Below are 132731 nucleotides of genomic sequence, written 5' to 3'. Positions count from 1 at the left end.
ACCCCATCTCTAATTCTGATAGCCCCCAAATCACTAGCCAGGCTCTTATATCCTGCTGCCTGTTCGCCATCTCCACAAGCAAGTTGAAAGGGGAGGTTTTCTAAGAGGAATCTCAGGCTCAGCATGTTCCAAACTGAGTTCTTGACCTTGACCCCAAACTCGTTTCTCCCTCACCTTCACCATCTCACTCAGTGACCATTTTATCCTTCCAGTTGTTCAGGATCCACACCTCAAGAATTGTCCTTGACCCCCCCTTTTCTCTCACATCCACCTCACCTGTGTCAGCTAGTCCTATCTGTTCTAGCTTTAAAATTTTTAGCCCCTGAGAAATCCATCATAGTGTACGTATACTTGATTCTGTGAGTATGGGCCTTTATAATAATATATTGGTAATCTTTACAGCAACGTGGTACACATAAGAAAAATACATGTGCAAAATATAGTAGTTCTCCAGTATTTTAAATTTTGTGTGAGATGCAGAAAAATGAGGAATAGATTGGCATTTACGGTAGACTGAGTTTGAGTGAGCCGTAAGCATGTCCTGCAGTCAAGAGACTGTAGGCCCTTTAGAAAAAATAATGTCCATTCTATAGGGTTCACTGGGCAAATATTGCAGGAGGAAGGCCCTCAGACCCAGCAACTGTGCTTATATGCGGGCAGGAAGGAAGGGCAGAGGGGAACCAGGAGGGGTGATCCTCACCAACTCTGATCTGCTCCTTGGGACCAGGTGAGGCTTCAAGCTCTGAGGAAGAGCCTCCATCCCCAGAGGACAAAGAGAACCAGGCCCCTAAACGGGCTGGCCCACACCTGCGTTTCGAGATCAGCAGTGAGGATGGGTTCAGCGTGGAGGCCGAGAGCTTGGAGGGTGAGTTTGGGAGTAGCATTGACAGGGAGGGAAGGTGTCCCATAGAACACCATCCTGACAGCTCTGGCCCTGCCCTCTCCCCAGGGGCATGGAGAATTCTGATTGAGAAGGTGCAAGAGGCCCGAGGGCATGCCCGGCTCAGACATCTCTCCTTTAGTGGTAACTGAGGGGTTTCACAGGGATGCTGGGGGCCGGGATGACTCCCTGTTGGCAGGATGGGCCTCCGACGTGACTTACGTGTCCTCACTTTTGACTCTCCCCAGGAATGAGTGGGGCAAGGCTCCTGGGCATCCACCACGATGCTGTCATCTTCCTGGCAGAGCAACTGCCCGGAGCTCAGCGCTGCCAGCACTATAAATTCCGCTACCACCAGCAGGGAGAGGGCCAGGAGGAGCCACCCCTGAATCCCCATGGGGCAGCCCGCGCTGAGGTCTATCTCCGGTGAGAGGTCTGGGGTGTGATACCTGAGTCGGGGTAGCCCTGTAGGAGTTCTCAAGGGTGGGAATTAAGTCTTTACAGATTAGAAACTGAGGTCTGAGGAGAAGATACTAGGCCACTCCAGAAGTTATTCCTAGAGTTCACATCAGAAGAATGAACCTCATCTGTTCCCCGTTTGCTGTGTCTTCAGTAGTAGCAGTATTGCTCCTACCCTACCAGCAGCAGGCCCAGGCCAAAGAATATATGGGTAGCATCTTCTTGAAAGAATGGCTATGAACCGCCTTCCTTTCCTCCCTCCCACCTGCAGGAAGTGCACCTTTGACATGTTCAACTTCCTGGCCTCCCAGCACCGGGTGCTCCCTGAGGGAGCCACCTGTGACGAGGAAGAGGATGAGGTGCAGCTCAGGTCAACCAGGTATGGAGGGCAGGCCAGGGTACTGGGGATGGTCTGGAAAGGTCCAAAAGAGGGTGATCGGGGCAAGAGAGGTCATTCCTGGGTACCAACCTGTGTGACGCTGCCGTCCCCCACCAGACGCGCCACCAGTCTGGAGCTGCCCATGGCCATGCGCTTTCGCCACCTCAAGAAGACATCCAAAGAGGCTGTGGGTGTCTACAGGTCAGTGGGGTTGGGGGGAGGATGCCCCTTGGGTGGATGGACAGGTGCCCTAGTGTGGGACTACCTTGGTTCTGTCCCCCTGGCCCCTGACCTCCCCCTTGCCCATGCAACCCTGCAGATCTGCCATCCACGGGCGGGGCCTGTTCTGTAAACGCAACATTGATGCTGGCGAGATGGTCATTGAGTACTCTGGTATTGTCATTCGCTCTGTGCTGACTGACAAGCGGGAGAAGTTCTATGATGGGAAGGTAGGCTCTGCCAGGCCGTGGGAATGAGACGGGTGAAACAGTGTGGTCCACGGGAACAGAGCCCCTGACTGCCCCACCCTATCCCTGTAGGGCATTGGGTGCTACATGTTCCGCATGGATGACTTTGATGTGGTGGATGCCACCATGCATGGCAATGCCGCCCGCTTCATCAACCACTCGTGTGAGCCCAATTGCTTCTCTCGAGTCATCCACGTGGAGGGCCAGAAGCACATCGTCATCTTTGCCCTGCGCCGCATCCTGCGTGGCGAGGAGCTCACCTATGACTACAAGTTTCCCATTGAGGATGCCAGCAACAAGCTGCCCTGCAACTGTGGCGCCAAGCGCTGCCGTCGGTTCCTTAACTGAAGCTGTGGCTGCCTGCCACGCCCCCCGCTGCCATCTTGCCCCTCGTCTCTCCCAGAGCATCTCACCCCACCCTCGTGTTCAGGGTGGATGTGGGCATGCAGGTGGCAAGGGCCCTGCCTCCACCCCTCCAGCCCACCCAGCAATCGCCCCCTTCTTTCCCTGGGGGCCCAGGATGTAGATATTGTACAAAAGTTTCTAAATCCCTTCTTTTCTATGCACTTTTTTATTTAAGAGGGTGGGATCCCAGGTGGGAACCCCCCACAATAAAGTCTGTCAATGTTTGGAATGGTGGTCTTCCATTTGTATGGTGCTGGGGGCAGGTAGGAGCTTCTGTTCCTCTGCGCCCCACACTCATCCTGAGCCAGGGGAGGCGAGAGGGCATCGTTCAGAATTAGAAGTAAACTGTGGGGGTCTGTTAAGGCTCAGAGCATAAATGTAACACCTATTCCAAGTTAGAACTCAGATGGGTCCCTATAGATGAACCCTCCCAAGGGTAGCAGGGCCATTTCTCAGAGGGGACCCCGGTTGCCCAGAGGTAACCCACATCTGGTCTTGTGTGTGTGGTGGGATTGGCCCATTCCCTGAATGGGGAGGGGAGTGAGAGGATGTCTGCTGGGTTTTGGCCCAATTAAGACTATTTTAAGAGGACCCGTGATGAGGCCCAGAGACAGCAGGCACTTACTTCAACGGAAACTTTATTTTTATCGGGTACTAGGCTGGGCAGGCCCCAGCTCAGCCAAGCTTGGACAGCACCTGCAGTGCATCTGCCCGCCGTCTCTGGGCAGGTGTGTGCCAATCTGGCGCAGAGAGGCAGAGGGCTCCCTTGCCACCACCATCTCCATCAGGGCCCACCGAGGCCAGCGACTGGGCTGCAGGGAGTAGGCGGAAGTGGACCAGGCAGCAGGCAGTCCATATTTTGCAGCCAGGTGTCGAGTGCTGCCACAGGCTCTCCCCCAACCTGGCCCAGGCTCAGGATCCAGCAGCACGATCAGCTCCTCCAGCACTTCCAGCTCATCCAGGAGGCGAGACAGCGGCTGTGATTCCAGACTTGGCAGCTCTGGGAGACAAAGGGAGGGGTGAAGGGGAGGAAGCGCAAGCTTCCAGCCCACCTCCCCCCCTCCTTGGTGTATCCTCAACTAACCCCTGCCTAGGAGTGGAGGCAGAGGGACCTCCTTCCCTGAGTCCCCTGCCTCTGAAGCCTCCAGGGAGCCTGGAGGGGACAAGTGCAAGGAGAATAGGGTGTGGGTGTTGAGGTCGTTGCAAACCAAGCCAGGATAGGGGTGTTGGACAGCTTTCCCCTGGTGGTGGCGACGGCGGTGCCTTTGCAGGGCGAGCAGGAGAATTTCTGCTGAGGTCATGAGCAGAACCAGCACCAGGGACAGGTCAAAACTCCAACTCGGCCAGGCCTGCTGAGGGACTTTGTGCTCAGATGTCCACAGGAGACTGGAAATCGCCGGTAAGCTGGGCTCCTGGGAACTAAGGACGCTCAGCTTTCCACGTGTCAGGGGGCAGGGCTCCTTGTTAGGGACCGGCTTCTGGAAATAAAGTGGGAAGCAATGCCCTACTCCTGCCTCCTCAGCACAAACTTCCCATCCTTAAATCCCTCAATGGGACCACATCTCCGCCTGATCCTGCCCTCCCACCCCCCCACCCCGACTCCTTTAACCCCTGATACCATCAATACTGTGCCCCCATCCCTGTCCTCTTCAGTTAGGTTACACCCTCCCTTCCCTTGATACAGACGCCACCCATCCGACCCCAAGCCACGCTCCCCGCCCCCGCCCCACTCTGGCGGGCTGCACCTTGCCCAGGCTGTCCGGAGCCCAACCAGCACCTGTCTGCCGCGCCTCCGGGTCCCGCCGCGGCTCCCCAAGGAAGTGGGGGCCGTTGCTCCGCCGCCACAAGGGCTACATAGCTCCTCGCTGTTGGGGTTGCACTGCCCAGGAGGACACTCTTTGAAGGGGTGCGTTACGTGATTGCCCGCATCATCGGGCCCGCAGTTTTCCGAAAATTCAGTCTGGTGGGACACAGCGTCTCACGTGCAACCGCCAAACCTGCCTCCTCTGCGCTAGCTACGTGCTTTCCCCTTTGTCCTATCCCAGCAGTCCCCGCCCCTTGCACTGTACTCACGCAACCTATCAGCGGACGTGCCCATCTCTCTATCCCCCCCCCTCACCGCCCCCCCGCACACTAGCCCTACCAGTCTCCCAACCTTCTCTACATAGGCCCCGCCCCTTTCATTCCCCCGCCCGCCTCTTCCTCGCCTCTCGGTTCCCGCCTGTCTAACCGGCCACACCCCTTAACCATGACCGTCTTAACTCACACTGTCCCTTTCTTCGCAGGCTCAGCCCCCCATCCCCACTTTGTCTACGTACGGCCCACCGCCCCCACCCCGAAGCAAGCCTCACGGGCCATACCCCACAGACCTCGCCCCTTCCCCCTTCCCTATCACCCCTTAACTCCGCCTGAACATATGCAAACGCCCAGTCCCGGCTCCTTACCCGAGCAGGGGGCGGCCCGAAGCGCTGCAAGCAGCTGCCACAGCACAGGTCCTCAGGGTTCCGGTACTCCGGCTGCAGTGCTGAGAGGCCTTCCTCGGCGCCGCCTGGGCCAGGAGCAGCACGGCAGTCAGGAGGAGGCATAGGGGCCCCATCCTGGCGGAGCCTGCCTTCTGGGGGGCCATGACCACAGGACTTCCTGCCACAGCACCTCTGCCGCACTTGCCAGGAAACCGGGGCAGAAGAAGGAAGCAGTGGATGTGGGGGCATAGGATCCCCAGTCCCCTTCGGAAGCCAGGAATCTACTCTCCAGCCCCAGACCAGCTCCTGGCCCGTTATCAGAGCAGCCACAAGGCCTCAAGATGGCTACAGCGAGGACTCTGGAGCCGGACTGCGTGGATTTATATCCCATCTCTGCCATCTTCTTGCCCTCTCTTTTCCCATCTGTAAAATGGTATAATAGTACCTGTCTTAGAAGGTTATTGTGGAGAAGTAAAACCATTACTGGAAGTAAAGCATTTAGAACACCTGGCACAGTGTAAGCTTAAGTATTAGGTACTACCTATTCCCATCTCAGGGCAGTGGGCATGGAGGACCCAGCCATCACCCACTGGAGACTCCCACCCAACTCCCAGCAATCTTACCTTAGCTCCTAACCCCAATCTCCTCCAGACTGGGAATCCTCTGACCTGCCACAACCAAGCATCTCCCCCTTGAGAATCCTCTGATGGACGTGCTGAAGTTTCAGCACAAAGGCAGCCCCACCCAACCACTCCCACTTGGGGGTTTCTAGGACCCTGGGCATGCCGCTTTCCCACCTGTTGTTGTAAGTTTCTTGGCTGAGGTTGTGGCCAGAGCCCAGCCCTACTTCCCCTTTTCATCAGCAGATGTGGGGGTGGAAGGAAACCAGCCCACAGCCAGGCTCAAGCTAACAACGAAGCTCTAAACCCTCAATATAGAACTTTATTAGGGGCGGGGCGATAGAAGGTCCCTGTGTTGAAGGTATTACATCATGGAGACCCGGAGCATGGAAAAGATGGCACTAGGGAGTTAAGGGGGCTTTGAGGAGGGGTCCTGGCCAGGAACATATGTGCCTGCCAGGGGTGGAGGGCAAGGTCAGCATCTCAGAAATGGCCATGCCGGTGGTCTGGGGACCGTCGTCGATTTCTTTCTCGGGGACGGTGGCCGGTATGGGACCTTGGGGGTGACCTGGGGACAGGAGAGAGGAGGATCAGAGCCATGGGGATGGTGTGCAGATCCCCCAGTTCTGCCTCTCTGCTCTGGGATAAGGCATGGCACTTGATGAAGTAAGTAGCGTTCCTGGGGGTGGCCTCAGGATAGGTGCACAGGGGCTGACCTCAGGATTAGAGATCCAGGATGGACTTGGGTTTGGGGTTCAGGCTGGTTTGGGGGTTGGGACTTAGGTGCTCGTCTTCAGATGGGGCTCAGGGCTAGTTTTAGGGCACAAAAGGCTTGAGACACTTATTGGAGCACAGGATCAGATTCATTTCAGGATACAGGGGCCTTGGGATACGAGAAGTCTTGGCAGGCTGGTCCTGAGGTACCTGCGCCTGGGTCCCCGCCCATAGAGCTGCTGCCGGAGGTTGCGGGAGATAGGTCGCAGGTGCATGAAGTTGCAGAAACCACCCCGGGTACATTCCCTGGGTAAAGCATGGATGGACGGATGAGGCCATTGTCACTGACAGCCCCCTCAACTCATACACAGAAGTCTGGGACTCCAAGTGCCCATCCCACCCCTGCACTACCATACCCCATCTCATACTGCCGACAGCACGACTCCCGGAAGTCAGTGACGGGAGACAGCTCGGCATGCACAGCCTGCCCGTTGAACCAGCGGTTATTGAGTTCAGCGACTGCCCGCTCTGCATCCTCCTCGCGCCGAAACTGAGGGAAAGTCGGTCAGGGTCAGCAATCAAACTCAGAAATCAGGGGATTAGCTAGCAGCTCAGGGTCTGGACTGGATTTAGTGAAGGACCTCAAGCTGTGAGGCTTCAGCGGTGGCCGTTAGGCATTGAAATGCCTCCACCTCTAGGCTCTAATGGGGAGACAGCAGGCACCTTGACATAAACATTGCCCACGAGGTGATCCCCCAGGTTGTCGCACACATTCATCTCTTCAATCTCCCCGTACTTCTCCTGCAGTTCCGTGAACACTTCCTGTGGAAGACCACGAGGAACTCAGCTGCGCTGCTGGCCCACAGGAAACTGAACCCACCCCTGCCAACCCTCACCTCGAAGAAGTTATCATAGTGTTCTTGCACCTCCACGTCGCTCACGTGACCTGGTGGAGGGGGGCAGGGTGGAATCAGGGCGTGGCCTGCTGGGAGCTGTCCGCCCTGCCCCCAAGACAGGTCCCTCACTCACAGTGCGATCCGTCTGCGGTTTGGGCGGTGTTCTGTGGATTCCGGTACAGGTTGAGCAGCACTATGGTCTGAACAGAATTTAAAGGGGGCGGGGCCTAAGCTCAGAAGGCGGGACTATATGCAGAGGGATTGGGTATGAAGGTTGGGGGTGAGACCTTGCACCAGAGAAAAAGCATAAGCATCTTGAGTGCAACAGCAACGCCTGTCCCTCAGAAAACCAGAAGAGGGGATACCTAGCAGTGAGGGACAGCCCAGGGCTGTGGTCTTTACGTACGGGGGCGTGGCCAAGTTCCTGGGAGAAGGGCCTGAAGGTTGGGAGAGGAACCTGCAGAGCTCCGACAAGAAAAACGCCGGGCGGTAGGGTGGGCCCTAGAAATCCGGAAAAGGCGGGACCTCGTGATGGTGGACAACAGAAAGGGAATGGACAGGAAGTTAACCCCCCAGGCTCCGTGCCGGGTCTCACCTGGCTGAAAGTCGGTTTGTTGTGAAGCCGGGAGCACCGGTCCCCGTGCCGGCAGGCCCCGATCTTAAAGTAAAAAGAGCAGTTAACCCTGGAAGAGGTGCAGAGACAGAGGTGAACCGAGGGCCGGGGAGCCGGACACCCCAGAAACACCGCCCCACGCCGCCCAGCCACCAGGGAACCAAGTGCCTCGTCCTCGGGCTCCCGAGGGGCCACTCCCTGCGCCCGTTCTCACTTGTCCTTCTCAGTCCCGAATATCGAAGCTAAATATTCGGCCATTTTTACCCGAACCCTCCAACTATGTCTGCTATTACGTCACTTCCGTTGCTTAAGGGCATTGGGAAATGTAGTTCTTCGCGGCCTCCGGACACTCAGAAACTCCCTAGTGCGCTTGCGTGACGGAGGGTCTCACCCTCCCCGCGGACTCACCCTCTGGAGTTTCCTGAAAGCGCATGCGTGCAGCGTTGCCTGACCAAAAAGACTACAAGGTCCAGAGACGCTTGCGGCATCTCGCGCAAAAGTCCGTAGTTGAAAGTGGCAAAGGGGTCCAAACAGGAGGAAGTAAGACTCCACTGGTGAGTTAGGGGTCGACTCCGTACCCCAATAAACATAAAGAGCGTCTCAACCCAGTCATCTTGCTGGTGGGGGCGGGGGTACCCTTCTTTCAGAAAACCCACCCTTCAATTTCTCTCCCTTTTGTCGTAATAGGGGCGTGGTTGTTTGTGATCCTTGCATCTGTCACTTAGGGTCAGGGCTTGGGTCTTGCCCTGAAGACCCTCGGAAGACCCGGCCCCAGCGCAACTATGAACTTGGAGCGGGTGTCCAACGAGGAGAAGTTGAACCTGTGCCGGAAGTACTACCTGGGTAAGGGCTGATATCTTAGGGTCCCCGGAGAAGAGAGGGGACGGGACTAGAGCGCCTGGGGGCCTGGATTCTTGGGTCTAGAGGATGAAGTGGCTGGGGACGCCGACTCCTGGGTCCCAAGAGAGGAAGGGCCTGGGTCCTGAGGAAGGAGGAGACTGGGGCCTCAATTTCTGGGTCCCAAGAGAGGAGGGGAGTTGGGGGCCTGGTCTCCTGGTCCTACCGAAAAGATGGTTGAGGACTCAGATTCCTGGATCCCGGGGAGGAGTCAGGATTCTTGAATCCCTGATAGCAGAGATCTCCATTTGAATTTGGGTATGGGAGAGGACCTTCCAAATTGGTCAGCTACGTGGGTGTTGGGAGGATCCTCATTGCCTTAAGTCCCAGTTTATTTTCTTCTCTTTAGGTGGGTTTGCTTTCCTGCCTTTTCTCTGGTTGGTCAACATCTTCTGGTTCTTCCGAGAGGCCTTCCTTGTCCCGGCATACACAGAACAGAGCCAAATCAAAGGCTGTGAGTCCAGGGCACAGATGAAGGGAGGCCATCGGGTGTGGGGAGGGGGTCTCTGGGAGCCTTGGTGGGAAGGGACAATGGAGGTTCCAGAATTCTGGGACTCTGTGGAAGAGAAGAGAGGGCCGGTCTCGGGGAGACCAGAGAGCAGGTGGTGGCCAACCTTTCCCCTCCTGTTCCCTCTTACAGATGTCTGGCGCTCAGCTGTGGGCTTCCTCTTCTGGGTGATTGTACTCACCACTTGGATCACTATCTTCCAGATCTACCGGCCACGTTGGGGCGCCCTTGGGGACTACCTCTCCTTCACCATACCCCTGGGTACCCCCTGACAACTTCTGCACAGGCCTGAGGACCAGGATGGGCTCCTCTTCTCCAAGCCCACTCTCAAGCCCCTAAGACTTGTTCCTATCTCCTGTGTTCTCTGCTGACATCCCCTAATAAAGGACCCTAATTCTCAATATTGACTTCCTGGGATCTTTTGGAGGTTGAAACTTAAAATGATTATTAATATTCAGAAACATTTATTGATTGCTTACTTTGTGCTAGGCTTAGTGCTTCATACATGATGCGCATTAGTTCACTGTATACTACTCATAACCCTTCAAAAATAGGAACTTTCTTGCTTGGGAACCCTATTGTACAGATCTGGAACCAAGGAAGGAATAATACTTCCATTACTAGGGACTGTCATCCTGTACAGGTAGTATGTGAATTTGAAAACATTACTTCGCCCTCATTATTCTTATCGGAAGTGTGGATCACAATGCTACCCCCTAGAATTTATCTACGCCAAGGCACATGTGGTAAATGGAAGTTCCTCATTTTCTGAAGGAGATTGTCTGCAGCAATAGACATGTATTCAAGAGATTTATTAGAGGAGGTTTCCTTGATCCTCCTATTTAAAATTTCAGTCCCCACCTTGGCACCCCCTGTGGAGCCCTACATCAAGGACACCCTACATCAAGGACACAGGACAAAAACTCTGGAATTAACCGAGCCCCCATAGCAACTGTTGCCATGGCCTCTCCTAATCTAAACCGGACAGCCCCCCACCCCGACTCCATATTAGGTAAAATATTCACCATGTAGTAACCTTGTAGCTTCCTGACCAATCACCTAATGCCATCCTGCTCGCAGGATTTTTCTTTGTCTTGAGGCTATAAAAGTTGGCTGCCAGCCCACACAGGGGGTTGACTTTCCCTGGCTACCAGGAAGTTGGCCCGCTGTTCTTGCAGCGACCCTTCTCTTTAATAAACTCTATCTTCCTTACATTCTGCCTTGTGCCTGGAAATTCTTTTCCAACCCGCGCTCGGGCCACCACACTCCCTATGTCTCTTTCAGGCTATATCCTTTCTCCTCTTACATTTCATTTAAAATATTCTACTTGTTTATTGTTCGTCTTCCATCCTCTAAAATATAAGCTCATTAGGGCAAGGATTTTTGTCCATTTTGTTCACTGCGGTGTCCCCAGTACCTAGAGTACCTGGCTCAGGTACTTAATATTTGCTAAGTGAATGAGGCTGCACGTTAAAAGAGTTTAACAGGTAGCTGGCACCTAGTGAGTGCTTAGTTAAGAGGGAACCCAGCCTAGCCCCAGAATTGTTTTCCTCTTAGGGACCAAGAGAGACTCCCACGGTTAAATAACTCCTGTTAAATAGCCAAATTTGTGTTACTCAAATCTTCTAATACTATAAGTGCCAAGCAGCCTCGCGACGCTCTGATCCTTGGTCTCCCACCGTGCCTCGCGCGGCGCAGGCGCCCTTACTTCGGCTGAGTCTCGGGAGCTAGAACTACACCTCCCAGGAAGCGCCCTGGGATATTGTTGGTTTGTTTCCGGAAACCTGGACCACCCCCACACCAGAAAGGTGGGACTTAGAGCTGGGAACCGACAGCGGCAGCTGTGAATTGGCCAGGGTACGAGATTGACGGTTGCATTGACTAATGGAAACAAGGGACTGCCGAAGGGCCCGCCCACAGAAGGTGAACTGGAGGAGGTGGCGGCTTCCGCGGCCGTCGCGGCCGGACACTGCTCAGGGCGGAGGACTGCCCACACACGAAGCTTACCTTTGACTTCTCCCCGTCTGCCTCTGGCCTTGACTTGTGACCGTAGGCTCTTTTGGGCTTCTCTGACCCAGCTAGCCAGACCCCAGACCCCAACCATGTTCCCGGTGAAGGTGAAAGTGGAGAAATCAGGTGAGGACCCCGAGGTCGGGGGCCTGTAGGGGAGCACCGGACTGATCAGGGTGTGGGAGTCCCTATAGACAGCATTATCGCGATAAGGCGGACTACGCGACTTCTCCCCGCAGCCCATCTGACTATCGCTGTCAGGCATCGAGCGATTCCTGCCACCTTGATACCCTCCCGGTGTGTGTTCAGGATAGCTTTGAGGTTGAATGGTGGTGACTCAGGCAGTGGTGTGGTGCGGTAAGACATGGGGATCCCGAGCCGTGTGACTCAAAGAAGGACTCTTTTCTCCGTTTCCCCATTTCTCGCAGTGGTCATGAGTCCAGCATTTGCTGAGCACCTGAAGTACGGGAAAGCTTTTAATCCTCGTAGTCACTGTATCCCAATAATCCTAGGACGTGGGAAATGTGGTAGATGGGGAAACTGAATCTGAGAGAGAGGAGGTCATTTTGGGTTGGGGCCAAGCTTGATGGGAACCCAGGACTGGCACGTTAAGGGTGGTGGGAGAGGCGTGGAATCCAGACAACAAAATAATACTAAAATGACGTGAGATGTTAAATGCTATAAGTGGTAATAAAACGAAACAGGAGAAGGTAGGGAGATCAGGAGTGAGGCCAGGTGAGGGAGAGAGCGATGAGGATAAGTGAGGGAACAGCAAATCTGACAAAGGAAATAGCTTTGAAACAGCGGAGAGGTGAAAGCCTTGTCCGGAGTGTTCAAGGGCCAGCACGGAGGCCAGTGTGGCTGGAGCAGAGCGAGTGATGTAGAAAGTGTGAGGAGATGAGAGCAAAGGTGGGGGGTGGGCAGGTCTTTGGCTTTTGCTCTGAGGGAAATGGGGAGCCAAGGGAGGGTTTTGAACCAAGGAGGGAGTTTTACAAGACGGCCCCCCAGATGCCAAAAAATGCCCCAAAAATCGTGGGTGGAAAAGTGAAGGGGGCCTGACCACAACAAAATAATGGTGAGGAAGGAGTAGGCAGGGTCATGGAGGCCTGTGAACACCAGGCTGAAACACTCAGACTCTGCCCCAGGGGGGCACTGCAGAGTCGTGGAGGGTTCTAAGCAGGGAAGGATCAGGGTCAGGTTTGGGTTTAGGAAGATTCCCCTGGCCACCTTGTGGAGGGTTCATTAGAAGGGGAGACTGAGGCTGGGAGCCCAGGGGGAGGGAGGGAAAGGACCCAGGTGGGCAGACTAGGGAGGGGGGAGAGACACTCAGGGGATCAAGTGGACAGGCCATGGGGTGGGCGGGGGAGGGAGAGAAGTGACCTTGTTGAGGCCCAGGGAGGGATGGGGTGACAGTGTGGATAAACCTGAGAAGGGGGTCCAGGAAAAGGGATAAGTTTAGAGAGACACTGAGGCCAGTGTGGGACCCAGTAGGTAGCAGGAGCCTGGGGGATATCAAAGGGAAAGTGTCCAGGGTCAGGAGAGAAACAAGGACTAGGGAAAGAGAGGTGGGCATGATCCATACCTTGGCTCCTAACCAAGGCTCTTTGCTAGAATCTCAGCTGCCCCCAGCCCTGCATCCCCACCCTGTCTCTCCTCTGAGTCATGTCTCCTGGTCTCTTCAGGAAGTCTCAGGGCTGGCAAAGCATGTCCCCAAGTGTCCTTCCAGGCTCTGAGTGCTGGGTCAGAGCTCCTACTAGTTGGAAGAGAAGAGTGAACACCCCACAAGAGTAAGAGGGGAATATTTATAACATCATCACCTACTTATGTTCCGTGATGAAGAGAGGCAAACACATAGGCTGACAGGGCCAGGCAGGGGCTGTGGCATGCAGGAAGGTGGGCCCAGATCTCATTTCCTGGGGGAAAAAAAAGCCAAAAATGGGTATTTGAGATGAAATCTCCCAATTATTAAATGTAGTCATCTTATTCAGATTTAACTCAGATTTAAAATAACACAACTACCTCAGCCAAACAGAGCACATCTGGCGGCTGGATTCTGCACCCAGTTTGAGTCCGTGCCTTATAACTTCAGCTGTGGAGCCAGATGACCTGGGTGCAAATCCTCAGCCTTGCGATTTCCTAGCTGTGTGACTTTGGGCAAGTAGCCTAACATCTCTGTGCCTCAGTTTCATCATTTTTAAAATGGGGATAAACATCATATTTACCTGCCAGGGTTATTGTGAAAACTCAGTGGGTTAATATGTGTGATGTGCTTGGAACAGTGCTTGGCACATAATAAGCACTCTATATATGTTACTCGTTATTATTGCATCCTGCTAAGAGATTCATATACAACATAGGTTTGTTTAAACCGCAAAACAGTCCTAGCAGGTAGATACCATTCGGAGACCCATTTTCGAGATGAGGAAACAGGCTCAGTGAGGTAAGGTGATTCACCTTAGGTCACACATGAGCATGTGGGTCAGCCCTGGCAGCCAGAGCTCTTGCTCATCATTTCAATAGTCTCTGCCCACTGTACCCTCCCAGCATGCCTGGGCCTGACCGAAGGATTGGATACACATGCCCTTCCCCGGCCCAGTGGCTGCCCACCTGCCGTGGGCCTGGGAAGTGACTCCTCGGTACCCTCTTCCCCAGAGTTGGAGATGGCAAAGGCCCGGAACCAACTGGATGCTGTTCTGCAGTGTCTGCTGGAGAAGAGTCACATGGACAGGTTGGAACCTGGCCCAGCATGGGGTCATAGGGAGTCGGGGGCCCTGGGTGGGACCCCAGAGGCTGGCTTAGGGAGGAAGGGGCCCAATGGATGAGGCCACTGGGTGCCTTCCCACCCTGGGCCCTTGGAACCCTGAGCCTACAGTTCTCCTCTGCTACCAGGGAGCGTCTGGATGAGGAAGCTGGGAAGACCCCCTCAGACACCCACAACAAGTAAGTTTTATTGATGGGATCTGTGTTTGAGGGTTTGTGGTAGATAACTTCTTTCCTCATCCAAGCCCTGACCACCCTGCCCCATGCTTTCTCCACCACACTCCTAACCACTCTCCGTGTACAAAGGCCCTGGGGCAGCAGAAGCTTAGGTCCCCTGATGATGCCACCTCGGGCCCCGGTGTGGGGGGAACACAAGGCCTAAGGAGTTGGTGGCGTCTATATGAGCTTGATCACAGTACCCCAAGGGTGCCCTTTGGGGGGTTTTGAGCAGGCATTTGTTCAAGGGTAAGCCTGCTGACGCCCTGTCTCTCCCCACAGGGATTGCTCCATCACGGCCAGCGGCAAACGGTAAGGTGGCAGGGGCCCCAGCCAGCTGATGAGAGGTCCTCAGTCCCCACCCCGGTCCTGAAATTCTCCCTCCCCACACAGGCCATCTGCCCGATTCCCCCATCAGCGGAGGAAGAAGAGGAGGGAGATGGATGAGGGGCTGGCCGAGGGAGGGCCACAGCGATCCAGTGAGTAGTCGGTGGCCCTGGAGGGCAGGCAGTGATGGCGGTCTACGTGACGATATTCATACCCCTCCCACTCTCACCACCCTAGACTCGTACGTGATCAAGCTGTTTGACCGGAGCGTGGACTTGGCTCAGTTCAGTGAGAACACACCGCTGTACCCGATCTGCCGAGCCTGGATGCGCAACAGCCCCACAGTGCGCGAGCGTGAACACTCACCCAGTTCACCGCTGCCCCCACTGCCTGAGGATGAGGAGGTGGGATGGGTGGTGGGCCCCCGCCCAGCAGCCAGGGAGGGCAGTGGTTAGACAGTCGCAAGGTACCTTCCCCCCAAGCTAATGGGATAGACAAGCATAGGTCTCTGTGTCTCTCGGGTAACTCCTGGATCCGGTGAGGTACACAGATAGGAACCTTTAGGCCAGGGGAACGGTTGGAGTGCCCCAGAGCAGACAGACGTGGCTATCCGGTCTGGGAGGGAGAGGGGACAGGGTTCCTCTGGGCAAATAGATGTGACCTCCAAGATCAGGGGTTCCCAAGAGCTGGGGGACTGGGCAGGGGTTCTTAGTGCAAACAGGTGTAGCCACCTGGCCTAGGGGAGCAGATGGGGACCCCTTGGGCTGGGAATGGAAGTCTGCATAGATAGAGGTCTGTGTGCTGGGCAGGAGTAATTGAGGAGATCCCTGGGTTGGATAGGAGAAAACAGGGATCATTGGAGCAGACAGACATGACTCCTAAGTACAGGTCCCTGGTGAGACCCTCATGTCTTTTGTCACTGGGAAAGGAAGGAGGTGTGAAATGTGTGCCCCTGGCCCTCTTCTCTGACTCTCTTGGGCTTGGTGTGGGGTCCTGTATCCTCAGGGTTCAGAGGTCACCAACAGCAAGAGTCGTGATGTGTATAAGCTGCCTCCACCCACAGCTCCCGGACCACCCGGAGATGCCTGTAGATCCCGAATTCCATCCCCACTGCAGCCTGAGACCCAGGGTACCCCTGATGATGAGGTGGGTGTGCAAGGCCAGCCTGGGGCAATGGGGCAGGAGTTGTGGGGCTCGGGCGTGGCCACCCAGCCTGGCCTCTCTGTCCATGCAGCCCTCTGAGCCTGAGCCCTCACCCTCCACACTCATCTACCGAAACATGCAGCGCTGGAAACGCATCCGCCAGAGGTGAGCATCCCCCAAATGCTTGTTCCCTGTGGCCTGTGCTCCAACTGCTGAGTCCTCCCTCTGCCTTCCCCCCACCCCAACTGCAGGTGGAAGGAGGCATCCCATCGGAACCAGCTTCGTTACTCAGAAAGCATGAAGATCCTACGGGAGATGTACGAGCGACAGTGATGTTCCCCTCTCCCCACCCTCACCCCAATAAACATTCCCCTCCTCCACACTGGCCTCCGCTTTCTCCAGCCCATCCTTCCCGGATCAGACATAAAGAAGTTGGCACAGTTCTAGCACATTTATTGGGGGAGTGAGGAGACGGGGCATCAGGGAATTTGAGGCGAGAGAAAGATTGTGGGGAATCAAAGAAAGTGGCTGCTTGGTTGGGTCTTGGAGAATAAGGGGAGGGGTGTGGAAGGTGGATATGTGGTTGGAGACTTGGGGGTCAAGACAGTGACTGGGGGGTTCTGGTTAGAGCTGGGCGTAGGGGCCTAGGACATCCGTGCAGAGTCTGAGGAGATGGGATGGGTGTCTGTACAGTGTGAGGTTGAGGGTCCTGGTTGGCCTAGAATAGGTGTACAAGGGTGGGGGTCAGAAAAGGGGTTCAAGAGTCTGGGGGTGGCTGGCTGAGGTTTCCAGTTAGAAGATGGGTTGGGGGGAGAGAGTGAGGAGAAGTGGAGTATCTGGTTGGAATGAGGGGAAGGACCCAGAGTCTTGGGGACCAGGCCAGGAAGGTCCAAGGTGGGAGGTCTGTGCAGAGTCTGGGACATTTGAGGGGAAGCAGGGGCTTATGCTTGACTAGCCTAGGCCTACCTAGGATGGGGGCAGGTCTGTCTACACCATAATCTTGGGTGGGGGGGGGACTGAAACGGGGTGTGGAGATGTTTTCCTAGAGAAGTCAGAAGGAAATAGGGAGTTTGGAGTGGGGTTCTATGCCAAGCGGGGTCAGTGGGGATGGGAGACTGTAGGCTGAGAGCCTGTGCTTGTAGGGTCTGGAAGCCAGAGAGGTGTTGGGAGGTTTGAAAACAGGAGAGTGTGTGAGAGAGGGAGTGTCAGCGGAAAGGTCTAGGTTATCAAGGCTGAGTCTAGGTTGGAAGGTTCAAGGCAGATCCCAGATTGGGTGGGCGGGTAGTCTTGGCGCGCTCGGGATATCTGGCTAGGCGGAGTCAGGTCGGCTTTAAAAGTGCGGTGGAGGGGCCTCAGGCGGCTCCCAGGGTTCAAGCGTGCCCTGGCTCCTACTTGCCGGCAGCCGCTGGCGGCGACGGCAGTGGAGCCTGGGCCGGAGCAGGTGCGGCCTGGATGGAAAGGACGCCCTCAGGGGACAGCGCGGACGTCACGGCCGCAGGGTCCACGCCAGGCGGCAAGCGGTAGCGGCGGTGAAACTCGCGCGCGATGTATCCGTGCTCATCCTGGAGGGAAAGAGGCTTGAGGGGCTCGGCCCATTCCCTGTAGCTGCCCCGCCCCTCCGGTCTGCGGATCCCGCGTACTTGTTCTGGCCCCGCCCCCGCCAGCGGGCTCACCGGGCGCTCCTCGTGGCGCGCGTGCACCTCCACGTGGTCGCCAACCACCTTGACGGCGATTTCCTCCGGTGAGAAGTGCTTCACATCCAGCAGCACCGAGAAATGCCCGGGGTCGGTCGATACCTGTGCACAGCCCGATAGTCATTGGGCGGGGCGAGGCTCCGGGGACCCAGAAAGGCCCCTCCCCTTGGTTCTCCGTTGGTTCCGGTGCTGCAGCTGTTCCTGGCCTCTGGAACTGGGGCGTCCCCTTTCCTACACGTAGCCACCGAGGACCTCTTCGCCCAGAATAACTGAGATCATCCCTCCCCTTGTGGCCACTGGGATTCCCCTCTCATCCAGAGTGATGAGGCCCCCTTACCCTGCAAGGTCAGGGACCTCCGTCCTCACGGGGTAAGGCCTGCCCTCTCCCCCAGTGTCAGCAACGCCGTAGTCAGCGTGTCCTTCTGAACACTGCTCAGCCCCCTTCCCCTCAGAGCCCCAGGGGCCCTTACTGCGCCACCCCCGCCAGAAATCGTCAAGATGCCTCCTCCCACAGTCTCCCCTTTCTACCCTCCCACTCGAGTCACGGGATTGCTTGAGCCCTCAGTAGTTACCAGTACTCCTCCCCCACTTCTGAGTGGCCAGACCCCCCTTTCTCAAGTCACAGGACCCTCCCTCCCCTCTACCTCTCCAGGAGACATACAGTCACCACAGTCTCCAAACTCTCTTCCTCAGGAATAACAAAATATTCCCTCCCCTCGGGAGGCACTGGTAACCCCACGCCCTTCAGAATGACTGGGCTCCCCCTTTTTCCCAGATTCCCTGGGTCCCCAGCCTCCTTCAGAATCACCAAGACTTCCCTCAGAGTGACCGCCCCCACCCAATTACTGACCCAGCCCTTACACTCCCTCTCGAAGCTGAGACCCTCCTCAGACTGACGGGGACCTCCTACCCCTTTCAGTAACCTGAACTCCGAGAATCCATACTCAGGGAACTCCGGAAGCCCCTCTGAGGGGCCGGACTCTCTGGCCCGCTCAAAGTCAAGGGCCATTCCTTCACCCCCCGCAGGGTGACCGGGGACCCCAGCCTTGGAAGTAGACGGGTTACCGCCCCTCCCCCAGGCCTGGCACCTGGGCGGTAGGCAGCGCCACGCTGGGTGCGCGCAAGTAGTAGGGGGCCAGCGCGGCGGGGCAGAGCGCAGCCAGCTCGGCCTCCAGCAGCCCCTCGCCGAAGCGCTGGTCGAAGAGGCGCCCGGGTGCCGAAAGCCCGGGCAACGGGGCCGAGGCGCGGCGCAACCAAGACGGCTGCACAGGCACCGGGATCTCCATCGTGCTCCGCCGCCGCCCTAGGCTCCGCAGTGCCCCAGCGCGTGCCGCCGCTGCTTTATAGTACGCTCTGTGTCCGCCCCTCGGCGGGCCGCCCGGGGACGTTGGGACTGCGGCCAGAGCCGGCCATTAATAGAGCCTTATTTAGACAGCCCAACAATGACTTGGCCATTTATTAAGCGCCTGCTGAATGCCAGGGAGGTATCATTCCCCAATTTTCCGAAAGGAAAACTAAAGCTGAGGAGGCGGAGCCTTGCCAGAGTGGGGTGCAAGCGTGGCGTTTGGGATCCACGGCCTGAGAAACCCACCAAAGAATTCCCAGTCCCTTTAATCCACCCCCGCCCCAAAGGCGCTCTGAGGATGACGCAGATGGCGGTCTTAGGAGCAGATTCCTGGGTACAGGGAATGCGGTAGCTGGGCCAGGCTGTCAGGAGGACACAGAACAGACCCTATTCCCATCTCAGCAGGGCCCTGGTCCCAGCCTAAGCCGGGCCTAATTCTGTGCGTCTGACTCAGCCTCGGGTGCACAGGACAGCGGGGTCTGCCAGGTGAGCAGCGGCCAGGGGGCGCGGGCAAGAACAGTCCAGGCTGGCCCCCCTGGGGCAGCGCGCCGGGGCCCAAAATAGCTCATTTTGATCCAGCCACCTCGGCCAGGAGCCCAGGCCTGGCATCTGGCGCAACCAGCTGCTCCTGGAGCAAGACGGAAGTGCTTAGATGACGGGGTGGGACTGGTAGGCTGCTGGACTGATGGAGGGACGGCGGTTAGAGAGGGCATAGACGCCCTTATTGCCCCTGCAACGGGAAAAGCCGTAGTTAGACTGAAATCTGGATGAGATTTACGCAGCAAGAGGGGGAGTGGCCAGAATACACGAGTACAGGAAAGCAAGAGTGCATTGGAACCCCTCCTAACCGCGAGCCCAGTCTCAGCTCCTTTCCATTGGTCCACGGACTTGCCAATTACTGCAGCTCGCTACGGTTCTCCAATTAAACATGCTCTCTTATTCACGTTACAGCCAACCAATTGTGAGACACCTCCCTTTGGCCACCGTCCAATTACTTTTATTTTCCTATCTTTCGTCGCCTTGGAGGCCGCTCTCTTCCCGCGCCTGCAGTCCCAGAGAGGGGCGGGGCTGATAGGGCATTGCTAAGCGACAAAGATGCGCTCCGAGTGAGTCCGGTGACCGAGCAGAGCAGGCGGAATCGGCGAGGTAGCTGCGGGATGGACCGCAGGTGAGACCGATCCCTCTTCCGGGGATCACAAGGGGCCTGGGGAGGATCAAGGGTGAGAGCAACGCAGCCTAGGATCAGGTTTTCTAGGGTGCGGAGTCTCTCGTTCTCAACGGCACTGGAACTACAACTCCCAAGATGCTCCACAGCCTTAAGCGGCTCCCGCCTTGGACTTCACCGTCTCGGGGGTTCCATAGCGTCTTACGTTCCGCTAAGTGGCCCCGAGGGCTTTTTTTTTTTTTTTCCCTCTAACCTCGCAATTCTCAGGGGCATCTTGGGAATTAAGATTCTTAATTTTGAATTTGTCCCCAGACTCCCATGGGTGTTATTTTTGACCTTTCTTGCTTAGGCGGAGCCCAGTGACTATAGGGACTGTAATCCATCTACCCCTTTCTCCTCAGAGAGTGTCCCAAGGACTTATGGGAAATGTACAGTGATAAGGTTTAGCCCTTAACGTGAGCTCCACTTCAGAATCACCTGGGACACTGCGAAGAAGATGTATGTAGATGCCCAGCCCCCTTCCTGATATTCTGATTCTTTTGGTCTGCGGTGAGGATCACGCATCTGTAGTTTTAAAAGATTCCTCCTAGACTGGATCCACGGTTAAGAACCACCAATCAACAGTTCCTGGGTTCTTCTCTTTTGAGACTGCTCCAAGGGCTGGTGGGAATCGTGCGTCCAGTATCTTTATCTTGAGTGTGCAGTGGTGCTTCAAGGGAATTATAGTCCATCTCTTCCAGGAATCCATGGGAATCGTAGGGTGGTTGTGCCCTCTTACCGTTCTCCCATCCACCCCACCCACATACAGCCTCCCAGCAGGGCTGCAGTGACCTTGCTTTGCCTGCCAACCCCCCTCTCCCCTTGCAGCTTGCCAGTTTTCTCCACCCAAGACAGTACTTTGGGGGACGGCCCCCTGGGTCGAAGCCACTTCTGACCTGGCACCCCAAGATGAGGACACCCAACAGAGAGTGCTGTGTTCCAGCCCAGTAGCAAGGGAGTGACAACTAGAGGGAAGGAAGACATGATGAGAGATGGGGGTGAGAGATCAAAAGACAGTCCCTCCTCTTTTCCCTATGGCCCTACCCTTATCCTGTCCTCTACCACCTAAATCCCTCATCACAGCCCCAATCACTTTGAGTTGTTGCAATCGTGGGATGTTTCCTCCCCTCCGGACTGAGACTTCGTATGTGTCTTCGTTACCCTACAGGGATAACCCCTCAGCCTCACTTTTTCTTCTCCTCGTTTCCCCTATCTTAGACCCTGAGCTCATCCAGGTCCCAGAGATCCAGGCTCCCAGAGGCTCCCAGGGCTCTGGCCACAGGTCCCAAATCCCCTGAGCTGTTTGAGGAGTCCTGGCCATCCAGCTCAGGGACCTCTTCCCCACCCAGCACCACTGAGGGACAGATGAGAGCCTCTCCACCACTCACCGTGACTGACAGCGGGGACTCTGTGGTGGCCAAGTAAGTAGCAGTAGCCCTGGGGGAAAAGAAGGGTTTGGATCAGTGGGAGGGGGCAGACATCCCATAATATCACAGCCAGATCTGCACTTTTAGGACCACACTTCATGCATGTTAGCAAGCGATCTGGAGCGAGGTTCAAATCCAAGCTTTGTCACCAACTCTGTATATGATCCTGGCCTCAGTTTTCTCATCTGTAAATTGGAGATATTAATAGCGTGTATGCTCTAGGGCTGTTTTAAATTTTCAATGAGTTACTGTCCGTGCAGCATCTATAACAATGCCTGTCACATAGTGAGCACTTGGATTTGTAGGATCCAAGTTCAGCTGCTATAACATAGAGTCCCAAATTAATTGTGGCTTAAACAAGAGAGTACTTATTTCTTCCTCACCTAATAGTCCAGACAGAAACAACCAGGCCTGATATGGCAGCCCCTAATTGAGGTCTCAGAGACACAGTTTCCTTCTGTCTTGTCGCTCTCACTTCCCTAGGCTGTTACCCTTTCCTTCATGGCCCATAATGGCTCCCAGCCACATCCACTTTCCAGAATCACATCTCCTCGTACCTGTTGGTCAAGAACAGAGTTACATGGCCATAAAGCTACAAGGGCACCTGGTAAATGTATTTATAGAAGAGTGGCTATGTGCCCCGGATTATATCATCTTATATAATACTGCATTACTGGGGGACTTCCCTGGCGGTCCAGTGGTTAAGACTCCGCACTCCCAATGCAGGGGCCACAGGTTCAATCCCTGGTTGGGGAACTAAGATCCCACATGCCGCACAGCGTGGCAAACAAAACAAAACAAAACAAAACAAAATTGCATTACTCTATAAGAAAGGAGAACTGATGTTGAGGGACAACTCCCAAGTGCTGCTATGGAGTTAGGTAAACATTGGCTATTGTGATTATTATTGTTATTTTTAAATATTAGGCTCTCCTCATCCCACCCACCTTGCAATTCTCTGATGCTCACAGGTACATAAACCGGTTCCGACAGGCTCAGCCCACAAGCCGAGAGGAACGCGAGTCTGCAGGCCCAACCCCAGCTGACTTTTGGTGGCTGTGGCCTGAATCACCAGACCCCAGCAGTCAGCTTGCAGCAGGTACCTGCTTCAGTCTCATCTACTCCTGGCCTATAACCTCTCCTGAGCGATACCCCCAGCAGCCACTCCTCCTGGCCCCCCCTAAATCAACTGGAGCTTCTCAACAGGAGCCAATGAACCAGAAGGAAGACGCAACACAGCAGTCCCGACTCGTGCCAAGGTGGCCAGCGCATCACAGACTATGGCCCCCCTTCAGGAAATAAAGCAGGTGACATCCCCATCCACTCCTTCCCCTACATGCCTGAACTGGCAGTACCCGCCCTGGGATAGAATTAGAGTCAACCCCCAATTCAAGGAAGTGTAAACAAAAAAGGAAGGTCTTGCTGGCTAATGCATTCAAGAAATCCAAAGGTAGCTGCTTTCAGGCATAGCTGAATCCAGGTGTTTGCACCATATTGGGAGGAACTTGACTCTCATGGCTCTCTGTTCCTCTTTGTTTGGCTCAACCTCAGGTAGGTTTTCCCCTCAAAATAGCTAAGATGGCCCCGTTAACTCTAGGCTTCTAATGTACTTGATCACTCCAGTGGAAAGAGAAGGCTTTTCCAATAGCTCCATCCTAAACCCCAGGGCTTACTCTCATTCGCTCATCTTTGAGCCAATCACTGTGAACCAGAGGACAGAACGTTATGACTAGCCAGGCCTGATCAGGAAGGCAGGGTCAACCCTTCTATAACAATGACTGCACTGAGGGATATGGATCCACAGAGGAAAACCTGGTCTCTCTTTCCTGAGGAGGAAGAGCAGATTCTAAGCCAGCATGTGAGGGCACCAGGTGGAATGTAGACCTGCATCCAGGCCCTCTGTCCCGAGCCCCTTTCCCAGTAGCCTTTGGGATGGGGACTGGCCTCTGACCCCTGTCACCTCACAGAGCCTCAACACGTGGAACTCATCCCTGCTGGACTTGGAGACACTGAGCCTGCAAAGCAGAGCTGCCAGGCTGCTCAAACGCAGGTGCCTCCCCCACCCCCATCACCCTCCCCACTCCTACCCCTCCAGGCTCGGGCCACTGCCTCTGAGACCCCCGTTGCCTCACTTATGCCTCTCCCTACAGCAAGGCCTCCATCTCTTCCTCCTCCTCCCTCAGCCCCAGCGATGCCGGCATCTCCTCATTCCCCGTCAGCTCTGATGGCCTCTCTCCCTTCTCCATGACCTTCACTCATGACTCCAGCAAGGGCTCTGACCCCAAGGCACGAGGTAGGTTCTGGGAGGCAAGGATGAGGGCAGTCTGGGTGCAAATCCCAGCCTTTCGACTTACCAGCTCTGTGACCTTGGACCTCTCTGGGCCTTGTTTCCCCAGCTGTAAAACAGGGGAAATAATTGTACTCCTCTGCTATGGGTGTTGTGAGGATTAAATGAGTTGGTGAATACATGGAAAACCTAGCACGGCTCTGTTAACAGTAGCTATCAGGAGTATGCGTGTTCTCTCTCTGCATCCTGTCTGCAGTTCTGAACACGAAGCCCCAAAATCAGAAGGCTTTTTGCAAATTTGGCACCACAGCTGATTTGCCAGCAAAATTTGATGTAAACAATATGAAGAATATTCATATATCTATCTTAGTTTATTGAGGTATAACTGATTTACAATATTATATTAGTTTCAGGTGTACAACATAGTAATTCAAAATTTTTACAGATTATACTCCATTTAAAGTTATTATAAAATATTGGCTATATTCCCTGTGCTCCACAATATTTCTTTGTTGCTTTTTATTTTATACATAGTAGTTTGTACCTCTTAGCCCCTGTCCCTATCCTGCCCCTCCTCTGCTTCCCTCTCCCCACTGGTAACCACTAGTTTGTTCCCTATATCTGTGAGTCAGTTTCTGTTTTGTTCTATTCATTCGTTTATTTTTTCAATTCTACATATAAGTGATAACATATGGTATTCACCTTTCACTGTCTGACTTATTTAACTAAGCATAATACCTTCCAGGTCCATCCATGTTGTTGCAAATGGTAGAATTTCATTCTTTTTAATGGATGAGTAGGATTCCATTGTATATATACACCACATCTTCTTTATCCATTTGTCTGTTGATGGACACTTACTTAGGTTGCTTCCATATGTTGACTATTGTAAATAATGCTGCTATGAACATTGGGGTGCATGTATCTTTTTGAATTACTGTTTTCATTTTCTTCAGATATAGACCCAGGAGTAGAATTGCTGGATCATATGGTAGTTCTATTTTTAGTTTTTTGAGGAACCGTCGTATTGTTTTCCACAGTGGCTGCACCAGTTTACATTCCCATAAACAGTGTACAGGGGTTCCCTTTTCTCCACATCTTCACCAACATTTGTTATTTGTGGTCTTTTCGATGATAGCCATTCTGACAGGTATGAGGTGATATCTCGTTGTGATTTTGATTTCCATTTCTCTGATGAGTAGCATTGTTGAGCATCTTTGAATGTGCCTGTTGGCCCTTCTGTATGTCTTCTTTGGAAAAATGTCTATTCTGGTCTTCTGCCCATCTTTTAATCAGGTCGTTTGTTTTTTGAGGTTGAGTTGTATAAGCTGTTAATATATTTTGGTCATTAATCCCTTATCAGTCATACTGTTTGCAAATATTTTCTCCCATTCAGTAGGTTGTCTTTTTGTTTTGTTGATGGTTTCCTTTGCTGTACAAAAGCTTTTAAGTTTAATTAGGTCCCATTCATTTATTTTTGCTTTTGTTTCCTTTGCGTTAGGAAACAGATCTACAAAAATATTGCTATGATTTGTGTCAAAGAGTGTTCTATGCCTGTGTTTTCTTGTAGGAGTTTTATGGCTTCAGGTCTTACATTTAGGTCTTTAATCCATTTTGAGTTTCTTTTTGTATGAAGTGGGAGAATATATTCTAATCTCATTCTTTTACATGTAGCTGTCCAGTTTTCCCAGCACCACTGATTGAAGAAACTCTCTTTTCCCCATTGTATATTCTTGCTTCCTTTGTTGTAGATTAATTGATCATAAGTGTGTGGGTTTATTTCTGGGCTCTCTGTTCTATTCCATTGATCTACTTGTCTGTTTTTGTGCCAGTACCGTTCCGTTTTGATCACTGTAGCTTTGTAGTATAGTCTGAAGCCAGGGAGTAAATATTCATTCTCCTTTCTATGGATATATAACATTGAACCATATGAAATTTTTGTCTGTAAGTGAAAAATGGTTGAATAATGGCAATTTCATATTGTTCAACTAAATACCAATGTGTTTGAGTCTGGTGTACTGACCCAGACCCCTGTCAACACTGTACATACCATGTAACTTTGCTAAAACATGCAAACTGTTGAACTTGCAAATTTCTGCCCCCAAGATTTCAGAGATTGGATTAAGGACCTGGGTTACTGTTACGGTCATCGTTGTTACTCTGTGCCTAGGTCCTGGGATGCAGTGGTGCACGGGACAGATGCTTTCCATGTTTCACAGGACTCCCATGAGTGGGGACAGGCAAGCAGAGAGAACAGAGTGGTGTTTGTGCATGTTGTGTGATCCTGCCCAAGCACTCCCCTGTCTGATTCTTTGTTCCTTCTCTTCTTATTCACTTCTCCTCCTTGAGCCTCAGTTTCCTCATCTGTAAAATGGGGATAAAACTACTACCTACTTCATGAGTTGTCTTGCAGATTAAATGTATTCATTATTTCACATAACAAACATTGAATATCTGTTGTGTATGAAGCCTGTGAGCAGGATTGGGGATTCCTTAGTGAACCAACCATACATGGTCCCACCTTCATGGTCCTCACAGGATAGTGAGTGTGGGGTAGAGAATAGCTACATAACTCCACAAACAAATGTGAAATATAAGCAGAAATGAGGGCCATGCAGGAGAGAATTGCGATGCTGGGATGTCAGAGAAGGCCTTCCTGGAAGAGCTGCTATCTAAGTGGAGACCTGAATGATGCAGGTGGGGACAATAGCCCTCTAGCCTGTACAAAGGACCTGAGGTCGGAGGGAACACGATGCAGACAATGAACTAGGAAAAGCAAGAGTCAGGAGTAAGAGTAGTGTGGGATAAGGTGGAAGAGATTGGCAGGGGTCGGATTCCATGGGCTATGTAGGCATGTGAGGCATTTGGTCATAATCTACCGGGGAGCCACGGGAGAGTTCTGAGCAAGGAGGGCACGGGATCTTTATCGCTCCCTATGGCTGCTATCAACATCTAGAGAGAGACAGACTCTGGTAGTTTGGGTTGGGCCAGAGCCTGAGGAGCAGAGTAGAGGGGAGTGGCCAGGTCTGGAAGTAGAATCACAGTATATAGAAGGGAGAGAAGAAGAGGTCCCACATGATGCACCCCCCCCCCCCCTTCTCGGTGCAGCGTTAGTAGGTGGGGCTTCCGAGAGATAATGGTAGCCATGCTAATCATAACTGACAAAATGATGCTCTGGGTGATAGGGAATGGTGTCTCTTTGCCCCACAGGACTGAGGACAGCCAGTGGCCCTGCCTTTAGTCACTGCTGTATTCCCAGCACAGGGCTGGGCACTGGGATGGAACACGATAAACAGTTCATTTTGCATTTATGCCACAAATACTGACACTAGGTCCTGTTCTTGACACTGAGGATATGATAATGGCCAGATAGACAAAAATTGCTGCCCTTGTGTAGCTGGCATTGTGGAGGGAGAGGTGAACAATAAATAAGCAGAGAATTATGATATTTAGTAGTTAGAAGGTAATAAGTGCTAAGGAGAAAAATGGAACAGGAAAGAGGATGGAGAGTGGTAGGGCCGGGGTTGTTGCAGTTTTGAATAGGGTAGCCAGGGAAGGCTTCACTAAGAAGGTGGTACCTGGGAAAATACTGGAAAGACTTGGAGTGAACCCTGTGGTTACACGAACAAAGAGCCTTCCAGGCAGAGGAAACCACAAATGCAAAGACTTTTGCTTTTTACCAGGAGAGAGGTGCAGCCCGGGGAAGATTCTAACCCAGGAGCACCCTGATCTGACTCAGGTGTTCACAGGCTCCCTCTGGCTTCGGGTGGGGACAGTTTGGGAGGATAGGAAGAAGGGAAACCAGGGAGGAAGTTGCTCTGAGGTTGGCAGGTGAGGGAAGGAAAGTGGGGAGAAGTGGGCAGATTCTGGAGGATCCGCCTTGGTCACTGCTATAACCACCACGTCCAGAACAGTGCCTGGCAAATAGTAAGAGCTCAATAAATATTTGTTGATGAATGAAGAATTGAATGATGACAGGTTGAGAAGCCCATGAGGGCTCTCTTCTCTGATTCTGCCGCTTTCCCCACTTCCCAATCTGCAGGGGAGTTGGGACATTATCTGGAGAGCCTGTCTGAATAACCTTCTGGTACAGTCGAAGGGTGTGTGCTAGGCTGTCCTTGCTCATCCCCCCAGGCCCTGCCTTACCGCTCTTCCCTCTACTTACTCCACAGCAACCCCAGCACCTGCCCCCATCCCTACTCCATCCCCAGTCTCCTCCCGGGCACCCCTGCGGCAAGAGGATGACATTCTGTACCAGTGGCGGCAGCGGAGGAAGCTTGAACAGGCTCGAGGAAGCCAGGGTGATGGAACCTGGGTGCTGCCCCAGACCCCTGCCCTCACCCCTACGGTGAGATTCGGGAGGGAGGAGACTGAGGGGGCTGGAGCAGGGATCCTAAGGGAAGTTGGAGGAAGGCGGAGGCTGAGGGGATCTGAGGACCCTCTACCCTTTCTCTCCCTCTCAGGTCCCTATCCCCAACTGTCTACAGACCTCTCCTGCCCCTGCGGAGACCCTTGGTTCCCTGGGAACCCAGCCTAACTGCATCCCGCTTTGGGGCAGTGTGGCTCCACCTGGTCCCCGGGAAGCCTTCCACTTGGAGAGGCCTCCTATTCCCCCAGGGTTCTCTCCACATATCTTTTGGGGCCACAGCCCCCATGGATTCTTCTGGGCCCCGCAGCCCGGTTCCTGGGTATCTCTTGGGGCCATCCCTCCCACGGCCGCGGCCTCCACCCCAGCGCCCCCAGCCTCCACTCCTGCGCCTCCAGCCTCAACCACTGCGCCCTCTGCCTCCACTCCCGCGCCCCCTGCCGCCCCCCAGGGCCCGCCCACCCCTGCACCATGCAGCCCAGCCGAGCTCGAGAGGCAGAGCTCCAAGCCTCGAAGAAGCAGAGCCCAGCGCCGGGAGTCTGCTGGGCGAATCACGGAAGCGGACGAGGGCCCTGGCCCGCAACTCAGAGGCGCGCTGGGCCAAGTAGTGGCGGCTCGGCTGTTTCCGGACAGCCTGGAGGACACGCCCCCTCGCCAAGAGGGCCAGCCTCCGCCCGAGGCTGAATCTCAGAAAGTCAAGGCCACATGCCCTCAAACCGAGACTCGGTCCTCTCGTTCAGAGGTCACGGCCCCTCCATCTGAATCACGGTGTCCCCAGGCAGAGACCCCGCAGGATTGGTCTAAGGCCGAGTCTCGGAACGCCAAGGCCATGCTCCCCCTAGTGGGATCGGTGCCTAGGAAGGACAAAGACACTTTCTTGGCTGACGTCGGGTGTAAGCCGCCCAAGGTCCGGCCTCATCCAGCTGAGGAGGCGGCCACTTGTGTTGAGGCCCCGCCCCGTCCATTCAAGGAGGGGGCTCTTGAAGTTGTGGCCACGCCCTCATCCGCTGATGGCCACGCCCCCTCAGAGGACGTCCTCGCCCAGGCTGCCAGACTTCTGCAGGCTGCGGAAGGTGAGCAGATGCGCACAGACACACGTGGCTGCCGGGATCTGGATGGCAGTCCAGCACGCTACGAGTCCGGCCCCCTGAATCTCGCTCTTTTTCCCCCAGACTCCGACGGCAGCGAGTTCCAGGACGACCCTATACTGCAGGTGCTAAGGGTTCAAAGGGCGGAGCTGCGGCGGCAGAAAAGGTGACCATGCCAGGATTTAAGACACCCGGCCCCTGAATCCTCTGAGACTGCCGTTTGGTACCCACTTCTCCTGAGCCCCTTTCCCAGAACATACACAGCCCCAGACCCCAATCCTGAGCAAAACTTCAGCCTCTACTCCCCTGTCCTTTTTCCAGGAAAGTAGATGCCCAGATATCCCGCCTGCTGGGCCACACTGAAGACCCAGGGTCTTGGTCTCCTCCAGCCAGGTCGCCTCCCGGGTCCCCAAGGATGCGGCTGAGGAGGGAAGGAGACTCTCTTGAGGCCAGACGACTTTGAATTGTACAGATTCTATTTTTCCTAATACATTTTTTTTTTTCAGGTTACTGGTTGTCTCTGAGAAAGAAGTTGTTTTGGAAAGTCCAAGGGTCATGCTAATTTAGGGAAATAGCTCCCATGCCTCCCCTCCACACACACCCTAGCTCTGCCCTGCCCCACCTCACCCTAGTTTCTGACCACTGAAGCAAAGTCTCTTCTGGTTTCATCCTCTGTGAGGGCAGGAGAGGGGTTCCGGGCAAGACTGGGACTCACCTTATCTGACCTTCAACTTAGGAGTGGATCCTCTTGTCTCAGATGAGACCAAAGGAACTGTCCCCTGGGTATGAAGCTTGTAGTCATCAGAGTGTTGGACAATGGTCAGGCCTCAGTCCACATCCTGCTTGACCCAGCAGCAGCATTTGGTGCTCTGATCCCCACCCCCTCCTTGAAGCACTTCTTTTCCTGGCTTCCAGAACCCCAGCCCTCTCCTCACCTCTCTGGTTGTGCCTCCTCATTGTGCCTCACACCTGTCACTTTAGTGTGTCCCAGGGCCCTGGCCTTGACTTTTCTATCTACAGTCAATCCCAGGTGCTCTCATCTGGCATCATGGGCTCTAAACCCCATCTCTTTTCTGATAGTCCACAAATTTCTATCTTCAGCCTAGAACCTCAGGTTCTTGTACCCTGCTACTTGCTCATCATCCACACAAAAAGGTCTAAGAGATGTCTCAAACTCCACAGATCTTAATCTTCCCCCTAAACCTGCTCCTCCCTCCCTGGCTCTCAGCTCCAACCTTCTACTTGCTCAGTCAGAAGCCTCACAGCTGTCATTGACTCCTCTCGTTCCCTCACACCCACAGTCAGTTGACCAGCAAGTTCTATCATCTCTACCTTTAAAATCTCTCCAGAATTTAACCCTGCCTTTCTCCCCATTCCACTGCCCCACCCCAGTCTAGGCTATCGTCACCTGTCCGGACTATTGTGAAAAACCTATTGTTTTATCTGTGACTACTTTGACACATTTCCCATCAAAAAAGTAGAGTCTATGTCCCTTCTTGAAACTGGGTTGAACTTTGTGACTGCCTCCACAAATAAAATGCAGAGGAAGTGATATTACTTTAACTTTCTAAATTGGATTAGAAAAGATGATATAATTTCCACCTGTTTTTCTCCCAGTCTCTCTTCTCTCTCCAGCTCTCCCCGTCCCTCTCCTTTTGGAGCCCTGGGATGCCATATAAAAAGTCCAGTTGCCATCTTGGATAAGGATTTTGACTACAAAGGTGTCAAAATTCAGTGAAATTTATGAATTGCATGGTATGTAAGGTTTACCTCAAAAGAAAAATAAATATTGGACTCCAATGAAGCATATGCATGCTGAAGTATTTAGAAGACAGTATACAATGTTTTTAATTTATTTTGAAATGCATCCAAAAATTAGATTAATGGATGAATAGAGTAATAGGTAGATGTGAGATAAAGCAAATATAGTAAAATGCTAATGGTAGGATCTAAGTGGTGGGTATATGGGTGTAAAATTGTTCAGCTTTGCTGTATGTTAGAAAATTTTTATAATAAAATGTTGGAGAATATATGATCAGGATTATTTTGATATTTGTATTTACAAAAAAAGAGAAGATAGGATAGATTTCTGTAAAAAGTAGCTCTGTATGTCACAGACATGGTAAATACTTGTTTTCAGTCTTTTTGAACAAACCATACATTTAAATAAAATCAAAAGAAGGAAATAGCTGCTTAGATATAAGGAGAAAAAAAGATGTTTATAGTAGCAGAATCTGATCTTGGGGGGTGAGTGGGACCTAGAAATTTTCCTGAGGAAGTTATATTTGAGCTGAGACAGGTAGGAATTAATAACTAACAAAGGGCCATCGTAATCGCTATTTGGGGTTACAAGCCACCCCAAAACTTAGTGCCATAAAACAATCATTTTATTATGCTCATGGATTCTGTGAGTCGGAAATTTGGACGGGGCACAGTTGGGGACAGTTTGTCTCTTCTCCATGATGTCTAGGGGTTCAGCTGGGAAGACAAAGGTGGCTTGACAGCTGGGGGCGGAATCTCTGGAGCTTCTTCACTCCCAAGTCTGACATCAGGGCTCAGATGACTTTAAGCTGGAACTACGGACTGTAGTGCCTATACAGGGTCTCTCCATGTGGTTTATGCTTCCTCAGAGCACGACTACCTCAGCAGAGTTGCACTTCTCACATGATGCCTCAAGGCTCCAGAGCTAGTCATGCCAGTGGACGAAGAATGCCTTTGCCTTTTACTACATAGCCTTGGAAATCACATAGTGTCAATTTCTATTCATTCCTATTCTCTGTTGGTTGAAGTTGTCACAATCCTGCCCAGATGGAGATAGACTCTACCTTTTCATGAGAGGAGTGTGAAAGAATTTGCAGTCGTGTTTTAATGGTGGGGGTGGGGGTGGGGGTGGCGCGCAGAGAATACTCTGGGCAGAGGGAAATTCATGTGGGAAATCCCTGTTATGGAAGTGAGGTCAGCAAGTTCAATAAACTGAAATAAGTAGCTGTAAATTTACCCCCCAGTCAAGCACTCCCTTTCCCCAATATTGGCTTAAATTTTATCCATAGAACTTATCGCTTTCTAATATTCTATATTTTAAAATTCTTATTTTGTAAACTGTCTTTTCCCACTAGCTTTTGAGCTCCATGTGGGCAGGTTATATTTTCCCCTGTTTTGGTTACTGATATATCCACAAATTAAGCGATCAGAGTTTTTGAATGAATGAATGGGTGGATCAAGGATGTACCTTCGAGGGCCTTGTTGAGGGCATGAACAATGGCAAATTCTCTTGGAAAGGGCGTTGTTACAGAGTGTTTTCTTTTTCTTTCTTTCTTTTTTTAAAATGTACATACCTGGTCCAGGGATCAGAGAGCTGTATTTATTTATAATTTATTATTTATTTTTGGCTGTGTTGGGTCTTTGTTGCTGCGCACAGGCTTTCTCTAGTTGTGGCAAGCGGGGGTTACTCCTGGTTGCGGTGCGCAGGCTTCTCATTGCAGTGGCTTCTCTTGTTGTAGAGCACAGGCTCTAGGTGTGCAGGCTTCAGTAGTTGTGGCACGCAGGCTTAGTAGTTGTGGCTTGCGGGCTCTAGAGCGCAAGCTCAGTAGTTGTGGCACACGGGCTTAGTTGCTCCGCGGCATGTGGGATCTTCCCGTACCAGGGCTCGAACCCGTATCCCCTGCATTGGTAGGCGGATCTTTAACCACTGAGCCACCAGGGAAGTTCCTACAGAGTGTTTTCTGAGCCTCAGTCAACAGCGGGAACAATTGGGACTGGCTTTATGGGAGGCGTGGTCATGTTCAGGCATGCAGGCTAAATTTATTCCTAGGAAAAAGGAGTCAAGGCTGGAGGCCAACCTGTAAGAAGCAGTAGAAGAGGAGGCAAGGAAAATGTCCTGTGAGTAGCGGGAGGCTAAGTCGCAGATTGCCTAGGGTTATGTCCCAGGCAGGGCATCTGAGCCAGTGAAAAACATCCAGAGGCCAATGTTGTTAGTATTCTGTGGGCAGGGGAGGGGTCAAGGACTGACAAAGTGGGGTCAGAGGATCGAGACTTTGAAGAGCTGCTTAGGGGATGGAGAAAAGCTTGAGGCCATGGGAGAAGCCAATTGAAAGTGGCAGAGGAGCGGTCACTGACAGTGGACTAAGGGAAGGGTCCACAGCTTAGTGTTAGAAATGTTAGAAGCAAAGCATAAAGAACCTGAGGGTGTGTCTCAGGAGGGGAATGACGGCCAATGAAAAGCAGGCATAGGCGTGGCGCTGTCAAACTTCGCGGGGCGGGACCGGAGAGACCGAGCCAGAAATGAGACCCAAGCCAATGAAAATCCGCCATGTGGGCGGGGCGTCGTCCTAAAGCCAAGGGTGGAGCCAATGAGACGCTGCGCCGCGTCCCCCATTGCCCCCGCCCCTGTGAGGCTAGTGCCGGAGCCACGGGCGGCCGTTAGGGGCGGGGCCTGCAGCCGCCCGCGCGCAGCTCGCGCCCTCCCCTTTGTGTCGCCATGGCGGCGGCATCGGCGACGAAGACGACGAGCGAGGGGTCCAGCGCGGCCGGCGCCTGAGGAGGCTACGCGACCATGGTGGTGAGGCGCCCACGCGGCCGTCAATCTGTCGGCGAAGTCAGTCTGTCCGCGCGGGGCCACGCCCCGCGCGCCCCGCCCCCGGCCCCGCCCGAGCCCGCGGCCTGCGCCGCCCCTCACCCCTCACCGCGGTCCCTCTCGTACCCCGGCCTGGTCTTGGGCCCGAGCTCTTACCCGAGCCCCGCCCCCTCAGCGCGCATCCCCCTTCCACGCCCTGGATGGGGGTGACAGTGGCCGAAGACCCAGACTTGGGAGGAAAAAGGGCTGGTCCAGGGAAGGACCCCGCATCCTCCAAGTGGCCCCCGCAGGGGCCTGCTGAGGCTCTCTGGGTCCTTCAACAGCCCCTATCCCAGAGCCATCCTCAGCGTCCTCATCCCAGCCTCCACCCCTCCCTGGCCTAGACCCCTCCTCCTCCTACCATCAGCCGGTTTCTCATTCTTGAGCCCCACCCCCACCCGGCTCCATCCTCAGCCTGACCCTTTTCTTCTCCTTCTCGTCTTTCTCACCCCTTCCCAGTCCCTCTCAACCAACCCTCCCTTATCCCCCATCAGCCTGAACCTTTACTTCAGCCTCTCCATCTGCTACCCTCCTCCCTACTCCACCCTAATCCCAAGCCTGCATTGTACCCCGATGTGATCCTTGGGTCCTCTCCATCTTCTTGTCCTCATCCACCCTCCCCCACCATCTCCCTCTCCCACCCTGCTGCTCCTGCTCATTCATCCATTCATTCCCTCATTCGCTCACTTAACATTCACTGAGACCTCTGTGTAGCCCCTTTGCTCCAGGCACAGAGAAAGTCAGATCCCCTCCTGCCTTGGGGAGCTTCATGGGCTGGAGAGGGACCCACCCAAGGGTGAGACCCAAAGGATGAAGTCGGCGTTGTAGAGATACAAAGGAGGGAGAGGCTAGAGCCCAGCCTGAGGAATCCTCATCTGGCAGATGGTTAATTTATTCATCAGAGTTTACGCAGCCCCTGCTGTGTGACTGAGCTGGCACTGGGCGTTGGGACCCAGAGAGGAATCAGGCACAACCCAACCTGTGAGGAGCATCAGTTCTGTGCCCAGCTCTGTGCTGGGCAATGCTGGGGGACTAGGGACTCAGTCCCAGTCCAGTGGGGGAGATGGACTCCTCCATTGGACTGTCACCAGACAGGGACACCTCAGAGTGCTCAAGGCTGTAATGAGGGAAGCTCAGGCAACATCAAGCCTGGGATGGGGGTGGCTCAGGGGATGCGGGAGTCCAGAAGAGGAGCCTGACACAGCCTGAAGGGTCAGGGAGAACTTCCGAGAGGTGGGAACATGAGAGCTGAGACCTGAGGGATAAGTGAAAAGACAGAAAGGATGGGGAAGAGTGTTCCATGCAGCAGGACCAGCCTTTGCAAAGCCCTAGAAGGAAATGAGAAGATGGTACTTTTGTTGGACTCTTAGAAGTTTGAGAGCTCTGAGAGCAGAGGCAGTGGGAAGAGATGAGGCTGGAGAGGTAAACAGACCAGAATATTTAGACTTTATCTTTTTTTTTTTTTTTTTGCGGTACGCGGGCCTCTCGCTGTTGAGGCCTCTCCCGATGCGGAGCACAGGCTCCGGACGCGCAGTCTCAGCGGCCATGGCTCATGGGCCCAGCCACTCCGCTGCATGTGGGATCTTCCCGGACCGGGGCACAAACCCACGTCCCCTGCATCGGCAGGCGGACTCTCAACCACTGCGCCACCAGGGAAGCCCTAGACTTTATCTTAAAGACAACAGGGAGCCATTGAAGATTCATGAGCTGTGGAGAGACAGAGGCAGATTTGTGTTTTGTGAAAGTTATACAGGCTCTTGCTGTGAAGAAGCTGGCAGGGAGGGAGAGGTGGAAGCAGGAAGACTGATAAGATGGGAGCAGTGACTGTCCAGATGTCTATGAAAGGCGTGGAGAGGCACATACGGGAGATGACTGTACTCTGCTGGGGCTACAGGAGGGTTTTAAATGGGGAGAGATGGTACCAACATGCTCTTTCCCTAATTCACCCGTGGGCCCTGCTCTGCCAGCCCCCCACCCCAGACCACACACGAAGAAGCAGACCTACCCTCAGCCCAGCCTTTACCTCCCCCTGACCTACCCCTCTTCTCCCTGCTCAGGGCAGTGTATGGAGCAATTCGGGCCCGCAGGCCCGGGCTGACAGATAACAATGCTCCCGTTGTCTCTCTGCTCCCATCTCTGGGGGCCTCTGATTCTTCTTTCTGCTCTACAGGCTCGCAGCACTGACAGCCTGGATGGCCCAGGGGAAGGCTCAGTGCAGCCCCTGCCCCCTGCTGGGGGGCCCAGTGTGAAGGGCAAGCCTGGGAAGAGGTGAGAGGTGAGGGAGAGGCTCAACTTAGGAGGGGAACCAAGTGCAGGAGCCACTAGTGACCTGTCACCTGTCCCCCAGGCTCTCGGCTCCTCGAGGTCCCTTTCCCCGGCTGGCTGACTGTGCCCATTTCCACTACGAGAACGTTGACTTCGGCCACATTCAGGTATGGGGGCAGCACCAGGTGGGTAGGCAAGGTCCCACCCAGCCCTGAAGCAGTATCAGCCACCTTACCGCTGAAACCTACCCTTGGGACTGGCTGCTCAGTGGCAGGAGCTGCAGGGCAGAAGGGGAGAGTTGTTCATTCATTCATTTGTTCCTTTATTCATTCAGCAACAACTTTTTGTTAGGTGTATGCTTTGTGCCAGGACCCTGTACTCTGACTAAGACATCACGAGGCCCTGCTTTTGGGGAGGCTCAGGAGGGGGACACAGACCCATCCTTAGATAATGCCGATCTGGAGAGGCCAGGGCTGGAAAAAAGTGAGACCCTCACCTGGACCTTTGTTTCCCTCTACAGCTCCTGCTGTCTCCAGAGCGTGAAGGTCCCAGCTTCTCTGGAGAGAATGAACTGGTGTTTGGGGTGCAGGTGACCTGTCAGGTGAGGCCACCCACCCCTACCTCTCATCGAGCCTGGCGGACTGGTTGCCCCAGTCCTCAGCTCAGGGTAATGGAACCATTGCTCCCTCCTGTCCTTCCCGCTCCCACAGGGCCGTTCCTGGCCAGTTCTCCGCAGTTATGATGACTTCCGTTCCCTGGACGCCCACCTCCACCGGTGCATATTTGACCGGAGGTTTTCCTGCCTCCCAGAGCTTCCCCCGCCCCCAGAGGGTGCCAGGGCTGCCCAGGTAGACTACTTGTTGTCCCAGCCCCTACCTCAGCCAAGGTGTGTCCTCATCAGAGATGTGTGAAACCATCAAGGCAGGGGAATAGAGAAATATTTAAGCACTGGTATGGCCCGAGTCCCAGCCAGTCAGAGGCCTTAGAGCTGCAGCAGGGTTCTGGAGACTCCCTTTAGTTGTAGGATCATAGGGAGTTCCCGGGGGTTTCATGGAAGGGTCAGAATGGCCACACCAATGGGGGCACACGGGGACTCGGCATAGTCTATTTAACCAATTGATATGACAGCATTTCAGTACTTAAGAGCGAATGGAGCAGCACCCATGCGTACAAGTTGAATTTCGGCTCTGCCAGAGGCGAGCTAGGGCAGTATAGGAGGGCAGTGGGCTGTCTTGGGCAGGGTCTTCTCACATAGCCCACTCTGACCACCTGCCCCCAGATGCTGGTGCCGCTGCTGCTGCAGTACCTGGAGACCCTGTCAGGGCTGGTGGACAGTAACCTCAACTGTGGGCCCGTGCTCACCTGGATGGAGGTGGGCCCGGGCAGGAGGGCTTGGAGCTGGGAGTGAGTGAGGGATGTCTGGGGAGCAAGAACCAGCCTGGGAGGGTGTGTGTGGGCACAGGAAAGAAACGAGTAGGAGTGGAGGAGACGCTGGTATTTCAGTGTCTGTGTGGGCGCTTGCCTATGAGGGAAAAACGTGTGTGCGCGCATGCGCACACAGGTGTTGAGCTGTAGGGATGTGAGAATTTCAAGGTATATTGGTTAGAAATAGGTTTGGCTGTAGCTCACAGAATGCCGGGCTAAGAGTGGCTTAAAGCAGCAGGGTTGGGTTTTTTTTTAATTAATTAATTTTATTTTTGGCTGCGTTGGATCTTCATTGCTGCACGTGGGCTTTCTCTAGTTGCAGGGAGCGGGGGCTATTCTTCGTTGCGATGCACGGGCTTCTCATTGCGGTGGCTTCTCTTGTTGCGGACCACGGGCGGGCTCTAGGAGTGCGGGCTTCAGTAGTTGTCGCACACGGGCTTCAGTAGTGTGGCTTACGGGCTCAGTAGTTGTGGCTCGCGGGCTCTAGAGTGCAGGCTCACTAGCTGTAGTGCACGGGCCTGGTTGCTCCGTGGCATGTGGAATATTCCCGGACCAGGGCTCAAACCCATGTGCCCTGCATTGGCAGGCGGACTCTTAACCACTGTGCCACCAGGGAAGCCCTAAGCAGCAGGTTTTTAGATAGCAGATGTGCAGTGTCTGCTATGGAGGACGAGGATGCAGGGGCGTATCAGAAAGACTTCGGGCAGGGGAGTCCTGGGACATGGAAAGGACTTTGTTTTGGGAGGGGCAAGAATGTAGGTGTTTGACCAATAGCTCTGAGTGACAGGGGCTCTTGGGTGGGAGACAGGTGGTGGCCTCCATTGGGCATGGAGGAACCTTCTCTGTCTTTATTATCGCCTTCCTCTGGCCTCTCCCTGCCACATTCTCTTCCATCTCAGCTGGACAACCACGGCCGGCGACTGCTCCTCAGTGAGGAGGCCTCACTCAATATCCCTGCGGTGGCCGCTGCCCATGTGGTGAAGCGGTACACAGCCCAGGCACCAGACGAGCTGTCCTTTGAGGTGAGGCTGTGGAGGAGCAGACTCCAGCTGGGTCCCCACTTCCCCTGCGCCTTCTGACCCTCCCTCCTCACACCTGCCCACTCCCAGGTGGGAGACATTGTCTCAGTGATCGACATGCCGCCCACGGAGGATCGGAGCTGGTGGCGGGGCAAGCGGGGCTTCCAGGTGAGCCTGGCTTGGGGTGGACAGGTGGGGTCGGGGCACTGCGCCAGCTCAGATGGCCCAGTCACTGACCCCAAACCCTCCTCAGGTCGGATTCTTCCCCAGCGAGTGTGTGGAGCTGTTCACAGAGCGGCCGGGTCCAGGACTAAAGGGGGGTGAGTGTCCTGGGCAAAGTGGGGAGGCCCTCCTGCATCCTTTGTCTGCCATCCATCCTTTCCACCCCTTGTTCGCCCCACAGATGCCGACGGTCCCCCGGGTGGTATCCCAGCTCCCCAGGGTATCTCCTCTCTGACCTCAGGTAATGCAAACGAGGGGCGAGGCCCCTGCCTCCCACCCCATCAGACCGGGGGCTGCACTGACCCTGTTTGACCCGCCTTTACACCCACAGCTGTGCCCCGGCCGCGTGGGAAGCTGGCCGGCCTCCTCCGCACCTTCATGCACTCCCGCCCTTCCCGGCAGCGGCTGCGGCAGCGGGGCATCTTGCGGCAGAGGGTCTTCGGCTGTGACCTTGGAGAGCACCTCAGCAACTCAGGCCAGGATGGTGAGGCCCGGGCCCACCTGCCCTGCCCGATCCTCCCACCCAGGCTGCAACCTGCCCAGCTCTGACCCCGCTGTTTCTCCCAGTGCCCCAGGTGCTTCGCTGCTGCTCTGAGTTTATTGAGGCCCATGGGGTGGTAGATGGAATCTATCGGCTCTCGGGTGTGTCATCCAACATCCAGAGGCTACGGTGAGGACCCTCCACCAAGCCCTTCCCTCTGCAAACATTTATTGAGCATCATCTCTATTCCAGGCCCTGTGCCATGTGCTGGGGACACAGAGTTATTGGGAGGGCACAGGGCAGGGTTGGACCGGGGTGGGGGCAGGGAAGGCTTCCTTGAGGAAGTGACACCCCAGCTGAGGTCTGAAAGGTGAGAGCAGAACAAGCACTCAAAGCAGAGGGGTCGGCCTTCACTGAGCACCTGCCACATGCCAAGCACTAGGCACTGGGGACGCAGTGGTGAATGAGACAACCAGAAAATCCTGCCCTCACGGGGCACGTGCTAGAGGGGGAGCCAAACAAGGAAATGAGAGAGTTTACAATAGGTGACAAGTGGTATGGAGGAAAAAAGACAGGGGTAAGCAAGATCATAATAAGAAAACGGGGGGGGGGTATTGCGGTTTTCAGTAGGGTGGGCGGAGAAGGCCTCCTGGGGGAGAGCTCGCTGTGGAGGAGGTGAGGGAGCGAGCCATGTGCTTATCCACGTTGGAGGGAACAGCCAGCGTGAGGGGAAAGCAGCAGGAGATGATGTCTGCGAAATGATTAGGGGCAGCGCATGCAGGGCCTTTTTTTTTTTTTTTGGCGATACGTGGGCCTCTCACTGCTGTGGCCTCTCCCGTTGCGGAGCACAGGCTCCGGACGCTCAGGCTCAGCGGCCATGGCTCACGGGCCCAACCGCTCCATGGCATGTGGGATCTTCCCGGACCGGGGCGCGAACCCGTGTCCCCTGCATCGGCAGGCGGACTTTCAACCACTGCGCCACCAGGGAAGCCCCACGGGGGGCCTTTTTGATGACTGTTAGGATTTGGGCTTTTACTGGGAGTAAGAGGGGAGCCACAGGATGGGTTCTGAGCCCAGGAGAGGCAGCATGCATAACAACAGTCGAAGAGGTGGGAAGCAGTGAGGCATGGGCTTCCAAGCTGACAGGAGGCCGTGAAGCAAGAGCGTGGAGCCTGGGGCAGTGAGAGATGAGGCCGAGGTCACGTGCATAGAGCTTTTACCTGAGAGGGTGGGACACCGCCAGGTTGTGAGCAGGGGCCGCTGGGATTTCAGCTGCATTTTCCAGTGTGACCTCTTGGAGCCAGGAAAATGGCACAACTTTGTGGACAGAGCCCGGTCACACTGTGGAGGCAGATAGCCTTGGGTAGCTACAAGCAGGGCATCTCCCACCTGAGCCTCAGTGTCCTCCTCTGTAAGTGGGGTGCCCTTGTCTTTGGCACATACGGTTGTTGGGGGGAAGGGGGGCTCAGTAAGGTTCTGAGAGCCTCTGAAGAGCCCAGCACAGGAAGAGGATTGCATCCACCTGTGGACACTTTAGGGGGTGGGGGAAGGACACGGCCAGGTGGGCTAGCTCTGACCCGAATCTTCCTCCTCCTTGACCTGGTGGCCTCAGGCATGAGTTTGACAGTGAGAGGATCCCTGAACTGTCTGGCCCCGCCTTCCTGCAGGACATCCACAGCGTGTCCTCCCTCTGCAAGCTCTACTTCCGAGAGCTGCCGAACCCCTTGCTCACATACCAGCTCTACGGGAAGTTCAGCGTGAGTGAGGGCGCTGGCAAGGTTGGAGGGTGCTGGGAGGCGTGCGGCCCCCCTCATTCATGCTCACACAATTTCAGGAAGCCATGTCAGTGCCTGGGGAGGAGGAACGCCTGGTGCGGGTCCACGACGTCATCCAGCAGCTGCCCCCGCCGCACTACAGGTAAACCAGGAGGGGCAGGGAAGGGCTGTGGTGGGCTCCCAAGGGAGTTGAGGCTCAGGCTTCCCCCTCCGCTTCCACCCCCAGGACCCTGGAGTACCTGCTGAGGCACTTGGCCCGCATGGCGAGACACAGTGCCAACACCAGCATGCATGCCCGCAACCTGGCCATTGTTTGGGCACCCAACCTGCTACGGTAAGCTGGCAGCTCACCAGCCTGCCCCCCAGCTCCCTCCCACAGGCTGGGCCTTGAGTCTCCCCCTCCCCCTACCCCACCCCAGGAACCCACCCAGCTTTTGCTCTCTTGTTCATTTCACATATTTCTTAAGTGTTGGATGCCAGTATGCCAGCCCCTGTTCTCAGCACCGGGGACACAGTAGTGAGCAGGAACCTGTGCTCTGGGCTCACATTCTCATGCGGGAGATGACAGTGAACCATTACAAGAAAAACACAGAGCGCTGTCTGATGGTGATGAGTGGCAAGGAGAAAGATTACAAAGTGGGGAAGGGAGATCTGCAGGGCCATGGCATTTGAAATGTTTAGACTGGCAGTGAAGGCTTCAGGAAAAAGTCTTCCATGGCCAGCAGCAGAGTAAGCCCCAGAGGATTTGATGGTGACCAAGACAGGCAAGTTCTCTGTTCTGGAGGAGTTCAGTTCTTCTTGGGAAACAGATAAGTAAATAAATAAAACAGATGGTACATGGTAGGTATAAGAACTACAGGAGAAAAAATAAAGACAGACCTGGAATATAGAGGTTTACAATTTTAAATGAAGTGGGTGGGGAAGACTCCATTGAGAAGGTAACATTTGAGTTGATACCTGCAGAAGGTGAGGAAAGGACCCATGTGGATATCTGAGGAAGAGCAAACTAGGCAGAGGGAATAGCAAGTGCAAAGGTCCTGGGGCTGGGTCAGGGCCTAGTGTTTTGGAGGAGCAGCAGAGGGGCCAGTGTGACTGGAGCTGAGTGAGTGAGGGAGGGGTTGAGGGGGAGGAGATGGTAAGGTCAGAGAGGTGATGGACCAGGTAGGGGAGGGACTTATGGGTTGTGGGTCATAGTGAGGACTTTGGCTTTTACCAGGAGTGAAATGCAGCCAGAAGAGGGCTCTGAGCCAGGAGGGCCCTGATCTGACTCAGGGGTTCACAGGCTCCCTCTGGCTGTGTGTGGGGAGCAGACTGTAGGGGCGGGATGGGAGCAGGGAGACCAGGGAGGAGGTTGTGTGATGGTCCAGGAGGGAGAGCGTGGAGGCTGGGCCAGGGTGGGGGTAGTGGAGGAGCAGAGTTTAGATTCTGGATAGACTTTGTGGGTGGAGCCAACAGGGTCTGCCGAGACTGGATGTGGGTGTGAGGGAAAGACGGGCCAAGGACAATTCTAGGGTGTTTGGCCTGAACCACTAGAAGTAGTACACTGACTGAAATGGGATAGGCAGGGAGGGAGCAGGTTTGGGGAAGGGTTGAGAATGCAGTTTTAGTTTGATGGGGTCAGAGACATTGAATGATAGGCATTGCTTCCAAGGCTCCCTACCTCGCCTGGCCAGAACCCACCAGCTGGGGCTCGAGGCACCGGGCCACCCTCCCCGTCCTCCCATCCAGGTCCATGGAGCTGGAGTCAGTGGGGCTGGGGGGGGCAGCAGCCTTCCGGGAGGTGCGGGTGCAGTCGGTGGTGGTGGAATTCCTGCTCACCCACGTGGACGTCCTGTTCAGTGACACTTTCACCTCTGCTGGCCTTGACCCTGCAGGTATGCCCATCCACCCCCGATGTCCTGACTACTGCCCCCTCATTGTCCGGGCTGCAGCGGGAGGGCAGGTGGGCTCCCAGCCCCATCCCTATCCCACTGAAGCTGGACCTCCCTTCTGGCTCCTTGAGGACCCCGCCCCGGCCTCTCCCTCCCCTCCCCCCCCTTCTCATTTCAGCTCCTACGCTCAGGATCCCCACTTCTTGGCCCGGACATCGTTCTTCCTTCACCCCTTGTAGCTCCTGGGGGCGCTCGGGGCCTTGGGTCCACCTGGGAGGAGGTGGGAGGTCCCCAGACTTGACCCCGCCCCAGCCCCACCCAGACTCCCCGCCCTGCCCCGGACCCCAGCCCAGTCAGGATTCAGCACGTCGGAGGGCCCTCTGGCTCGAGGTAACTGAAGCCAGAGCCGCTGTCCTCGCTGGCTGCTGGGAGCTGCCTCCTCATCAGCTCGTTCTGCCTCACGCCTCCTCCTCACCTGCCTGCTGCCCACCCGTTCCCGCCTGATCCGCCCTGGCCCCCTGCCTTGCCAGCCCGGGTGGGCACGCTGCTGGGCCGGGGCTTGGGCTGTAGCGCTTGGCTTTGCCTGTGGCCTTGAATGGTCCCAGAGCTGACGGCTGCCCCCTTTCCCGACTTCCCAGGCCGCTGCCTCCTCCCCAGGCCCAAGTCCCTTGCGGGCAGCGGCCCCTCCACTCGCCTGCTGACGCTGGAGGAAGCCCAGGCTCGCACCCAGGGCCGGCTGGGGACGCCCACCGAGCCCACAACTTCCAAGGCCCCAGCTTCACCTGTGGAAAGGTGAGTGGGAGGCCTGGAAGGGGAGGGGCTCGCCGGGGGGCCCCAGCTCTCAGCCTGCCTCCTGTGTCTCACCCAAACTCCAGGAGGAAGGGGGAGAGAGGCGAGAAACAGCGGAAGCCTGGGGGTAGCAGCTGGAAGACCTTCTTTGCCCTGGGCCGGGGCCCCAGCATCCCCCGAAAGAAGCCTCTTCCCTGGCTAGGGGGCACCCGTGCCCGACCGCCACCTTCAGGTCAGAGGCCGGGCAGCTGGTGTGGTGGTCAGAGAGGCACTGTGTAGTGCCCCCCGTGACCCTTCTTCCTCTCCCTGCAGGTAGCCGACCTGACACTGTCACGCTGAGATCTACCAAGAGTGAGGAGTCTCTGTCATCGCAGGCCAGCGGGGCTGGTGAGCACAGGGCAGCGCTGCCTATGCCCAGGTGGAGCTGGGAGGGACTGGGGCCCTGAGCTGGCCTCCAAGTGGTGTTTTCAGATTTGGGGGTCTTGGGTTTTTTTCGTTTTTAATCTGGACCATAGGTACAATAAGTTGGATAAAGCTTCACCCTTGTTTCCTGATGCACTATGATCACTGGTCCATGCAGCGTCCTTTCAAAGTCTTTTATTCATCCCTTTTGAAAAAAAAATTAAATAGTATAATGAACACCCATGAACCCACTGGCCAGAACTAAAAGAGCGCCACTATGTTACCTGCGAACTCTTCCCCCTCCCACCTGCTGCCTCCCCACCACAGGCATCCTCTAAATTTGATAGTCTTCATCCCTTTGCATTTACAGTTTTATCACATACAGGTGCAGCTGTCAATAACATACTGGGAAGTTCTAGTTGTTTTGAAACTTTAATTAAAGGGTACCATTAAAAGCGGTATCGCGCTATATGTGGATTCACTCACCGCTACATTATAGGCTGCCGTCCGCGCTGCTGAGTAGAGCTCAGCCTCCTTCCTCTCCGTCACTCTCTAGTGTTCCATGTGTGGGTGTCCCCTTGGGAGTTGCTTGTCCATCCTCCTCCTGATGGATCTGGGGGCTCTGATGAGCTCGCCCAGGAGTGGAGGTGCATACTGTACGGTATGCTCACGTCCAACTGTACAAGACAAGGCCCAAGTATTTCCCAGACGTGGTCGCCCCACGCTGTACTCCCAGCCACTGTGTATGAGATCTTGCTGGTCTCATGCTCACAGCCAGTGGGGTCGTCAGACTTCATTCTTGCCTTTGGGTCTGGAAGGATTCTCTTCATGGACTTGCCATTTATTTCCTTTATCACCCATGAGTCTGAAGAGCTCTCCCTGGATTCCCAGCCATTGTGACCCTGTCCAGGGACGTGCCTCTTCATGTTATTTCCCCAACTTACTGGGTGGTGTGTCCTGTTCTCACTGATGTATATGGGTATGTAAAGTTCTGACCCCTGACCCCTAACTGCACCCCCCATACTGCCCTTCCAGGCCTCCAGAGGCTGCACAGGCTACGGCGACCCCACTCCAGCAGTGATGCTTTTCCTGTGGGCCCAGCACCTGCTGGCTCCTGCGAGAGCCTATCATCCTCCGAGTCCTCCGAGACCTCCGAGTCCTCCGAGACCTCCGAGTCCTCCGCAGCTGGGCTGGGGGCGCTCTCCGGTTCCCCCTCACACCGAGCCTCAGCCTGGCTAGATGATGGGGACGAGCTGGACTTCAGCCCACCCCGCTGCCTGGAGGGGCTCCGGGGGCTTGACTTTGATCCCCTTACCTTTCGGTGCAGCAGCCCCACCCCAGGGGACCCTGCACCTCCCGCCAGCCCGGCACCCCCGGCCCCCGCCTCTGCCTTTCCACCCAGGGTGACCCCCCAGGCCCTCTCGCCCCGTGGACCCACCGGCCCTGCCTCACCCATTGCCCTGGACATCTCAGAGCCCCTGGCTGTATCGGTGCCACCCGCTGTCCTGGAGCTGCTGGGGGCTGGAGGAACACCTGCCTCGGCCACCCCAGCACCAGCCCTCAGCCCCAGCCCAGGCCTGCGCCCCCATCTCATCCCCCTGCTGCTGCGTGGAGCTGAGGCCCAGCTGAGCGACACCTGCCAACAGGAGATCTGCAGCAAGCTGGCACTGCCTGGTCCCCGGGGAGCCCAAGGCCAGCATGGTGAGTACTGTCCAGCCCCCCTGATCCCGCACCCTCACAGCCCTGAGGCTGCGCCCAAGACCCTGCCGACTCCTCTTCCCACTCCTCTCCTAGGTGCTGGTATGGATTCACCGCTGCTGCCCCCACCCCTGTCCCTCCTTCGTCCTGGGGGGGCCCCGCCCCCGCCTCCCAAAAACCCAGCACGCCTCATGGCCCTGGCCCTGGCTGAGCGGGCTCAGCAGGTGGCTCAGAGACAGAGTCAGCAGGAGCAGGGCAGCACCCCGTCTGCTCCCCACTCCCCTTTCCACGGCTCGCTGTCCCTGGAGGTGGGCAGTGAGCCCCCAGGGACCTCAGGGAGTGGGCCACCCCCCCGCTCCCTAGCCCACCCAGGTGCCTGGGCTCCGGGACCCCCACCCTCCCTACCAAGACAACAAAGCGATGGGAGCCTGGTGAGGAGCCAGCGGCCCACAGGGACCTCAAGGAGGGGACCCAGGGGCCCTTCCCAGGTCAGTGCCCAGCTCAGGACAGGTGGGAGGTACAGGGATGTGCCAGAGATGGCAGCCCACTTCCTGTGTTCTGTCCCCCCACAGGTTCCTACCCCTGGCTTCTTCTCCTCAGCCCCCCGGGAGTGCCTACCATCCTTCCTCGGGGTCCCCAGGCCAGGCTTGTACCCCCTTGGCTCCCCATCCTTCCAGCCCAGCTCCCCAGCCCCAGTCTGGAGGAGCCCCCTGGGTCCCCCTGCACCACTGGACAGAGGAGAGAACCTGTACTATGAGATCGAGGCAGGCGAGGGGTCCCCTTACTCTGGTCCCACCCGGTCCTGGAGTCCCTTGCGTTCCATGCCCCCAGATAGGCTCAATGCCTCGTATGGCATGCTTGGCCAATCACCACCACTCCATAGGTCCCCCGACTTCCTGCTCAGTTACCCACCACCCCCCTCCTGCTTTCCCCACGACCACCTTGGCTACTCAGCCCCCCAGCACCCTGCCCGGCGCCCCACCCGACCTGAGCCCCTCTATGTCAACCTAGCCCTAGGGCCCAGGGGTCCCTCACCCGCCTCTTCCAGCTCCTCCTCCCCTCCGGCCCACCCCAGAAGCCGCTCTGATCCTGGTCCCCCAGCCCCCCGCCTCCCCCAGAAACAGCGGGCCCCCTGGGGCCACCACACCCCTCACAGGGTGCCTGGGCCCTGGGGCCCTCCAGACCCGCTCCCCTACAGGGCAGCCCCACCAGCCTATGGAAGGGGGGGCGAGCACCACCGAGGGTCCTTGTACAGGAATGGGGGGCAAGGAAGGGAGGGGGCTGGTCCCCCACCCCCCTACCCCACTCCCAGCTGGTCCTTCCACTCTGAGGGCCAGACCCGAAGCTACTGTTGAGCCAGAGCTGGGAGAGACCTTCCTCCTTTCTCTTCTCCCTCACTGATCTTGGTCCAACCTAATCCCTTGTTTTGTATTTTCTTGAGCTCCTGACCCCTACCCCAGGTTTCTAACTTTGTAACTTGCCTCTGATGTGGGTCCCTAACCTGTTATCATAGCTTACCTACCCTGGGCTGAAGGGCATGCCCATCACCCCACCACCCTCCATCCTGGGGGCTCTTGCACAAATCTGAGAGGGTTAGGCTGACTCCCTGTCCTCCCTTTCTCTCCAGGAGTTCCCAGCATGTCCTGTCCTGTGCACAGGGGGTGGGGGGACAGCTCCTGCCATTTCCCCCCCCATACCCCACTAAACCATCTGACAAAATTAATGAATAAAAATGGTGAAAATGTGGCTGCTAGTGTCATGCTGGGACCAGGCTCAGTGAATAAAGAGGCAGTAACAGATGGGTTGCTTTCTCATTTTATCATTTCAGCAGGTGCTAAGTGGCGAGTCACTCCTGGGAGACTCTGAGGGGCAATATCTGCAGAGAAGGGGCCATGGGTGCCCTAACAGTTTGTGTCAGGAGTGGGATTGAGCCTGGGCCTGTCTTCAAGTTGGCATCCACCTTGTAGCTCTGCTATGATCTCCAGCAGATCCATCCTGGGGGTGGGGGGCAGGGTTGGTGGCGGGCAGGTGAGGGTTATCTCAGGGATGAGGAAGGGGCCTGTGGCCTCCCACCAGTGCCCCATTTCTCACTTCTGCAGGCTGGAGAAGAGACTTCCTCTGATCAGCTCAGGGCTGGGCGCCTGCAGGAGTAAAAGACTAGAGCTGCCACCCGGTGGCCACGGAGCTCAGGATGGCCCTGGGAGGGTGGGGTGGGGCAGGGGCTGGGCTCAGGGTCCTCTGCTTCACCTGCCCTCGTGGCCTTCCCTGCCAGCAGTCTCCAGGGTGTGGGAAGCCTCCCTGTGGGTCAGTAGGCAGGGGGTGGGCTCACAGGGCTGGGGGTCAGCAGGGCAGCCCTGTGTGTGTGCCACCACGGCCCCTGCAGGGCTTGGATCTTGGCTGAGAACTTCCTCTCAAACTGCTCCTCAGAGCTCTGAGTCCCCAGCAGGGAGGCTGAGTCCTGAAGGCTGGAGTACAGGGCAGGGCCCTGGGGGAAGCAGGGTTGGTTGGGGGTCACAGGTCATCGAGTGGACAGTTGGGGGTCCCAGCGGGTCCCTGGTCAGAGGAGAGGCAGCCAGGGAAATTGGGGTTGGTGACAACTGGAGGGAGGGGTCACAGGTGAGCAAGTGGTTGGTGGCACAGGGCTCAGGGTATCCATACTGTTGATCTGGGCTCCAGGCAGCGGTCCAGGCTGACGCTGGCTGTGGGGCTGTGCCCTGGGCAGAGGCTAGGGCTGGGACTCGAGCTGCTGCCTAGAGTCAAGCTGCTGCCCGAGTCCCAGGCTGCACCCCTCTGGACTTTGCTGTGGCCCATGACCTGCAGAGAGCGACGGCAGAGAGCTGGCATGGTTGCCCAGGTGCCCCACAGCTCCCTTGGTCCTCCACATGCCTGTCCTGGCTCCTACCTGGGATGAGGAGGGGCCTGGGGACATCACAGGGGGCACAGGCCTGAGTGCAGTCTTGGCTCTGGGGGAACAGACCAGTTGGTTGGAATGGGGTGGGGTCACAGCTGACCTGTGCTTAGCACCTGCTACCATCCCCTCCTTGCCCTCTAACCTGGTGGAGACCCCTGGGGTGAAGGGCACAGTGTGGTCCAATCCATTGGGGAGCTCACCTCAGAGGCTGAGTCCTGTGGAGAGGAGGCTGGGTGTGGGACACGGGCCCTGCCTGAGGTTCCAGGGCTACCACCCACCCTGGCCGACCTGCCCTATACCTGAGCCATGGCCTTCCTCAGCAGGTATTGTGTACTCTGCAGGCTGCCCCAGTGGTCAGCAGGCCCTAGACCCAGCCCAGCCCGAACCAGGGCCTGGTAGGGGGCTGGCACCAGGGGGTCCAGAGCTGGGCTCTCACCGGCCTCCAGTTCAGCCTTCACCGGCCTCCAGTTCAGGCCCTTCTCTTTCCAGCCCAGGGAAGCTCTCTTCTGAGGAAGCATGATTGGGGGACCCAAATGGGTGGGGGCCTCACTGGGGCAGGGAGCGGGGTCACTCGCTGACCAGTGAAGACCTCCTGGGCCAGGATGCAGAAGCTGTAGAGGTCTGAGGTGGCGGCAGGCGTGTTACCGCAGATGAGCTCAAGTGGCAACCACGGGTACAGTTCGGGAGGTGGGGGCAGCCCTGGGCCTGGGCCTGGGCCTCCCCACGGGTAGCCCTGCTGTGGCCTGTGGAGGCCAAGGAACCTGGTGAGCCAGTGGCCGCCGGACAGGGACGCAGGAGCAGGCAAGTGAGGCAGGCGCTCACCTAGGCCGCAGCCAGAGTTGGTGCAGCGGGTGCCCGTGCTCCAGGCTGCCCACCTTGGCCAGGCCTGGCCGCATCAGCTGCACAGCATGGGAGCTGAGGCCTCCAGGAGCACGCCAGCGGGCCTGCAGGAACAGCAGGGCCTCCAGCACCTGCAGCGGCAGGTGGCCAGGCAGCAGGCCGGCACAGGGCAGGGGCCCCCTCTCTTGGTCCCAGCCACACGGGTTTGAAGAGAAGGCACAGCCCCGACGGGTCGGCCGAGGGGCTCAGTGCCGTCAGCAGCAACAGGCTGGGGTGGTGCAGGGCTCTGGGCAGGCGGAGAGCAGGCCACTCGTGAGGAGGCCCCAACCCACACGGGGCAGGGGGCTGCCCTCGGGCACAGATCACCACGCACCAGGGGCTGACGATCTGCCTCAGCCACCAGACGGAGGGGAAACCGAGACCCCGGGTCACACAGCCTGGCAGTGGTAGAACCAGCACCCTGTCTGTGGTATCCCTCCCTACGCCCGCCTCCTCTCAGAGGCCTACAAGACAGTGCACAGAACTGGTACCCACTTGCCCGTGGGGAGGGGTCACACCAGTAGGAGGGCTTCATGCCAAGCGCTGGCCCAGAGGTGAAGACTGTAACCGCGGCCACTGCCATACTCCCTGCGCTTCTGTTTCCGAAACACTTGAGTCGGGAGGGCAGGCAGGAGACTGCTCTGCAGGACTGGGCTGGCCTGGCGGGAAGGCTGGGGTGACGTACCTGCAGTGCTGAAGGTCAGGCAACAGCACGTCAGGCTGGGCTCCAGGTGCCTTCAGCTGCCACACGGTCACGGTCACGGTCATGGTCACGGGGTGGCCCCTCCACAGGAGGCTGGAGAAACGGGGAGGGGGAGAGAGTGTGGGTCTGAGACAAGGGGGCTTTCCCTGTAAGGGGAGAGGAGAGCTGGACTCTTCCCCGAGCTCTGCTGCACAGCCAGGCAGGCGTGTGGGAGGGGTCTCTCTCTCTCACTTGGCCATGAGGGTGTGGGAGCTGCTCTCATAGGTGCGGTCGGGCTCGCCCCGGGCTGGCAGCCGCTCCTCGGGGTCCACCTGTTACCAGCCCCAGTGGCCACAAGCTGCTCCGCTGGGGGTGGGGAGCGGGACCATGAGGCAGGAGGAGGACGGAGTGGTCCCCACTCCCTCCAACATCTCCCGCTTACCTGGCCGAACCCTACGGCTGGGATTTGGGGGGTTCTCCTGACCTGCTCCGGCCTCCGTGCCCTGGGGTAAAGGGCCGTCTGAGAGTAAGTCCAGGGTAGCTGGGAGCGGTGGGTGGGCAGGCTTCGGGATGTGGGCTGTTACCTGTCGGCCTGCATCAGCCGCACATCACCACACAGGCTCTGTCCAGAGCTGGCCTGCAACTGGCCCAGGGGTGCAGTGGGTGCCAACTCACTGCCATGCACCAGTGCTGATGTGTGGGCACAGCAGAGCTGTAACGGCTCCAGCACCCGGACAGGGGGTGGCCCGTGAGGTGAGGCAGGGTGGGGCGCCCGCCCTGACGCCCTCACCCCACCCCAGCCACGGCTCACCTCCCAGCTCTGCTTGGCACCGCCTTCCTCTGCCCACTCCCGAGGGGTGCGACCCTGCTGGTCATGCAGACACAGGTCACCCCCCCGCCTGCAGCACGTGCAGCATCACCAGGCTGCGGCCCGAGAAGGCGCCCGCATGCACAGGTGTGCTGCCGTCCAGGCAGCGGCTGCAGCAGAATGATGAGAACAGTAATGGATTAGGAAAGGGACGGAACAGGGACAGGAGGTGGCAGGGTGGGAGGACTGAGGGATAAAGGTGTCACTACGATCATGGGAGGTGGCTATCAAGATGGGGGGCTCACTTGGGAACACAGTGGAGTCTGAGAGGGTGAGAGGATAGCGGTGAGCATGGGAGGCAGTGGGAGAATGGGAATAGTCACTGGAGGATAAGAAGGGGCGAACTGAGAGAACAAGGTGGGGGCTGGTCACTGGGGATGGGAGGGTCATCAGGGGATGGAAGGGGGTCTGAGGGAGAGAGTCCTCTGGGGAAGACAGCCCTGGCTCTCAGGCTCCCTGGGACTCAGACTCAGGGCGCTGGGAGTGCGGGGCATCGCCACCTGTCCACTCACTGGTTGGGGCTGGCACCAAAGGCCAGCAGGAGCTGCACGGCAGAGCTGTGGCCCAGCAGCGCCACGAGGAAGAGCGCTGTCTGCCCAGCAGAGTTCTCACCATCTACCTGGACAACGGAGGGGCAGCAAGGTTGAGGATTACCCCTGCCCTTTACTCCGGGGGCAGAGGTCCTCTCCCAGTTCCCTGCCCCCACAGTCCCTCCTAGACTGGGTGATCCTTGACTCCAGGTTCCGTCTCTGTGTCCTGGAACGCCCACCTTCCAGCTGCTGGGGACTCTGCCTCAGAATCCATCTCAACACAGTCCTCACCATTAAGTCCACAGAACTGGAACAAGGTGACATCTACCTGCTATGCCAATATCCATCCCCATTCCAGAGGTGTCAAAATCACACCAAGGTACCCAGGGGCCAGGAGGAAGTGGACTTCATGGGCACTTGGGCTTATAGGAGCCTCGTGCACTGTCTAGGGCAGGCAGGCTCCACCCAGCTCTACTTCACTATATGAATACGGGTCCCATGTGGTCAGCACCAAATTCAAGAAAAGCAAACTCTCTGGATTTTATCAGGAAATCTCTCAAGTTTATTTTTGAACACTGCATTTAAGAGCTGAATCCAGGTAGTAACCTCCTCTGGATTCAGCCTCCATGCCCTTGCCAATCCCCTACTCACCGTCATCCTGCTCAGAGCCCCCCTCCCAACTCTTCATCTCCACACCCATCATGTCCCAAGCCCTGTTTCTCTGCATCCATCATCCCTGAGTGCCTCTTCCTCCAGACTCTATCCCGTATACCCATGGTGTCTCTGTCCTTGCATTCCTATGTAACTGGCAGACACAGTTAATTAATCATGTACTTGGTCCAACCTAGCTTGGTCTCTGCCGCAAAATCCCTCCAAATGTGGTCCTTCAGGAACCTCTGAATATCACATTTACTGCATCCTATTTTACTCAGTAGCCTACCATCTTTTGCAATGGCATCCTAACTGGTTTTCTGCATTTGTTTTGCCCTGCAGAGGGATCATCTTAAAACACAAATCATTTCACAATATAATCATTACGATAATCACTTCATTTCACGTATAACCTTATACAAGTTGTTCCAAAACAGAAAAAGAGGGCAAGGCTCATTTTTATGAGGCTAGTACGACCTTAGCTTCAAAACCAGATGAGAGTTTCCAGAATCAGAAATGAAGCTATATATCAATTCAGCTTATGATCATATACGCAAAGCCCCTAAATAAAGTAAAAAGGGTAACCCAATCGATTTATTCCCAGAAAGCAAGGATGATTCAACAAAAGAAAATCTATCAATGTAACAAAACACATTCATGAACTAAAAGACAAAAATCACGTATAACTGCATCAGTAGAAAAAAGCACTTGATAAAATTCAATACCTACTTATGATTAGGGAGAAAAAAAACCCACCGCAGAAAACTAAGAATAGATGGGAACTTCCTTACTTGATAAAAATTACAAACCAAAACCCAAACAGCAAGCATGGTACCTAGTGCAGAAACATAGGCTCTTCTCTTTAATATCAAGAACAAGGAAAGAGATGTCCATTGACAGCAAGGTTTGGGGGTTCTGGCCAGTACCTTATGACAGGAAAAAGAGATTGGAGTTTAAAGATGAAATAGCTGAGACCAAACTGTCACCGTCTGCAGATAACAAAAAAGGAAAAGAATCAACACACAATTACAACTATTAAGCAAGTTCAGAAAGTGGCTGGATACACAATCAACTTACAAAAATCAATGAAAAACAGAAACTAAATTTGATAGTGTTAATTTCCTGCCTGCAACTCCGATGGTTTCCAATCACACACAGAACAAAATCCAACAAAATTCACACCCCTCTTAAGGCCCTTTCCTGTCTGTACCTGCTGCCCCCTCAGCTTCAGTTCTCTCCCTGAGTCCCCTTGCTCCTTGCTGCTACTTACGCATACCCAGTGTGTTTTGACTTCAGGGCCTTTTCACTGGCTATTCCATCTTTCTGAAGTGCTCTTCCCCCAGCTGTCTGCATGACTGACTCGTAGTGTGGGACCCAAGTATCACCCTATCCAAAAGGCCATCCCCTTTACCTCTCCTTTCTACGTCATTCTCACCACTCTCTTAAATTCTCATATTAGATTTCATTCACAATGACCCAGGAGGTCACGTTTACCCATAAATCCCCATCTCAGACAACAGAGCCTTGGCACACGATAGGTGCCTGCTACACAATTGTTGACTGGCCAACTGAAGTTGCACCCTCCATTCTGCCCCTTGATCTTGTCCCCCCGAGGCAGTTCCAGCAGGAGCCAGGTGAGGCCCCAGCCTGGGCCCCTGGCCATAGCCAGGCGATGCAGACGGCCCACCTAGCCTCCTGGATCCCGGACAGAGCGCAGCTCCACGGGGAAGCGAGAACGCAGTGAGGGCATCTGTGGGCTCTGGACTCAGCTCCTGGCCAGGGATCAGCTAGCGGGTCTCATGAGGGCATGAGGAAGTGAAGGACTAGACCTCTGGGAGGCAATAAAGACAGAGCTGGCTGGGAGTCCAGGGGGGCAGACTGAGAAAAAAAGGCAATTCAGGAGGGGTCTGCTTTGGAGAGAGGCATTAGAATGAGAAGAGGGGTGGGCTCTGGGACAGCTACGGAACAGGTCAGGGGTCCAAGGGAGTCTGGGAGTGAAGAGGATCTATGGAAATCTGAGGGCTGGGCACTCCGTCTGGGAGAGAGGGTGTAAGGGCTACGGGGATAGGATTGGGGCCAGGGAAAGGAGTCTGGGGGCTTGGGAAGAGGGTCTGAAGACTACCTAGGGGCTGGAGGAAGAGGAGTCTGAGGGTTAGGACCTGAGAGGGGCTGGGGTCTACGGGCTGTGAGAGGGAGGCGTCCAAGGGAGGAGGACAGTCTGAGGGCAGGGTCTGCAGGCTTGAGGAGGGGTCTGAGGGTAGTGGCTGGGGTCTGTCACCTGGGAGAGGGTCTGAGGGTTGGGGGGCATGGGCTGAGGTTTAGGGAAGCGTCTGTGTGCTAGGATGGGGTCTATGGATTATGAGAAGGGACGGAGGGAAGGAAGGGGTCTGAGGACTGCATCCGTGCGCTGAGGGAAGGGAGCGCGTAATGAAGACAGGGTCTGATAAAGGGGTGGGTCTGAGGGTGCAGGAGGGGTGGGAAGGACGGGAGGAGTGTGAGGGAGGGGGAGGTCTGAGGGCGGGGGTCTGTGGGCTGGGGAAGGGGCCTGGTGGACAGCTGAGGGCCCAGTCGCTGCAGCTTTGTACCTACCGTTGGGCTCCGAGAGCGATCCCCATGTGGCTGCCACGTGACCCCGTGCACTATGGCGATCTGAGCGGGAATCCTAGGCTCGTGCGCACCAGCTGTCTCTGGCCACCTGTGCGCTTGCGCAGTAGCCTCCCTCCCCTGAGAGCTGCCCCTGCGGCCCTGAGGTGCCCCGGTAGGAGGGACAGCAATGGCCACCCCAGAGCTACTGACTGCCCCCTAATGTTACCGCCTTCTTGTTTGGGCTGGCGGGCCCTTTATGATCCCTGCCCTTGGCTGTCTTTCCATGCTTTTCACCCACACCCATGGGCGGTTTCCTCCATCTCAGCCCCAGCCTCTCTTCTTTGCCCCACAATGTCCTGATACTCTGCCTCTCTCTGGACGTCCCCTGGGGCCCTCACACCCACTGGGTCCCACGCTGGCCTCAGTATCTCCCCCAAACTGCATCTCCTCCCAGATCCCCATCTCAGAGTTGGACCCACTGTCCCCTCTTTAAGCCAGAGCCCCGGGCCTGGCCCTGAATGTCTCCCTCAAATCCAGCCTATCAGCTCCACGGCCCTTCCGCTCAGCCTCCTGATTGCTCTTTCCACCAGCCCCCTCCTCCCTTCCCCACACCCTGCCCTGCTCTACCCACCTGCCAGGATTCCCTACCCCAGCTTCCCCTGGGCTCTCAGACGGAAAGCTCGAGGTCCACTCGCCGTGCTGCAGCCCAGGGACTCTCACTAAAGCCCAACCTGACTCTGTCCCTCCCCTGCTTCAAAGCCTCCTTACTCCCCAGTGCCCTTGGGACAGAGTCGATACCCTGCAGTGTGGCACCAAAGACTGCATCTTCTGGCCCCCCAGACTCCATCCTTGTCCCCCGACTCCGCAGTCTGTTTATGCACATGCCCTTGTCCTGGAATGCCCTTCTCAGTATTTACTTGGTTATTCTCATGAATTCTCTGGGACGCCCTCTTGATCACCAGGTGTGTCTCCTCTGGCCTCCTACAGCCTCCAGGCTTTTCCCAACGTTGCCCTGATACTCTGCCTGGGCTCCCCTCATCACAGCCCTGACCACCCTGGGCTGTCGCTGTCTGAAGATGGGTCTGTCTACCCCTACTGGACTAAGAGCTCTGTGAGGCCAGGCCTAGGGTTGTGTTTGGTCACTGTTGTGTCCCTAACACTGTTCACCTGGAAGCCTAGCTCAGAAGGAGCTTCAGTAAATGCTTATTAAATCAGAGAGTGGCTTGCTTCTTCTCTCCGTCCCTCCGTGGACGTGTGGCCTTAGCCCAGCCTCTAGATTTCAGTGCCTCCGTGTCTGCTCTTCATCTGTGCTCTTCACCTGGGCGTCCACTGGAGTAAAGAAAATTCCCGCGTGAGCCACTAGCTGGCTGAGTAGAGCTGACCCCAGGCCCATGGCAGGATCGTCTGCCTCAGGGTTGGTGGGGGAGCTCATTAGTCTTTGATCAATGCCCTTGCTATGCTCTGGGGTCATCTAAAGATCTCTCTTGAGCCACAGAGCCCCCTGAGCTTGGGCTGGCTGAGGCCGAGATGAGCCCTTCCCCAAGGAGGCGGCTTCCGTACAGGGCAGCTGCCTGGGCAGCAGCTCAGGACCTTTATTGACCATATGAGCCCTGGGGGTGCTAATGGGGTACCCTCAGGCCCCGCCCCAGCAGCCTCCGCCGAAGTTCTTGACTGAGCAGTTCCTGTTCCCTGCGGGCACCCCGCAGTACGCTTTGGTTCTCCTGGGCCCTCCGGATCAGGTAGGGGATCACTTCCTCCAGGGAGCCATAGGGGATGGACTTGTACACAGCATAGCCAGCCTGCCCTGGAGGGAGAGTAGTTGCAGGGTGTGGGCTGGTGTTTGGGGGAGAGGCTCCCCCAGGCCCCATCTGGAACAGAGATTTCCATTTCTGAGAACATGGCAGACTAGGTGGGTTGGACAAAATCTCCCACTGAAAAAACTAAAAATCCTGGAGTAAACATTAAAAAAAAAATCTTCTCAAAGTTATGAAAATGCTTAATCCAAGAATTAAGAGAAAGTGAGAATCCAGAGAAGGAAGGGTTACACAAGAAGCATTTCTATCCTGAAGGCAAAATTGGGCTGCTACTTAATGACTTCAAAGCTCAGGGGGTACAGAAATGGAGGCCCAAAGCCTGACCACGGTAAGAGTTATAAAGGAGAACTTCCCCAGATTAAGTTGGAATCCAAAAATCTAGACCCTCAAAGTAAGAGATAACAAGAAGTCAAACCTCCCACCCTCCCTCACTCCCGGGGAATGGCCTTGACCATGAGCAGAGCAAGGAAAAAACTAGAGAAATCCATCTCTGATAGGTTGTGGCCGTGGGTTAGTCCCCTAAAATATTTGCAGCCTCAATTTGCATCCCTGGGATATCTCAAAAAAAAACCCTCAAGCTGTGAAGTTAGGGTACACTGACTTTGTACCCCTCAGCACCTGGCAGAAGAAAACATAAATCTTCTGGTCTCAGGCCCTGGTGAACAACACAGTAAAGAAAACAAAGCACACAGGTGACAAGATACCACGATGAAGAACCAACAGAAACAACAGACCGCAGACACAGAGACACAGGCCCGCAAGGCCTTCAGCTATGGGACAGATCTATCTGGAAGGGTCTGGCGCTCGGACCGGCTGCAGGCTCTGGATGGGAGCCTGGCCAGGCATTGTCTGGGAATGGAAGATGGGATCTGTTTGGGAGGGAATGAGGCCTGGGGCTGACTGGGTGGGATGTGGGAGTGGGGCTGGGAGGGACAGATCATTCACGTACCCAATGCCAGGGAGACATGGTCACACATCCCCAGAAGTTGTCCAAAACAGACAGGCCCATCCAGAGGAATGCCCAGCTCCCACATGCTACAGAAAAGGCCACATCATCAATCCAGACAGTGGCTGGATCCAGAGCTGAAAGTCAGCCATGATGCGCTCATATGGCTGTGCTAGTTATTCAAATGTTGAAGTACTTCCAAACTCACTGATAAATAACCACTGCCCTGGGCCCCCTGAAGGATCCCCAGTGAGTCCCCACTTCTTCCCTGGAGCCCTGGGACCTCCCCATGCCCCAGCAAATAAGGGGCAATGCCTTGTTCAGCTGGGGCCTATGGGACCTGCAGGTGTAGCAGGAGTTAAATATTTTGAATATCCTCCCCAGATCCCCTTTGAACCTACTGGCCCACACTGTCCCTCCCCTTGTTCCACATCCACCACCCTTTGGGTACCTATTTCCCAGTCCCCTACTTCATACCGCTTGGTTGCCTGGTGAACAGAGTCCTCATTGTGGGAAGCCACCATGAGGGGGCACATGGGGCCACGATGGGACACCTGGGTCAGCATCAGCTCCAGACAGCGGCTGTAACTGAAGGGAGATAAAGGCCTGGCATATGACACCTGGTAAGTGAGAGTTAGGCCCCAGGGACTGGGGATTTCTGTCCTTGGGAGGTGGGGTGCCTAAGGGCAAGGACCCTGAAGTCGGGAAGTACCTGCATCCCACCTGCCTCCCCTGCGAAAGACATCCCCTCTCTGAGGCTTTTTCCTCTCTTTAACAACCCACGTTCACCTAACAGTGTTGTTGTGAGGATGGAGTGAGATGAGGGTGGACATAAAGCCTCTGGCACAATGGCACTCTCACAGCAAAGGGCCACATCACACAAGATGACATTTATCCAAGGTCATTCACTGCAGCAGTGTCTACAGAGCAGGGTTAGTAACAACCCAAATGTCTGTAAGTGGGGGACCGGCTAAATGAACACCCAGAGGAGAGTGGAGTGCCCCTGCGGGGGCAGGGAGACCCCGTGATTACATGGTGATGGGAGCGGATGTGAGCTGTGTCGGTGTGTTCATTTTCATATCATTTTGATTTTTGAATCATGTGAATGTATTATTTATTCAAAATCTCTATTAAAACATTAACGGTACTGTGCTGGAGAAGATGTGGAGAAATTGGAACCCTCCCACCGTGCTGGTGTGAGTCTAAAATGCTGCAGCCACTTTGGAAAACCATCTGGTAGTTCCTCAAAAAGTTAAACATGGAGTGACCATATGACCCAGCGATTCCAGTCCTAGAGAACTCAACTTTTTTTTTTTTTTTTTTTTTTTTTTTTTTGCGGTACGCGGGCCTCTCACTATTGTGGCCTCTCCGGCTGCGGAGCACAGGCTCCGGACGCTCAGGCTCAGCGGCCATGGCTCACAGGCCCAGCCGCTCCGCGGCATGTGGGATCTTCCCAGACTGGGGCACGAACCCGGACTCCCAACCACTCCCACGAACCCAGGCGGACTCCCAACCACTGCGCCACCAGGGAAGCCCTGGGGTTTCTCTTTGAGGTGATGAAAACGTTCTGGAATTAGATAGTGGTGATGGCTGCACAATCTTATGAACATACTAAAGGCCACTGAATTGTGCACTTTAAAATAGCAAATTTTACGATATGTGAATTATATCTCAGTAAAAAAAACCAAAAATGGTGCCAAATGATTAAGCCTATGGGACACAAGTGTGCCTGGGAAGCTTCATGGGCTTGGATGCAAGCTTAGCCTTCGTGGCTTGGCAACTTGCTCTGCAAGCTTGGTGAGTACTTGCAATTCTACAGGCCTCTCCTTGGTCCACTGTGAAATGGAATTGGGCTTTGAAAACTCCATGAAGACAGGGCCTGGTGGCCACCTTGGTTGCCACTGCAACCAGGGTGCAACACAGTTCCTGATCTAAATCAGGTGGTCAGGGACTTCCCTGTTGGCACAGTGGTTAAGAATCTGCCTGCCGGTGCGGGGGACAGGGGTTCGAGCCCTGGTCCGGGAAGATCCCACATGCCGTGGAGCAACTAAGCCCATGCACCACAACTACTGAGCCTGAGTTCTAGGGCCCATGAGCCACAACTACTGAGCCTGCGTGCCATAACTACTGAAGCCCGTGCGCCTAGAGCCCGTGCTCCACAACAAGAGAAGCCACCGCAATGAGAAGCCCACACACAGCAACGAAGAGTAGCCCCCACTTGCTGCAACTAGAGAAAGCCTGAGCGCAGCAACAAAGACCCAACACAGCCAAAAATAAATAAATAAATAAATAAATAAATAAATAAATTTAAAAGAAAAATAAAGTGGTCAGCAAGTATGTATTGAAAGATAAATTCTGTTTTTTCTTTTTTTTTTGGCTGCGGCCTCTCGGCTCACATGATCTTAGTTCCCCAACCAGGGATTGAACCTGGGCCCCTAACAGTGAAAGCCCAGAATCCTAACCACTGGACTGCCAGGGAATTCCCTGAAAGAATAAATTCTTTCTTCCCAGGGCCATGGGATGGTGACCCAAGGAAATCACAATGATTTGAGGTGAGTAAAAATGTGGGTTCTAGAGCCAGTCTGCCAAAAATCTTGGCCCTGCCACTCACTAGCTGTGCAACCGCGGGTAAGTGATTCCATTTCTCTGTGCCTCGATTTCATCCTCTGTGAAATGGGGATGATAATAATAGTATCTACCGCTTGGGTTGTTTATTCATTCTTTCAACAGATCTGTACCAAGCACCCACCACACAGCAGGCGCAATTTTAAGCACTGGGGGTTCAGCAGTGAACAAATCAGAATGCCCTGCCCTCCTGGGCCCACGCTCCCGTGGGTGAGACGAATAATGAGCAACCGAATGTGAAACCTCAACTGCTGATAAGTGCCGGAAGAAAAATAAATCGAAGAAGTGAGTGGGTGTGGAAAGTTCTAGTTTTTGATAGGAAGGTCCCCTGAGAAGGTACCAACAAATAAAGATCTAAGGAGGTGAGGGATTGAGCCACACCACTGTCTGGAGGGAGAAGGTTCTGGGCAGCGGGAACAGGAAGTGCAAAGGCCCTGGGGGTCATCAAGGAGGCCAGTGTGGCTGGAGTGAAGTGAGCGAGGGGACAGGATTGCAGGCCGCTGCAAGGATCTGGGGGTTATCAAGGGTGCACTGGGCGCCATGGGGGGATTTTGAACTGAGGAGGGACAAGATTTGAGGCAGGTTCCCTCTGGCTGCACGTGGGGACCGAATGGGGAGGGGGTTAGAGAAAGGAGCAGGAAGCCCAAGGAGGAGGCTGCTCTTCAGGTGGGAAGTGACGGTGTCCTGGACTGGGGAGAGGGAGTGTTGTGTGGACCCACACAGGACACTCAGCACCCTGGGGAGTGAGCTCTGATGAAAGGTTAGATGCTAATATTATTTGTCTCAGAGGCCAGCCTGCCCCAGTCCCACCTCTGACTGGTAGCCTTGTAGTCAGGCTGAGTGGGATCTTCGGTACCCTGGAGCCGGGCCACCTCTCTCTCCTTGTCCAGATATGCCCCTCGTACCAGCTTTACCCCGAAGGCCAGGCCAGCCCTGTCTGCGGCCTCAGCATCCCGCCTCAGCTGCTCGTAGGTGTCCTGGCAGAGCACAGGGGCAGCTTCGGGTCAAGGTGCCGGGACCCCGGCCTGCGGTCCCCTCCCCCGGACCCCCCCCCACCCGCCCCAAGTGCACCACACACCTTCAGATAGGCCTGGTAAGTGTTCCACACCCAGGGCCCGCCTTCCCTGGGGCCGTTCCAGCGAGCGGCCAGAGCGGCCACCAGCAGAGAGAGTGCAGGGTTCAGGGAGGTGTACTCAGCGTCCACCAGGAGCCTCACATGCTGGGCCCGGGCGTGCTGAGGGCGAGAGAGACTGTGGTCGGGCCCCCAGGAGTGACCAGCAAGCAGGTGCAGCGGAGCCAGACCGCGGCCGCAGGTGTTACCTGTACCACCCGGTGCAAACGGCTCAAGGAGGCCTGGAGATGCCGGGTTTGCTCGACATTGAGGCAGGAGACCTGGAGGTCCTGTGGGGGGTGGGGGATGGCAGGAGCAGTTCAGGGCTACTGCACCCTTCCAGAGCTTAAGTCTTCTCTCCCCCACCAGCAGGAAGGGAAAAACAGTTTAGAAATTGTTCGAAATCTGAAAAGTAGCTGGATCACATTGATATTATTTACTGAGGGATAATACAATGGTTGAGAGCTCAGAATCTGAGTCTGAATCCTGGCTCCACCACTTACTGTGTGGCCTTGAACAAATCATATAACCTCTCTGGGCCTCAGTGTTCTCCTCTGTAAAATGGGGGTGATAATAATAACTACCTCATGGAGTCGCTGTGTGGATAAAAATGGGTTAATATATGAGCTGTGCCTGGACATACACAGGACAGGACAGTGCCAGAATATGATGAGCGCTCAATACCTGTTATGATAATAGGTGGCTTCAGATGCCATCTTATGTATTTAATCTTTACAATGATCCTAGCAGGCAGATGTTATTCCAAGCTCCGTTTTCCAGTGGGAGAGTGACGTGACTTGGAATTAGCATCTAGAAAGTGCTTGGAACAGTAGCTAGCTCAGAATAAGAGCCATAAGCGTTACCTCGCATTCGTCTCTTGGGACCTCAGTTTCCTCATCGAACTTTGAAGGCCTCATTGCAACTCACTAGGCTCCCCTGGTCTGACCCCTCTGCTCTCACCTCCTCCCACCCTCCACCTGGCTTACTGCCCTCCAGCCTCACGGGCCTCCCTGCTAGTCTTTGAACATGCCAGGCACCTTCCCACCTCAGAGCCTTTGCTCTGGCTGTTCCTTCCGCCTGGAACACTTTTCGCCCAGATGTCCACTTACTTCACTCCAACCTCTCCGCAGGGTCTTTATTTCAATGCCACCTTCTCTATGAGGTTTTCTCTGGTTTGAACTTGCAACTCCCTTCCTGGGGCTTTCCCTTCCCCTTCCTCAGCCTTATTTTTCCCTACAATGGCTGTCTATACTTGTAACATATCGGCTTTGTTTTTTGTTTTAGTATAATTAAACATTTATTACATTTTTTCACACACTTATGGATAGAGTGAAGAGAGGGCAATGTTTCTCTGTGTCTGTCTCTGCGCCACACTCCCCATCTGAATCCAAAATCATTTGATTGTAAGGGAACAATAAACAGAAACCTTTCAAAAGAGCTCAAGTGAGAAGGCGGTTTACTAATATGGGGAAGCTCTCAGAGCCCAATTTCTTTTTTTTTCTTTTTTTTTTTTTGCGGTACGCGGGCCTCTCACTGTTGCGGCCTCTCCCGTTGCGGAGCACAGGCTCCGGACGCGCAGGCTCAGCGGCCATGGCTCACGGGCCCAGCCGCTCCGCGGCATGTGGGATCCTCCCGGACCGGGGCACGAACCCGTGTCCCCTGCATCGGCAGGAGGACTCTCAACCACTGCGCCACCAGGGAAGCCCTCGGAGCCCAATTTCAAAAGCACCTACTTTATCTGCATTAATAAATTTGATCCCCTAAAACAATTAAGTAAATATTATTCCCAATTTCCAGATTAGGAAACTGAGACCCCGAGGGGTACTAGAACCTAAACTTGAAAAAGAATGATTTTCCTGGCTCGGTGCGCTTCCCACCCCCCCCCACCCCCCCACCCCCCCCCACCCCCACCCCCACTCCCCCCGCCTCAGCACGAGGCCCTGCAAGCCCCAACTTGGCTTTGGTTTTAACAATTGAGAGTCTCTTGCGCCTCCCAGACTAGCAAGTAATTACCTCGAGGGCAGAGATTTTGTTTATCTTGGTCATCATCCCCACCCCTGGCACAGCACCTGGAATGTGGTAGATGTTCAACAAACGTTTAGGGAATTGTTACATTTGTAATGTGGAAATAATAACTATCCCTAGTTCAGGGTCCTCTTATGGGGATTCGAGGGTGAATGTGACCTGCTGGTGACTCAGGGAGTCCAGCTGGGTTCAAAGAAACTGGGAAGTTAAAGGAAGAGGAACAGGTGGAATTTAGGGCTCCAGTATGGTCAACAGGATGGGTATGGATACTATCCTGGGGGAGAAGACTCTCCAGGAGAAGGGAAGGGTGAGGGGCACCTGCGGAGTTCTTCTCCCCAGTCAGAGAATTGTCTCCCTATGGGGCATCCTCCCAGGAGAGTTCTGGGGTGTGAGCAGCTGGTGGAGCCGCCGCCCTCACAGAGGGCCGACAGGGCGCCACATGCAATTTCAGGTCCTCATTTACCCTTCACCACCCTCTGAAGTAGGGACTATTGTCATCCCCATTTTACAGAGGGGGAAACAGAGGTGAAGGCATAGAGAGTTGAAGTCATTCGTCTAAAATCACACAGCTTGGGACTTCCAAGCTGTGTCTGGTGGAGAATGGTTAAGAATCCGCCTGCCAATGCAGGGGACACGGGTCCAAGCCCTGGTCCGGGAAGATCCCATATGCCACGGAGCAACTAAGCCCATGCGCCACAACTACTGAGTCTGCACTCTAGAGCCTGTGAGCCACAACTACCGAGCCCGTGTGCCACAACTACTGAAGCCTGCATGCCTAGAGCCTGTGCTCCGTAACAAGAGAAGCCACAGCAATAAGAAGCCCACGCACCTCAACGAAGAGTAGCCCCCGCTTGCCGCAACTAGAGAAAGCCCGCACGAAGCAACGAAGACCCAACGCAGCCAAAAATATAAATAAATAAATAAACTTATAAAATCACACAGCTTGACCTGGGATTTAAACCTCAGCATCTTCAGGCAGAGAGTAAATGCTTCCCTTGAACACATATAAACCACTTAGGACAGTGCACGTTGTGAGTGGTAAGTTCTCCACCATTAATTTTGTTTCAGACTCACTTGCTCCATTCATTTACTCATTTATTTAACATATGTTTATCACATCTTGTCTAGGTGCCATGGCCTGGGATATGGCCGTGGACAGGACAGTTATGAATCGTGCTGTGGAGCCAGTGGCTGTGAAGACCAAGGATGGGTGGGGCCTGGGATCGGGATGGGGGTGGTAGGACTGCTCTGAGATGGGGACAGGAGGAAGGGGCAGGTTTGGGGAGACACAGGCCAGTGTGGGACCCAGTTGGTGTGAGGGGTCTGGGGGATGTCCAGGCGGAGGTTCCAGAGGGACTCAGAGGAAAGGCTGGGGCTGGAGACAGAAGGCAGGCATCATGAGCGCAGAGCAGGGAAACAGGCTGTAGGGGTGGGTGCGAAGGCCCCTTGGAGGGGAATAAGGACTGAGAGGGGAGTGAGCCGGGACCTCGCCCTGGGGAACCTCCATATTTAAGAGTCAGGCAGGGTAAAACCCAACGAAGATTGAGAATGAGCTGGCAGAGGTGGAAAAGGAACACCAGGTGTGATGGTGTTGGGGAAGCCAAGGGAAGCTAGTGACACAGAGGGATGAGGGCCCCTCTGTCAAAGTGCAGATGCCAGCCTGGCAGGGGCTTTAGTCTTTGAAAACACCCTGGGAAGAAATTACTATCACTGCCCTCACATGAGTAAACTAAGTTCATGAAGAGGTGAAATTCGGTACACTCCAAAGCTGATCCTTTGAAGCACTAAGTCCTGCTTCTATGTGTTCTGTGACACATATGAAAAATTACGAATTAAAAAAAGAAACCTCAGCAGGTCCCAGACAGCATGATTTGGGATGATGGAGACTCAGAAACCACCCGGGTGTCCATCCCAGGAGAGGTAGACCATGCGGCCAGAAGCAGCCATTAAAAACAATGGATTAGGGACTTGCCTGGTGGTCCAGTGGTTGGGACTCCACACTCCCAGTGCAGGGGGCCCAGGTTCGATCCTTGGTCAGGGAACTAGATCCCACATGCTGTAACTAAGAGTCCACATGCTACAACTAAAAGATCTCGCACGCGGCAACGAAGATCCCGCGTGCCACAGCTAGGACCCAGAGCAGCCAAACAAATAAATAAATATTTTAAAAAATGGATTAGATGTACACAGAGATGCTTGGAGGGATCTTAAAATCAGAGTGCTCAGTGAAAAAAGTAAGAAACAGAATGCCATAGGTAACATAATGTTACTTGTGTGCGTTTAAAACTATACCCTCCACCCCCCACCCAGCCCCATTGATGGAGAAGGGCACAAGGGAACTTCCTGCAGTGATGGAAAGGTTCTATACCTTGATAGGGATTTGAATTGCTCAGATGTGTATTTGTCAAAGCTCATCATCAAAGGGTACATTTACAATGTGTGCATTTCATTGTATGTAAATTTTACCTGAAAAGAAATACATACAGAACTCTAATTAGTGATGTGCGTTCTGAAGCATTTGGGGGAGAAGTGTGCTGATGTCTGCAACTTACTTTGAAATGCATCAAAAAAATGTGGATTGATGGATGGATAGAGGAATGGATAGAAGGATAGATACGATTTAAAGCAAGTATAAGCCCAGTGGCATGGACATACATACACTACCAAGTGTAAAATCGATAGCTAGTGGGAAGCAGCCGCATAGCAGAGGGAGATCAGCTCGGTGCTTTGTGCCCACCTAGAGGGGTGGAATAGGGAGGGTGGGAGGGAGGGAAGAGATATGGGGATATATGTATATGTATACCTGATTCACTTTGTTATAAAGCAGAAACTAACACACCATTGTAAAGCAATTATACTCCAATAAAGATGTTTAAAAATAAATAATAAATAAATAAAGCAAATATAGTTAAATGTTAACGGCAGCAGGTATATGGGTGTTCACTGTAAAATTCTTTCAACTTTTCTGTATGTTTGAAAATTTTCATAATAAAATGTTGGAAAAATATGCCCCCAAAGAGCATATACTTGGCAAAACAAAATCACAGTAACAAAGAGATACATGCTGCTGATGGCAGGGAAGGTAGAAATAAGATATGGAAATAAAGAATAAATGAAAGAGGGACTTCCCTGGTGGCGCAGTGGTTAAGACTCTGTGCTCCCAACGCAGGGGGCCCAGGTTTGATCCCTGCTCAGGGAACTAGATCCCACATGCATGCCGCAACTAAGGGGCCTGCCGGCTACAATTAAGAGCACACGTGCCACAACTAAGGAGCCCACCTGACACGACTAAAACCCAGCGCAACCAAATAAGTAAATGAATAAAGTAAATATTTTTCAAAAGTTACAGTTAATTAAAAAAAAAGAATAAGTGAAAGAACAAATGAGTGAATGAATGAACCAAAACCCATTGGTCTAATCATAGCTTCCAGCTGGTTAGCACACACTAGCATAGCTGAGTCGATTGATAAAATATTGATTACTTTCTTCTAGTTGGTAAAGAGCTGCTGTCTCAGTGTCTCCTCTGAGAGCTCCCAGCCCCCAGGCCCCTCCCCTAGAGTCCCCAGGTGACCCCTATTCCATTTATTCCAGCCATGCCCCTGGTCTGTAGCCACACTTATTCTGACCATTCTAAGCCTGGAAAGTAGAGGTAGTTAAACATTTTGAACATGCCTCTGGCGGGTGCCTGCTACCTCCAAGTCCAGGGGGCTCTGCTTCCCCCCACATTCCCCACCAACCATTCAATCTCCCCCAGCCTGAGCTCCTTACCTGCCCAGAGTCCATGGCTTCGGCCAGTCTTTCAGGGCTCAGCTCCAAGGACCCCCCTGGCCTTTGGACGCGTGAGGTTAGCTCCTTCTGGAATGGGGTGGTAGATGGGGTAGCGAGGGGGACCTGGGGGGCGCCCACCCCCTCCCCTCCCACCCTGCCGGTCCCTTACACAGAGCCGAGTGCTCATCAGCGCCGTAATCTTCAGCTGCATGAGGATGTTTCCAGTCGGGCCGGGGCTCTCCAGGAGGCCTCGTGACAGGTCCACACATCGAAGCATAGCGCTGAGGTTCCCCTCATACCAGGCCTCGCTGCCCAGCCAGCAGGCGTCAGGGTTTGGAGCCCACTAACCCCCTTCTTGCAAGCCTCCCGGCCACCCTGGTCCCTGGCCCCCTACTCACCCAGTCTTGACAGCTGAGTCTGGCTCCTCCTCAGTGGGCACCGCCAGCAGGGGCCGGAGGCCTAGGCTCTGCAGCTGTTGGACACAGGCCCTCACCTCCTCTGTGGTCTCACCAGCCACAAACTGCCCGTAGATGGATGCTCGGAGAAGCGCGCCCGAGAGCTGGGACCCCAGGAGTCGCTGAGACCAGGCTTGGAGCTGGGGTGACAGGGAGCAAGGGCTCAGAGCCTGGCCCTGGGGAGCCCCTGGGCCAGTCCCCACGGTCACTGCTCACCGCCAGGCCGTGGGTGACCAGAGGGGGCCAGGCACACAGCCGTAGCACCAGCAAAGCCCGGGTCAGTTCTCCTGTGCCCTTGAGGTGGAAGGCCCCACCATCAAAGCGCAGGGGCTTCCAGCCCCCAGCGGAGGGCCCCGCTTGGGAGCAGAGCACACGACAGGTCCAGAGCATCAGGAATCCTTCGCCACTTCCACACCAGGTCAGGGGGCTTTGGAGGCCGCTGGTCCACCTAGTGCCCCTTGCCCGGCCCGGGGCAGTGACTGATTAACCAGACAGTAACCAGGGAAAGGTAAATCTTTAGGATCACAGGCTCCTTGAGGGGCAGTTAATTATTAACTTACGGGGACATAGTTCAGAATAATGGGGACAGGAAAGGAAACCCCCCAAAACAGCCCCCAACGACCCTCAGAATAACAGCTCACAATTATTAGGTGCCCATCACATGCCAGTGGGTGTTAAGTGAGAATGTGGGCTCTGGGAGCAAGGCAGTGTGGCTTTGTGGCCTTGGGAAAGTCCATTAACCTCTCTTGTTGCAATTGCTTCATCTTAAAATGGGAGAGAGGGTAGTGCTACTGAATAAATTTGAAAATGCACATAACCTTTTACCTATCTGTTCCATATTAAGTATGTATCTTAGAGAACTTGAACATGGGCATCAGGAAACATGTACAGGAAGAAATGTTCCCAGCAGCATTGTTTGTAATAGTCCCAAATGGGAATTTCCATCAACAGGAGAATGGATAAATACATTGTGGTATAGTCATACAACAGAATACTACAGAGCAGTGAAAAGAGCATAAACTACTGATACGCACAACCACATGGATAAATCTCACACACGTGGTGTGTGAAAGACACCAGACACCAAACAGCCAGACAGGACATGCTGTCTTATTCTATTCAAAAAACTCAAAAGCAGGGATAATGAAATGGCAATATAGTATGGGGGATACATACATGGGTGGTCAAACTACAAAGAAACGCAAGCAAGGAAATTATTATCACAAAAGTCAGAAAGGTGGTTACCTCAAGGGATTTAGAGGAGTTGTAACTGGGTAGGGGCTCATGGGGACTTCTATGTCCTTTTTATCTTAATCTGATGAGGATTCACAGTTGTTCACATTATACGTATTTTTTAAAGCCATACATTTATATTTCACACTCCTGAATGTACAGTACATTTCACAATAAAATAAACATAAGAAGTGAATCATAGTGTCAGCCTCACGGAGTTGTTATGAGGATCCAGTGAGCTCGTGGACACACACAGCCTGGTATACAGTATGTGCTCAATACATACTGGCTGTGATCATGAAGTTTTGTGTACGTACAACCCCATTGGTGTCTATGCCCCTGAAGAGGTATATGACATTAATCACCCCTGTGTTTAGGGATCCGCAAAACCGCCTCAGGCTCACCGATTCGTTGGAGGGACTCAACTCAGAAAAACTGGTTTACTCATGGTTATGAAAGGATACAGATTAAAAATACCAAAGGGAAGAAGCTATGGGACATAGGAGACATACGACCTGGAGACACCAAGACAAGACATAGGTCCTGGAGACACCAAAGCAAGCTTCTCATTGTCCTTTCCCAGCGGAGCCCAGTGAATGGTGCTCAATTCTCCCAGCAACAAAACATGAAAACACACGTGGAGTGCCACAGCCAGGGACATTCACATGAGCCGTGGTGTCCAGACTTTTTATTGGGGGTCAGTCACATGGGCATGGCCTACCTCCCGCATGACTGACCTTAGTCTCCAGCCCCTCCAGGGGTCAAGTTTATACTGCACAGCCCAAGGACCCCAGGTAAACAAAGATACTCCTAACAAGCAGGATATTCTAAGGGATTAGAGGTTACCTCCCAGGAGTTGGACAAAATTAATCCTTTAATGCACAACCTCCCATTCACAGATAGTAAAAGTGGAGCCTCAGAGAGGTAAAGATGTCTGAAGTCACACAGCCAGTGGCCAAGTGTGGATTTAATGTCCTTGTCCCCTAAACCCCAGGAATAAAATTTTAACCACCCTTTTTGCAGTCTTTTCCTCAGTACCTAATTCACAGAATCAAGGGACAAGAGTCAGACTATAAAGCCAGAAAAACCCTGGGTTAAAAAGTCTTGAAACTTTTTTTTATTACATGCACAGTTCATATTTTAAAATTAAGATAATACAAAAGGAAAAGGAGTGGAGCAGTTTCTCCAACTCCTCAATTCACGCCTCTAAAGCAACAGGGTATCCTTGCAGAGGATGGTTTGTGCATAGAAACACACCTATGTAGCTCCTTTTCGTTACATAAATGAGAAAATACTACTTGTCCCTTTGCACATTGATTTTTTTACTTAATGTATTTTGAGGGATTGTTTCCATCTCAGCACATATAGCTGGATCTCAGATTTGAAAGATTTTATGTTATTTCTTTCTTTAATCTTTGATAGATTTCACCAGCAGAGCCATCTGGGCCTGGAGCTTTCTTTGTGGGAAGGATTTTAATAATAAGTTCAATTTCTTGAATAAATATATTTTCTATTGCATCCTGAGTTACCCTCATATGTTGTGTTTTTCAAGGAATTGGCATTTCATCTAAATTGTCAAGGCCTTGACACAAAGTTGTCATAATATTCTCTTTACATCCTTTTAATGGTGACAGAATTTATAGTGATAATCTCTCTTCCAATCTTGATATTAGTAATTTCTGTTCTCTCTTTTTTTCGTGATCAGTCTAACTGGGGATTTTATCAATCTTGCTGATTTTTTCAAACTTTGGCTTTGTTCATTTTCTCTATAGTTTGCAGATCTGCCTCATTTTTAACATTTGCAGATTGTTGTGTTGAATGCATTCCCATCACTGATAATTTCTTCACTTTCCCTGACATTTTATCATGAAAATTTGCAAACAAAGTTTAAAGTTGTCTTACAGAATGTCCTACATATTGTATTTGCCTGATTATGATGTCATTTAATGTGTTCCTTTATCTTCTGTATTTCCTGTAAACCAGAGTTTGGGTCTAAAGTCATAAATTTTTAAATTTACTTTTTTGAAGTATAGTTGATTTACAATGTTGTGTTAATTTCTGCCATACAGCAAAGTGATTCAATTATACATATATATACATCATTCTTTTTCATATTCTTTTCCATTATGGTTTATCACAGGATATTGAATATACTTCCCTGTGCTATACAGTAGGACCTTGTTGTTTATCCATTCTATATATAATAGTTTGCATCTGCTAATCCCAAACTCCCAACCCATCCCTCTCCCACCCCTTGGCAACCACAATTCTGTTTATGTCTGTGAGTCTGTTTCTGTTTCATAGATAAATTTTTTGTGTCATATTTTTGATTCCACATGTAAGTGATATCATATGGTACTTGTCTTTCTTTTTCTGACTTATTTCACTCAGTATGATAATCTCTAGGTCCATCCACGTTGCTGCAAATGGCATGATTTCATTCTTTTTTATGACTGAGTAGTATTCCATTGTATATATGTATCCATTCATCTGTTGATGGACATCTAAGTTGTTTCCATGTGGATAAGATCAACTTCTTGAGTCAGTGCTGATCCATCAAGAAGTAGAGGAGGCCACAAGAATCACTCCCTCAAAAAAGTCATGATCTGACAGGGGATAGAGTAGGGGGCAGCTGGGAGAGGTAGAGTTGCTCTAACGGCGGTTACTGACAGCGGCGCTGCTTACCAAGGTGCCGTGGTGTTGCACTCATCGCTCCAGTAGAGGCGGTGCCAAGATCTTCCCCTCCCTCATGAGAGGTTCTCATGACAAAATTAGTTATCCAGGTGTGTTTGATGTTTTCCAAGGATGTTTATGCTGGAGGGTAGGCAGGCAGGCCCTGATTGCTCTTTAATTAAGTTACAAGGAGATATATAGCAGTGGGAAAACTCAGTTCTGGATGGGAAAGGCACCTTAGTGGGATTTGGAGAAGATATTTTTTATTTCTCAGCTGGCAGATCTTACTTTTTGCCCCCCTTGCTTGTTCTTAAGGAGATAGAACCAGGACTTCCCTGGTGGAACAGTGGTTAAGACTCCACACTCCCAATGCACGGGTCCCGGGTTTGATCCCTGCTCAGGGAACTAGATCTCACATGCATGCTGCAACTGAGAGTTCACACGTCACAGCTAAGGAGCCCACGTGCCACAACTAAGGAGCCAGTGAGCCACAACTAAGGAGATAGAACCAAGCAGCAGCAGGTGAACTGCTTGCATTTAGGGATCTCAAAGGTTAATGGTGATAGAGGGAGATTATTGAAGGGAGAACGAATTTGCTCCTTTCTCAAATTAGGCATAGGTGAGCCACACTTACACTGAACTAGTGATGTGTGTGGTTGTATCAATTTCCCGTAGTAGGAGGAAACTAGCCTGCTCCCTGACCTCTGACAATGTGTTAACCAATCGAAGAATTTAGTTCTTCTCCCAGGGTAGAGTTGTGGGGGGTGAACTGGGGCGTGGTGATGAGATTATTATCAGTCTGATGTTGATATTTACAAATGTGAAAATTACAGACTGTCCCAGGATGGGGCCATCCAAGACTAGGGGTGAGTTCTTTAGGGTTATCGAGTAAGAGGGATGAGAAATGGGAAATCTCATCAGTAGTTAACTTTGAGGTCTGTCCTAAAAGAGAAGATAAATCACTCTAAAATAATGATGTTCCAGCCTGGTAATATATGAAAAAATAAAATCACCAAGCACACAAGAAAGTAAGCCACCATGAGGGTTAGCAGAAGCAACTGCTCCAGTTAACAACTGTTGCAAAATAAACTACCCCTAATATTGGTAGCTTTTAAAAATAGCGATAATTTATTTTGCTTACAATTTCTCAATTTGGGCAGGGCTCAGTTCCGTTGTTTGTTTCTGTTCCATGTAGTATGAGCAGGGTTGGCTCAACTTGGGGCTGGAGGATGCACTTTCAAGATACTGTACTCACGTGCCTGACAACTTGGTGCTGGCTGTTGGCTGGAGATTCGGTCAGGTCTGTGGGCTGGGGGCCTCAGTTCCTCTCCACAGGATGCTTGGATTTCTTTGCAGCATGGTGGTGGAGTTCTTAGAGTGAGCATCCTGAAGGAATCAGGGAGGAGTTGTACTGCCTTTTATGACCTAGCTTTGGAAATCACAATGTCACTTCTGCCATAGTCATAAACTTGCCCTGTGTCAAGTCATATTGTAAAGAGCAAATCTTGTTTTGGCCATCTTTGGAAAAATACAATATAACACAACAACAAACAAAAGATTCAGACCTGCAAGAATTTCAGATATTAGAATTGTCAAAATCAGACTACAGACTAGCCCTTTGTAAAATTTTTAAAGAAATAAAATATACAATCACAAATGTAAGCAAGCAACAAGAGAGTATCAGGAATGAAAAAAGTGGATTTGAAAAATAAAAGATGAAACTTTTAGAGATTAAAAATATAACAGATATAATTCCCACAATAAAAATTAAAACAGTGGATTAGACATAGCTGAAGACAGAACTTTTGAACTGAAAGATTTATCAGAGGAAATTACATAGCACAAAGAGACAAAGAGATGGATATATGAAAGAGAGATTAAGATACATCAAATATCTAATAAAAGACCAAAAAGCAGAAAATAGAACGGAGGAACAGCAATCTTTGGAGAAATGATGGCTGAGAATTTTCCAGAACTGATGAAAAACATGAATCCACAGTTCCAAGAAGCAAGTATATCCTAAACAAGATAAATAAAAATAAATTCATGCCTAAATACATCAAAGCGAAATTGCACAACATTGAAGACAACCATTCTTATTGAATAAAATGGGTGGGCATACCAGGTCGAGATCACAGACGATTTAAAGACAAGGAGGTAAAGCATTTCTTCTTAACTACCTGAAACACAGAACTAGGATTGGTAGAAAGTGAAGTTGAAAATGACAGTGCGGTGGGGGGCAGAGGCTAGGTGGGGAACCTTGAGGTCCTGGCAGAACAGGCAGAACACAGCAAGCTGCTCAACTGTAGCTAGGGAAGGTTCTTGAATGAAGTTCCCAGATGGTCCTTCTGTGGGTGACCACCCACTTCCTGCTGAGCGTAAAAGGGGCTTTAATATTAGCTCAGAGGCAGGGCAGTGTTCTAAGGGGGAGAACAACTGCGGGGGTCAGAGTCCTCTCCTTAGTTCTGACTGGGTCACCTGATGACCCGTAAGCCAATCACTGGGCTTAGAAAATAAGACACTCTGGTTGGTCAGTTCCCAGGGCTATCCCTATTCGTGGAGCCCCAGGTAGAGTGGGCTACATACGAAGCACAAAGCATATCTGAAGTAGGAGACCAGGCACCGATGCTTCCCGAGAGGAGACTGCAGGTCACCAGGAAAAGGGTGAATGAACTCTGGATGACAGAACAACTGAGCTCATGAGTAATTCTGATGGTTCCGGAAGAGAATGCATAAAAAGAACTTAGAAAAGGGGTTGGCGTGTGGAAACAGCTAATAAATGCTGTCTGTCCGTTGTTGCATTTCAGCTATTTAGTGGCTTCGTATCACCCATAGGATAAAGTACAAACGCCATAAGATGACCTTCGTGATATATCTTTGCCCATCTCGCCAGCCTCAATTCCTATCTCTCCCTGCCTTGACAGTTATTCTCCAGCGACAGTTTTAAGAAAATCCCTCCGCACGCTGTGCTCCTGCGGTCCCCTATGTCTTGATGCCCTGCACAGCTACTTAGCCTTTAATATTGGGGCTCAGTGACCACTTAACATGCAGAAGACACTCCCACCACCACCACCAAGTTACTATCTCCAGCACAGACCCATCCCCTGAGCTCCCAATACACAACAAATCTGGTAGATTGGTTCTTCCCAAAAGGGGCGGTACCGCCCCCTGGTGGGAGTTTTGGAAATTTGCGCAAACGTTTTTGGTTGCCGCGTTGACGGAGGGCGCTACAGACATTTTTTTTTTTAACATCTTTATTGGAGTATAATTGCTTTACAATGGTGTGTTAGTTTCTGCTTTATAACAAAGTGAATCAGTTATACATATACATATGTTTCCATATCTCTTCCCTCTTGCGTCTCCCTCCCTCCCACCCTCCAGACATTTAAGAGGCCAGCGTCAAGGCATGCTGCTGGATATTGCGTCCGCGTCCTGAACGACTTGAAAACATCGTTAAAGGCATTCATATGGGTAAAAAGATAAGTTTATAATTATCTTAAATTAATATAAATACGCATGCATGAAAAATTTTGGTATGGTTTAAAATATACGAACTTTTTTTCTGAAATGAAACTATACAGTAAATAGAGTGACAATTATAATTTATTTGTTCAGAACGGTACCAAGCGTTGTTAACCATATCAGAAAATTATAATTCCAACCATAATGCCAGCTATGAGATATAATGTAAAAAATTTAATGATATATAACACACACAAAGAAATGTACCCATATCACAAATATTGTGTGATAAATTTTCAAAAAATGACAACACCTGTGTAACTAGCACCCAGGTCAAGGAGCAACATTATCAGTCTCGTAAAAACCCTCCTTGTGTCCCTTTCCAATCACTGTCTCGCTCTCCCCCAAAGGTAACCACTCTTGCCACAAATCAGTTTTGACTGTTTTTAACTTTAAAGAGATGAAATCATACAGTATGTTCTCTTTCGGGTCTGACTTTTAATTCAACACTGTCCATGTTGTTGCTCTAGATAGTCTTCATTTCCCTTATGATCTCCTTTTCTTAACCCAGCTTGAGCCAACCCGATTTGATCTGTCTGAAATTTGGAATAAAGGCACTACATTTCAGAGTCAGGCAAGGGTGTGGTGCTCTAGAACTGGAGCAGTCAATTCCTGGACAAGCAATAATTATGGACAAAGAGGGAAGCTCGGTATCTACAAGGAGAGAATGGAGGAAATCTGCTGAGGGATGTAGACAAAAGACGATGGGACCAATGAAAGATAAAAAGAACTGGATAGGGCTTCCCTGCTGGCGCAGTGGTTGGGAGTCCGCCTGCCAATGCAGGGAACACGGGTTCGTGCCCCGGTCCGGGAGGATCCCACATGCCGCGGAGCGGCTGGGCCCGTGAGCCATGGCCGCTGAGCCTGCGCGTCCGGAATCTGCGCGTCCGGAGCCTGCGCGTCCAGAGCCTGTGCTCCGCAGCGGGAGAGGCAGCAGCGGTGAGAGGCTCGCATACCACACACACACAAAAAAGAACTGGATAGATTTGCACAACCCATGAGACCCAGTTGTACTTCCGATTCTTTTCTTCTATGACATTGTCATGCACCTTTACAATGCACTTTTTAAAATCAACTTTTATTTTGATGTGATATCAGGCCTCCAGAAAAGTTCTAAGAAGGACACAAAGCATTTCAATACAGTTCACCCTCATTCCCCAAATGTCAACATTTTACCTTTGTTTTATCCTTTTCTACCTCTCTGTATAAACACACATTATTTTTCTCAGTTATTTGAGAGTAAATTGAAGACATGATAACCTTTTACCCTAAACGATTAAGTGCACACTTCCTAAGAACAAGGCATTCTCTTACCCAACCATAGTGTAATAGAATTAACATTGACACAATATTGTTATCTAATCTACAATTCTTTCTCAGTTTTGTCAGTTGTCCCCATAATACCCTTTATGGAAAATATGTGTTGCCTTCAGTTGCCATGTCTCTTTAGTCTCCTTTAAGCTGGAACAATTCAGTCTTCTTTTGTGTTGTATGACCCTGACATATATGAAGATTACAGGACAGCTGTTTTGTGGAATATCCTTCAATTTCAATATGTCTCCCTCATGATTAGGTTCAGGTTATGCACTTTAGTCAGGAATATCATTGACATACTGTTGTACCTTCAATATTTCATATCAGCAGGCCCATGATGTCAATCTCTTACATGCCTGGTAATGTTAACTTTGATCATTTGGTAATTACTATTTTTCCCTTAGTAAGTAATAAAGTAAATGCCTTTTAGCTCTACTAATTTGAGTGAGTTTCTTCCCCTTGGAAATTATTCATTTCTGTATCAGTTTACTAAAGACCCCATTCAAACTGGCTTAAGGGAGAGGGTAATTTATGGTTGCAACTAACTAACTGAAGATGCCATTCAGATTTACCTAAGGGAAAAGGGGAATGTATAGTCCAGGAGTGGCTCTGACTTTGGGTATAGCTGGATCCAGGGGCTTAGCATAATTAGGAACTTGTCTTATTCAATGATATCTATATAAATTAAGAGGGACTCGATTCTGGGCAGACAGAAGCAATAGATATCTGTTACATTGATTCAGACAGTAGCAAAGAGGAAGTAAAAAGTGCATGAAGAGACCCAACCACAGCCTGGGGGTTCCTTTGGTGAGCCTTACCCAAGTGGTTTATGTGGTTCTGAGCAACCCAGGACCTGGATTATCCACATATTTTGTTCCCTGGCCATAATGATTGGTTCAGGGATGGACGTAAGACCCAAGCTGGGCTGACGAAAGACAGCCCCAAGACCTTCCAGAACTATTGGCAAAAGATGTACTCTGGCTCCTGAGCTTCTGGAATGCCAGCCTAGAACGGCAAGTGCTCATCTTTGTCCCCAAATGAAGGCTCTACCTGAGAATGAAGTCAACACAGAGAACAGCAAAGCCAAGAGATACAGAGAGATAGACCCCTCATAGTTTTGTTTCAATAAATTCACCTTTTCTCCTTAGCCAAAGTGGAAACAGAATGTTGTATGTTTCTCCTCCTTCTCCTTCTCCTCCTCCTCCTCCTCCTCCTTCTCCTTCTTCCTCTCCTCCTCCTCCTCCTTCTCCTCCTCCTCCTTCTCCTCCTCCTCCTCCTCCTCCTCCTTCTCCTTCTTCTCCTCCTCCTCCTTCTCCACCTCCTCCTCCTTCTCTTCCTTCTTCTTCTCCTCTCTCTTTTTTTTTGGGGTGGGTGGGTGGGTGTGGGCCGCCCTGCTTGGCTTGTGGGATCTTAGTTCTCTGACTAGGGATTGAACGTGCGCCCTCAGCAGTGAAAGTGCAGAGTCCTAACCACTGGGCAGCCAGGGAATACCCTGTAGTTTTCTTCTTTGAACAGGAAAAATATACAATTAGAAAAATTCTATTCTTAGGAATGGAGTATTTTTTTAATTAAAGGGAAATCAGTTGGACTCCAATGTATTTGTGTATTCAAGTGCTGTGGTATAAAAACTTATTTTAGCCTATGCTGATAAAAAATAATATGTGGACAAACATTTGTGGGTTTTTAAAAACTATTTATTTATTTATTTGGCTGTGCCAGGTCTTAGTTGCGGCACGTGCGATCTTCGTTGCGGCATGCGAACTCTTAGTTGTGGCCTGTGGGATCTAGTTCCCTGACCAGGGATCGAACCCAGGCCCCCTGCATTGGGAGCACAGAGTCTTAGCCACTGGACCACCAGGGAAGTCCCTGGACAAACATTTGAACTAAACAGTTTTGACAATATGATTAATAAAATAGAACTGGGGGCCTAAAGAAAGATTATTCCTAACTATACTCTGTTCTCCATGGAAATAGACAACTTCTCAGTTAACTTTTCCTGCTTTTCAATACAAAAAAATAAGAGACTAATAAGAACCTGCTGTATAAAAAAATTTAAAAATATAAGAATTCTCTTGCTGGGCTGCTTTATTATAGTGCCTTTTTAAAATAAATTTATTTATTTTATTATTTATTTATTATTTTTGGGTGTGTTGGGTCTTTGTTGCTGCGTGCGGGCTTCTCATTGCGGTGGCTTCTCTTGTTGTGGAGCACAGGCTCTAGGTGTGTGGGCTTCAGTAGTGTGGCTCGCGGGCTCTAGAGCGCGGGCTCAGTAGTTGTGGCGCACGGGCTTAGTTGCTCCGCGGCATGTGGGATCTTCCTGGACCAGGACTTGAACCCATGTCTCCTGCATTGGGGGGCGGATTCTCAACCACTGCGCCACCAGGGAAGCCCCTATGGTGCCTGTTTTTAAAGTCACTTTTGTTGAGGTGTAATTTATGTACCATAAAATGCAACCATCTTAAGTGTAGAGTTCAGTGAGTTTTGACAAATCTATACATTCATATAACTACCCCCACAATCATCATAAAGAACATTTCTATCACCCCCTCAAAAATTTCCTCATACCCTTTTTTTGTCAGTTCCTTCCCATGGTCTCAGGCAACCACTAATCTGGCTCTGTCACTGTAGCTTAGCTTTGCCTGTTCTAGAATTTCTATAAGCGAAATCACATAGCATGTATAATTTTGTGTCCAGCTTGTTTCAATAAAGGCTGTTTATTTTCTATAGAGTCTATTTATGTTTACATGTGTGTCATAGTTTATACATTGTGTTGTAGATAACTATGGAAAAGCATAAACCAAGCTATTTCAGATGTAGTTGAACTCAAAATGAACTGAGTTTTTAACATGTCTTTTCCCACTTCTGAAATGTTTACTTTAAAAAGCATAAAGACCCTCAGACTACCTTTTCATTATTGAGATGTCTTTTACAATTCACTGTGTCCCTATGGAGAACTCTAAATCCAACCCCAGGAGGAGGCTTGTTTATACTTTGACACCAGCTTGAACCATCTTCTGTCACTTACACACACCCCTCCACTTCCCTTTCTGAAAAAGTCCAGTCCCTTTGTGTCCAATGGAGATCACTTAACAAGCTCAGCCTAGGCTGGAATAAAAAGGACAGTTGGAATATTATGTCTTGCAGGTGTAGGAAAAGGGTGTTGAGAAGCCTCTCACACCAGCTGTCCCCTCAGCTCAAAGGGTAGAGCATCAGGTTCCATAGGGTCCAAATCTCCTGCCACCTGATCATAGATTCCTCTGGTATCTTCATACCTGTCTTCAGGCCAGTAGAGGTCACAGGAGCCCTGACAAGCAAAGGTGAAGTTAGAACCATAGAGAGATGCTCTGTGTGTCATCATTGCAGCTCTGGGGGATACAACCTCCTGCTCTACTTCATAGAAAAAAATGTTTTAGCTTCTAATTATGGGGGAAATTCCAACATAAACAAAGAGGAGAGTGATTATTATGTACCCCCGTGAGCCCATCACTTAGTTTCAACAATATCAACCTTTGGTCAATCTTTATTTATCTATATCTCTATCTTCTCATCCCCCACCCCACCCCCGACTGGATTATTTTTAAGCAAGTCCAAGATATCTTGTGATTTACTGTCAAAAAAGTAATTTAAATGTCAGACATGTGAAACTTTTAGTTAGCCCACGATATCAGATATGGGAATTGTGGAATGTGAGTCTTGATTCTGTCAGTCTTATGAAGGTCCAAGACATTCCCTCATCAAAATAGAAGAGATAAAAGACGATGTAGGGTGGTCGCTACTGGAGTTGTGCTGTCCCTAGATTTGGGAGAAAATGGTTCTTTTTGATCAGCAAACTTTAGAGCAGACTTGCCCACGGGCCAAATATGGCCCACTGTATTTTTTTATTGCCTAAGAATAGTTTTACATTTTTTAATTGCTGGGAAAATATCAAAAAAGAATGATACTTGCGACATGTGAAAATTACATTAATTTCAGTGCCCCAAAATGAAGTTTTATTGGAACTTAGCCACAATTGTTTGTTTATCTATTGTCTATTGCTGTTTTTATGGCAGAGTGAGTCGTTTCTAGAAAGACACTGTATCCTGCAAAGCCCCAAATATTTGCTATCTGGCCCTTTTCGGAAAGTGTGCAGACTGCATCTGTGCTACAGAGGGCTCGTGTGGTTCAGCACCATGGACAGCATCGCGCACTTTTATTTCCACCTTTGTGGGGAGAACAGTTCCCCGTCTGGACAAAGTTGCAGAGGGAAATCTTTGGCCCACTGTAGCCAGAGCATTCGTCAAGGCCACACAGAAAGTAGGGGTTCTGCCCCACCTCCCTTACTGTGAGGCAGTAGGTGGGGCTTAGTTTGTGGCCAAGGTCCCTGTCGGCTGCTTTTGCCTGCCCAGCCACGATCTTCATTTCCCTCTGTGCTCTCCAACCCTCTTCCACTCTCAGCCCAGTGGATTGAACGGGGCTGGCCCCTACTCCCTGATGCCATGGGTGGGCACTGATTCAGACTTGTCCAATTAGCATATTCTACTCCCCACTTCAGTGGTTCAGCAATGAGTATGAGCAAAACTAAACCAATGAGCGTCTGCGTTGGGGCTTTGGAGCTACCGAAAAAGAGGCATTCCCTTTATTTGAAGGTTTCTAATCTAATAGGATACAAACCTGAATTTGTTAGGGACATCTTTAGAGAGGAAATTCTGGGTGGGCCTGAAGACATTTCTATCCCTTGACTTTTCCATTGAGTAGGCCAAAAAATTATTTCTCTATATCTCTCTGCTTAACCAGTATAGTGGAGACGGCTAATTATCCAACCAAATCCAAACCTTCCTCCTTCCACAGTAACAGAATTGTAGTAGGGGATATAGCTGCCGATAGGCTGCATTTCTCGGACTCTTTTGCAGTTAGATGTGACCATGTCCATATTCTCACCAGTGGAATAAAAGCAGAATGCTTTTATGGGCCTGTATAATGGGCCTTTTATGGACCTGTATAATGCCTTTATGGGCCCGTTTCTGGGCCTGTACCATGAGTCAGGGTTGTGCCTCTCCCATGCTCTCTTTTTCCCTTTCCCATCAGTTGAAACCCCCAGGGAACTGTCTCATCCATGTAAAATTGGTCAACTTACTAGAGGACAGCAGAGGAAAACAACAGAAAGAACTTGGGTTCCAGAATAATTACATGCAGCAGGGCCACTCACCTCTGACTGCTATGTGAGAAAGAAATAGACTGTCTCGTTTAGGCCACTGGATTATAGCCAAGGCCTCTTTGCTACAGCAGCTGGCTTACCCTAATTAATACAAGCAGTAGGAGGTGGGTTTCTAGCACTGGCCAAGAAATATTTCTGCTGATACAAATCTCCTCACCATTGGTACTTCATCATAGAGGGGTCCCCAGGCCCCAGACGGGGCGTACAGTCTTTCCAGCTCATCATACACGTGCCCAGGAAAAGCCATATTCTCCTCCTTAAGACCTGTGACACCTGGAAGGGAGAGATGATCAGGACACCAGGTCCAGATGTCAGGGTTACTTATTGGCAGGGGGGGGTTCCACTGTGTTCACCACTCACCTCGGGGATAAGACACCTCCTCCAGCATGGGGGGAAGCTGGGGGCTGAAGTCCCTCATGGAGTGGTAATAAGGCTCTACATCTGTTGTGCTAACCTGTCAATGCCCCCCCCCAAAAAAACCAGATAAAGTCTTTTCCATCCTTTGACTCCATCATTCCTGGAAAGGGCAATGATTAACGTGAAGCTAACAGTGGAATTTTAGTCACTGTCAATTCCCTGTCAGGGGAGTGTCAGGACCACCCCCACTCACCATGGAGCTTCGAGTGTCACGGTCTCCAGTCCACTGGCTCTCCTCGTATTCATTCCTGACTCGGTCTTCCTCCGACCTTCCAGGATGGAGACATGGGGGCAGCTGGGTGTTGACCCTCTGACAGCTGTCTCCCTCAAACCTCCTCCCCAGAGGCTTCCTTACAGAAAAATATACCCACTTACCCTGCCTCTGTCTTCTCTGAGATGCCTGAGGGAAGTAGGGGAAAAAAGGGTCAGAAACATGGTCCTCGAGCCCACTTGGTCCTGGGATACCTTCAATATGCAGCCAACCCAGGGCTCCCATCACCCTTGGGCCTCCGTCCCGGCAGGGGAAAGGTCCCTCCTCACCCTCAGCAAGACGCTTCAGTCTCCGCTGCCAGAGGAATCCCCCGACACAGGAGGCGTTAGAAAGCAGCAGAAGACCCCCAACAGCAAACAGCACAGGCAGCAGGGGCAGCTTTGAGGGTCCTGTGGGGACAATTGGTTTTAGACTTCAATTGGGGTTCTCTGGAAAAGCCTGTCCCTGACCAAGCAAAGTCCTCCTCCTAGGTCAGGAAAGCAGATGGGCAGGGGTTTCCACATCCACTCCTTTTGCCACCCCAGAGAAGGTGGCTCCTTTCTCAAATCAGGCTATTAGCAGTGGGTCCTACCTTTGCCCAAGCCACTTGTATGGACTCAAGCAGGAACTTCAGCTCTTTAGCTGGGCATTCAAGACCTTCTATGATCTGGCCTCTTTCCATGTCCCCACTCTTGTTCACCAACTACTGACCCTCCAGCCACACAAAACTAACAGCTGGCTGTTTCCAGAATCACTGAGACAAACCCACACTTCTAAGCTTTCGAATAGTCAAGTGTCTGTCTTTAAATGTCCTTTCATCTCAAGCAAACTTCTCTTCTCCCTTCAAACTCCATCTTGAATGACTTCCTCTTTGCACAAACTTCCATCCCAGACAATATCAGAATCCTCTGCTATATCCCTGAGGACAGGACTAAGTCCCTCTCAGCAGACATCTGCTTAGCACTCATTTCCCCAACTTCTGCTAACAGGACTCATTTTCCTTTGACGGTGGTTCTCCCTGCTCTCCTCAGTCTGGATGGCTCCCCAGGACTCCGTGGAGGACACGTGGCCTGACCTGGCCAATAAGAGCACCCATCCCTCTTCCCACGGTGATCAGTTCAGAGACTGGCATTTAACCTAAGGTGGATTTTTGCAAGAACATCTAGGACACTCTTCTGCTAGCTGCTAAGAAGTGAAATAAAAGCTGAAGGTGTGGGAGGATTTCTTTGCCTTCTTAAGAGACGAATCCGAGAAGGAAGTCATCCGAGTTGAAGGCAAAGTTGAGAGAGTGAGGAACTGATCCTTGGTGAAAATTTTGAGCACCTGAATCCAGGCACACTAAGAGGTTTCAACTTCATGAGCCAAGCCATTCTTTCTATTGTCAACGACAGCTGAATTTCTGTCACTTGCAATCTTCTCAGACTCTAAAGGGGATTATTTGCAAAATGATCATAATGGTCTCCCTATATGCGTACCCTTGAGATTTTTCCCTTCCACACTGACTCTGGATTGAGCCATGTCACTTGCTTCAGCCAATGAGACAGAATCAGAAGCTTGAAGAGTGCCTGTAAGTTGGAACTTGCCCTCTCCTGCTGCTCTTGGGATTCCAGTGACCACCTCCATGGGAACAAGGCAAGGAGACGCATGTGGCCCACTTACCTCCATTGTCCCAACCAAGAGCCAGATCGTCAGACGTGCGAGGAGGGGCCCCTCTAGACCAACCAGTCCCAGCAGAGCTGCTACATGACTACAGCCCAGACCAGAACTGTTCAGCCACTCATAGAGTCACAAGAAATAATGTTTGTTGCTGTAAGTGTGCATATTTGGAGTAGTTTGTTACGCGGCAAAAGCCAGCTGACACAGGCTCTGCACAGGGCATGGAATCAGCTAGTTTTTCATTTTGCTTTGTTTTTCAGAATTAAACTGAATTAGGAAGAGAGAAAATTTATCACATCCAGGTAAGAGGAAGAGCTAAGGATATGAGTGAGGGCCTACAGGGCAGAGCTAAGTCTTAAAGGGCTGTGGCCACAAGGAAGAGGAGGTGGGGTTAGAGACCAGAACGTTTTTTCCGGGAGAGAGAGCGTGTTTGGGGATTGAGGACTTGCCTGCGGGCTGCTCTGTGGGCCGCTGGTAGTCAGGTTCTCCAGAAGGTTGGTCTAGACCTGGGAGGTGAATATAGAGAGTGCAAATTAACACCATTAATCTGAGACTAGCCTTAAGTATTTCTCAGCCTCCTATTAAGCTTTGCAACCCATTTTGAGACTCATGGGAACTAATTTATGACTTCTTAGGAATATTTCAAAGAGAACTGGAAACTGCTGATGATAATGACAATACTATTAATAGCCATGCTAATGCTAATAATAAAAATAATAATAATAAATTATTGATGAGTGCTTTATGGTGTGGAAGGTTCTTTTAACCTGAATTGTCAATTTTGGGGGTTAATCAAAAAAGATGCTGGGTTCTCAGGATGCCTTAATAGAGGTATAAGTTCTAGAGCAAGGGAGGTAAGTATAGTACTACTTTATGCTTTAGTGCTTAAAGGGAAAACTGGAATGGAGGTGGGGGGAAGGGGAGGGAAGATTGTAGGGATGGGAAAGAGTCCTTACTTCCAGGAGGAAAAAGGCTGCTCTGTCAGGAAGGGAAAGACAGAGAAAGGGAGCTTTCATGGGGCAAAGTAAACAGAAGGTGAGCAGGGGGCATTTCGTGAAATTAGCATCTACATAGCACTTACTTTGTACAGGGGCCTGTTCTAAGAGTTTTAGATATATTTTATTTAATCCTCACAACTGTCTAAGATAGACCTTATTTTCAGAAGCTGAGATACAGAGGCTGGAGATACACCTTATCTTTAGAGCCTGAGGCTCAAAGATTATACTGAGTCTTAAGTGACTTGCCTAAGGTCTCACATCTAAGAAGTTGCAGAGCTGGGACTTGAACCCAGGTTTGTCTGAACCAGGCTCTGTGTGATTAGCCACTACACTTGTAGTGTCTACCAGAGTCAAAATGTTCTCAGTCATATAAGAATTTATCCGTGTCATCAAGTTGCTGAGTTTATTGACATAAAATTGTTTGTAATACTTCCTAATGTCCTTTAATGTCTGTAGGATCAGTGGTAATGTCCCCCTTTTCATTCCTGATATTGGGTAAGTGGTGTCTTCTCTCTTTTTTGCCTTGATTAGCTTTATAAACATTACTGATCTTTTCAACAAATCAGCTTTTGGTTTCATTGATTTTTCTTTATTGTCTTTTGATTTTCTAGTTCATCAATTTCTGCTCTTTATTATTTCCTTCCTTCTGTCTACTTTGGATTTGGATTTAATTTGTCTTTGTTTTTCTAGTTTCTTAAGATGGAAACTTAGAGAGACAATTTGAAGTCTTTTTAAAAAAAATCTAATATGAGCACTTAATGCTATAAATTTCTTGCTAAGCACTGCTTTAGCTGCACCCCACAATTTTCATGTTTTCATTTTAATTCAATTCAAATTCTCTTATAATTTCCCTTGTGTCATCAATCACATTCCAACAGTAGAGTCTAGTGGCAAAAACTAGTCTTTGGAGTTCATCTGCCTGAGTTTAAATCTGAGTTGAACTACTTCTCTGTAGTTCCTTTCACCTGTGTGAACTTTGACAGTTTGTTTAACCTCTCTGGGTCTCAGTTTCTCCATCTGCAAAAAGGGAATAATAGTACTGACTTCACTATACCACCCTATAAGTTCTCTGAGGAATTTTGCAACCTGCCCAAGAATGTCCCTTCCCACCTGGAGTGGTGACTGAGATCTGGGACCCTTTGTCAGCTATTCCACTGTCGCCCAGGGCATTGCTGGCCAGCAACCAGACCCTGTATCGTGTAGAAGGCTGCAGCCCAGTCAGTGTGAAGGCGGTGGCCTGGGGTGGTAGGACATTCACGTAGAGAAACCCTGGAGTCCCCAGAGCCTCATACCTGCATGAAAGGGAGGGCAGTCATTCAGGGAGGTGCCCCAGTCCTATTGGCTACCACCCCTTCCTGCCATGACAGGGACCCACCTGACTTGGAAACTTTGTGGCAAGCCCCCATCAAAGCCAGGCTTCCACTCCAGCCCCACCGAGTATGGGGTCACGCTCACGACCTTCAATCCCAATGGCGGATCAGGGCGGCCTTTGAGGTAAGGGATGGGGGACATAGTCAGAGGATACAGAGGGATTCTGAAAGATTCCTTCCAGATTCCTTAAGCATGATTTTAAATATACAGTCGATTCTCATTATTCATGGTGGTCATGTTCTCTAAAATCACTGTGAACCCTCAGCGAGCAAATACCAAACCATTGCTTCTAGGGGAAATGCAGGCTTAGATTCCCACGAGCCTCTAGTCACATTTTCATCAACCAATTAATACATGATCTTGTATTATGCATGTTTCTGCTTAAAGACATCTTATTTAATATATCTTGTTGATTCATTACCATTGAACTCACAGCCAGTGGTGCTATAACTCACACCTGAACGAAGCTTATCCAACACAAGTATTTTCTCCAAATGGTGCACCACAGACTTCTTGAGCTTAGGAACACCAGACAGCACTTTAGTGCTGTGCTTGGGGGCCATTTTATTTAGCAAAATCACTAACAAAAAGGACGAAGGTGCAAACTATGAGAGCTGTAAGAAAGCAGAGTGTTGTCTTGCTCCACCGCAGCTGAGAATGTACTCATTGGGTGACTCAAAGTTTTCACCCGCTCTGTACAGTCCCCTGAATGTCTGAGAGAGCAGCATGAGTATTGATTTGAGGGTTATGAATAAATTTTAGCAGGCAAATGTGCAAATACAGGCTCCACAAATAAGGAGGATTGACTGTATAATATATGTTTCTTGTAGTGGATTTTTGTGCCTATCTCATATCCATTCCCCTCATTTCTTCTGGTTACAGAACCCTGAATATCCATTGGAGAACCACTCGCCCACGTTCTCGGGCCACGTGCTTCTGACAGAAGTGACTCCACTCCTTGTAGGATGGACATGTGACTAGGCCTAGCCAACAGGAGCAACAATCAGATCAGGTTGTCTTCCCCTCACCACCTGATTGGATCAGGCATGGGCTGGGAGCCAAGTGGAACCAATGGATCTTAATTCTAGTACTTTCACACCACTGTTAGGAAGCCTTACTTTACTGTAAAGCTTCTCATAGTGGTTGTTAGATGTCTAACAGACATCTCACAATAAGGCCAACACAGAGATAAGCGGTCCTGAGAGGTGGGGAGTTCTTGATGACGGCTGAACCTAGATCCAGCAACTCCCAAAAATCTACTTTTCAGTTACTTGGGCCAATAAGAACCCCCCTCCATTTTTTCCTTTGTGTGGGTTTCCCTAAAAATCCAGTCTCCATTGGGATTTCGGGGCAGGCAAAAACTCCATCCTCGTTCCTAAACACTTCTCAGGTTTCAGGAACACTGCCATTCTGAGAGCAACCAGAGACTTGGGGATTGACCTAGGGGAGCACCCTCCCAACACCCTCAGAGCCCCCTCCCACCATACTGATGCTGACGAGTTGAATATCGGTGTGGTCCGAGCCGAGGGGGTTGGTGGCTGTGCACGTGAAGAGGGCATAGTCCTGGGCTGCGGACACGTTGGCAATGGTCAGGAGACTGCTGTGGACACCACTCTGGTGGTATGTGTGCTCTGTGTACCTGGAGAGGAGGTGTGGCAGGGGCTCAGGGAGGGTGATTGGGGCTGGGGGATCAAAGTTAGGGTTGGACTGTTACCTGGCTAGGCCTGGGCTCACCTGGGATCCTGGAGATCCAGAGGGACCCCATTTTTGGTCCAAGTGAAGACGATATTGGGGACACCTCGGGCACGACAGTGGAGGGTGGCAGAACTAGTGCTGTCTCCAGCTGCAGCCACTTTAGTTAGAGGAGAGGGATGCTCCACGTGGGGGGCAACTAGAGGGGTTGGAGGTCAACATGAGGTGTATGGAAGGACATGATATGTGGATTTAGTGGCAGGCGTTGAAGTTAGGGTTTTGGTTGTTACTCACATCTAACAACAAGACGGACCAGCCCTCTGGCTGGAGGTGCCACCCCATTGTCCACAATGCACTGGTAAGCACCAGCCTGGGTCAACTTGGCATGGTGAATCCGAAGACGCCCTGTGGACCCCTTTGATATCTTCTCCATGTCATCCAGGCTCTGGTCCTCCTCCTCTTCTCCCTGGAGGCACAAGACTCAGGAGATGGTCCCCAAGTCTGGCCCCAGCTCCATTATCCTCCAAACTGGGTCCCCTCTGTAGCCTCATTCTCCCAGCCACAATCACCCTTTCCAGCAAAGAAAAAATTTCTGCTGTCATCCACCCATGCACCCATCCATCCATTTATCCAACCATTCATGCATGGATCCATCCATTCATCCATCAATCCATCCAACCACTCACCCAACCATTTATTCAACCATTCATGCTTGGAAACATCTACCCACCCATCCATCCATCCATGTATTTAACCATCCTATCCATCAACCTCCCATTCCATCCATTCATCCATTCACCCATTCATTCATCCAACCATCTGTCTTCCTTCTACCTGTCCATTCACCCTTCCATCTCTCAACCCATCCACCCCATCTATTTCCTCATAGACACACACACCAATAAATACATGCATCTCTTCATCAATGCATCTAGCTACCTATTTATCTATCTCTCCATCTCTCCATTGACTTGTGCGCTCACCCATCCGTCCATCCATCCATTTACCCATTATCTTTCCACAGACATCTTTTCCACTGATGGTGTATCTATCCATCCATCTACTCTCTAGTCTAATCTACTCATTTCTCTCATTCAATCATCTAACTGCCCATTTATTGATCCATTTATCCAGTCATTCACTTGTTCATTTGTCCATCTGTTCTTCCATCCAGTCATTCATCCATCCACTTATTCATCCACCCATCTACCTATCCATCCATATATCCACCCACCTGCCCACCCACTCACCTGGTTATCTATTTACTCATCCACCCATCCATCTGCCATTCAACAGTTATTTCTTGGAGCATGCCCAGACAAGTACATAGTTATAGAAGGTCATGTAGACGTGACCCCTCCTCCCAAGGAACTCACAGTCAAGAAATCACATCCCCCCAGGCCCCTCCATTTACCAAAGGTTTGATCCTCACCAGCCTCTCCCAGTTGAACATCTCAGGAAGGATGGGATTGGCATCAACAGTGCAGACTATGTCCACAGAGCCCCCAATATTCACTTCAGTGGGATCTTGGAGAGCTCGGATGATGGGAGCATCTAGGGAAGGGAGGAGCTTGGGGAAGGCACTTGGGCCCAGACAGGCCATGGTGGAAGAGGGCCCCAGGTGGGTGAGGCGTCTTAGAGGTGCCCAAGAAAGTCATGGGTGGGATAAAGTCTGCCTTTAGAGTAAAGTTCTCAAGGTTAACGAGGTTGTCCCCACCCTCTACTATACGACCGTAGTGACAAGAGTAGGTGTGGTGGACTTCCAGAATTGTGTGGCAGTGGGGCTTCCACAGTGGGCTTGGCTTCCTGATGGGAGTAGGTGGGCAGAGATTCTACATAGGGTCTCTCTAGTGGGCAGATTTCCCGAAGTGGACGTGGCTCCATCACAGTGGGGGCTCCCAGAGTGGGAGGCTTCCAGGATGGGTGAAAATCCCTGGGTGGGTGGGGCTTCCACAATGAGGAGACTCCACAGTGGGCAAGATTCCCTGGGTGGGTGTGGTTTCCATGGTGGGCGGGGCTCCCAAAGCTCCCTAGTTGCCTAGGGTGACGAGGGGGCTCACAGTGTACGTCCAGCCTCACGAGAGCTTCAGCGGTGCCCTCTGAGTTCTGGCAGTGCAGCTGGTAGAGGCCATCGTCAGCGCGGGTCACGTTCCATAGCTGCAGAGCTCCACCAGACAGGATACGATGCCGGGGGCCGCCAGCTGGGGGAAATAAAGGTTGAGGGGCTTGCCAGACCCTCCCGTCCCGGAGTCCCGGAGACCTGCGCTCCTCTTCATTCCCCTTCCCTGTACCTGGGCTGAGGCGGTAGCCGCGGAAGGTCCAGTTGAAGGCCTCCGGGGCGGGGTTGGCAGACACGGACACGGGTAGCAGTGCCTCGCCCTGCTCCACCGCGGTCACCATAAGCACCTGCTCACCCAGGAACTCTGGAGGGTCTGCGGAGGAGGCGCCGCTGGGAGTCAAGATTGTTAAGGTTCGGATCCGGGGAGGATTTGAGATCAGGTGCAGGCATGAAATGTTCAAGTCGAGATCATGACTAGATTTTAAGGTTGTGGACAAGGTAGCAATTAAGTTCAGAGCTGAGATGGGGGTTAGGTTCAGGAGAAGCCAGAGTCAGCTTTAAGGATGGAAAGAGCGTTCGGGATGGGGGTGATGGTCAGGGGTAAGGATAGAGGACAAAAGGCAGGATGGGGGTTGGGCAGGATAGGAGCTGGTGCAGGGTCGGGTGTGAGGATAAAGGTCAGGAAAGTTTCAAAGTTTAGGATGGAAGTCAAAGACAGTATCAAGATGAAGACCCACGTAGTATAGGGTCAGGAGGGAATCAAGAGGGATGCCACGCCTGCGTACATACACAGCACGTTGAGGCGGTAGAACGCGCTCACGGTTTCCCGTAGCTCGGTGCTGTGGGCACGGCAGGTCACGCGGTGGCCGTGGTCGCGGGATGACATTCTCAGAAGGACGCTCCTAGCGGCAGCGGAGCCTTTGAATGGAGCACTCCGGGGCGTGGCGGCCACACCCTCCAGCCTGTGGACCGGGCAGGGAGTAGGACCAGAGCCAGAGTCTGGGTACTGCGCAGGGTACTGGACAGAACGGCAAGTAGGGCAGGGGCGGGATTCTGACTGTCAAGGAGCGTGGCCAGAACCAGGGAGCGATGGGGCCACTCGCACTCTCACCTCTCCCCCTCCTTGTCCCACGACAAGTTGACCGGAGGGTTGCTGCTAACGCTGACGCACGTCAAGTTTAAGGCATCCCCGGGGCGCAGCGCCGACGCGTTGGCCAGGATCGTCACGTTAGTTGGGGGGACTTCGAGAACCGGTGGGAGGAGCGAGGCTCAGAGGTGAGGAGGGGGCCCGGCCTGCTTCCGCCCGGCAGTGACCCTGGCCCCGCCCAGCCCCGAGCGCGCCGGGGCTCTGCGGCATCCACCCCTCCCCCAGCCGGCCCCCATCCCCAAGCCAGCAGCCACGACTCCGGCTCAGTTCCCCGCCGCGGCCCAGCCCTCGCCCCCAGCCCGGCCGTGCGCCCCCTCACACTGCACCACAAGCTGCGTGGACGCGCTGAGCTGGCCGGCTTTGCACGTGAACTTGGCCTGGTTGTCCGACGGACCGGTGATCAGTACCAGTTCTCGGGAGAAGGTGCTCCCGGACTTCTCCAGACTTCCCAGCTGCACCCGCCGTGGCTCCTGCGGTGGCCGCGGCTCGGTCACTGTGCGCGAGTCCTGAGGGCCGAGAATGACTGGGGGACCGCGGGTAGCCCTGCCATTCCCCGCGAGACGCCCCACTGGGTTGGCTGCCAGCCCAGATAAAGCTTTTGTGTGATGAGGAAAAGGCGCCCCCTTCCGTGGGCACCAGCTAGGGTAGAGGAATGGGGACTGGAACTGAGCACATCCTACCGGAATCTCTCCCGCCGACTGGGCCCCCGGAGCCCCGAGATTTTGCTGTCTGATTCCGCCTCCAGTCCCACGCCTCACCACCCCCGCCCCCCCACCTCTGCTCTCTGGATGCCCTCGGCCGACCCTCAGCCCCACTCCTCAAAATTCATTCCAGCTATGTTTACCAGACACCCTACACCAGGAAACTCCCTTGGAATTCCCAAACCTTTCCCAGAATTCCTTCACTTTTGCCTATCCGTAGTTCTTTTGCTTAAACTCCCCACCTTCCTCAAAGATTTCCTTTGATCTTTCCCTTAATTCCATTGGCTGGTTGCAAATTTCTGAATCCTTCCCCAATATTCTCTTATTATCCTAATCTTTTACTAGAATCCTTTGCATTGTCCCAATTCGTGGTATTTCTCCAAAACTCCATCCAATTAAATGGAATTCAATTTTGTTCCTATAATGCCTAGTCTCTCCCCCAGAATTTCCACTAGATTCCTAATTTCCCAAGAGTCTCCCAGAATTCTGCCAGAATTTTAAAATTTTAATGGAATTTCATTTTATTACCCCCAAGTCCCAAGAATTCAATTTAATATTAATGGATTTTTCAAATGTGCTGGAGAATTACTAGTCTTTCTCCCCAAATGTCTAGGCTTTGCCCACCATTGTCTTTGTTTCTGGAATTCTTAGTCGTTCCCTAAAATTCCTGCCATTTCACCTGAATTCCAAGATTTCACCAGAATTTCCTTTAATTTTAATGAAATTAATTGCCTTTTCTCTAGAATTCCCAATCTGGATCCAGAATTCTTTCTTTTATTCTAGAATTCTCACTGTTTTCCCAGAATTTCCTCACTTTTTCTAAGGTCGCATTTAATTCTCATGGCGTTTGTCTTTTCCAATTCCCTGCCGAAACTCAAAATCTCCAGTATTTTTCAAGAAATTCAGGTTTCCCAAGATTTCCCAAGAGGAGGAGGGAAGGGGCTTCATCTTTCCCCCACATTCCCGGCCACCCCACAACCCTTGCTTGGCACCAACCTTGTACCAGGTGAGGGAAGGGTCTGGATTGCCTCCAATGGCCAAACATACCAGCCTCACCCGGGTCCCAGCCCGGAGACGCTGCCCCTCTGGGGGGCCCTCAATCCATAGCTTCTGGGCAGGATCTGTGGGGAGAGCCAGGAAGAGTGGATTTTCTCTCCCGGCTGGGGCCTGAGGGTGGGGGTCTCTAAGGCATGGGGCGCCCCCAGGTGACGGTGGAGGCTCACATTTCACATTCAAGGCGAGTGACTTCTTGAAGGTCTCCTTGGTGAAGGCCTCACTAAAGGCCTCACATGTGAGGGTCAGACCATTGTCCTCCCGTCGCGCCAGGAATGTCAGGTTAGACATGGAGATGTGGCCACCATGCAGGCCCTGGCAGGGAGCAAGCTTCAGACTGGGGGAGTAGGGCACCCCCATCCATGGTACCAGTGACTTGGGTCTACCCCAGACCCCAGCAGGGACACATGAATCATCTCCACCCTCTCCTCTGTTAGACCCAGGAGGCCCTGGGCCCCAGTCCATGCTTGCTCCCCAGGCACCAAAGCATCCAAGCTGCCAGACCCCTCCTCTCCCAGATCCAGGAGTTGTGCCCTCAGCTCCCTCCTCCCTCAGACCCAGGAGCCCGGCCCCCGCCTCACATCCATGACCGTCTCCTCTGTGGACAGCAGCTGCCGCCAGCCCAGCCACCATCGCAGTAGGACCCTTGGGCGACTGGACTTGGTGATGCAGGAGAGTGTCACGTTCTTGTTCTCAGACTGGGATGCAGATCCCAGGATGGTAATGGCACTGGGGGGAACTGCAGGGATGACGGACAGAGAGACACTGAGCTGGGCTGCACGGCTCACAGATGAGCCCGGACAGAGAGGAGACTGGGGACAGACGATGAGGTTTTTGGCATCAGACAGGCATGATCTGGGGGCACAGACAGATGGTTCTCTGGGGCACAGACTGACAGATGGGCAGCTGGCACCAGGACTCACAGGTGACCTGCAGCGTGACCCCGCGTTCCTGGATCCCTGTAGATACGCTGTTGTAGGCCTCGCAGCTGAGCCTTGCCCCATGGTCTTCCGGCCGCACGATCATCACTAACATACTGCGGGCCACTGCCTGAGTGTGCTCTGTGCCCCAGGCTGTGGACACTGGCTGGCCGTTCTGGAGACAGGGACAGGCCTGGCCAGCTCAGGGCCGGCTCCTGGCCCTCGCCCCTTCCCCCATCTCCAGACCTGCCTCTGCCCTCACCTTCAGCCACTGCAGTGTGGCTAGCGGATTCCCCCCTCGGGCCATGCACAGCAGCTCCAAGTTCTGCCCTGCCCTCGCGTGCCCCTCGTCCAGGCCTGGCCACTCAATGACAGGGGGTCCTGGGGGGACTGGGGAACAGCAGTCATGGGCCTGGGGACCCCATGCATTCCTTCCAGGCCCCACAACCTGCCTCTGAACCCCTATGTTTCCCCCTTGAGAGTCTGAGCCTTCCATAATCCCTGTGCTCCCCGGGCCCCCCAATTCCAGCTCCCCATTCTTAGTGCCAACAGTTGACTCAGTTCCCCACTTACACAGAACATTCATGGTGATTGAAGCCTTGATAGGGGTGTCCAAAGCTGGACTGGACCCCTCACAGACCAGTAACTGCCCATTATCCGAGCTCTGGGGTGTCACCCTGGGGTGGGAAGTTGGGGTTCTAAAGTCAGAGTCATCATCTGAAATTTGGGCAGTCAAGGTGAAGAGGTGGGCATGCCAGCTCCCCACACCTGGCCTAAGTCTCTATGATGATTTCCTTTAGGATTTAGATAGAGTTCCATGGAAGAGATTTCAGGGTCAACAGCGAGAACTGGGGTCGCAGAGGCCCACACCTGGCCAAAACCTTTGTACTTGATCCTCTGGAACTGGGATTCCATGAAGAAGTTTTAGAGTGTCAGGGTGAAGAATTGGGTCCCGGATGTTCCTACCTGACCCAAGTTTCCATGCTTGAATCCCTAGGATATGGGGTTTTCATGGAGAAATTTGGGGATCCGTCTGCGGGGAGGGCACCCCAATTTCCATACCTGGCTGTGGCCTCTGTGGTGAAGAGTTTCTCCTGGGATCCCTCATTCACATTAGCAGAGATGTCAGAAATTGTTTGTCCACCTTAGGGTAACAAGAAGGCTGAAGGGGTACCAGGTTTCCCCCAAGGTAGATCCTGGGGAGCATGGCCTGGAATTCCTCAGGGTGGACATACAACCCCTCCCTCCTGGTTCCGGAGGAAAAACACTATATCCATTCCCTCCACACATTCTAGCCTCCCTGAATCCTGGAGTCCTCACTCAGGGCTGAGTCCTGGCCTGGGCCTCTCCCCTCCTCTCCTTTTTTTTTTTTTTGGGTACGCCACCTGGCTTGCAGGGACCTTAGTTCCCTAACCAGAGATCAAAGCCGTGCCCCCTGCAGTGGAAGTGCGGAGTCCTAACCACTGGACCGCCAGGGAAGGCCCTCTCCCCTCCCCTCCTTGCTGGGTTGTATTACCCACCCCCATCACCTCAGCTTCTCGTTACTGCACCAGAAGGACACCCGTACCTCTATCTGGAGCCTCGGCCTCTCCCCTGAGTCCCGGCCTAGCAGTCCTGTGAACTCCTTGGTACCTTTCCTGGATGTCCCCTCCCATCCACTGGGTCCCACAGTGGCCTCAGCATCTCCCCAGGCTTGTTCCTGCATCCCATCTCAGGAGAACCCTGGGCAGGGACACATCCCCTCCCCACTCCAGGGGCTTCCTGCTGCCCCCATCAGTTCACCCACACTCACTCAGGAGGAAGGTGATGTCAGGTGCTGGCTTTGCATCCCCAGACACACAGCTGACCAAGTACTCCTGCCCAGCTACCCACGTGACCGTGCTCCCTGCCTCGGGGGTCAGCTGAAGCACCTTGGGGGGCACTGGTGAGAAAGGGTCTGGGATAAGCCAGAAGGATATGAGGATTTGGGCTTCGTGTCTCATTGCTCAGGAAATGAGTTCTGCACCCTGGGTCTAAGGAAGGGGGTGGTGGGGAACTGGGGTCTTGGACTCCTGGACCCTGGAGCTGGCAAGGGTGGAAGTCCAGACTCATGGGTCCTGGAGGTCTCTCACCCGTACCCAGGATGGAGAGGATCACTCTGGGCGACACGAGCTCAGGACCTGTTTCTGAGCGGCTGACCTGGCACTCATACCCTGCGTCGTCGCTGAGGTCACATGCTTCAATGTGCAGGTGGAATTCACCTGCAGGGAGGACCCCAGATCAGGGCCGCGGTTAGCCTCTGCTGGTGGCTCAGAATCTCAGGCTCTTGTCTCTTACCTTTCGTAGGGTCCCCTTGCAGGCGATACCGCGGGAAACTGGGGATCCTAGGATCAGGGCCTAGGAGCAGCCCATCTTTGGCCCATTGGACTGTGCTGCCAGGGGCGCTGACCCCACACCACAGCTCAGCGGCAGCCCCCTCCACCACCGTCAAGTTTTCAGGCAGAGCCCAGAAGCCTCGCGGGGCTGAGGCAGGGACTGGCACCTGGGCCAGGCCTGGGGACACAGAGGTATCAGTAGGAGAGGGCGGAGGGTCTGCCTGGAGAATGTGGGTGGAAAATGAGGGCCACCTGGCTCTGGTCACCGGCCAGGATCCCACTCACCTGTCATCAGCAGCCCCAAGAGGAGCAGCGGTGTCCAGATGGGGAGCCTCAGAGCCAGCCCAGGTCCTCTGCCTGTGGCTCCCACAGGGACCACTGCCCGCCTCCTGCGTCTGCCTCTGTCTTTCTCTGGGTTTTCCATGTCTCCGTCTCTTACTTTTCTCTTTGTTTCTCTTTTTCTTCTTCTCCTTCTCTGTTTTTCTCTCCTCCCAGGAATCAGTCTCCCCTCCCCCACACTGTCTTTCTCTCTCCCTCTTCCTGCCCTAAGTCCCCTCTGATCTCCTTCCTGTATTCTCTCTATCGTGCTCTCCTGGTCTAAAGTTTCCTCTCTTTCTCTCTCTCTCTCTCTCTCAGTCTCTATCTCCTTCCCCGAAGTCAGTGTCTATTTCTCTTTCTTCTCCTGTGCCACTCCCACCCCTGGTCTCCTCTCACCACTCATAGCCCCTCAGGGAGGACCCACTGCTGAGTCGCGCAGGCCCTGGGAGCCCAGGAGAGCGAGGATGCGGTCAATGGCAGAGCTGGGTCCAGTTCTCAGTCGAATCTCGTCCTCACACTGTTACCTCCCCCAGGCACCCTCCTGCGTCTCCAGCTTCAGGCCTCTGCCCAAGAAGCTCCTTCCGGCACAGCTGGAGCAAGAAATCCCCTGTCAGCACATGCCAGGCACATTCCTCGGTGCCTCCCCAGCCCCCATGACCCCAAGGGCCTGGCTTGGGCCAGGGGTAAAGGAGGAGCAGCTCAGACCCAGGAGGTCCCAGCTCAGTATGGGGAGCTGAGAGCCGGACCCAGCGTGGGGGTAAGACTCTTCGGCTCTTCCTACCCTGGTACCTGACCTTCAAATCCCTTCCTTCTTTGAGTAGACATCCCCCTCTCAGTGACGTCAGGGGTCTCTGCTGAGGAGTGTGCAACAGTGTGTGAGAGGGACTGGGAGAGTGCCGATATCTGTGTGCACACATATGTGTGAAGTGCTTGTGAGTGTGTGAGCATGCGTGTGAGCCTGGGGAAGGTGAGAGTGAGCTGTGATCTGTGGAAGTTTGTGCAGTGTGTGAGTGTGTAAATGTCTAAGGTGTTAGGTATGCCTGGCAATCTGAGTGGGTAGGAGTGACAGGTAGGGTCCGAGGCCACAAGCACTGAGCCCAGTGTGGGAACACTTTGGCAAGGGCCTTGTGAGTTCTAGTTCACGTAGCTTCCCTCTATCTCTTTCTGTCTCTTCTTGCCTTCTGGGTGTCTGTCTCTCTCCCTCCCTCAAGCCACGTCGATTTATTTTCCTATCTTTCTCCATCGCTTTGAGACTCTCCCTCTCTGACTCAGTGTCTTTCTCCCCCTCTCTCTCTCCATTAGGTGGTTACACGTCAGCCAGCCTTTAACTCTGTCACTGTCTGTGCCTGTATGTTTCTCTGTTTTTCGCTTTCTGTCTCTGTTCTCATCTCTATCTCTCCCCCACCCCATACTCTGTCTCTCACGCACACCAGGAGCTCAATAAATATTTGTTCTCAGTCAGCCTTTGACTGTGTGTCTTTCTTTCATTTGTTTCTTCATCTCTGAGTCCTCCTGATGGTTCACATCTTTGGATTTTATAACCATATGCTGCTTGGCCTGCCCTCCCCACTCCAGTATGTGCATACACACCCACATGGGATAAGCTGCTTCTGCCCGCTTATCTCCTGCAGGAATTGGAACTGCTCGTTTTCTCTCTCTCTCCCCCACTATGACCCCCATCTGGTCCTCATCCAGAAACAAGATGAGGCATCTGGCCTAAGTCCCCACATCTCCATCCTTGATGCTCCCTCTAATCTCTCTTCTTGCCTCCCATTCCTGACTCCTTGCCCTCCTCCCACATTCCCTCTCCCGACGCCCCCACACCTCCTGGGGAATGGGCTGGATGCAGCGCCGTCACCAGATGGTGTCCCTCGGGGCCAGGGCATAGAGCTGTCCATTGCTGGGACCTTTAATTAGCACAAACCTTCCACCCTCCACCTTGGATGTTTTCCTTCTCTGGATATTCCTGGGACCTCAGGCTCTCCATCTTTCCATGCTTGTGGCCCCAGAGAGCCAGGAAGGGGAAGTGATGTCAGGTGTCTGGAAAAACAGCCTTACTACCTGACTTCCACCCCAAGACTCAGGAGTCCTGGACCCAAGCTCATCCTGTTTCAAAATCCAGGGGCTGGATCCCCAAAACAAAAGCCAAGAGTTCTAGAAGTCTGGGCCCCCAGGATCTACCCTCTCAGACTCAGGAGTCGAGGCCCCTTCTTCCCAAGGACCTGGGAGTTCAGGCCTCCAATCCTTCCCACCCCCACCCCACCCCCCATGCACACACAGGACTTAGGGCAGATGTTCACTGTCTGTTGATTTTCAAATCCTTCTGGTCCTGAGTGGGGGTGGGAGAGAGATTGGTGGTTAAATCCACTGACTCTAAGATTTAAGGCCAGATTTTCTGACCCCAGGTGATCCTTTCCCAACTACACTCTGCTGCAGGCAGGGGACCTAGTTGAGTCCCCAACTCCTCAGAAACTTGGCGTTCAGGACATTAGCTTCTCAGTCCTCAGAGGTCTGAACCCCTAGTCTTAGAATCCTGGGGATCCATGCCCCTGCTATTCAGGGACACAAGAATCTGAGCTCAGGAACAACGGAGTGTGGAGCCCCAGTCCCTACAGGCTCAAGAATGTCAGACCCCCAGTCCCCGCTCTGTCGGCTCAGGGTCCCTCCCACCTGCTCGGCCAGCTGCGCAGCGCACCGCGGGCCGGCAGCGTGGGAACGCCCCAGCTGGGCGGCATGTAGCCGTCAGGACAAGCTGCGTGGTTCCCAGCCTCCCCGCCTGAGTCAGCCCGGACACCGCCGCCTCCCAGCCGTCGCCCGGCAACCACGGCCGAGTGGGGCGAGGGGGTGGTCCCGGACCGCAGGGTTCTGGGAAAGGAGGGGCTGGGGGCCTGGATTCCTGAATCTTAGGACGTGCTATGGTTTGCAGCGGTAGCAAGGCAGGCAGAGGGATATTTTGAGAAGGGGTTTTGAGGTGGGGAGAGCTGAACCTCTCCTTCTCGGAGGGTCCCAGCTGCCCCCCAGGCAAACACGGTGCCCTCTTCCTGACCCACCAGGCCAGAGGAGCCCCGGGCCCCGCTTCTCCGGGGCGCGGAAACTAGCGAGTCCCCAGGGGTTCCCATTTATAGCTCCGTTTCCACTCAGCGCGGTCCCTCCAGGACCGGGCTGAGCAAGTTTCTTCCACTCCCTCCCCTCCCTCTTCCTCACCCCCAGCCATCCCCCAACCCCGGCAGGGTGCAGGTGTCCAACCCAGCCGGTACCCCCTCCTTCAACCCAGGTGTTCCAGCTTCCAGATTGAAAGGGCGCTGGGGTGTCCTCCCGCTGGGAGAACCCGGCCCTGCATGCCCCCATTCATCCGCTTCTGGGCCGCGGGAGTTTCTCAGCGGGAAGAGGGCGGGTCTCCCAGAAGGCGGGCCGGGGCGGGGCGAGGGGGATCAGGCCCTCCAGGGTCTCTCCGAGACCGAGCGCGCGGAACTGGCTTGCGTTTCAGAGCCGCGGAGCCTGCGGCGGAGCAGGCTAGGAGAGCTCCGGGCCAGAGACAGGGGGTGCTGCTAGCCTGGAGAGAAGAGTTGGGAGCGAAGGGGACTCCAGGCTAGAGTGGTGGGAGGTGTGCTGCCGAGGAAGGAGCTGGCAGGGAAGCCAGTGCAACAGCAAGTCTGCTGGATCTTGGGGGACACACACTCAGGATGCTGGTCCCCGCACTCCTTGTCCTTCTCTTCTGCCTCAGAGGGCGTGCAGGTACCGCGAGGGGCAGGGGCAGATAAATACAAGAGAGGGTTGTTTGCCAGTTGTCGCTTTACTGTGGTAAGTGCAGCTGAGGGTTCAGACTCCTAGATCTGAGGGACCCTGGGCTTCTGGATCTGAGGGCAGAGGGGATTGGGGACTGAACTCCCTCCTGAGTGAGGGAACTCTTGAATGTGCTAAGCTCTGCTCCTCCGCCCCATTCTCCTAGGTCTGTCACCCCACTTCCTGCAACAGCCAGAAGACCTGGTAGTACTGCTGGGGGACGAGGCCCGTCTGCCCTGTGCCCTGGGCGCATACTGGGGGCTGGTTCAGTGGACTAAGGATGGGCTGGCTCTAGGGGGCGAAAGAGACCTGCCAGGTGAGGCTGTTCTATCTATTCAGGGAGGAGCTGACTCCAGGGTGAGGGTGTTGGGCTTGGGCTATGACTGAAGTTTCTATTTTGACGTTTTCAAGTTTGGGAAATGAATGGGCTCAAGGAAACATTTGGGAGTTCAGAATTTTCAGCTCCTTCTTTGGAGGTGACCCATAGGGTTTGGGAATTTTAATTTTTATTGTAAAATATTGCATAAGTGCAGAAAGGCTCATAAAACATAAATGGAAGATTTGCCAAATAATTCTAAAATAGACAGCCATGTAACGACTACCCAGGTCCATTGCCAGCTCCCCAGAAGCCCTCCTTGTTCCCTTCCCCTGTCATAGCCCACTCCCTCCCCACCCAGGAGGTAGTATCTCATCTGACTTTTATGACAATTGTTTTCTTGCTTTTTTTTTTTCTGAATTTGTCACACACACATACACCCCACCCCCACCCCCCGCAAGTTTGCAGCGACTCTGGATTGGGAGAGGATTAGTGTCTCTCTGGCCCAGCACCCACTTTTGGTAGTGTCTTTCTGGTGTGGGATGTCTGGGGATGGAGGCCTGGGGCCAAGAACTCAGAACCATGGTGTGACTGCCTTTTCCCTGACTCCAGGGTGGTCCCGGTACTGGATATCAGGGAATGCAGCCAGTGGCCAGCACGACCTCCACATTAGGCCCGTAGAGATAGAGGATCAAGCATCCTACGAATGTCAAGCTACACAAGCAGGCCTCCGCTCTCGACGAGCCCAACTGCATGTGCTGGGTGAGGACCCAGCCCACTTGTCCCTGGGGAGCCCAGGGGGACGGCCAGTGCTAGCTGGGAATATGAGAGTCCGGGGAGAACGGAGGAGTGGTCGGTCGGAGCTGGGAAGATCAGGGTCTCTGGGCCCAGGATCCAGCTCTGACCTCAGATCCACCCTACAGTGCCTCCGGAACCCCCCCAGGTGCTGGGTGGCCCCTTTGTGTCTCTGGTTGCTGGGGTTCCTGCGAATGTGACCTGTCGGAGCCGCGGGGATGCCCACCCCACCCCTGAGCTGCTGTGGTTCCGAGATGGGGTCCGGCTAGATGGGGCCACCTTCCGCCAGGTCAGGTCCAAGTCTCTGTGCCAGCCCTTGCTCATTCAGGGAAATTTGGGGGTCCACTCAGACCACAGGCTCTTCCAGAGGAGGCATGGGAGGGCAGGGATTCAAGGCTTGGGATCCTTGGTACGTACTTAAGTATAAGGGCTCTAGGGCTAGACTACCTAGGTTCAGATCCTGGCTCAGCCACTCGTTAGTTGATCTTCACCTTTCCATCCCTCAGTTTACTTATCTGTACAACGGAGTTAATAGTAGTATGCACCTCTAGGATAGCTGTGAGGATTAAATAAATATTTATAAATGCCTAGAAGAGCGCCTGACCTAAAGTAAGTACTACCTAAGGGTAGATGAAATCATCGTTATTATTCATAATCTACAGACCCTGTTGAAGGAAGGAACCACTGGGTCAGTGGAGAGCATCTTATCTTTGACCCCTTCCAGCCACGATGATGGAGCCATCTTGGTTTGCCGGGCTCGGAGCCAGGCCCTGCCTGCGGGGAAGGACACAGCTATCACACTGAGCCTGCAGTGTGAGTGCAGTTGGACACTGGGCCTTGAGCCTGAGGTCCTTGGGGAAAGAGGCAGCTGGGGCCTGGACTTCAGGGTATGAGAAAGGAGAGGGCTGTGGACCTCAGGTCCCTGGGGGAATTGGGTACTGGAAGCCTAGACTCCTAGCTGAAAGGGAAGAGGGGACTGGGGACTCAGATTCCTGGGGTGGAGGACCTGAGAATTGGACCACTAGGTCATCAATGGAGGTGTTGCATGTCCTTGCCCACCACTGACCATTGACTCACTTCTACAGACCCCCCAGTGGTGACTCTGTCTGCAGAACCACAGACAGTGCAGGAGGGAGAGAAGGTCACTTTCCTATGCCAGGCCACAGCCCAGCCTCCTGTCACTGGCTATAGGTGAGGACACAGATCATTTCTCCCCAGCCGGGAGAACAGTCTTGGGGAGGGCTGGGGCTAGGACGTGAGTAGGTGTGCTTCGGGAGCAAGGACAACACAGCCCACCACCTTCGCAGGTGGGCAAAGGGGGGCTCCCCTGTGCTTGGGGCCCGCGGGCCAATGTTGGAGGTAGTGGCGGACGCTTCGTTCCTGACTGCACCGGTGTCCTGCGAGGTCAGCAACGCAGTGGGTAGCGCCAACCGCAGCACAGCGCTGGATGTGCGATGTGAGCAGGGGCGGGGCCATGGGTGTGGCCAAAGTGGGGTGAGAGAAATGGGACTGGGGCTACGGTGAGGCGCGGCTCTGACGGACTGCGGGAGGTGGTGGGGCCCGAAGTAGGATTTATGCGAGATTTGGCTGTGCTGGATCAGTACCAAAGTGGAGTAGGGGCGGGGCGCGAGCGGGGCTGGGGCTTGTGAGCCGGACGTACGAGCTGATTTGTGAACCGGGGGCTTAAACCCAATGGCCCTTGGGAGTGTCGTTTCGGAGTGGCTAATCCCAAGTCAGAAGCTGCATCCCTCCCTGGTCATGTGACCCCTCCTCTGTCTCCTCCAGTCGGGCCGATTCTGCAGGCAAAGCCGAAACCCTTATCCGTGGACGTAGGGGAAGACGCCTCCTTCAGCTGTGTCTGGCGCGGGAATCCTCTTCCACGGGTAACCTGGACCCGCCGCGGGGACGCGCAGGTGAGGCCAGACCTGGGGCTTGTGGCCATGGCTAGCAGTAGATGGGGCTTTCTCCCATGGTCGTGTCCCTGACGCCCTTCCCTATCCCAGGTGCTGGCCTCCGGGCCCACGCTGCGTCTTCTCGCGGTGGGGCCGGAGGATGCAGGCGACTACGTGTGCAGAGCCGGGCCGGGGCTCTCGGGCCTGCGGGGTGGCGCTGCGGAAGCTAGGTTGACTGTGAACGGTGAGAAAGCGGTGCTTCCTAGTGGACCTGGCATGTCCTGGGATAAGAAGTGGGCAGAGGGGGCGAGGGCTAATGGGAGTGGGCGTGGCCTCGAGAAGGGGAGCTTAACTGACGGCTGGGGCCCTTGGATTGAAGCGGGACCTAGGGAAGGCAAGCCGCAGAGGGGTTCGAAGTTTGTTAAGAGGCTTGGCCTAGTTGGTCGGGGTTAGTGGGGAGTGCCCAGGCCTGGCCTCGCCTGCTTGAGAACGGGCCTTGGGTGGGCGGGGCCTCTCCTCTGATTGGTCCACAATCTCCAACCCAGCTCCCCCAGTGGTGACCGCCCTGCACTCTGCGCCCGCCTTCCTGAGGGGCCCCGCCCACCTCCAGTGTCTAGTCTTCGCCTCCCCCGCCCCAGAAGCCGTGGTAAGGAAAGTTCCCACTCTCGTGACCCTTCCAGCAGTGATCCCAGACCTCCTAGCCGGACCCCCAAAACTGCTGGGATGATCTGTGACTTTCCCGACGCCTTGACCTCCTCTTCCCGCCCTCCTTCGTCTCCTCAGTGACCCTCCTCTTCTGTGCCCCCAGGTCTGGTCTTGGGATGAGGGCTTCCTGACGGCGGGGTCGAGGGGTCGGTTCCTGGTGGAGACATTCCCAGCCCCAGAGGGCCGCGGGGGACAGGGTCCAGGCCTGATCTCTGTGCTGCACATTTCGGGGACCCAGGAGTCCGACTTTAGCCGGGGCTTCAACTGCACTGCCCGGAACCGGTTGGGCGAAGGAGGCACCCAGGTCAGCCTGGGACGTAGAGGTGAGACCCTGGGCCCGAAGACCCCAAATCTGAATATTTCAAGCCCCCAAAATGCCACAACCCCCAAACAGAGGACCCTCAAGTGCAGAGACCCCCAAACCTTGGGAGCCTCAAAACTATGAGTCCATTGAATCCTGAGATCCCCAAACAATAATTTCCCTCAAATACGGAATCCTAAACTAAGAGACCCCTCACACTTAGGGGCTCCAAAGAAGGCAACCTCCAAATATAGGCAAAGTAAAAATACCCTCAAAGTCTAAGACTCTCTAAAGCCAGGGAGTTTAAACTTGTGAAACCTCAAGTTCATGAGTCCTTAAACCCAAGGGACCCCAAGCTAGGGGACTGCAAAACTTGGAATCCCCAAACTTGGTGACCTTTGAACCCAGAGATTCCCTACAAAAGCCCCAAGCCCTGTTCCCCAGTTCCTGCTCAGCATCCTCAGGAACCCCCTCTTCTTCCCACAGACTTGCTGCCCGCTGTGCGGATTGTGGCTGGAGTGGCCGCTGTGGCCATGACTCTCCTTATGGCCGGCACTGGGGTGGCCCTCTGCTGCTGGTGCCACGGCAAGGGTCAGTACCTGAGCCCCACCGCAGGCCCATATACAGGCCCTGCCCACTGACTGGCCTGGCCTTGGGACCTGGTCCCAGTCCTGCCTCTCTAGACCCTCACTGGCCTTGGCTTACATCCAGGACCTGATTCCCTGCTCAAGCTCTAACTCCGTCTCCTCAGGGTCACACACCCCTTACTCTCCTAGGCCAGAGTTCTCTCCCAGTCTCCCGACCTGATTTGCCCCAGTCCTCTCTCTTCCTGCGCACTGGTCTCCACAGACCGTGATCCAGCCCCATCGTTTACCTCTGCCCCCACCCCCAATGTCCCTGGCCTCAGCCTCTTTCTCCAAGCAAAAGAATCTGGTGCGAATCCCAGGGAGCAGCAACGGCTCCAGTTCGAGGGGTCCCGAGGAGGAGACAGGCAGCAGCAAGGACCAGGTAGGATGCCAGGGTCCCCAGATCTGACAGTACCTCAAGACCCAAATAGTAACCCAGTCCCAGTTGTGATCCCAGTCGCAACTGGGCGCCCCAAACTCAAAAAGAGCCGTAGTCCCAACAGGGATCCCCAGATCCAAATATCCCCCAAATCCAAATACACCCCTGACCCAATTATTCCCTGGACTCAATATGTCCCTAAGGCTCCTTGTTGTCCTGAGCCCAGACCCCAGCTCTCAGGTGCCCTTGGTCCCTCCTGCCTGGCCTCAGATGTTCAGCTGAGGGTCTCTGGGGTCTGGCAGTGGGGCCAGAGGATCCTCTACACTCCCTTTCACTAAGCACCCTACCCCAGGGCCCCATCGTGCACACAGACCACAGCGACCTGGCTCTGGATGAGGAGGGAGCTCTGGAGACCAAGGTGAGTGTTGGGAAATGAGGGGCTCCCTTCACTGTATCTCCAACTCTCTCTCCACTTCTTTCTGTTTATTTTTTATTTTTTTATGTTTGGCTGTGTTGGGTCTTCGTTGTTGCGCGCGAGCTTCCTCTAGTTGTGGCGAGTAGGGGCTACTCTTCCTCGCGGCGCGTGGGCTTCTCATTGCAGTGACTTCTCTTGTTGCAGAGCATGGGCTCTAAGCGTGCTGGCTTCAGTAGTTGTGGCATGCGGGCTCAGTAGTTGTGGCTCTAGAGCACAGGATCAGTAGTTGTGGCACACGGGCTTAGTTGCTCCGTGGTATGTGGGATCTTCCCAGACCAGGGCTCGAACCCATGTCTGCTGCATTGGCAGGTGGATTCTTAACCACTGCACCACCAGAGCAGTCCCTCTCTCCAATTCTGTTCCCTGCTTTTTCATTCTGTTGCCCCCAGAGCCGGCACCTAACCCCCTCCACCCACTTCTTGCTGCCTCCTGGGCTGTCTCACCCAACTCCAGTCTCAGTTTGTTTATCTGCTGACTATGTCCACATATCAGCCCCAGCCTTGGCCTCCATCTTGAGCCCCAGATCAAGGTTCAGTCTGCTTGTGCTTTCTCCAACACAGTCATGTTTCAGGCCTCCTAGATGCCTCTCCCTGGTTGCTTCACCCAGGCCACTTCTACCTACCAGGTTCCACACTGGCCTCACATTTCCCCAAACTTGTACATCCTTTAGGGTCCCATCTCTTTTAGGCCCCACTGACCCCAGTCCCCAATCCAGAGCCCTCCTCTCTCTTCTCTGTACCTAGTACATGCTATTCTCTTGGCCCGAAACACTCCTACCTTTCTTCACATACCTACCTAGTTCTCTCCATCTTTCCTCTGGTCTCAACTCAAACATTTCTGGTTCCAGAAAGCTCTTGCTTCCCTCCTCGTAGCCCTGATCATTCTGTCTGTGTTTCACCTGTCATAGCCATGACCACTGTGAGCTAGGCTTCCCCATCTCAGTCTGAAGATCCCCCCATAGCTGTCCCAGTCACTCCCTGAACTTCCTCCATCACAACCCTGACCTTCCTGGCTCTATCTAGTGATTCCTCATTTCTCCTTTGGCCTGGATCTCCATGAGGACAGGGTTAGGTCTATCCTAGTGAGAGATGTCTAGGCATGCAGCACAGGGCATGACTCAGAATCAAAGCCTCAAGGCTGTTGGGCAAATGAATGAATGAATGTCTTGATCTCCATTTCTCTCTCTTGTTCCCTCTGCATCTCCTTCCACACCGCCACCGCTCGGCAGGCCTATATCCTTCTGTCTCTGTCTTTCTCTGCCCATCTCCTCTGTCCCTTCATCTCTTGTCACTGTTTTTCTGTGTCACTTTGTTCTTCTACCAGTCCATATGTCTCTGGGTCTCTGACTTCTCCTGTTTCTATCTTTTCGTCTTCCCCTAGGTCTGGCTCTATCTCAGAGTGTCTCTCCATCAGTGACCCTCACCCCGCTGTACCCTTACATACCTTACCAAGTCCCATTTTGTCCCCTCAGGACCCAACCAATGGTTACTACAAGGTCCGAGGAGTCAGTGTGAGCCTGAGCCTTGGAGAAGCCCCTGGAGGAGGTCTCTTCCTACCACCCTCCTCCCCTCTTGGACCTCCAGGGACCCCTACCTTCTATGATTTCAAAACACATGTGGGCATTGTCCCCCCCTGCAGGTTATATAGAGCCAAGGCAGGTTATCTCACCACACCCCATCCTCGAGCTTTTACCAGCTACATCAAACCCACATCCTTTGGACCCCCAGATCTGGCCCCCAGCACTCCCCCCTTCCCATATGCTGCCTTCCCCGCCCCCAGCCACCCACGTCTCCAGACTCATGTGTGACATCTCTCCAACTGAAGAGTCCTGGGATCTTCAACTTGCCATGATGGATTGTCCTGATTTCTGAGGAACCAGAACAAGTTGGCGACCTTACTCTTCCAACATTGAACATTGAGGGGAGGGAAAGATCGTTACAATTGTCTGGGTCATTGATATACAGTCAGCTCAGCCAAAGGGGATGCCCCAAGTGGGAGCAAGAAGGCCACTGTGCCTACCTCTTCCCCTGTGTAAAAGAGATGCAAGATGGCACATGGACCCTCTGCAGAGGGATGGGGGGGCAGGGGGTGATGGGAGTTAGGGGCAGAGAAGGAAGTTGTTTCCCAACACTGAAAGAAGATATTTCAAGATGACCACCTGCATTGAGAAGAAAGGCAACATAAGGCAGATTAAGATGGAGGACCTGTCCTGGCTCTCCCCAAGGGGCACTTTGCTTCACCCATGGAATTGCAGCCAGAATGGCCATTCACCCCCTGGGAATCCAAGATGGTCACTATCTTGATTTTTTCTACCTTCCTTAAAGGCCCTGGAAGAACTGGACCCAAGGAGTAAGGATAGGGTGAGAGCTGTTGTGGGGTTGGGGGGGGTGAGGGGTGGTGTTGGAATCTGAGAATGAGCATATTTATGTTTAATAAAAAAAGTTGCGAAGTGAATGTCTTAGAGATTCTCCTGGCATTATTACTGTCTATCAAAGAAGGGGTCCATCGAAGCTGCCCCAAGGCCCTTCTTCTTACCCTAGACTATGAAGTGGCTGTAGAAAAAACCGTGAGCCACCCCCCAGCCCTTTGCTACCCATTGAGCACTCTAGGCTCTTTTAAGATACATCTACACAAACATACATGCACAGATGCACACACGTGACAGGACTGCCCCAGTCAGCTTGGGGAAGACAATTCTACACTGCATTTTGAGGAGACAAAGAAGTGAGCCCTGAAGGGGAGGGGGCGAAGGAGAGGCTAGGGGTGGGAAAATAGAAATGCCCTGATCCTTACAGCAAGGATGGGGGTCAACTCTTATCTTGAGGTGCTGGCTACCTGACTCAGCTCATCCTTAAAGAAAGGGTCTGGGGGCTTTGGTTCATGAATCCTTGATCTAGGAGTTAAAGGTCTAGATGACTGGGGTTCCTGGGAAGCAGAGCAGAAGGCCTGGACTCGTGCGTCTTAGGGAGAAAGGGCTGAGGGCTTGGTCTCTAGTCCTGAGAGAGAAGGTACCTGGGACCCAGACTCCTGGATCTGAGGGAGAAGGGGACTGGGTCTCAAGTGCTATGTTCTTTTTTTTTTTGCGGTACGCGGGCCTCTCACTGTTGTGGCCTCTCCCGTTGCGGAGCACAGGCTCCGGACACGCAGGCTCAGCGGCCACGGCTCACGGGCCCAGCCGCTTCGCAGCATGTGGGATCTTCCCGGACCGGGGCACGAACCCGTGTCCCCTGCATCGGCAGGCGGACTCTCAACCACTGCGCCACCGGGGAAGCCCAAGTGCTATGTTCTTGATTGGGGAAACTTTGGAGACCTGTATTCCTGGGGCCTCAAGAGACGATTTGGGGGTGGGGGCCGCTCTCCAATGCTTGCATCCCTAGAGGAGAAGCGAGATGATTTGTGACTATCTGGATCCGAGGGAGGGGAACACTGGTGGTGAGAGTCTTGAGGGAGAACTCAAAATCCCCAACCAGGAAACCCGTGACCCAGACTCCTGGCTAGGCGCTTGCATGGGGTGGGACGCCTAGAATCTCAAGGCGGCGGGGGCCTGGCGCAGGTTCCCACCCGGGGTTTCCAAGCTTCTCCGCTGTGCGCAGAGCTGCCACGCTATTGTCCTGGCCAGGAAGGCGGGGCCAGCGCGGGGCGGGGCTGGCGGCGCCGGCGCAGCCCGGGGGCGGCGGGAAGAGGAGGCGGCGGCGGCCGTGGCGCTGGGAGCTCCTGTCACCGCTGGGGCCGGGCCGGGCCGGGCGGAAGTGCTGGGGACGTGAGGGCGCGAGGGCCGGGACATGGGACCAGCCATCCCCGCCGCTCGCGGTCTGGGCCCGCTGCCGCTGTTGCTGCCACTATTGCTGCTGCTTCTGCGCGCGCAGCTCGCCGTCGGGAGCCTGGCCGGTGGGAGTCCCAGCGCTGCCGAGGTGAGGCCCGGCCGGGTCCAAGGGGATGGGGGAAGGGGCGGGATCGGGCCTCTGGACCCCGATGCGGACAGGTCCAGAGCAGAAAGCGCAGTCTTTCCAGCTCTGTGGCCGGGCCCCCCGGCGCCGCTAACTGCACTAGGCATTCAGAAAACCGTAAGTCCAGGCCCCATCTCCTTCATCATCTGTCGTCCCAGTCCCCTCCAGCCCGCAGCGTAGGAACTGGCTTTTCCAGAACTCCTGGTCCCAGAAGTCCAGCCCCCCCAGACCCTCTCAACCTAGGTGACTCAGCCCCAGACCCTTCCCACCTGAACAGGACCCACCAGGCAGCAAGGCACCTACAGCCAGGAATCTGGGCCCCCTGCATCCTCTGGACCCATATGAGGCCTCCCGCAAGGCTCCTAGGACCCAGAAGTCTAGGCCTCCAGCCACCGCCCCCCAACCCAGGATGTAGCTCTCCATCCCTCAAGGACTTGGTGTCCAGGCCTGCAGGGCCCTGAAACCAGGCCTTGTGGTCTTTGCACCCGAGAATGCGAGCATGAGCTAGGGATGGAGGGAGGAGGGGCCAGAACGCCTGGGTTCTGACCTCCTCCCCCGCCATTCACGTTTAACCCTTTCAGCTCTAGTGCGGCTGAGCTGGGGTGAGGGCGGAGCCTGTCTCCGCGGCAACAAGGCCGCGAGAATCCCGGGGGACCCGGGTCGCCATAGCAACGGCAGAGCTGGGGCGCCCCCGCCCTGTGGGAGCTGTTTCCCGGGGAACCGACCGTCTATGGAGGCGGTGCGCGGTGCTTGGTGGAGGGGGCTGGTGCTGGGGGTGTGAATATCTGCGTCCTAGGGAGCAAAGGACCAGGGGAGTCACATGCCCGCGTCCCCCGTGCCCTCGCTGACCCCTCCGTCCCCACCCCCAGGCCCCAGGGTCTGCTCAGGTGGCTGGACTATGCGGGCGCCCAACGCTTCACCGGGACCTGCGTACCGGCCGCTGGGAACCAGACCCACAGCTCTCACGACGCTGTCTCCGGGACCCGCAACGCGTGCTGGAGTACTGCAGACAGGTAGGCGGGACCTACTGGGAGGGGCGTGGCCAGCAAGAAAGGGGATCCAGCTTGGGGCCGGGTAGCGCGTGAGAAGCTAGTCGTGCAAAGACAAGGTCCAGGGAGATGAGGGATCCAAGAAGGCATGGGAAACTAGGGGACGTGGCCAACAAAGAGGCGAAGTTAGGATAGGACAGGACCTGTTTCTGAGAAACTAGGTCAGGAAAGGGGAAGAACCGTGCAAAGACGGCCCGCTGAGGAAAGTGTCCAGTGAAGAGACAGAGTTTAGCAATAATGTGGTGGACTCCTTAAAGAGCAGGTGTAGGTGGACGTGACCAAAGGAGACGCGGGGCTAAGACAAAAAGACCTTTGGACCGGCGTGACTGGGAACGGGGTGGAACCCAATGGGAGAGTGGAAAGCTAGGAGGCGTGGCTATGAAAGCAGGTCTAACACAAAGAAAGGATACTTACTGAGAGGCCAGAGAGAGAGCCGAGGCTTAACGAAGGGAGGAATCTATGGGGAGATAAACCTGATAGGGGGAAGGGGCAGAGGCGACTACAAGAGAGGTGGGCTTAGAGGGATTGAGCTTTTGGGCAATGGAGGGACCTTCGTTAAGAAACTGGACAGGCAAAGGGGCGGAGCCTAAGGATGGCGTGGCTTAAGGGAGAGGTACTAGGGGGCGTGGCCAACAGGCTTGAGGGGCTTAGATATCTAAGACCTGTTCTACAGAGAAGCGGGGCCTAGGGAGGAGAGGTCCTTATGAATACTAGAGTCTTGAAAAGGGACATGGCCAGTGCAGAAGCGCAGGCGGGGCCGTGGGTTGATCACCCCCACCCGGTGCCCCCAGATGTACCCGGAGCTGCAGATTGCACGTGTGGAACAGGCGACACAGGCCATCCCCATGGAACAGTGGTGCGGGGATGCCCGAGGTGGCCGCTGTGCCCACCCCCACCACCAGGTTGTGCCTTTCCGCTGCCTGGGTGAGTCACAGGCTGGGGGAGGGGAACGGAAGGAGGGGGGGGGGCGTCTCCGAGGGGTGAGATTCTGGCCCTGGTTTCAGGCTCACATTAGGGAGATGGATGCCTGGGTCCAGAGTGGGACAGAAAAGCCTATGAGGATAAGACATCTGGATTCTGAGGAGGGTAGGGCTAGTGGCTGCGGCAGTGTCTCACATCGATGACCCCCATTTGCCAGAGGGTGAATTTGTGAGCGAGGCCCTGCTGGTGCCTGAAGGCTGCCGGTTCCTGCACCAGGAGCGCATGGACCAGTGCGAGAGTTCAACCCGGAGGCGTCAGGAGGCACAGGAGGTCAGGACTCAGCCCACTCATTCTCACCGCCCCCCAGAACCCAGGGATCCAGTCCTCTAACACCCTCCTCCTCCAGAACCCAAGAGTCTGGGCCTCAGCCTTCTCTTCCCAATGGGACAGAACCAGGAATCCAGGCTCCCAGCCCCATCAGCCCCCAAGACCCAGGCATCCAGGCTACCCCCTACCCTCTGTTACCCCACAGTCCTGGCATCTGGGCCCACTCTTCCCACAGGCCTGCAGCTCCCAGGGCCTCATCCTGCATGGCTCGGGCATGCTTTTGCCCTGTGGCGCGGATCGGTTCCGAGGTGTGGAGTATGTGTGCTGCCCCCCTCCAGTGACCCCCAACCCGTCTGGGACAGCAGTTGGGTGAGTGGGAGGGAAGCCTCCATGCCCAACCCAAGGCTCCTGAGGCAGGAGATGGAAGCCTGGGGGCCTGGGCCCAGGTTCTCATTGCCTTGGGTCTTCTGCTCCCTCAGGGATCCTTCCACTCGGTCGTGGCCCCCCGGGGGCAGAGTTGAGGGGGGTGAGAACGAGGAAGAGGAGGAATCCTTCCTACAGCCAGTAGATGATTACTTTGTGGAGCCCCCACGGGCTGAGGAGGAAGAAGAGGAGGAAAGAGTCCCACCCTCAAGCTCCCATCCCCCTGCAGGGGTCAGCAAAGGTGAGGCAGGCTCTGCACCTCCAGTCCCCTCCACCCTTGGGGGAGGATGATTTAAGGGAGCCTTGGTATAGGGGCCTCTTTGGGAGGGACCTGTGGGGGAGAAGCCCTGTTGGGGGAAATGGGAGGGATGGGAATGGCTTTGAATAAAGTAGAGGTGGAAGGGGCAGCCTGTGAGGAATGCAAAGGGGGAGGGTGGTTTGGGGGTGCCCAGAAGTGGAGGAGTCATTTGGCGGGTCTGAAGGATTACTGGGGGGAAAGCTTAGAGGATAGTGTAATGGATTCCTAAGCTTTACAAGAACAGGCCCAGTTCAGAACCACATTTCGCATGAGGCCAGGCAGCAGCTATGGCTGAAGTGAACACATGAGGGTCTCCAGTGCGCTCTAGGAAATGCAGTTCTCTGGGAAGGGAAGGAGACCTGGAGCTGGGCTTCTGGCTGACTCCCTGGTTCCTGGCCTTGCAGTGACTCCCACCCCGAGGCCCACGGATGGTGTGGACGTGTACTTTGGCATGCCTGGAGAAATCAGCGAGCACGAGGGGTTCCTGCGGGCCAAGATGGATCTGGAAGAGCGCAGGATGCGTCAGATTAACGAGGTGATGGTGCCGGGGGCCCCAGGACCCCCCATAACGCAGAGCTCCCTAAATACCAGGAAATTCCTCAGGGACACATTGAGACTATCTTTAAAGAGTCCCCAAGTCCCCATTAACCCCCAGTCCTCAACACCCCCCCTAAGATGACCAGGGATCTCTGACCCACCTAGAATCCCACTGAGATGCCACCAGATTCTATGGAAACTCTGATGCATGGTACTCTTCCACTTTAAATTCTTTCTGAATCCTCTCGGGAATCCAAGAGGCAGAGGGACTTAAGGGATCTGGAGACTCTGAGGAAGGATGGGGGCGGGGTAGATGCAGTGGGTAGAGCAGGGTGGATTCTAGGATCCTGAAGCTCGCCTTGTCCCCAGGTGATGCGTGAATGGGCCATGGCGGACAACCAGTCCAAGAACCTGCCTAAAGCCGACAGACAGGCCCTGAATGAGGTAGGACAGCCTCCAGGGTGTCCTGCTCAGGCCTGTCCACTCCCTGGGGCACACTGGCTTTGTCTGGCCTCATCCAGTTTCACCCCTTCCTACTTGCGCGGGCCTCTCCGGGCCCCACCCTTACACTCGGCTCGGGCCCCTCTTGGCCTACATCTAACCCGACTTTGCTTCCCTCCTCTTCCCACTGGCCATGTTTTGCCCTGTCTTAACTTGATCCTAGCCTCTGAGGGCTGGCTCTGGAGGCCTCTCCCAAGCTGGGCCCCTGCAGACACAGCCCGGTCCTTCTCAGCCTCTCTTTGATGCTCGGCCCTGCTCCCTGACTCTGATCCTGCCCCTGTAATCTCCCTTTTACTCAGTCCCTCCTCAGTAGTCCCAGCCTCATGACTCTCTGCCCCACCTCTCTCAGCCTCACTTTAGTACCGCCCTACCCTGTGTAGACCCCACTTGTCTGCGCCCCATTACTTGACTCTTGCTCCTACCCAGCTCAGTCTTATTTAGTTACAGCCTGTCTCCAGTGGGTCCTGCCCAGGCCTGAGCCCTACCTTTCCTACAATACTTGGCTCCTTTCATCTCGACACAGGCCAGCTCTGTGCCTAGATTGTTCCCACCCATGTAGTGAACACCTTCAGCGGGGCTCCCAGCAGGCCTAGCCCTGCCCCCACTCCACCTGGCCCTGAAGCCCCAGCTCTACCAGTCAGTCTCCTGTCATCTAGTCCCACCCCAGGTTGACTCTGCCCAGGCCTAGATCCACTGCACGCCTCCCTCTCCCCCGCCACTTGACCCCATAGCCCTACCCTTCCAGACTGCCTTTGACCCGGGTTTCACCCCACTACACCTCTCCTGGCCCTGTGCCCACCCCCTCGCCAGCACTTCCAGTCCATTCTGCAGACCCTGGAGGAGCAGGTGTCTGGTGAGCGACAGCGCCTGGTGGAGACCCATGCCACCCGAGTCACTGCCCTTATCAACGACCAGCGCCGGGCTGCCTTGGAAGGTTTCCTGGCGGCACTGCAGGAGGATCCGCCTCAGGTGCGGGAGCCGTGGGGGCAGAGGGCAGGGGGTGGAAAGGGCTGGGGCAGGCCTGGGCAGCCTTCATCGCTTCCACAGCCAGAGCGCGTCCTGCTGGCCCTGCGGCGCTACCTGCGAGCAGAACGGAAGGAGCAAAGGCACACGCTGAGGCACTACCAGCACGTGGCTGCTGTGGACCCCGAGAAGGCCCAGCAGACGCGCCTCCAGGTGCTCAGGTTCTTCCAGCTCCCAAATTCTCAGCTAGCCCTCAGACCCCGGCCTCTGGGACCCCATCCCTCTAACTCTTCTCTTGCCCCTCATACCCTCTTTCTATCCCTTGGACCTTCCTATCCCTGGAACCTCCCCCTTCTGTGCTTGGGACCCACTCCAGTCCCTCAGATCCTTACTTCTTGACCCTGGAATGCTGCCTCCCCGACCCCTGTGCCTTTGACCCCTTTCTTGAATTCCCACTCTCTGTCCCTCGACCCCACTTCTTGTCCCTTGGATTCTTCCTTTCCTAGAATCCCCCTCCTGTGCCTTGAACCCTGTTCCTGCCCCTCAACTCTCCTTCTTCCCTAACCCAAATTGTTCTTCCTGGAACCCTTGCTCTGTGCCCTCAGATCCTAATTCCTGTTTCTTGGATGTCCTCTTCCTGTCCCAGAATACTCCATTCTGTGCTCTTGAACTCCAAGTCTTGCCCTTGAACCACATCATTTCTATATGACCCTCCAATTCTTCCTTCTTCAGAACCTCCTCAAGCCTCACTTCCTATTCCTCAGACCCTACTCTCTGCCCCTCCTACCCACTTACCGTCTTCTATACCATATTCCTTGTACCCTATACTTACCTTGTCTCCTGTGCCCCACCTTTCCTAGCAGCTACTCCTTTTCCTTCTTCCTTACTTTCTTTCCCAAGACTCTCACAGCCTGTCTTCTGTACATCGTTTCCTTTTCATTGTATTCCACTTCTCCTTCTCCAGTTTCCTTCCTCCCATGGCCAAGTTCCTGCCCTTGTACCCTACTTCCGGTCCATTGTATGTGCTAATTTTGCTTGGACCCTCTTGACCTTCCTCCTTCACCCTGCCTCCGTTTCCCCATCTCTAGCCTGCACTGCTCAGTTCATCCCTCGTACTCACTCCCCCACAGGTGCAGACTCACCTTCAAGTAATCGAGGAAAGGATGAATCAGAGCCTGGGGCTGCTTGACCAGAACCCCCGCCTGGCTCAGGAGCTGCGGCCCCAGATCCGTGAGTGCCCAGTCCTGACCCCCAGCCTTTGACTCCCCTGCCATTTCAGCTCTCTATTCCTGTGTAACAAACTGCAAAACTTAGTGGCTTAAATCAACCACTTTCTTTTCTTTTCTTTCTTTCTTTCTTTTTTTTTTTTTTTTGAGTTTGGAAAACCAAGGTTTATTCCAGTCTTTCTTTAAATTTAAATGGTCCACAGTCCTTCAAGGACCTTCATTAGCATCACTTGAAAAGTTTGTTAAAAATGCAAGTTTAGGGACCTCACTCCACACCTATTGAATTAGAATCTTTTGAGACATGGATGGAAAATTTGCATTTAACAACTTCTTTGAGTAATTCAAATGCACACTGAGGACAGGAAATCTTCATCTTCTGGTCATAGGACAGCATGGACCAGGTATTATAGCTGTATTAAATCGACCATTTTCATTGCTCATGATTCTGCCGTCTGCTCTGGGCTCTGCTGGGTGCTTCTTCTGCCGGTCTTGTCAGTAGTCAAGCATGTCACTACATTTGGCTAGCAGGTCAGCTAAGGGCTGGGACTCTGGCACAAATGAGCCTCTCTCCCTCTCTGTGTAGGCTCAGGGCCTCTCTTCTCCATGGAGCCCCTCCACGTGGTCTGTCCAACAAGGGAGCTGGACTTCCTACATGGTGGTTCAGGCTCCCCATACCGTGCAAGTGGAAACTGCCAGGCCTTCTTAAGACTTGGGCCCACCTTCTGTAGGTTAAAGCAAGTCACAAACCCAGTCCAGATTCAAGCTGCAGGGCCTTCACAAGAGCATGAATACCAGAAAGTGTAACCCCCAGATCTACTGCGACTTCCTCCTGGATGTCCCATGCCAAACCCTAATTCTCCTGCTCTTTAAGGAGGCTGTTCTCTTGAACTTCAACCTCCATCCTCCAACACTCAGCTCCACTTCCCCAGGTCACACGTATGGCTCCCCGCTCCGATCGCTCTATTGTTAGGATGCCATCCATTCACCCATTTTTGTTTTGTGGATCCCTGTGATCACAACCTCACCACCTTTCTCCATGTTCCCCTCAGAGGAACTCCTCCACTCTGAACACCTGGGCCCCAGTGAATTGGAAGTCCCTGCCCCGGGGGGCAGCAATGAGGACAAGGGTGGGCTGCAGCCCCTGGATTCCAAGGATGGTGAGTTAACCCAAATCTACATAATCCCAGACTTTGGGGTACAGGTCCCCAACCTCAATTCTAATCCCCTAAAATCTGGGGGTGTCTAAGCCACCACAGTGAGTGGAAGAGGGTGGGAAGGAATGTCTGAGGTTGTAGAGGCCTCTGTGGGATCCTCGGCCCCTGGGAGGGGGCTTCCCCACACTATCTTTGGTGATGCTCTCCTCTCTTCACTGTTCCACCTGTCTTGCCTCCTCTGACTGCCAGCAGACACCCCCATGGCCCTTCCAAAAGGTGAGTATCTCACAGAGTAGCCCCCAGCCACCAAATCCCTCTGAGTCCTTGAGCCCAGAATGGAAGAGGGCCCGTACACGGGGAACCCCAGGCCTCCTGGGGTGGAGTCTGGTGCCCCTTCTGACCCCCTCTTCAGGCGGGGGGTAGTAGCACCATTCTGGACTCTCAGGAATGAGATAGGATTTGGGGGGTAGGGTCCACAGAACAAGATGCTGCATCCTCTGAGAAAGAGAAGATGTCCCCCCTGGAGCAGTATGAACGAAAGGTAAGTTGGTCGGACCCACGGGCATCGGAGGGAGGATGGGCCAGGGGGCCTGGACTCCTAGGTCTGAAGGAGGAGGGTGCTAGGGGTTTGGGTTCCTTGGCCTCAGAGGAAAGAAGGGACTGAGGACATGGACTTCAGGGTCCTAGGGAAGAAGAGGGCTGGGGGATGCCCTCTCGGGGCCCAGGGGAGGGGGAGGCAGGGGCCCAGACTTCTGGGTCCCTGACACCTCCTGCTCCCCCAGGTGAATGTGTCTGTTCCAAGGGGTTTTCCTTTCCACTCATCGGAGATTCAGAGAGATGAGCTGGTAAGAGGAGGAATATTGTGGGTACTTAGGGGAAGAGGTCAGAGGTCAGTGGCTAGGCTGTGACTCCAAAAGCCACACAGGGCCCTGGTGAGCCTCCAAGATGACCCCGGCCCCATCTCCTCTCCCTGCAGGCACCAGCTGGAACAGGCATGTCCCGAGAGGCTGTGTCTGGTCTGCTGATCATGGGAGCGGGTGGTGGCTCCCTGATCATCCTCTCCATGCTGCTCTTGCGCAGGAAGAAACCCTACGGGGCTATCAGCCATGGAGTGGTGGAGGTGAGAGGCAAAGAGACCTGGAATGGGGAGGACTTCCAGAGCCTGGGAGTAGAGTGGCTGTGAGGTCTGCGGTCAGGCCCCTGTGGCCCACTCTGCCTCCCCTGCCCCTATTGCAGGTGGACCCCATGCTGACCCTGGAGGAGCAGCAGCTGCGTGAACTGCAGCGTCACGGCTATGAGAACCCCACCTACCGCTTCCTGGAGGAACGACCCTGAACCAGCCCCCTTCACCCCTTTGGCTGAGCCCAGACCTTCCCTCTTCCTGGAGCCCCAGAACCCCAGCTCCCAGCCTGGGAGAAGGGTCTTGAAAAAGTCATTTCACACCCTTTGTGAGGGGGCTGGAAATTCTTATTTCCCCTGTCCAATTCCAAATTGAATTCCTAAGAAATCCCCAGGTATTCCCAGCTGCCTCCCCACTTGGGACCTCCTCACTTTAATTTATTTTGTACATTTATGTATTGTTCCTTAAGGTGGCCACCAGTTGGTCCCACTGTCTGTTGTTCCCTTGAATTCACCGTCCCACGTGTCCCCCACTAATATCCCAATAAAGTCCTCTTCCCCACCAGGCCATCCTCCGTCTCTGTGGGGGAATCAGGGTGTAATCAGCTCTGGACATTGGTGTGCAAGCCCGCCCAGACCTCCTTCACCTCTTTAAACTGTTGGAGAGATCTTTAAATCTGGGCGGGGCCTTGGGAAGGGGCGGGGTCCAGAGATCTAGGTTAGGCTCCCACCCAGGAGCTTTCCGTGGTACTGAATGGGCAGCCACTTCTAAGCCTGTATCAGCTGGGTTCCAGGGTGGACTCCAAGGAGGCTGGGCTCTAGCAAGTTTCCCCTGCCTCCCACTCACCCTCATACACAGTCACATACAACATCCACCCCCAACCTGTGAACTCGATGAGGGACAGGGAATCTTGAACTGCTCTTCCCATTCTTGAGTCTTAAGCCCTTCTGGGGGAGGTGATAAGAATCCCCTTGGAGTGTGGAAATCCAACCATGTGTCCCAGAGAGGGTTATGTGATGTCTGCAAGTGCATTGCATTTTGTGACATGTCAGAGTTGTCCCTCTACATATACTGTTACCTGTCTCAAGAGGGTTGTTATGAGGATTAAAAGGAGTGATATTTGTTGGGACATTAGAATTGTGCCTGGCATTTCGCAAGTACTTGTTGAATAAATTCTAAAATGACAGCAAACATTCATACGGCACCCTGTGCCAGGAACTGCTCCAAGGCTTTCACGCACTGGCACGCTTAATCGTTATTTCTACCCCATGAAGTAGGTACTATGACTATTCTCATTTATAGATTAGGAAATGGAGGCAAAGAGAAGTTATGTCACATTCCCAAGGTCACCATCTAGGAAGGAATGAAGCTAGGAATCCAACCCAGGAAACCTGGCTCCAGTGCCCATACTCTAGGCCATTTTGCTACCCTCCTGCCTAATAATTCATGGCTGTCCCATATGGTGTTTGGGTTGCTCACTGCAAAATTTTAAGTGATACCATTCATCTCCTAGACATTGTAGATTTGCATTTTTACCACAACTTCCCAGCAGATAGCAGTAGTGTGCCATGTTCTAATATCAGGAGAGCACAATTTTCTGACAGATGGCTAAGGGAGGGAGCACGTATTTTTAATTCTTCCAACGGACCGATGAGCTCACAGTGATGAGCTCTACATAATATATACATGAATTATAGGTCATGTATATTAAATATAGACGTGGTAGGTATTGGGAGGAAGATGCCTGCACGATGCAAGTTGGATACAATGCCACAGCTTTCTTAAGAACCCAGTTTGCAACATCATTCTGATACCGGCTTTACCATCAGGTAGACTCAGACCATTCTAGTAGAAATCTATAACTAGCACCACAAGCAGGGGAAAAACTGCCTTTGTATTTTCACAGCCAAGGGTGGTTAACAGGCTACCAATAGGTAAGGAGCTCCAAGCAGGTGGGATAGGAAATGAAAGGCCATTTTGCTCAATACACTCAGTGCATGATTCCCTAATAATATGTGCATTTTAATGGCAATACTTAGAGTAATTAGTTCAAAAACACTGTTTTTATTGAAATTCCAGCAGGAAAAATAACTTTACTATTGCTCATTTGATGCTCTTGTGCCCCTAAACCACTCTTCTTTTCCCACTGAATACGATTTAATTCTTCTTTTAGTAAAGCAAAGTTTCCTAGAGACTTGTTATCACGTTAGTGGTGTGTGTGTGTGTGTGTGTGCGCACTGATACATGTCGGGAAACACATCTTATACGTCAACAGAATCTAAGATGCCATCAAAAATAAGAAATACCGGGCTTCCCTGGTGGCGCAGTGGTTGAGAGTCCGCCTGCCGATGCAGGGGACACGGGTTCGTGCCCCGGTCCGGGAAGATCCCACATGCCGCGGAGCGGCTGGGCTCATGAGCCATGGCCGGTGAGCCTGCGTGTCCGGAGCCTGTGCTCCGCAACAGGAGAGGCCACAACAGTGAGAGGCCCGCGTACCGCAAAAAAAATAATAAGAAGAAGAAATACCATTATTTTATGTACCACAAGGAAAACTACGGAGACATTAAACTATGCCACCTGATTGTAAGATGAATTCCAATTAAGTTCTTCCTAGAATTAATGAAATACAACATACTATTATGAATTTTCCGTGGGTCAGCTGCCCCTATGTGAGTACACACAGAAGAGCACACTCATGCTGGTCCGAGGCAGCTGACGTGGGAGACTTGTGCTGGCACCACCAGTAACTCCACCTCCCAATATTCTTGTTCTAGTGCAGTACCTTCCTCCCCACTGATTCTGGGCTTGGCCACATGGCTGACTTGGACCAATGGGGTATCAGCAGGCATGATGCAAGCAGGGGCTTTTTCTCTTGGAATATTCCCTCTTGGAGCTCCTGCGTGAGGAGATCCTCCTACCCTCCTGGAGGGACCACAGGGAGAGGGATGCTTGGCTCACTCTCAGAAGTTCCAGCCATCTCAGCTGAGCTATCAGACACGTGAGTGCTGTTGTCTAGGCCAATCGGGCCTCCAGCTGACTGCAGCCATGTGTGAGACCAAAGCAAGATAGCAGAACTGCCCAGCTCAGCCCAGCCCAGATCGCAGAATCATGAACAAAATAAGTGGTGCTGGACTTCCCTGGTGGTGCAGTGGTTAAGAATCCGCCTGCCAATGCAGGGGACACGTGTTTGAGCCCTGGTCCAGGAAGATCCCACAGGCCGCGGAGCAACTAAGCCCATGCGCCACAACTACTGAGCCTGCGCTCTAGAGCCCACGAGCCACAACTACTGAAGCCCGGGTGCCACAACTACGAAAGCTTGCATGCCTAGAGCCTGTGCTCCGCAACAAAGAGAAGCCACCACAAAGAAGCCCGCGCACCACAATGAAGAGTAGCCCCCACTCGCCACAACTAGAGAAGGACTGCGCTCAGCAACGAAGACCCTATGCAGCCAAAGATAAACAAAATAAACTTAGCAAAAAACAGACGTGGTGGTTGTTTTAAGCCTTAAGTTTTGGGGTAGAGACACTGGCATATGCCCTGAAGTGTGCTTGGTTTGTTATCCGTGAGAGCCTCCAAGCAGTGGGGGCTACCGTGCGTCAGAGGGCTTTCTGGAGTGACGAGACTGGGACGGAGGACAGAGCAGAGGCTGTGGGACAGAGGTACAAGGGGGCATTGTGGAGGTCTTCCGTCTTTCGTTTGGGTTTCTCCGGAAGCAGAGGCTTAGGCAAGGATTTGAGGACAAGATTACCTGCAAGGAGTGGAGAACCTTGATAGGGGAGCAGGAAGGGACCCAGAGAAGGGAAAACTGCCAAGAAAGGGTATGTTCTCAAGCCAGAACCATGGTGGGGAACCGGAGCTTCGTTCCACTGGGAGCTTGGAGAGCCCGTGCGGAACACACACTTCCCAGTTATCCCCACGGAGGCAGGGGACCTGGAGGATTTACATACCGTCTCCCTTCAGTCAGTCACTGGTTGAGAGCTGCTGGAGCGGGAAGAGGCATGATCCTCCTGGCAGGAAGTCTTGACACACTCATACCCAGGGCAAAGCGGGCACCAGTGGTCTGAGAATGCCCACAGGCAGAGTCACGTGCCGGCCCTGGCAGTTAGACCACCAGGTGTGGACAGGGTGAGGGGGACAGGATATGGACTTCGCACCCGCCGTGTCTGCTACAACCCCCCACCCAGACACATCCACCCAAACACGGCTCCTCAGCCGCTTCCCTGCACAATGATTAGAGATTAGACAGTAACGGTTCTAGTCCAAACTGAGTTTAATCAAGAGTTTCAGATAGGGGAGGGATTCACTAGAAATACTGAGGTCTGGGTCAGGGGCCTGGTTGTGTTCTGACTTAAAGCAGTAGGACCTAGGGGACTATGATCGAGAGTCCTTCCTATGTCTCAGGGTTAAGGACCTGAAGGGGGTGGGTCCTGGGGAGGTCAGGGGTCATCTTAGGAGCTCTACTAGGATGGTACTGGAAGCTCTTTTGGCGTACCCCAAGTACCATATAGGGGAGTTACATCTGGACCCCAAAAGATCCTGGTGGGGAAAGGGTTGGGGGTCCAGTGTGTTTCACAGAAACAATCAAGGGGCCTCGATTTCACAGAAATCATCAAGGGGGCTCCTTGTGGGTGGAGGAAGGGTATCACACCACCCCAAATATTGGGGACTGTTTACCCACCAACAGCCATTTTGGGGTTTTAATGTAAGACCCCGATGGCAGGACATTATGCACATACATTATCACGGATTTGCAACATTAGCATACGCTGGCTGTCCCACAGGACGGTGGGGACTGGAAAATCAGTCCAGGTTCTGGGTTTGAGTCCTAAGAGGACAGGCCTGGGGGTGCCACACGGCTCCTCTTCAGTAGCTGCCGGAGCTGTGGACAAGACAAGACGGGGGAGAAGCTTGAGAGGTTGCAAGGAGAACAGGCACACCCTGTTGGGGTGTGAAGTTGGGGGTCAGAGAGAAGTGAGTAGGGTCAGTTGGGTTTGAAGGTCAGAGGTTCTGAGTCAAGATGCGGGGCTGGGGGTGAAGGCTCGTTCACACAATGAATCAAGGCTCCTGAGCAAAGGTGTTGCTGGCTGGGCGTTCCCACCTTGGGATTAGCATTGAGGACTGGGAGTCAAAGGGGAGAAGCAAGGGGCCAGAGTCACATTTGGGGGTCAGAAGTCCCACTCTGAGGTCAGGACTAAAAGTCAGGGGGCTGGAGGTCATGCTTGGGGATCAGAGGTCACACCTTGAGGTCAGGATACAGGGTTGAAAGTAGAGGTCAGGAGGAGTCACCATTATCAGTTACCCTCTACAGTCAGGAATGTTGGGGTCGGGGGTGCACCCTGCAGTCAGGGTGGGCTCAGTGCTCACCCCCTCAGGGCCCAGCCCGGGCCGTAGCAGGTGGACGGGCTGCTCGTTCTCCAGGTTGCGCAACGTTGGATCCGCCCCAGCTGCCAGCAGGCGCCGCACAATGGCCTCCTGGGCCGGCCCAGGGGGCAGGGCGGCCGCCATGTGGAGGGCTGTGTTCCCATGGGCCTGGGGACGGTGAGGGGGGGCCTGCTGAAGACGCAGGCTCAGCTGGCCTGGGCCCTCGACGGCGCACTTCATATTCCGTCACACCCAGGTCCCACATGTCCCTCCTCACATCCCCCAGAAGCCCCCTCCAGGGCCACATTCCACACACCCCTCTAGGCCCTACACGTGCCCCGTCCACGTCCCACACAGCAGCCCCTCCCCAGACACAGCCCGTGGGACTCCCAACATCCCACTGCCCGCTCTCTGCCACGTCTCACCCAATCTGCACATTCCAGCCTAGGCCCCTACCTTCATGTTGACAAAGGCCCGCAGGTCTCCCCGTGGCAGCGCCAGCAGCAGCTGAACCAGGGTCGGGTTGGCAGCCTGCACAGCCAAGTGCAGAACTGTCTTGTTGCTCTTGATCTCCTGTGAGGAGGGGAACGACAGAGGTCAGGCCAGTCCTCACACCCAAGCCTCCACCCATGGAACCCAAGAGCCTTTAGACACTCTGTCTCTCTTTTTCAAGCACCCAGGAGTGCCTTATACAGTTGTACGTGCTGTGCACTCTACAGGAATACCAGATTTAAGGGGGTGCCGTTCAGATCACACACATCACCGAACGGTACATTTATTAAGATAATATTCCAGCCCAAGTATCTTTGAGAAAAAGATTTCTTTTCTATTCCTCCAAAGGAGCTCTCTGGACTAGCAGCTGCCCTGGCCAGCCCACATTCTATTAAACACAGTAAAATGCGCCCACATCCCACATGGACTGTATTTTATCTATAAAGATGGGAACTGAGCAGCATTAATCAGTGGCCTATCTAAGCCTGTACCTACTTCCATACTGAACTGTTCTCTCTCTCTTTTTTTTTTTTTTTTTTGCGGTACATGGGCCTCTCACTGTTGTGGCCTCTCCCGTTGCGGGGCACAGGCTCCGGACACGCAGGCTCAGCGGCCATGGCTCACAGGCCCAGCCGCTCCGCGGCACATGGGATCCTCCCGGACCGGGGCACGAACCCGTGTTCCCTGCATCGGCAGGCGGACCCTCAACCACTGCGCCACCAGGGAAGCCCCTCTCTTCATATTTTGAAGCAAGTAAAGACATTTTCCACAATGAAACTTTACTATGTGCCTTTAAAGAATTTGTAATGATAATAAACATTAAAAATTGTGTGTTTAGACATAGAAAATAAACTTATGGTTACCAAAGGGGAAAGGGGATGGGGGAGGATAAATTAGGAGTTTGGGATTAGCAGATACAAACTACTACATGTAAAACAGATAAACAACAAGGTCTTACTGTATAGCACAGGGAACTAGATTCAATATCCTGTAATAATCCATAACGGAAAAGAATATGAAAAAGAATATGTGTATATGTGTACAACTGAATCACTCTGCTGTACACCAGAAACTAACACAACACTGTAAATCAACTATTCTTCAATTTTAAAAAGAATTCTGGGTTTACATAGGGCAAAACAACCTAGCTGGCTCTATCAAAAAAATTATGAAGAGAAAACTCTAAAGGAGGGGAAGCTCTAAATTAAGAGCTTAAAAGGACGTATCACTGCAATGTGTGGGCTTTATTTGAATCCTAGTTTTTTTTTCGTTTTTTTTTTTAATGAAAAAAATAAATGTATGTCACTTTAGAGCCAAATAAAAATTTGGACACAGGATATTTGATATTATGAGACTGTTAATTTTTTTAAAGGTGGAATAAAGGTACTGAGGTTAACAAGAGTTCTTGTCTTCTAAAGACAAATATTTATGGGTAAAACTATAAGCTTGGATTTGCTTAAAAATAATACAGGAGAAGTGGATGGGAAAGGACTGGCTATGAGTTGCTGGTTATTTATGTTGGCTACATGGAGTTCATTATACTATTTTCTGTACTTTATCTATGTTCAAAGTTCTTGAACTAAAATGTAAAAATCCAAAACAATGAGTAAATGTTTAATTCTCTCAGCCAGCCTTTGAAGGAGCCACTGTCAGGAAGGAGGAGACTATATGTATTCACAGCTGGATTCTGGGGTCAGGCCACCTAGGCTCAAATCCCCTCTCTGACACTCACAAGGCAAAGTCCTTGAGCCTCAGTTTCCTTATCAGTGAAAGAGAGAAAGTAATAATAGTATACACATCAAAGTGCGTTTGTGAGGATTCAATTAGCTAATCCATGAAACAGTGTTTGATGAATAGTAAGTGCTTGGTAAATACAAGTTAAGATCAGTAATATTATTCCCAGTTGACAACTGGCGCACAGAGAAGTGAAGTCACGTGTTCAAGGTCACACAGCTGGGAAGAGGCAAGTCAGAATTTGTTTCGAGCCCCTGGATATCCAGGCGCCCCCATCCCGCGTGCCCTCCTGGAGGCCAGCTGCCCACTGCCCAGCTCACCTGGCTGGTATGATCAGCACCCATGTGCAGCAACATCTTGACGCAAGCCAGCCTGTCCTGGGCCTGGGTACTCAGTACTGGGGGATATAGGTCGGGGGGGTGCATAGCAACGTTGAGGGCCAGGATGGCTGTGTGGAGAGGGGTGAGGCCTGCAGAGTAGAGACAGTGAAGACTCTACATCTGGAGCACCGACCCCACCCAGCCCCACCAGCCCCACCCACCCTGCCCACCACCCAACTTACCCTCGAAGTCTCTGGCTTCGATGTCAACTCGAACCCCTGAGTTAATCACAGCCTGGGAGGAGGAGGAGGTAGAGAGCTGGATTAGGGTCTCCCCAGGCCTCCTAGCCCTGAAAGCCAGGATCTAGGCAATCAGTCCATCCCATTCACCCCAGCTGCCAGGTGAACATACCGAGAGAACTCTTGGGAGCCCATATGTAGCGGCCACGTGTAAGACAGAGCGCCCTTGATGGTCAGTGGCGTTGGGTTCCGCTCCCAGGTTCAGTAGATCCTCCACAATCAGGGGCTGGTTGGCAGCAGCAGCCACCAGAAGAGGGGTCTGCAGGAGTCAGGAAAGGTCAGTCTGGGCCCCCAGCCCCCTCCCCTCTGAAAACCGGGAATCCAGGCCTCCAGACCCTCTGCCCTCAGATCCAGGAGTCCAGGCCCTCAGCCCTCACCTTGCCCTTATGCTCACGAATGTCCAGATGTCTGTAGGCTTGGAGCATCTCAGCTGCGGCGTATGCGGCCCAGCGCAACCCTCGAGCCGCAAACAGGTGCAGGAGCCTGAGGATAGGTGGAAGGAAGCAATGAGCACAGCACCCCAGCTGAGCAGGAGAGCCTGCAGACTCCATTCCCCTATACTCACGTGTCTCCCTCCTCATCCTGGGCCAGCAGCTTTTGTGGCCCCAAAGCCAGCATGTGAGCACGGGCAGCATCCAGGGATGGTCCGTTGACCACAGGAGGCAACTGTGGGGGTCCTGAAGGGAGTCCAGAACCTCTCCAGGATCCTGCCTGTGGCAGGGGAGGTTCTGCATAGGGCCGAGTATCCAGGGGGTCCTGAAGGGTACAGGTGATGGGGAGACCCAGTCAGCTGAGAATTCCCTCTTTCTACCACACACACATACACATACAGAGTGCCAGGCAGAGTGGCTGGGCGTCCCACCTGCGCCAAGTGACCTTGGACCTTTGGGCCTCAGTTTTGCCCATCTGAGGAATGGGATCCTAATCCAACCCCAGACATCTCAGAATGCTGCATAAGGGCAACTGGGAATCTTAGGAGCCCTTCAGCACCCACCTCCCATTCTGTATCTCACCTCCATCCCCAGGGGAAATGAACACGGCCGCCCTGGGTCCGAGTGTGAGTAGAAGTCAGGAGTCAGGAAACCTTCAGCAGCAGAAGCAGGGTAAGAGTAGGGCCTGTCCGTGTAGGCAGCATGCGTGTTGGGGTCCCAGTCTGGAAAGCCCATGGGGGGCGCCAGGCTGCCAAGTCCAGAACCCACAGTCTCCTGGTGTGCTGGGAAGTGAGTATGGCCTGCATGTGAGAGGAGGAGCAGAGGCAGGCCTGGTTACCAGAGTTAGGGAAGTCACAAGGTACTGAAAGCTAGTACTTCTGGGGCACCAAGGGGCTGGAAGCTTGGACTTATGGGACCTAAATGCCTGGGACACTGAGGGGTTGAGGGCCTAGATTCCAGGCTGGGAGCCTGGGCCCCTGAAGGACTATGTGCGTAGACTACTGGGCTCCAGAGAATCTGGCTCTACTCTGCGGGTCTCAGCAAGAATGAGGGTCTAACTCCTAAGTTCCTGAAAGTTCTAAGAGTTGGGATGTTTGAGTCCCTGAGGGAAGCTGGGGCTAGGAGCTGAGGGAACCAGGTGAGTTTCCAGACTTACCAGCTTCACCCTCATTCACAGGTGGGGTCAGGGGCTGGGCCAGGGGAGCCAGGAACTGTCCCTGTAGAGGCATAAGCAAAGAGAAACAAGGGTGAATTTACCTGGCAGATTCCTCAGCATCCATTCCCCACCTACAGGGCATCTAAGTCAGGACTACGTCTCTCCTCAGCCCCGAGGGCCCAGCAAGGCAGCAAGTCCTTGCCCAACAGGACATGGCCTCACGGGAGTTGTAGTTTACAGCGCTTCATGGGCCTCACCTGTAGCCCACCAGCGTCAGGCTGCTGCTGGCGGCGCCTTTGTTCTTCTAGGAGCTTCTTCACCGTCTGTGATGGGCAGTGGCTGCGCTCATTCCGGCTCACTGCGGGGTGAGGAGGGAGGGAAGTTATCAGGGGTCCTTACGTCACCCAAGTGCGCCGGGGAGTGGATCTGAGCGCCCTCTTCGCCCTCCCGCGCGGAAAAACTGGCACACTGATGCCGCCTGAGAACTCCAAAGCCAATCTAAGATTTCGGGTGCGGCGCCGCCTCCGCGGTTTCCTTCCTTTTGCTCCGCACTTTCCCCTCTGACCCAACTTTCCACCAGCGTCGTGGAAACTGAGGAAGGAGGTGGAGGGCGCCCTCTGCAGCCCCCCTCCCTCTGCCTAACACTTCTGTGAAAAATCCCACCCCACCCCACCCCCAGATCTCCCAGTTCTGAGGGATTCGGGGCGTCGCCGGGCATCATTCCCCAGAGACGCACATCCAGGTTCCCAATATCTCTCTGCCCTAGAAGCTGCCCTGATACTTTTTCCTCGGGATACGAGGCATCTGAGTCCCCAGCCCCTCTCCCTGAGGAGCCACGAAGTCACTAGCCCCCTAGCTCATTAGGAATCCAAAGGTTCAGACCTCGCCCCCCTCTTCAGACCCAGAAGTCCAAGCCCCACCTCACGGGAGTCTGGGAGACTCGCATACCCTTCCTCAGGACCCAGGAGTCCGGGCCCTCTAGCCTACTCCCCTGGTAATCCCAGTTTCCAGACTCCTTGTTCGCACGACGCAAGAAGGCCGGGCCCTCAGCCCTCACCCTTCCGAGCCCCGCTCGAGCACAGGAAGGGTTAAGCGCCGGAGGGCGGACTCGGAAACCGCCCAGACGCGACGCACTGACGTCACGTCGCTCACGCAAGGGAATCTTCCATCTCCTTCTTCCTCTCCGCCCGGCGACCCAGGTGTCCCGCTCCGAGACGCGATGCGTGGCCAAGCGTGGCGCTCGTGGAATCCCCGCACAAGGGAAATTCCTGCTCAGCCCGGGGACCCGGGCCGGGTGGCGACTCGGGAAATCCCAGGGTGGGGCAGGGTCACGGTCAGAGTGCATTCCTGCGGCCAAGCTCCGGACCTTGCCCACCCAGACCTTGGCTGATTTCAAACAACGCCCCCAAGGACTCGATCCAGCCTCTTTTTCTACAGCATGGAGTCCGGGTCCCCAGCCCCCTCCTCCCAGGACCCAGGCAGGAGTCGGGGCTCCCAGCGCTTTCACCCCCGGGACCTAGGATTCAGGATCAACAGTCCTTTACCCCACCCCACGCCCCCACCACCCCGGGACTCAAGAGTCCAGAATCCCAGCCGCTCCGGGATCACGACCCAGGAGTCTGGACCCTCCGCCCCCTCCAAACACCGGGTACCCTCACTATCAGCTTGATGCTTCACCCCTCACTCTTTTTTTTTTTTTTTTTTTTTTTGTGGTACGCGGGCCTCTCACTGTTCTGGCCTCTCCCGTTGCGGAGCACAGGCTCCGGACGCGCAGGCTCAGCGGCCATGGCTCACGGGCCCAGCCGCTCCGCGGCATGTGGGATCTTCCCGTACCGGGAAGAATCCGTGTCCCCTGCATCGGCAGGCGGACTCTCAATCACTGCGCCACCAGGGAAGCCCACACCCCTCACTCTTGATGCTCCAGCTCCGTCCCTCAGAGCCTCAAGAGTCCGTCCCCCAGCCCCTCTCTTAGGGGCCGAGCGTGCCTCACCTTCCCGCCCCTCCATTACCTCGGGGATTCCGTTGTGCGGATTGTGGGGCCCCAGGGCCCCGGCCTCGGCGCTGCGCCAGCCTCGCTGTTTCCCCGCGGAGCCGCCGCCGGGTCCCCGATCTTGGGTCGGGTCCCCCCGCGACTTTTTAAACTGAGGTTCTGGCACCGCCCAGTCGTGGGGCGGCCCCGCCCACAAGCCCGGGAGTCCCCGCGTTGCGCTCGAGCAAACTTGGTGTCTAAATGGGCGGGGCTGACTTTAAGAGCCCGATTCCTAAGTCTCCCCGGAAACAGTGATTGGGAACCCCGTGTTTGGTCTGAGGGAGAAGGGGCCTCAGGTAGCGGACTCCTGAAAGAGGAGGAAACTGGGGACCTGGACTTTTGTCCAGTGGGGTGTTGGAGGCCTTGACTCCCAGGCCCTGGGCTGGCCGAGGGGCGGGGGGACGCTGCCAGTATTATTGGGTCCTGAGAGAGAAGGGGGCTGGGGTTCTGAACTCCCTGGTCTCGAGGGAAGAAAGGTCTGTAGGTAAGAGTGATATAGGTGAACTCAAATTTACCCCCTTCCACACATCACCTTTCTCAGAGGCCAGTTCTCATTATTCATTCATCATTAAAAATAATTACTGCAAGGGAGGTACTTTGCTGGGTGCTGTGGTATAGCTGTGAACTAAGCAGGCAGGAATTCCCAACCCTCAAGCCAACTGACATTCCAGTGGGAGGCTCATTCTCAGTTCCCATCTTGGTGACCATGTAAATCATATTTCTCCCCTGCCCTCAAGACTCTATGCTCTCCTGGTTCTCCTCCCTCCCTTGCTGCTCCTTCCGTTTTACTGGCTGTTTCCTCCTCTTCACCCATTCTTGGTGTTGGGAGGAGGTGGTGTTGCTCCTCTGTCTGTACTCACTTCCTTGATGATCTCATCCAGTCTCATGGCTTTAAATACCATCCATAAGCCAGCAATCCCCAAATTTACATCTCCAGACCAGACTTACCGCCTGAACTCAAAGAGGCAGCTGTGGTCATTCAGCTTCTCCACACGGTGATCTATCAGGCATTTCCAACCCAGTTTGCCCAAACCTTGGCACTCTCCCCCCTAAGCCTGCTTCCCCTCTTTCTCCATCCTGTCAAAGGATGCTCTGTCTTCTCAGTTGCCTAGGCCAGAAGCTTTGGTCATCCTGGACCCCTCTCTCTCATGCACACTCATATCCACTCCATCAGCAAGTTTTGTTGGCTCTACCTTCAAAATCTTTCCAGGATCTCCCCAGTGCCCACACCCTGGTCCACCTGTCACGTCCCACCTGGACGATCACAGCAGCCTCCCTGATCTCTCTGACCCTCCCCCTAGTTTGTCCCTAAAGGCTGTCAGAGAGATCCATCACCTCTCCCCCTCCCACACACACACAGGAAGCAGGTGGCCTTGCCACCAGCAGAGTGACATCCGCTATTGCTGCCTCTCTACTCCCCATTGTTCCTCAGGACTTCTCTGGACCAAAGCCCTTTGACAGACCTCTTCCAGCCCCCGGCCCATCATGGTTCCTGCAGGCAACATCCCGTTCCTGCTTTTGCTCCCAGGTGAAGCCAGTGGTTATGGGGGGTGTTAGGCAGAGCTTTGTGAAAGGAGTGGCTTGGGGTGGCATCTGAAGGGAGGGGTGCTGAGGATGGGTCCTTCTCCCAGTGCCCTTGCCCTTCCAGAGAGAGACTTCTGGGCCTGGTTCTTTGGGGAGGGAAGCTGAGTTTGGATGGCTGCTGTTCGTCCCCTTCTCACCGCTGGGTGAGATTTCCCGTGAGGTGAGATTTCTGACTTCCTGTCTCCCTCCGTGTCTCTGGGTGCTTCCCTCCCATTTGGCCCCTCTTTCTTATTTGACCTCTCCCGAGTGGAGGCTACTTCTCAGGACATCACCTTTCCCTGCACCCTGTTTTGAGAACCACCCCTCCCCACTGATCTACCTCCCCTCTCCTTCCTCAGTGGCTGCAGCTCAGACGACCCCAGGTGAGAAATCAACACCCTGTCCCCTTTGCAGCACGCTTCAGGTCCTGCTTCCATCCCTAAAGTGTGGCCTGTGGGTCCTGGATCTCACCTCACATCCCCGAATCAGAGCCCCCAGAGGATCTGCAGCCCTCTCTAGGTCCCCATCTCACCGTCCTCATCACCAAACTGAAGGCCCAGGGCCTCGGCCGTCCGCCAGCCTGTCTTCAGGAGTACTTACTATGCCCAGAGCACAGTCCTGGGAGCCCTGGGACACCCCCCAGCCTCTCTCTGGATCTCCCTCTCCCCTTTCATTCCCCAGGGAATCTGGGACACCCACCTCCAAAGGGACTTCCTCTGACCCATATGCCCAAAGCCCAGGCCCAAGTGTCTGGAACTCCCCTCAGCTGCCTTCTATCTTGGCTCCCACCCCTTCAGGTTCCTGTTCTGGATGTGGGCCCCTCTTCCTGCCACTCCTGGCGGGCCTCGTGGCTGCAGATGCGGTCGTGTCACTGCTAATCATGGTGGTGTTGTTTGTGTGTGTGCGCCCACGCAGCAGGCCCACCCAAGGTGAGGGCAGGGACAGAGCTGGGCCTGAAGAGGCATGGTGTCCCTAGGGAGGGGGTCCCCAGGGCGGGTGCCCCCGGGCAAGCCCTTGAGGTTCTGGGGAAACCCTGGGGGCGGTGCTTAGGGGAACTCCTGAGGAAACCCCTGAGGCAGGGGGTCCCCAAGGAAGTGGAGATGTGGGTGGAAGGTGGGTGGTCAGGCCTCGTGCTTTCTCTCCCCCACCCCCAGAAGAT

The 132731-nt window shown here is 53.6% G+C and overlaps 14 protein-coding genes across 33 annotated transcripts in view; 7 read left to right on the top strand and 7 right to left on the bottom strand.

Annotated features, from left to right (window-relative positions):
• KMT2B (lysine methyltransferase 2B) overlaps window positions 1–3082 on the top strand; it is a gene marked incomplete at its 5' end in the record, with an annotated part of 20498 nt that extends 17416 nt beyond the window's left edge. Inside the window, 7 exons of the mRNA XM_082676414.1 lie at window positions 728–865; window positions 950–1024; window positions 1129–1306; window positions 1611–1718; window positions 1836–1919; window positions 2038–2167; window positions 2258–3082. Of these exons, the coding sequence (XP_082532540.1) occupies window positions 728–865; window positions 950–1024; window positions 1129–1306; window positions 1611–1718; window positions 1836–1919; window positions 2038–2167; window positions 2258–2533 (989 nt within the window). The 3' untranslated portion in view covers window positions 2534–3082. The remainder of the gene's footprint in view (window positions 1–727; window positions 866–949; window positions 1025–1128; window positions 1307–1610; window positions 1719–1835; window positions 1920–2037; window positions 2168–2257) is intronic.
• Window positions 3083–3244: 162 nt separating this feature from the next.
• On the bottom strand, window positions 3245–5324 carry IGFLR1 (IGF like family receptor 1; the record flags this gene model as incomplete). Its single annotated transcript, XM_082676293.1, is given in 7 exon segments — window positions 3245–3265; window positions 3269–3318; window positions 3321–3590; window positions 3675–4068; window positions 4368–4550; window positions 5035–5105; window positions 5108–5324. Coding segments are annotated over 7 exon segments (1098 nt in total). The 5' UTR covers window positions 5217–5324.
• Window positions 5041–8180, bottom strand: U2AF1L4 (U2 small nuclear RNA auxiliary factor 1 like 4). 6 transcript variants are annotated; one of them, XM_082676290.1, is made up of 9 exons: window positions 8110–8159; window positions 7878–7965; window positions 7689–7739; window positions 7416–7482; window positions 7283–7332; window positions 7110–7208; window positions 6803–6936; window positions 6597–6692; window positions 5041–6240 (listed from the first exon to the last, which is right to left on the bottom strand). In XM_082676290.1, the coding sequence occupies exons 1-9, from the start codon at window positions 8151–8153 to the stop codon at window positions 6156–6158; spliced, it is 714 nt and encodes a 237-aa protein (XP_082532416.1). In that variant the 5' UTR covers window positions 8154–8159; the 3' UTR covers window positions 5041–6155. The 6 variants fall into 6 exon arrangements, with proteins under 6 accessions (XP_082532416.1, XP_082532411.1, XP_082532412.1 ...); XM_082676285.1 differs by lacking the exon at window positions 7689–7739 and having other exon boundaries at window positions 8110–8180; XM_082676286.1 differs by lacking the exon at window positions 7689–7739 and having other exon boundaries at window positions 6815–6936.
• Window positions 8181–8316: 136 nt separating this feature from the next.
• PSENEN (presenilin enhancer, gamma-secretase subunit) lies at window positions 8317–9701 on the top strand. 2 transcript variants are annotated; one of them, XM_082677507.1, is made up of 4 exons: window positions 8317–8449; window positions 8583–8738; window positions 9142–9246; window positions 9433–9701. In XM_082677507.1, the coding sequence occupies exons 2-4, from the start codon at window positions 8678–8680 to the stop codon at window positions 9570–9572; spliced, it is 306 nt and encodes a 101-aa protein (XP_082533633.1). In that variant the 5' UTR covers window positions 8317–8449; window positions 8583–8677; the 3' UTR covers window positions 9573–9701. The 2 variants fall into 2 exon arrangements, with proteins under 2 accessions (XP_082533633.1, XP_082533634.1); XM_082677508.1 differs by having other exon boundaries at window positions 8375–8449; window positions 8621–8738.
• Window positions 9702–11265: 1564 nt separating this feature from the next.
• LIN37 (lin-37 DREAM MuvB core complex component) lies at window positions 11266–16129 on the top strand. Of its 2 annotated transcripts, XM_082676222.1 has the most exons (9): window positions 11266–11436; window positions 13963–14038; window positions 14200–14250; window positions 14569–14598; window positions 14680–14765; window positions 14851–15017; window positions 15619–15759; window positions 15848–15921; window positions 16008–16129. In XM_082676222.1, the coding sequence occupies exons 1-9, from the start codon at window positions 11403–11405 to the stop codon at window positions 16087–16089; spliced, it is 741 nt and encodes a 246-aa protein (XP_082532348.1). In that variant the 5' UTR covers window positions 11266–11402; the 3' UTR covers window positions 16090–16129. The 2 variants fall into 2 exon arrangements, with proteins under 2 accessions (XP_082532348.1, XP_082532349.1); XM_082676223.1 differs by lacking the exons at window positions 14200–14250; window positions 14569–14598.
• A 63-nt stretch (window positions 16130–16192) lies between these two features.
• HSPB6 (heat shock protein family B (small) member 6) lies at window positions 16193–18789 on the bottom strand. 2 transcript variants are annotated; one of them, XM_082676225.1, is made up of 3 exons: window positions 18539–18789; window positions 17397–17552; window positions 16193–17318 (listed from the first exon to the last, which is right to left on the bottom strand). In XM_082676225.1, the coding sequence occupies exons 1-3, from the start codon at window positions 18734–18736 to the stop codon at window positions 17145–17147; spliced, it is 528 nt and encodes a 175-aa protein (XP_082532351.1). In that variant the 5' UTR covers window positions 18737–18789; the 3' UTR covers window positions 16193–17144. The 2 variants fall into 2 exon arrangements, with proteins under 2 accessions (XP_082532351.1, XP_082532352.1); XM_082676226.1 differs by having other exon boundaries at window positions 17430–17552; window positions 18539–18764.
• A 2090-nt stretch (window positions 18790–20879) lies between these two features.
• PROSER3 (proline and serine rich 3) lies at window positions 20880–29614 on the top strand (the record flags this gene model as incomplete). Its single annotated transcript, XM_082677007.1, is given in 11 exon segments — window positions 20880–20997; window positions 21218–21420; window positions 22398–22525; window positions 22633–22733; window positions 23394–23476; window positions 23577–23719; window positions 27886–28061; window positions 28177–29152; window positions 29252–29333; window positions 29489–29568; window positions 29571–29614. Coding segments are annotated over 11 exon segments (2022 nt in total). The 5' UTR covers window positions 20880–20991.
• A 7709-nt stretch (window positions 29615–37323) lies between these two features.
• ARHGAP33 (Rho GTPase activating protein 33) lies at window positions 37324–47432 on the top strand (the record flags this gene model as incomplete). 2 transcript variants are annotated; one of them, XM_082676583.1, is made up of 17 exons in its annotated part: window positions 37324–37416; window positions 38369–38491; window positions 38579–38656; window positions 38742–38808; window positions 38892–38951; window positions 39042–39194; window positions 39278–39380; window positions 40804–40948; window positions 41026–41108; window positions 41193–41300; window positions 42695–42840; window positions 43476–43629; window positions 43713–43858; window positions 43939–44013; window positions 45064–45729; window positions 45823–46214; window positions 46299–47432. In XM_082676583.1, the coding sequence occupies 17 exons, from the start codon at window positions 37324–37326 to the stop codon at window positions 47079–47081; spliced, it is 3375 nt and encodes a 1124-aa protein (XP_082532709.1). In that variant the 3' UTR covers window positions 47082–47432. The 2 variants fall into 2 exon arrangements, with proteins under 2 accessions (XP_082532709.1, XP_082532708.1); XM_082676582.1 differs by having other exon boundaries at window positions 45823–47432.
• Window positions 47433–47542: 110 nt separating this feature from the next.
• LOC309837423 (uncharacterized protein) lies at window positions 47543–51463 on the bottom strand. Of its 7 annotated transcripts, none has more exons than XM_082677899.1 (9): window positions 50451–51463; window positions 50202–50312; window positions 49460–49763; window positions 48937–49380; window positions 48780–48852; window positions 48629–48689; window positions 48385–48540; window positions 47818–47867; window positions 47543–47721 (listed from the first exon to the last, which is right to left on the bottom strand). In XM_082677899.1, the coding sequence occupies exons 1-3, from the start codon at window positions 50456–50458 to the stop codon at window positions 49460–49462; spliced, it is 423 nt and encodes a 140-aa protein (XP_082534025.1). In that variant the 5' UTR covers window positions 50459–51463; the 3' UTR covers window positions 47543–47721; window positions 47818–47867; window positions 48385–48540; window positions 48629–48689; window positions 48780–48852; window positions 48937–49380. The 7 variants fall into 7 exon arrangements, with proteins under 7 accessions (XP_082534025.1, XP_082534026.1, XP_082534031.1 ...); XM_082677900.1 differs by having other exon boundaries at window positions 48838–48852; XM_082677905.1 differs by having other exon boundaries at window positions 49460–49581; window positions 50202–51463.
• A 4947-nt stretch (window positions 51464–56410) lies between these two features.
• PRODH2 (proline dehydrogenase 2) lies at window positions 56411–68051 on the bottom strand. Of its 2 annotated transcripts, none has more exons than XM_082677506.1 (10): window positions 67794–68051; window positions 67521–67717; window positions 67292–67430; window positions 67123–67209; window positions 61539–61619; window positions 61297–61452; window positions 61029–61195; window positions 58070–58181; window positions 57427–57570; window positions 56411–56701 (listed from the first exon to the last, which is right to left on the bottom strand). In XM_082677506.1, exons 1-10 carry the CDS (start codon window positions 67965–67967, stop codon window positions 56453–56455), a joined length of 1506 nt encoding a protein of 501 aa, XP_082533632.1. In that variant the 5' UTR covers window positions 67968–68051; the 3' UTR covers window positions 56411–56452. The 2 variants fall into 2 exon arrangements, with proteins under 2 accessions (XP_082533632.1, XP_082533631.1); XM_082677505.1 differs by lacking the exon at window positions 57427–57570 and adding an exon at window positions 57597–57682 and having other exon boundaries at window positions 56411–56637; window positions 58071–58181.
• An 11440-nt stretch (window positions 68052–79491) lies between these two features.
• On the bottom strand, window positions 79492–96555 carry NPHS1 (NPHS1 adhesion molecule, nephrin; the record flags this gene model as incomplete). The annotated part of the gene is made up of 29 exons (XM_082677800.1): window positions 79492–79623; window positions 81671–81777; window positions 81874–81967; window positions 82124–82199; window positions 82306–82330; window positions 82471–82590; window positions 84286–84342; window positions 85945–86126; window positions 86210–86321; window positions 87693–87844; window positions 87940–88096; window positions 88192–88363; window positions 89330–89451; window positions 89958–90098; window positions 90189–90329; window positions 90746–90918; window positions 91068–91197; window positions 91423–91609; window positions 92801–92925; window positions 93028–93172; window positions 93439–93596; window positions 93781–93952; window positions 94040–94167; window positions 94351–94454; window positions 94840–94921; window positions 95570–95698; window positions 95895–96017; window positions 96094–96309; window positions 96417–96555. 29 exons carry the CDS (start codon window positions 96553–96555, stop codon window positions 79492–79494), a joined length of 3801 nt encoding a protein of 1266 aa, XP_082533926.1.
• A 3577-nt stretch (window positions 96556–100132) lies between these two features.
• KIRREL2 (kirre like nephrin family adhesion molecule 2) lies at window positions 100133–108165 on the top strand (the record flags this gene model as incomplete). Its single annotated transcript, XM_082677006.1, has 15 exons — window positions 100133–100184; window positions 100399–100548; window positions 101161–101310; window positions 101472–101632; window positions 102006–102156; window positions 102429–102534; window positions 102651–102799; window positions 103129–103256; window positions 103347–103479; window positions 103781–103881; window positions 104044–104263; window positions 104728–104832; window positions 105149–105249; window positions 105599–105664; window positions 107193–108165. The coding sequence occupies 15 exons, from the start codon at window positions 100133–100135 to the stop codon at window positions 107526–107528; spliced, it is 2109 nt and encodes a 702-aa protein (XP_082533132.1). The 3' UTR covers window positions 107529–108165.
• Window positions 108166–109425: 1260 nt separating this feature from the next.
• APLP1 (amyloid beta precursor like protein 1) lies at window positions 109426–118742 on the top strand. Of its 4 annotated transcripts, none has more exons than XM_082676927.1 (17): window positions 109426–109632; window positions 110538–110681; window positions 111509–111641; window positions 111856–111968; window positions 112201–112334; window positions 112445–112629; window positions 113091–113221; window positions 113593–113667; window positions 114535–114693; window positions 114772–114900; window positions 115818–115917; window positions 116963–117070; window positions 117320–117343; window positions 117538–117608; window positions 117850–117912; window positions 118044–118187; window positions 118304–118742. In XM_082676927.1, exons 1-17 carry the CDS (start codon window positions 109504–109506, stop codon window positions 118400–118402), a joined length of 1941 nt encoding a protein of 646 aa, XP_082533053.1. In that variant the 5' UTR covers window positions 109426–109503; the 3' UTR covers window positions 118403–118742. The 4 variants fall into 4 exon arrangements, with proteins under 4 accessions (XP_082533053.1, XP_082533052.1, XP_082533054.1 ...); XM_082676926.1 differs by having other exon boundaries at window positions 117317–117343; XM_082676928.1 differs by lacking the exon at window positions 117320–117343.
• Window positions 118743–122439: 3697 nt separating this feature from the next.
• Window positions 122440–129044, bottom strand: NFKBID (NFKB inhibitor delta). Its single transcript, XM_082676581.1, has 12 exons — window positions 128968–129044; window positions 128238–128334; window positions 127981–128041; window positions 127407–127624; window positions 126959–127149; window positions 126771–126876; window positions 126506–126652; window positions 126337–126388; window positions 126095–126243; window positions 124005–124121; window positions 123552–123716; window positions 122440–123066 (listed from the first exon to the last, which is right to left on the bottom strand). The coding sequence occupies exons 4-12, from the start codon at window positions 127557–127559 to the stop codon at window positions 123013–123015; spliced, it is 1134 nt and encodes a 377-aa protein (XP_082532707.1). The 5' UTR covers window positions 127560–127624; window positions 127981–128041; window positions 128238–128334; window positions 128968–129044; the 3' UTR covers window positions 122440–123012.
• Window positions 129045–132731: the final 3687 nt, after the last annotated feature.

The sequence above is a fragment of the Grampus griseus genome (genome assembly GCF_964374135.1).
Source record: "Grampus griseus genome assembly, chromosome: 19".
NCBI lineage: Eukaryota > Metazoa > Chordata > Mammalia > Artiodactyla > Delphinidae > Grampus > Grampus griseus.
This window is presented reverse-complemented; position numbering and strand designations above follow the sequence as displayed.

What these genes read in the sequence shown, in the direction of transcription:
- LOC309837423 (XM_082677899.1), bottom strand. An exon ending in CCTGACCTTCAGCACTGCAG is followed by an intron (nt 49,764 to 50,201) that starts GTACGTCACCCC and finishes CCGCCTGCCCAG; the next exon opens with AGCCCTGCACCACCCCAGCC.
- LIN37 (XM_082676222.1), top strand. Translation starts at nt 11,403, where the DNA reads ATGTTCCCGGTGAAGGTGAAAGTGGAGAAATCAG. An exon ending in GGTGAAAGTGGAGAAATCAG is followed by an intron (nt 11,437 to 13,962) that starts GTGAGGACCCCG and finishes CCTCTTCCCCAG; the next exon opens with AGTTGGAGATGGCAAAGGCC. An exon ending in CCCTCAGACACCCACAACAA is followed by an intron (nt 14,251 to 14,568) that starts GTAAGTTTTATT and finishes CTCTCCCCACAG; the next exon opens with GGATTGCTCCATCACGGCCA.
- PRODH2 (XM_082677506.1), bottom strand. Translation starts at nt 67,967, where the DNA reads ATGCTCTGGACCTGTCGTGTGCTCTGCTCCCAAGCGGGGCCCTCCGCT. An exon ending in GTTTGCACCGGGTGGTACAG is followed by an intron (nt 61,453 to 61,538) that starts GTAACACCTGCG and finishes TCTCGCCCTCAG; the next exon opens with CACGCCCGGGCCCAGCATGT. An exon ending in TTCACCAGGCAACCAAGCGG is followed by an intron (nt 57,571 to 58,069) that starts TATGAAGTAGGG and finishes TGTCCCTCCCAG; the next exon opens with CCCCACTCCCACATCCCACC.
- HSPB6 (XM_082676225.1), bottom strand. Translation starts at nt 18,736, where the DNA reads ATGGAGATCCCGGTGCCTGTGCAGCCGTCTTGGTTGCGCCGCGCCTCG. An exon ending in TGGCGCTGCCTACCGCCCAG is followed by an intron (nt 17,553 to 18,538) that starts GTGCCAGGCCTG and finishes GGCTGTGCACAG; the next exon opens with GTATCGACCGACCCCGGGCA. An exon ending in CGGGGGCGGGGCCAGAACAA is followed by an intron (nt 17,319 to 17,396) that starts GTACGCGGGATC and finishes CTTTCCCTCCAG; the next exon opens with GATGAGCACGGATACATCGC.
- APLP1 (XM_082676926.1), top strand. Translation starts at nt 109,504, where the DNA reads ATGGGACCAGCCATCCCCGCCGCTCGCGGTCTGGGCCCGCTGCCGCTG. An exon ending in ACAGACAGGCCCTGAATGAG is followed by an intron (nt 113,668 to 114,534) that starts GTAGGACAGCCT and finishes CCCCCTCGCCAG; the next exon opens with CACTTCCAGTCCATTCTGCA. An exon ending in GGAGCTGCGGCCCCAGATCC is followed by an intron (nt 115,918 to 116,962) that starts GTGAGTGCCCAG and finishes TGTTCCCCTCAG; the next exon opens with AGGAACTCCTCCACTCTGAA.
- PSENEN (XM_082677507.1), top strand. Translation starts at nt 8,678, where the DNA reads ATGAACTTGGAGCGGGTGTCCAACGAGGAGAAGTTGAACCTGTGCCGG. An exon ending in GTGCCGGAAGTACTACCTGG is followed by an intron (nt 8,739 to 9,141) that starts GTAAGGGCTGAT and finishes TCTTCTCTTTAG; the next exon opens with GTGGGTTTGCTTTCCTGCCT. An exon ending in ACAGAGCCAAATCAAAGGCT is followed by an intron (nt 9,247 to 9,432) that starts GTGAGTCCAGGG and finishes TCCCTCTTACAG; the next exon opens with ATGTCTGGCGCTCAGCTGTG.
- U2AF1L4 (XM_082676290.1), bottom strand. Translation starts at nt 8,153, where the DNA reads ATGGCCGAATATTTAGCTTCGATATTCGGGACTGAGAAGGACAA. An exon ending in TTCGGGACTGAGAAGGACAA is followed by an intron (nt 7,966 to 8,109) that starts GTGAGAACGGGC and finishes CACCTCTTCCAG; the next exon opens with GGTTAACTGCTCTTTTTACT. An exon ending in GGGCGGGGACCCAGGCGCAG is followed by an intron (nt 6,241 to 6,596) that starts GTACCTCAGGAC and finishes TCCTGTCCCCAG; the next exon opens with GTCACCCCCAAGGTCCCATA.
- NFKBID (XM_082676581.1), bottom strand. Translation starts at nt 127,559, where the DNA reads ATGGGCTTTCCAGACTGGGACCCCAACACGCATGCTGCCTACACGGAC. An exon ending in CAGGATGAGGAGGGAGACAC is followed by an intron (nt 126,877 to 126,958) that starts GTGAGTATAGGG and finishes ACCTATCCTCAG; the next exon opens with GCTCCTGCACCTGTTTGCGG. An exon ending in TTCGTGAGCATAAGGGCAAG is followed by an intron (nt 126,653 to 126,770) that starts GTGAGGGCTGAG and finishes TGACTCCTGCAG; the next exon opens with ACCCCTCTTCTGGTGGCTGC.